At 47.7% G+C, this 144,179-nt stretch overlaps 1 protein-coding gene and 2 long non-coding RNA genes across 3 annotated transcripts; 2 read left to right on the forward strand and 1 right to left on the reverse strand.

The window, feature by feature from the left end:
• The first annotated feature begins 1,705 nt into the window (after nt 1-1,705).
• Nucleotides 1,706-2,227, forward strand: LOC128102122 (translationally-controlled tumor protein-like). The gene has a single exon (XM_052725657.1). The coding sequence runs from the start codon at nt 1,712-1,714 to the stop codon at nt 2,225-2,227; it is 516 nt and encodes a 171-aa protein (XP_052581617.1). The 5' UTR covers nt 1,706-1,711.
• An 11,569-nt stretch (nt 2,228-13,796) lies between these two features.
• LOC128102123 (uncharacterized) lies at nt 13,797-118,445 on the reverse strand. Its single transcript, XR_008215325.1, has 3 exons — nt 118,161-118,445; nt 25,642-25,830; nt 13,797-14,916 (listed from the first exon to the last, which is right to left on the reverse strand). It is a non-coding gene; the product is annotated as an uncharacterized LOC128102123 (long non-coding RNA).
• Nucleotides 118,446-120,930: 2,485 nt separating this feature from the next.
• Nucleotides 120,931-124,946, forward strand: LOC128101419 (uncharacterized). The gene is made up of 3 exons (XR_008215086.1): nt 120,931-121,032; nt 121,182-121,348; nt 122,733-124,946. It is a non-coding gene; the product is annotated as an uncharacterized LOC128101419 (long non-coding RNA).
• Nucleotides 124,947-144,179: the final 19,233 nt, after the last annotated feature.

A 144,179-nucleotide genomic window follows, 5' to 3' on the forward strand; every position in this document is an offset into this window, starting at 1 on the left:
CACATTGGTTTCCTCGCCTATTCATTGAATACAATCATAAAATCCCAGAGCTGTCAAGAGGACTGGCTGAGATGATTTTAACTCAGGGTGATGCTTCAAAAAAAAAAAAAAAATGTGTGTAGTTACAAGCAGTTGATTACAATACATTTGTAAAATGAAATACACTTTTAAATTTTTATTTTATTTTTTGGGGTTTGAGACAGGGTCTCACATAACTGAGGCTGGCCCAGAACTTTCTGTGAAGCCAGTGATAACCTTGAGTTTCTGATTCTCCTGCTTTCATCTCCCCAGTGCTAGGATCCTAGGTGTGGACCGCCGTGCTCGGCTTACGTAGTCCAAGGGATTGGATCCAGGGTGTCATGCAGGATAGGCAAGTATTTATCAACTAACTACCTTCCTGGACCCACTTTACACTTACAGAGAAAGAAAAAAAGTTGGTTTTCAAAGTGCCTTCTTTCTGGTAGCTGTCTAAAGTGGTGGGCTTACAGGTTAAATTCTTCTTTGGGGGGGGAAGTAAAGACAAAAACATTGAGAAAATGGCACCGGGGCCAGAGAGATGGCTCAGCTGTTACGAGGACTTGCTGCTCTTCCAGAGGACTAACATTCCTTTCCTGGCACTCACAGGGGCTCCCACCTGTCTGTAACTCCAGCTCCAGGGCATCTGATGCCCTCCACAGGTACCCACATTCACCTGTGTGTACATGTACATAATACACAGGCCCATGAACACACACATAAGTAAAATATATCTTAAAAAGGAACTAGAACTGATATCAAATAACAGCGAGGCAGAGAGTCACGGTGTGTGTCGAGAGTCACAGTGGGCCTCTTACGCTGTTGGAAGCCCCATGCTGCCTGAAGTAGTGAGAAGAAATGATTATGTCACCCTGGACCAGATGTGCCTCTGCAGGGGCTGTGGCACCTGTCCACACATGGATGGGTGTCAGGTTCCAGAGAGTCCTGATTCAGCCTTCTAAAACAGCACATCTCTCCCTGGCAAGACCACTAGGAAGAAAACTAGAGTGTCCAGATGACTCGGGCCCTGAGGGGAGCTTCAAGGCTTCCAGTGAACAACAACCAGCAACATCCTGCCTTCCCCAGAGGCCCACTGAGAAGACTTCTGCCCCTGGGTGGGATTTAGGCTCCCTCCTCCATCCCTCTTTCTTTTTGTCACCCTCCTGAGTTAGTCCTTTGGTTGGAAGGTTTTCATGTAGGCCTACTGTAGTAACACTTCTGTCCAAAGCTGCAGGGACTAGCCACAGGGAACAGATGAGAGGAAGCCAGGTTGAAAATGTGATAGAATCGTAGGGCTGGAGAGAAGGCTTGGGAGTTAAGATTGCATACTGCTCTTCCAGAGGACCTGGATTTGGTTCCCAGTTGTGGGTGGCTCACAACTGTTTCTGACTCCAGCTCCAGGAGATCTGATGCCCTCTTCTGGCCTCCACAGGCACCTGCATTCAAGTGCATGAACACCGCCCTTCCTCTCTCCCTACCACCCTCTCAAAAAATAAATCCTTTACTTTTAAAAAATATGATGGAATGGAAAACTTATTACACAAAGAACGTGGATTTTTCTGAATGGAGAAGCAATTCCTACAGGTAAAACCATCTATAAGAACACCATCCCCTGTTGTCCCCCCCATACCCCATACCCCCCTGCGGGGGGGGCCACTCCAGCTGCACTGCGCTTGCTCTGTCCCCAGTCACCACCATGATCATCTACCGAGACCTCATCAGACATGACAAGCTGTTCTCCAACATCTACAAGATCTGGGAGATCGTGCACGGGCTGTGCCTGGAAGTGGAGGGCAAGATAGTCAGTAGGACAGAGGGTAACGTTGATGACTTGCTCATTGGTGGAAATGGTTCCGCTGAAGGCCCAGAGGGCGAAGGTACTGAAAACACTGTAGTTACCGGTGTGGATATTGTCGTGAACCACCACTTACAAGAAACCAGCTTCACAAGAGAGGCCTACAAAAAGTACTTCAAAGATGACATGAAATCACTCAAAGGCAAACTTGAACAGAAACCAGAAAGAGTAAAGCCTTTTATGACTGGGGCTGCAGAGCAAATTAAGCACATCCTTGCTAATTTCAAGGACTACCAGTCTTTTATTGGTGAAAACATGAATCCAGATGGCATGGTTGCTCTCCTGGACTACTGTGAAGATGGTGTGACTCCATACATGATTTTCTTTAAGGATGGCTTAGAAATAGAAAAATGTTAAAAAATTGGATCAGTCCCCTGTAACTATAACTGGCTGCTGCTTACCAACCATACAACACTAGGACTTAGGACAAAGGAGACTGATGTCACCTTGAGCTTTTATTTTGATCATGATTTATTTATTTAGAGTGGAGACATTGTTTTTATCTTTCCTTCCTTCCTTCCTTCCTTCCTTTCTTTCTTTCTTTCTTTCTTTCTTTTTAGAAAAAAAAACATGTCATGTAGGTTGTCTAAAAATAAAGTACATTTAAATTAAAAACAAAACAAAACAAAAACAACACCCCAAAAAACAAAAAAATGCCATTTCCCAGCCAGGTGGTAGTGGTGTACACCTTTAATCCCAGCACTTGGGAGGCAGAGGCAGGCAGACCTCAGTGAGTTCGAGGCCAGCCTGGTCTACAAAATGAGTTCCAGGACAGCCAGAACTGTTACACAGAGAAACTCTGTCTCAAAAAACCAAAAAAAAAAAAAAAAAAAAAAGCCATTTCCAATCTGGGGTTCTAAGCTTAGGCATTGCATGTAATTCCTCAAAAAGCACCCTTGTTCCCCAGAGAAGAACTGAGCACATCCATGGGCTGAGACCAGGTGTTATTTGGAGTCAATGAGCAGAGGCGGACTCTTTGGTAAATTACGGTAATGGGACAATGTGGGCTAGAAAGAAGAGTACAAACCACACATCCCACAGACAAAGCTGACACAGACCAAATACATAAGGCGAGAAATGAAGGAACTAGAAGAAAATACAGTTTCTCATTTTGTAGGGAGGAAAGTTTTTATATGGACACACACAAAAATGTAAAACTGGAAAGGGGAAAAACTGATGAAATTAGTTACATTTAAAAAATGAAGCTTTGGGCTGGGGAGATGGCTCCAGTCCAGCCTGAGGAGCAGAGCTCAGACCCGAAGCGTCCACATGTGTGTGGGTAGGTGAGGTAACCCGACTAATCTCAGCTTCAGGGACAAGCTGACTGGCTAGGCTGCCTGTGATGGAGAGATTGGGTTCAGAGAGAGACCTTGCCTCAGGAGAGCAATGGATGAGGGTTTCATTTAGCTCAGGACTTGAGAGGGTGGGGTCCATCACGGAGGGGAGAAATGGCAGAGGTCACAGACCACTGGGACTCCCTGCGTGTGAACAAACCAGGAGGCAGACAGCAGGAAATGCCAACAAATCTCTCTTCCTCCTTTCCCTCTTTTTATTCAGTCTGGCGTGGGATGGTGCCGCCTACAAACAGACTAGGTCTTCCGTCCTCAGTTAACCCTCTCTGGAATCACCTTCAGAGACACCTCAAATCCAGTCATGTTGACGCTGAAGGTTAATCAGTACAGTCCTCACAGCCAAACCTCCCATAAACACACGCAAACCCACCTGCAAAAGTTACTTAAAATCAATAGCTCAGACAACTGGCAAAATCCCTAGCTTAAAGGTTGTAATACATCAATTAGAAACAAACCACCAGCTGGGCGGTGGTGGCGCACGCCTTTAATCCCAGCACTCGGGAGGCAGAGCCAGGCGGATCTCTGTGAGTTCGAGGCCAGCCTGGACTACCAAGTGAGTTCCAGGAAAGGCGCAAAGCTACACAGAGAAACCCTGTCTCGAAAAACCAAAAACAAACAAACAAACAAACAAACAAACAAAAAGCCACCTAAGCATCTCATGCAAACACAGGCAAAGAGCAAGAGCTGACGGGATGTGCAGACAGAGGCTGGCATCTTAGATCACGTGGCCATCCTGGCACCCGAGGTGTAGAGACTGAAAGACAATATCATATGCATTTGAAGAGAGGCTTAACACCACCTAACGAACGGAAGCAAAAGACAACCGAGATCTAAACAAAGGTATCACCATTCACCTCCAGGACTGTCACATTTTCCTCACACGCTGTATCTGAAACATGTCTGGAAACTGCATCCCTGTGCCTGCTGCTGGCTTGTTAAACAGAGCATTTGTGCCAGAGCACGGTTTGACCGTCATCTATCAAAACTACAAAGGCTTCTCCCCTACCTGACCTACCTGAGAGTCCAGCCTCTGAGAACTCACAGAAAGGGATGCTCAAGCAGGTAGGAGCCATGGGCACCCATACAGCCCTTTAGGCTGCATCACTTGTGTTCACTGAAGACTAGACACAGCCTCGGATGTCTGACACTCTGCAACTGATTAATAAGAGTGCCACAGCACATCACCCTTCTTCATGTGAGGAACTAAAGTGTCCCACCTTGTGTGCGCCAAAAGTAGCTCCGTGGACTCCTGGGAAGTACCACAGCAGTGGAGGAAAGAAGGTTTGCCAGGGCCAGAGGCAGGGGCCAGCAAAGTGGCTCAGCGGATAAAGGTGCTTGCCACCAAAACCTGGGGATCTGAGTTCGAGGGCCCAGACCCATTTATAGGTGGAAGGAGAGAAATGACTTCACAAAGTTTTCCTCTGACCTCCACATGCGTGCTGTGGCATAGGAGCCCTTTCCCCATGTCTTTCACACACATACACACACACACACACACACACACACATTTCAAAATGACAGACAGAGGCAGGAGGGGCCGTTCTCTGCACATTGCTTTGGATCTTTTATTCGTACAGCGTGTACAGGTTATCTATTAAAACACATTTTAAGGGGCTGGAGAGATGGCTCAGAGGTTAAGAGCACTGGCTGCTCTTCCAGAGGTCCTGAGTTCCATTCCTAGCAACCACATGGTGGCTCACAACCATCTATAATGAGATCTGGTCCCTCTTCTGGGATGCAGGGACACATGCAGACAGAACACTGTACACATAATAAATATTTTTTTAAATACATTTTAAAATGTAAAACTTAGAGCCCATGCCCTTTTTCCTCAGTGGCAGGCAGATTCTAAAGGGAAGTAATTAAACATTCAAGCACATTCTATCCATGTAGACTTCTGGCGGGTCACACTGCCGGGTGAGTGCCTTCTCTGCTGTCCTGGCGGCACACCTTGGTCCTGTATTGACTAAGTACACACTCGCAATCCTGCAGCTCACTCTACATCCTCTTAGGGAGAAGCAGAGGAGAGTGTGGTGGTGAAACTTGAACTAACCCAAATGTGCCAGCTGCTCGGCCAGCCTCAGGACTTGGAGGTGTTAATTGATGATAAATGCGTTTATGACCAGGGCTCTTTTCACAGCTTGGGGTCACCTCATTCTACTTCTCGGTTCAGGTTAAAAATAAAACCCCCACCACTTGTCTTTCTTGCCCCACTCCAGTTAAAAACAGCACCCTCAGAGGCTGGGCTCCCGAGAGAGGATGAACTCACTGTGGGCCCAACAACTTTTGTCAGCCATTGTGGCTTTGTGCTCTGTTCCAGCACCGACACACTCAGCTGCTGGCCTCTGAATCTGCCTTGGGACTCCAGAGCACTTGTGTGTGACTGCTGTGTGCCAAGCAGGATGGGCTTGGCCCACCCTTTTTGGTTCCTCTAGCAGAAGACTAGAATGAAGACCAGAGACATTTGGGGGTTTCATGGAGGGGTCTGGCTGATCAAGCTTCCAGCTGTCATCCTGTGAAGGAGGTGGCAGCCTGGCTGTCGGGGGGGCCTGGCCAGCTGCCCGTGGGTGTCAACAGTAAATTCCCTTGCCCCTGGGCTCAAGCACTGGCTTTCCTGGCCTTCTAGTGCTAGCCTGTCGGTCACTGTTTGTTTCTTCCTTGTCCACCTTCCCTCGGGATCCTGCTGAGAGGCAGGTGGTCAGGAGACTGACTGAGAGCTGGGCTGTTCTGCTGCTGAGACCTGAGTAGCCAGGAGGCAGGAAAGCAGTAGAGGAAATTCCAGAGATGAACACACAAAAGGCTGTGGGGAAGACTTCGGCCTTTAGCCTACCTGAGCTTTGTTCAGCCAGGACAGCACACTCTGAAAAGCCCCCTTGCTCCCTTACACGGAAGAGGAGGGCACTAGGTTAATGACCCATAAAAGGTCAGCAGAGACCTCACCTCAGTCCCTGGGCCACAGGGGAGACATGGCCCACCTCCAGGTCTCCTGTGTCTCCACTTTAATAAACTTTCTCCATCCCTGTGACTATTTGTGTGTCTCTGTACAGTTCACTGTAAAGAGGAGAGACCCAAGAACCCGGACACTCCAGCATCTGCCCTCTAGACCCACATCAGCCAGCGACAGACACACAGATGCAATGTCTTGGTTACTGTTCTGTTGCTGTGATAAAATACCATGACCAAGGCAGTTTATAGAAGAAAGCTCTTTACTGGGATTATAGTTCTAGAGCCAGTGATGGCAGAACAGACACAGCAACAAGAAGAGCTGAGAGCTCACATCTTGATCTGCAAACAGGAAGCAGAGAGCACTCTGGAAATGGTGTGAGTCTTTTGAAGCCGCAAAGCTCATCACCCTCCACAGCACACCTCCTCCAACAAGGCCACACATCCTAATCCTTCCCAAACAGTTCCACCAAATGGGGACCCAATATACAAAATTAATCCTAAACAGTCACTCAAGACTTTTAAAAGACGAATTGCTCCATTGACACGGTAGTTCACGCTTTTAATCCCAGCGTTGAAGAGGCAGAGGCAGAGGGATCTCTGTGAGTTCGAGTAGTTCTACATAATGAGTTCCGGAAGAGTCGGGGGTACATAGTGAGAAAAGGGAAAAAAAGGGATGGAAAAAAGAATGAAAAAAGATGAGCTACTAACAAATTCTGAGAGGCCTGACCTGAGATGGTTCTAATGAGTCTACAAGCACGTTGTGTCCACTGGAGACTTTGTGTGTGGCTATTCATGTGGGGTGTGTGTGTGTGTGTGTGTGTGTGTGTGTGTGTGTGTGTGTGTTCACACTTACAAATGCATGTATAAACATGTCTGAGTGCCCTTGTGCTAACAAGTGTGCACACACTTGAACCCCAGGCAAATGAGAGAGAGCATCCCATGGCTGCTCATGTCTCTCCTAGTCTGCCTAGAGTCCTACTCTGTGACTGGACCAGTACTCCAACTTTTAGACAAAGGAAGACCAGGAGACAACAGCTGCCAGCTGTGTAAGACCAAACATCTGGGTGCCCAGAGTGGCCATCTGTCTGAAGCAGAGGTGTCACAGGTGTGGCAGATCCCTCGTGGACATGGAGACAGCTTCCCATTGTTCTGGGATTCTGTGGGCATACTGGATTCCCGACTCAGCATGGGCGTGGGGGTGGGGAGGTGGGCAGCTCATTGGCTTTGGCTGGGCAGAGAGCAGCTTCCAGCATTTCTGGTTAAGCCCAGAGGAAAGAGCGCTTTCTGAAAGGAAGGAGAGGCGGGGGAGGGGTGTTAAAGGGACCTGGGAGAAGCCTTAAGAAGCGTAGGCAGAAGTCAGAGTGCAGAACACTCAGCTCACGGAATTGTTTCTTTCCTGCAGGCTAAAGCTCATGGGCAGGTAGCCAGCAGCCACATTAGGATACGAAATGTAATCTGTTTATAATAAGTTTGCAAACTGCCCCTCATTGGTGCAGAGCATGTGGAGGGCATCACAGCCTATGGTGATGGGACCCTTGCCTGCGGTCCGCAGCAAGCTCACACAAGCCGGCAGGTCACTGTGTGTGGAGTCCAGCCTCCCGCACACCTCCTTGCTCAGCCATCTATATCCCTCTGGAGCAGATAAACACGTTACCAAAGACGACAGCTGGAGTGGCTGAGCGCCAACCCCAGCTGCCTCTCCCTCCACCGCGGCTGCCTGCCGGAGGGCAGCTACAGAAGCAAAGAAGCAAATTGACCCCTGCAGGTTGGGAGGCACCCCACAGGTCACACAGTCTCACTGATACAGGAAGTTGGGTCCCCTACACCAATATCCTTCTTCAGGGCCTGGCCCGAGTAAGGCGGCAGCCTGGGCAGCTGCTGGCCACCTCTGCCCCCGAAGGCATTGTTCTTCTGGTGTCTGTCCTTCCCGGTGCCACGGCATCTTGCTTTCCAGAACAATGGTGAGTGAAAACAGCAGCCAGGACTTATTAGGCATTTGCTGTGGGCCGATAGCGTCCAAACACTTCACGTGTTTGTCTTGGTGTACTTACCCAGCAAATCTCCAGGGAGCTGTTAGGCACCATTTTGTAAATGTGGAAATGGGAGTGTAGAGGGCTTCAACAATATGCCCAAACTCTCAGGGTCGGTCGGTCAGTTGAGTCTGGATTTGAGCCCAGGTGTTTCCAGCTCCAGAATCCAAGCAGCTATCATGCCCACCACCTTTCTCCCGCCCTGACCCCCTTTGCCTTCCATGTGGAGGTCCACAGCCTGAATCCTTCCTAGAATCCCAATCCCAGAACTGACACTGGACTGTCTCCTCCCCCATGTCTTTCTTAGAAACCAAGGAAAAGATTGATTCTAGAACCTTCTTCAGACCTCTTCAAACTGATCCCCAGAGAACATTCTTCCCCTCTATTCAAACAATAAACCTTGTAGCCAAAAGGAAGGGGGAAAGCAAGGGAATTGGAGCCACTCTGTGGTGGTATTGCGTTCCCCAAAATATTGTGCATGCTAATAAACTTATCTGGGGTCAGAGGACAGAACAGCCACTAGATATAGAGGCCAGAAAATGGTGGCACACACGCCTTTAATCCTATCATTCTGAAGGCAGAGATCCATCTGGATCTCTGTGAGTTCAAGGCCACACTGGAAACAGCCAGGCATGGTGACTCATGCCTTTAATCCCAGGAAGTGAGCCTTTAATCCCAGGAAGTGATGGCAGAAAGCAGAAAGGTATATAAAGCGTGGAAACCAGGAACTAGCCTGGTTAAGCTTTTAGGCTTTTAGCAGCCATTCAGCTGAGATTCATTCTGGATGAGGACTGAGAGGCATCCAGTCTGAGGAAATAGGATCAGCTGAGGAATTGGCAAGGTGAGGTAGCTGTGGCTTGTTCTGCTTCTCTGATCTTCCAGCATTCACCCCAATACCTGGCTCCAGATTTGTTTTTATTAATAAGAACTTTTAAGATTCGTGCAACAGTGCCCAAATCTAACTTACCATTCTGTGTTCACCTCTCACCAACTTCAGGCCACCCGCTGCTCATCCTTTCTAAATCTCCAGCGTCCCATCTAGAAGCAGAGAGTACTAACCCACCCACCACAGTGGTGGGGTTGCTGAGAGAACTAAATGAGATAAGCCAGACCTGGTGGTCCAGGCCTAGAATCCCAGCTACTCAGGAGGTGGCAGCAGGGGGCTCTTAGTAAGCTCAGGGCTTGCCTGGGCTACAGAGTGAGTTCGAGGTTAGCCTAGAAACTTAGTACTCTTCTCTATCAGAAAAAAAGTAAAAGGAGGATGGAGAGGCAGCTCCTGGGTCCTACAAAAAGTTAAATGGAATAAAACCTAAAGCATGGCTGGGTCCGCGTTTGCACATGACCTGCAGCTCTACTGAGGATGTGGTAACAAACGAGGTATAGCTCAGAGAACACTTGGGCTGATTAGCCATCACCAAGCTCTTAGTTACCGAAAGAGAACTTCCACAAGACCCCGCTCCAAGAGGAGATTTGGCCTACAGCACACAGACCTGAAGCTCTAGGGACCACATGTGGCTGTGTGTTTCTAACTCTACTGCTGTTTCTGGTGGGGGTGCCCCTGAAGAAGAGGTGTGGTGGAAAGGGGGGGCTGGAGAAATGCAGGGTGTGGCGGTACTGATGGAGAGGGCACATCCCTGTAAGCAGGCAATAAGACTCACCACGAAGCCTTGGTCAGAGGCTCTTTCCCTGGGCCTTGGGTCTGCCTCACCTTTCATGGAGGGTGTGTGAACCAACTCTCAGGTACACTGTTTTCCCAGGAATGAAGACATTTAAAGACACAGGCTCACAGGGAAAAAAATCCAGTGTCTTCCTCAAACCCAACACTCTCCAGGAGACCTCCCAGTCCTTCTCCCAATAGGTCTGCCGTCTATTCCTCACTCCAGTACTGAAAGGACATCTTGTCTACCACAAGGCTACCCGACACACTCTCTCCGTTCATCCAGCTTTACTAACCTTTGTAACACGTGTTGATGATGTCACTTGACCGCTCTTTGTTTATAATATTGTCTTTTACCACTTGTCAGCTGCTGTAGGAGAGATCTATATCTTCCCTCCCTGGTAAGAATCATCCCCAAAATGATTTCTAATTTAGAGAATAGGCTCACTAAATAGAGGCTGAGTGAAAAGAAAAAAATGAATGGATAAAGGAAGAAATTTACAAACTCAATGTGTTTTGTATTTTTGTTTTGTTTTGGTTTTGGTTTTGGTTTTTGGTTTTTCAAGACAGGGTTTCTCTGTGTAGCTTTGGAGCCTTTCCTGGATCTTGTTCCGTAGACCAGGCTGGCCTCGAACTCACAAAGATCCGCCTGCCTCTGCCTCCCAAGTGCTGGGATTAAAGGTGTGCGCCACCACCACCCGGCCTCAATGTGTGTTCTAGTGAGCTCTAAAAATTTTCTTTTTAGATTTAGTTATTTTGTGTGCACGAGTGTTTTGCCTGTATGAATGTACACCATGCGCCTGCCTGGTGCCTGCAGAAGTCAGAAGAGGGCATCAGATCTCCTGGAACTGGAGTTACAGACAGTTGTGAGCAACCATGTGGATGCTGGGAATTGAATCTGAGTCCTCTGCAAGAGCAACAAGTGCTTTTAAGCTCTGAGCCAACTCCAACCAACCAGGTTTTAATTGTCAACTTGACACAGCCTAGAGAGTCACCTGAGAAAGGAGTCTTAATTGAGGGATTGCCTAGACCATGGCCTGAGAGCATGCCTGTTGGGGGTTGACTTGCTAATTGGTGTTAGAGATCCCAGCCCACTATGGGTGCCATCATTCCCTGGGCCTGTGCTCCTGGGCTGTGTAAGGAAGCTAGCTGAGCATGAAGCTGAACGAGCCAGCAAACAGCATTCCTCAGGATTTCTGCTTCAAATTCCTGCTTGAGTTCCTGCCCTGACTTCCGTCAATGATAGACTGTGATCTGTAAGAGTAAGACAAATAAACCCTGCTTTTGGTCAGAGTGTTTTATCACAGCCACAGAACAAAACTAGGACAGCACGTCAGAAGTAAATAGTTTAATTTGAAACATTGTTATTACTTAACTGTATGTTTGGAGGAAAGCTTATGGAGATCACTTCGTTAAAATAAATCTTCTTTGCTCTATTCATAATAACCCAAGCTCAGAAACTACTCAGGTGTTCATCAGTAGGAATATGGTCAAGTTGTTGTGTGTCTATATACAACATACTAACAGACACTCAGCAACAGAAAGGCATGAATTATAAAACCTGAATAGACTCCAAACACAGCATGCTGAGAGAGGGGTCCAGGGATGAGTGCACAATTCCTATTTCCATTCATCACATGGCATTCTAGAGCAGCCAAAGCTAATCTAGGGTTGTTTTTTTTTTTTTTTAAAGAAAAGCAATGTTTGCATATACCCATAAGAAAGATGAAAGCTTCCAATTTCAGGAAGCTGGAGCAGATATTCATGTCCCTCCCTCCTGCTGAGCATCGCTAGGAAATCTGGATATTATTATGTAGGGAAAATACAAAAGGCTCTGGAAGGAGGAGAGAAGACAGACTAGCAACCTCCGGACCAGAGGAACACAGTGGCAGAGAGTTCTCTCTGTTCATTTGTCTCATATGGCATAGACGTAGAGCTGAAGAATGTGAATACCAGCAGACCGCCAGTCCAAACCTACTCTCTCTAAGACCCTAGGAAGGGGTGGCCTAGAAGACAGAGTCTTAGGCAATAGTGTTCTACTCCAGGCTCCACTCCAGAAACACACCCCACAAGCCCAGCCCATGGTAAACGCTAAGCGGGGGACCCAGCTTTTCACTGTCACCAGGGGAACTTCTCTGCTCACCCACCCCTCTCCAGGGTGGTACTGAAGAAGACTGAATAGAGGGCTGAGACCTTTCATCCGTGTCCAAGGGTAACAGGTTTCCCTGGTGTCAGGTGGACAGCATCAGGAGCCTAGACTTCTACCCACCAGGAATAAGGAGACTGTCTCTTTAGATGCCAGCAGAAGCTGGAATAGAACCTGGGCTTCCACCTACCTGGCTCTAATGAGCTGGTCCCCCCTTCCCAACCTCCCCTACGTGAGCTCTGTGCGCCACCACACTCAGCTCCATGTGACAAAAATTTAAAACGTCCATCATAAGTGAATGGAGCTCCGAGGACCTGTGGGGATAGAACCAAAGCCTGCCTCTTAGGGCACGGAGAGGGTTCTGAAAGAAGGGGGAGGGGCAGAATAAAAATACACAATGAAATATTGTCTCAAGTGTCCCCAAATTTAATAAGAAGACATTAGTTTACAGATCCAAAAATCTAGGCAACCAACTCATTTACAATAGTATCAAAAAATATAAAATATGGGCCAGTGAGATGGCCCATGAGATGACTGTGACATGGCCGTGAGTAAGGACACTTACTGCCAAGTCTGGCAATCTGAGTTCCATTTCTGGGGCCCAACCCACAGTGGAGACCCAACCAACCACACACACACACACACACACACACACACACACACACACGCACACGCACACGCGCGCGCACACACTGAATGTAATTTTTGAAAATAGAAAAAAGGAGAAATATTTAGGGCAAATGTGACAAAAGATGAAGACTGACGTGTATTGACAACCACAATGAGATGCCACAATGTACCCACGGGCTGGGGACAAACCAAAGCCAGCATCTAGACTAAGGGGACCCAGAGCAGAGGAACTTTTCTCCAAACCAAGGGGGTTCAGAACTAACAAAACCCCACTGTTCCCCTTTCCCAGGTCCCTCTCCACTGAGCCTGTGGGATGTCAGTTGTCAACTGCTGCCTCCAGCAAGAGCAAGCGATGCTCTCTGGAGAGCAGGAGAGGCTCCGGTTTAGAAATATCTACTGGACCATCCGCTGCTCAGTGCTCTGGGCTTCCTTTCCTCCTTTCGGCCGCTGGGAAGGGTGCACAATGCCTAATTGAAAGAGAGCTAGGAAACACCAGGCCCACACCATCAGCCATCTACTCCGAGAATCCTCAGAGGACCACACCTCTGACTACAGGCAGGGTCGGGTCGGGTGAGGCTAAATAGGATGCTGTGTCAGTGAGAAGCCAATACTCTGTGTCAGGAACCCTGAAGTTTTGTGTCTTTGGAGGCAACAGGGCTATGTATACATCCTCCAGGTGGGACAGTAGGGGAAGAGAGTCCCTAAAAAGTACTCTGCACCTTAACTGCGCAGGTTCCCATGGGAGACCCTGAACACCCAAGCCTATGTGAACTTTCTTTTTTTTAATTATTGTTATTATTATTATTTTAATTTGGAGCATCAGTTCATAAACAGAGCTGTTGGCCTAGAAGCCCTGTGTAAGCCCAGAGCTCCACTACATCAATTAGTGTTTTTAGCTTTGACTGGCTGGGATTCTAGCTAACAGACCAGGATGCAGGCTCATGGTGGCCTTGGCGAGCACATGGATCTACTCCAGAAGGGGCTAAACTGATTCAAGACACCTAGTTCAGCTACCTACAGAAGGTCAGTTCTCACTCTCCTCAAAGTTTACTTAAAATTAGAGAGAGGGGGAAGGAGAGAGAGAGAGAGAGAGAGAGAGAGAGAGAGAGAGAGAGAGAAGAAGGAGGAGGAGGAGGAGGAGGAGGAGGAGGAGGAGGAGGAGGAGGAGGAGGAGGAAGAGGAGAATGAAAAGAAAGACTCCAAAGATAGAAGTGTCCCCGGGGAGGAATATTACTAAAGATTCACAAATGGAACAATTTTCTAATAACAAAGTAAACATTATTAAATTGTCCTTGAAAGGTGGCAAATTGGTAGGAGAGTATTTTGTTATCCTTTTCAATGAACCTTGGCTGGAGGTGTGCAATAAAATGCACCCTGTGGGGGCTGGAGAGATGGCTTAGCAAGTAAGAGCACTGGCTACTCTTCCAGAGGACCTGGGTTCAAGTCCCAGCACTCACACGGCAGCTCACAACTGTCTGTAACTCCTGTTCCAAGGGATCCTATACCCTTACACAGATATACATGAAGGCAAAACACCAAAGCACATAAAATACAAATAAATAAATTTAAATGCACCCTGTAATAATATGTTATTTATTTCTGTGGCCTATCTCCCTGCCTACTTGCCTGGCTGGCTTTTCCTTCAGACCTGCAGGTGTTATCCATGCCCTTCCTCTGCTCTGTCTTCTCCGGACAGGGCCCAGAAAAAGGGAGATAGACCTTCCTCCCATGCCTGGGTGTTGGGACTCAGCCGTGCTGTGGGATATAAGTGGTGCATACTGGCCTGGAAGTCTCCTTCTGGGGATGAGAAAGGTGTTGAATGCTGCTGATCTGGGGGTCCCTTTCTCTCTTGCCCCTCACTTTGCTTGGCTATGAAATTAAAGATAGGGTTCAATATTTGTGAGTCATGTTTTAGCTGGGTTTTTAGTTTTCAAAATTGGTGTGTTGTAACACGTAAAAGTGACCATTTATTTGGGGGATGTGGGTACCAGGGTGTTTGTTTATTTTTTTCCATCTTGAAGATCTGCTGTCCCATCCAAAGAAAAGGCCCGTATGACACCTGGTCCCTGCCCACCGGTGGGAGTGAGAAGGGCGACTAGCTTTGTGGTGCTTCTTGCTCCCTTCGCTGTAGAAATCATCCAGAACCCACGATAAGGGCCTCCCCTCTTTGTTCAGAGCAGCTGCTGTTCGCCCAGTCCTTAGGTTTGCTGGTGGGGTGGGAGTCTCCTGGGTGAAGGCAGGTGAGTCCAGAATGACGTCACTTCCTGCCCCTGCAACCGTCCCACCTGCACCGAACAGAAAAGGACACCTGTGAGTAGAGAAACCACTCTCCGCTGCCCTTAAAAGTGAACCTGGTGAAGCAAACTCCACACTGGTCTCAGGTTTGACAAGAATGTATCACTAGAGAAAACCCACGGGGACATGGCCGCTCCTCACTTAAAAACAGCCAGGCTAAACTAAGTAACAACAACAACAACAACTGTTTCCCACACCGCTTGCCCAGCTCCTACCCCCAGGGTTCAGCCTGAGCCAGTTTCCATGCTTGAGTTATTAGCTTATGAAAATAGGCACAAAAGGGGGGAAACGCACGGACCCCCGGCTGCATTACTGCTCATCGCCATGGCTGAGTGGGTTCCAGCACAAAGGCGTGTTATCCTGCCTGCCACTTCTCAGTTGTGAACAAAATGCAGCTCGCTAATGGGTTCTGCCTCATCTACCTTTCTGTAATCATTATGTGGCCATTCTCTGTAATTTATCCTGTTTTTTTTTTTTTTTTTCACAAAGAATGTGTGCTTTACTCAGGCACACACATGTCTTGTAAGTCCCCTTCATTTGTGGCTGGAAAGAAAGGTCACGAAGCTGCCAGTCACTTGGGGTAATGCACCCATTATGCTGATCTTGGCAATATTTGGAAATAGTAATGGATGGCCGTGAATAGATTCTCAAAACCTGGTGAACTGGGACAGCGATGTAAGTGATAAAGGGGATCTAGAAGCAGTCAAGAGAAGACGGAATGAGGGGGAGTTTTCCACCCATCCCAGACTGGCCTCTGCTTGGGTATCATGATGGACCACATCTCCCCGAGCCAGTTGGAGACACCTGCTCATGGGCTCAATGGTTTCAAGTTCCCTACTTGATCTCCTCTACCACCAGCTTTAGCCTACATTTCGGCGGTTTCTGACTTGTGCTCAGAAGTGCTACTTCAGGGCTGGAGGATGGTTCAGTGGATAAAGTCCTTGCTACTCAAGCATAATAATCTGACTGCAGATCTCCAGAATCCCCACGAAAAGCCAGGTGTTGCCATGGAAGGAACCCAATGCTGAACTCTGGACCTTATAGGTGCATAGATAAGTGCATGCAAGCACTGGCATACATATACCATGTGTACATGAATGCACACACACACTTTTTTTTCCCCTGAGACAGGGTTTCTGTGTATAGCCCTGGCTGTCCTGGAACTCAGAGATCCACCTGCTTCTGCCTTCTGACTGCATGTACCACCACACCCAGCCACAAACTTCTGTTTGAAAGAAGACCTATCCTATGCTAGCATGAGCCAAGTGTATAAAGGAATTGAGTGGCATCATGCTTCTGGAAACTCCAAAACTGATTGTAGAAATCAAGGCCTGTCAATGTTTATTTTGGGGGGGGAGGGGAGCAGCCAGAATCGCCAGTGAAGAACACATTAGGCAAAAACTTGAGACTAACGACACTGGGAAAGCTGGGCCACACGGAAGGTTTCCCAAAACCAAGTCTGATGCGCTAAGCCACTGGTGACACGGGCTGGTTGGGCACCTCGCAAGCTGGTAGGTACCCTTAGAGCAGCCAGAGAGGAGCCAGCGAAGCCCCCTCCCTCCATCAGGACAGCGGAATTCTCCACCAGATTCTTTCCCAGCCAGCTCCGCAGCTATCTGGAGGTTGGTATAAGAGCAAGCGTGTCCTTTCATCTTCCCGGAAGTGCTAATGAATGCTTTGAGTTTTGTTCTTTCCCCCTCATTAAGACAAATGAGTTCTCTTCTGCCCTCAGGAAGCACTCTCCTTCCTGCCCTGCAGCTCTCAAAGCTCTCTCTAAGGGACCCTGTCTTGTCAGGTGGCCTAAGGGCCTACCTTACCTAGTTCAGACTCAGCCTCAGGGCCTCTCCGTACTGCTCATGGCTCTTGGAACCCATGGCCCACTGCCCTGGGACCCACCAACATGTTTGAGGTTCTCTCAACTCTGGAAGTCCTGGCAGGCACTACAAAACACAAGCACATTTCATTTCCATGCCAGTGTCCTGGAGAGGCTGCCAGCTTCGATAGAATTTAGGAAGACAGCACCCCCAAAGGATCTTTAGAGACTGTGCAGCCAAACCCTGTTCACCTTAACTTTGAGTCAAAATCTCTCACTGGCCTTGAACTCACCAAGGGAGCGACAGGGATCTGCCTGTGTCTGCCTCCCCAGAACCCGGCCTTTATCTAGGTGGGTGCTCATGTGACAAGTACTTTAGCTCCCCAGCCCTGAAACAAAGCAAAGTGATGTGTGTAGACCCACATTGTCAGGGTAGTGGACTAAGGCTGGAAACAGTGTCCCTTCACTCTGCTGGCCCACTGTCCACACCATCCCTACCTAAGGCCTCCATTTCCCCTTCCCAGTGCTAGCGCAGAGCCACCAGATGCCACTGACCAGAGGACAACATGAACTCTGCTTTACCCAGAGTCCGCTGAAGGTAGAAAACAGGGCCCTCATGCAGCTGCAAGAGAATGGCAGGCCCCTGGAACACAGCTCTGTGCTCCAGAGTCACAGTGACCAGTGAGGACACATCACAGACGGCCCGATATGCCTGCAAGACCTAGGAGGTTGCTAAACTGTCAGAGGAGAAGAGTGAGGGTCACCTGAGGACAGTTCTTGGGGATTCAAACCTGAGCAAGCATAACCCACCTTTCCTCACCCCACTTGAGTTATGACCAATGTGAGCACCAGGCCACACCTTACTCAACCATCTCTAAGTGATGGTGGATATAACCAGCTTGACAGCTAGAGCCCCCTGAGAGACAAGCCTCTGCATGATGCCGGTGAGGGATTCTCACTGAGGTGCGAAGATGCCCCTTAACTGTAGGGAGCCCCCTGCCATGGGCTGGGGGCTTGAGTTGAATAACAGAAAGAAGACAAGCTGAGCATCAGCACTCATCACCCTCAGCTTCCTGAGTGAGTATGCAATGTGACCAGTCACTTCAAGCTCCTTCAGCCAGCCCTTCCCCCCCCAGAATGGACTGTACCCTCAAACTGTAAGCAAAAACAAAAACAAAAATAAAGCCCACCCTCCCTTAAATTACTGCTTGTCACGTGTTTGGCCCTAACAGCCAGAAAAGTCAGTAATGCTGGTGGCTATATTGATGAGTTCCTTTCTTCAGCTGTAATCTGATCATGTTTAGCTGGTTCCAGATAAACAGATCTAAGTGTATTTTCAGCAGACATCTCTGGAGTGTTAGCTACCTTCCCACCACTGTGCAACACAGTCTCCAGGCTTCTACTTCACTTGCAAAATGGAGACTCTCTAGCCAATGAGCAGAACCTGTCCACTCCCCTCCTCTCAGCCCCTGACAGCTGCCACTCTACATCTCCACAGGAATTTAACTGCTCTAAGTACTACTTCATGTAAGTAGAGTCAGACGGTATGTTCTTTCACGTGTAGCTAATTTTCATTAACTGCATCTGGACTCAACTAAAACCCCAGCTGCTGGGCACTCCTGTGTGGCGAAGAACTTTCTCAAGCCTCGGGTCAGAGGATCTGTAGTTCTCGGCGGAAGGCTGGCACAGGTGCAGGAGACTAGAGTGTTTGGCTCGCCACCACCACCCCATCCCACCACCAGCCAACACCGTCCACCAAACATCTCCTCTGTTCTCATGGTCTCATGCGCCAGATTGCTATTTGGAAACCATTGGCAAACTCAGGCTGCACAGAACCCAGAAATGTGTGATACCCACTTCAATAGTTATGTTTTTTTAATTCTTTCCCTCTTCAAGGAAGGGGAGAGAGAGCTAAGACTGTTGATGGAAAAACACACTTCCATGGATCAGCACTGGGTAGCCATGTGCACATCTGTTCTTAACAGGTTTCAGCTGAAAATATACCTAGATCTGTTTATATGGAACCAGCTAACCATGATAAGATTACAACTTGGAGCTAACATGGAGTTAGGAGCGGGGGGAGGGAGGGGAAGGAAAAACCCATCCACACTCCGTCTGTGTATTCGCTCCTCACACTTTACCACAGACGCGTTGACTGGGCCGGATTTGCTGAGAATTTGAAAAGCCAGAATGGCTCAAGATTAGTTACAGACAAACTCAAGATGTTCCCACAGCCTTTCTGCAGCACAGCCTCCCGCTCACCTCCCGTGTGAGCCTGAAAAGAGACTGCACCTGGGAAGTCACTTGAATTTGAGGAGTTCTGGCCCAGGAGAGAGACAGTGTGCTAGCTACTCACATGGAGAGCACACAGCACACCTTAAGAAACGACTCAAAAAAAAAAAAAAATGGGGGAGAAAGATTTCCTTTGAGTCAAGGTTACAGCTAGCTCATAATTGACTTGCTCTGTTGGTTGTTAAGTCTGTGGTGAGAGCATCACGTGGTAGTGGGAGCATGTGGCTGACACCTCTTGGCAGACAGGAGGGAGAGGTGGGAGAGAGCAGGGAGTTCCCTTCGCTTCCCACTAACAGCATCAAAATTCTGTACCCATCAGAATTACACTCATGGATTAGGTCAGAACCCTCAATCATCCAATAACTTCTCAATGATTGGATCCACCAGCTGGGACCCAAGACTTTACCATGGAGACGTCTCGGGAAGACATTTCACATCCAAACCATTACAGACACCAAAGCCTCCCAGAGGAAGGGCAGGCATGTGCTAAGGCCTCTTTCTGCTGGCTCTGTGCTCTCTCAGGGAGGGGTCTTTTGACCTTGAACCTACAGCTTTGCTCCAAAGCCACACTGTCCTCAGCTCCAGCACAGAGCTGAGCAAACTGCCTGGGGTGATTTCTTAGAGTCCTGGTTCTCTAGGGGAAAGACTTTCCCTTCCACCAGACCATCCCTGGAGGTGAGGCCGAGATTTACATGCTCACAGGGCCCAGCAGAAACCGAAGGAATAAGGACTAGTGGACAGCTAATAATGGCTTCAGCAGGCTAACACTGGGGAGGAAATAGACCCCAGAGACCCAGCTTTTCTGAATTTTCTCAGGGATAGTAATCACTGGATTTTTACATGATGACTCCAGTATTGAAGGCAAATTAAAACCGTGGCCCTCCTGTGGCCTGTGAGCCCTGTGGGTCCTTTGGTGTCTCCACAAGTGGGAGGAAGGGACTGCATTGGCTTTGCCTGCTCCAGGCTCTGCCCACCAGGATTCCCATCTCCCAGTGCTGGAAGGCCCATCTTGGGCAAAAGGTGTCACAGTCTAGTACCCTTCACCATTTTCCCTCTGAATGTCACCAGAGTCCATATCTTGACTCCATGCTTGAAATATACATCCATCTGCAGACATCTACCCGTAATTTATTTCTAAAAATTAATATCAGTCTATAAAATGCACCACAGGACACAGGAATAACAGTCACATAGCCTCAGAAACAATCAGCTGAAATTGACATCTGAAAACGTACCTCCCCCCCTGCACTCACGCATGCACTCCCCCCCCCCCCCCGAGGGGGGGGCTGTGATTGGTAAGGGCTTCATTCCTGATGAGCCTCATGCTGAGAGCACTCACCTCATATAATTCATCAAAAATCACTTCTTTTAATAAGCAGCCCACAGGAAAACAATTACTGATGTCAGTTTCATTATACTGGAAGTTCTAGAACAAAGAACATATCGCCCATAACTCTGTGACCTGTTAGATGATACTAGATTTTAATTAAAAACCATTAATATGCTCAATTGATGGCAGGGAGGGTACTGCTCCAAGGCTTCAGAAAGAAACTGGGAAGGCAAAATATGGCCGACAGGTTGTCTCGAGGACCTGTGCAATGTGCCTTAACATTTGTCTTCTGTGGCTTTTGGTCTGAGGCTTTCAGTCCGGTTTGCTTTTGAAGACAAGTCTTTGCTGTGAGGCCCTGGCTGGGCCCAAACTGACAGCGATCGTCCTGTCCTGCCTCTGCCTTCCAGGAGCTGACATTACAGGTAGGTAGCAGCACCATGTGCGGACACTTTAGTTGGGGTGAAGTAGAATCCAAGCTGTGACTATCCACAGAAGGTGGGGTGGGGGGACTCAGGGAAGGAGTTTTCTTTCCCTCTGAGGACCCCAACAGCACATACTTGAAAGAGGACCCACAGTTAAAACCCCACACCTCCCCTGGTGGCTACTGCCCCAGGTTGTACAAGACAGGCCCTTGAAAGGAAGCTTTTGCTTTTTTTTTTTTTTTTTTTTTTTTTTTTCTGAGCAAGAAACTTGACACTATTTCCAGGCGATTAACTTAAGAAAGCCTTCTGCAGTGAGGCTAAGAAATGGAAACAGTCTTCTTAAAGCAGTAGGTTAACAACATAACCACAGGCAAGGATGTCCAAGTCACCCCCACCAATTCTAAGAGCACTGGCTTCTGAAGGGATGCGTTAACAGAATAGGAACACCAAAGTGCTCCAAGCCTGTTGACACATGGCTTCAGGAATGGACTTCTACAGCAGGTGACTGTCCCACACCCTCTCTGGACAAGCCTCTAAGTCATGCTGTGTCAGAGCAGGCCCAAAGTTCTGTGAAAGAGTGGACACTTTGCCCCAGCCACAGAGCACTGAACTGTGACCAGGACCTCTGGGGAAGACACCGGCTTCTGTCCAAGGAGGAAGTAGCTGCCTGGGTCTTGGGAGCCCACAAGAACCAGCTTTACGCCTGGGGCAGAGAGTATATACAGGGTGCTAAGTGAGGCCTGCCACATGTTCTGAAGGAACATCTTGGGATGCAGAGTGTCAGCGCCAGAGCGTGGGAGCTGAGGCAATTGCTTCTGTCCTGAGTGGGGTTGGGGTGGCCTAGGGGCAGGCTACCGAGTTAGCCACGGGCTAGCAGAGTGCCGCCTCCACTTCCTCCAAGGAAGAGAGCAGAATGCAGTCTGAGCCCAGGCCCCAGCTGCTGAGGCTGGACAAGGCCAGTGTAAGGTAGTGAGCACAGCTGGGACCTTGGGAAGATGCTTGCCGTACACAGGGAAGAGGTAGGTTTGGGTTTTAAGACAGATAGGAGGGCTGGAGTGATAACTCAGAACATAAAGTAAGTTCAGTTCTCAGAACACAGAGTATAAAAAGGCTGGCTCAAATGATGCTTGCTTGTAACCTCAGCACGGGGAGGGAAAGACAGATGGGTCCCAGGGCTCACTGGCCGGCCAGCCTGGCCTACTTGGTCAATAAGAGACCTTGTCTCAAAACAAAACAAAACAACAAAAACACAAGATGATTAGTGTCTAAGGAATGATCCCTGAAGTTGTCCTCTGCCTTCCACATACACAGGTACACACACACACACACACACACACACACACACACACACACACACACGCCACACCGTATTAAAAAAGAAAGAAAGAAAGAAAAAAGAAAAGAAAAGAAGTCACCATTGGGTCCCGAGCTGGAAAGGGATGTAGTTGGCGCGCACTTCCCAAAGACCAGGTTTGACTACATGATGTCCAAGCTCATGTGTTCCTGGTTATACCTTTAGACACCGGGTCGGTGGACCACTCCCTTGTCCCACCCCTATCTTCCACACTGTGTCAAGGTCAGTGGATAAACCATGGAGGCCCCTGGCTCACAACAGGTACCCAGGCAGGATAGGTTGGTATTACTCTTTCTGGGAAAATAGGTGCAACTCCACTGAGGAGCAGTACATAATGAACATCCAGTATCTTGAAAATAGCATGGTGATTCCAGATTCCAAAGGGAAACTGACAGAGGACCCCCACAGGGAAATCCACTGTATCCCCAAAATGAAGCAGGTGAGCCACATTGGAACACTGACCTCAAGCCAAGACCCCTCCCCAGACATTGGGATGGCAGGTAGCGGGGCCCCAGAAGAGGTCAAGTGTGCACTTTTGAGACAGTGTGGCTCCTGGACATCGTGCCACCTCAGTCCTCACCCATGTGGGAAGGTGGTGGTGATATCTAGGGAAGCTGAGTCTTGCCTATGTGCCCTTCCCCCTGGCTGGGAGGGCTTCCTGGAGAAGAAGGCATGCCAAGGCTGGGTAAAAATGGACAGCAGGACTCATGGGGCAGGGTTCACTGTGCCCTACTTGGGCTGGGGCACATGACTAGTTTTCTCTGAGGCAGCACATTTTCCATTCTAAAAATAGCCCACGATGACCCAAGACATCTTCCCCTCCCAAGGAGTCCCATGGTTCTGTTGTTGTTTTCCCAGAATTTTTGTGATTTCTGAAAGCCATGAACAATGAGACCATTATGGCTGTCACTGCCTGTCCGATGATCCCCCAGACACAACAACCTGAGGACCAATATTCAACCCTTCATTGAAAGAAGAACTTGAACAGGGGTGCTGTTGAAAGGATCAGCCGCCACCCGCCACTCCCCTCCCCGCCCCTCCATGCACACAGGTTGACAGCAGGACGTGTCTATGAACCCTGAGGGTTTGGGCCTCTGCCTAGGCCTGAGCTAGCCACAGCTGGAGGAGCTTTTAACAGGACACCGGATTTCTGTCTGCCCTGAAAACCTCCCCACCTCGATTTTGGTGGTATTTCTGGGATGTTTAGGACACAATCCTTTTGAAGAGGAGGCACCCACTACGGGTCCGGTGACTCCTGGGATCCGAGTTCCTTGACTGCCTGTTTGCAAGCAAGGGGCTATTTTTACGTATCTGAGTGGGGCCCTACTAATTGCTGCACGAGCCCTTCTAGGGAAGTTCACATTTTCCCCCTGGCCAGCTGTTAACTCCAACAGCGCCAACAGGGCACTGGGTGTGGGGGTGGGGGAACTTTGTGATTTGCTTATGAGACACACGAAAGGGTTTACGGCTCTAAAGGGTTAACAGCTGCAGACAAGACAGTCATATTGAGTTATACATGGCAAAGGGTGATCGGTGGGTGAGCAATGCAGACGAGCAAAAGAAAAAAACGTAAAAGGGGGAAGATAGGAAAAAGAAAACCGCAAGGACATACACCATCCTCCCACCCCCCAACCCGCCGCCCCGTCCACCCCCACCCTCGCGCAGAACATTCTATGTACAGGCCACAGATTGGAGCGAAGTTAAATTTGGCTCACAGGAATACAGGAAAGAAAGAAAACAGATCAAGTTACACAGAATCCTATTCAGATTTGGGCTTGGGCCTCAGCACACAATGCCCGGCTAAAGAGAACAAGGCCACGGTGTGTTGTGGAAAGCTCACCCCCACCAGCTTCGCTTTCTCTGTAGTCATCTGCTGGCCTGGCCCTGGGCTGCAGGCTAATTCCCTGCTCTGCAGGTGGAGACAGATAAAACAAACCAAAATGGTGTAATGGGCTGCAGGAAGCCTTTCTTCAGAACTTGATCAGCCTCCAGAAAGGAAACATGCATGGACTTTTCTCCGGACAGCAATCTGTTTTCTTAGGGTGCAGAGAGAGGCCTGGTGGCCAGGGTAAATAAGGCAACCGGTGGCAGGATTTTTGGCAGGCTGAGTTGCGCAGGAAGTTCGAAAAGACCGCTTCCTACGCTCTGATTCCAACCAAAAGTGAGCTGTCAATCTTGCAGAATGGAGGTACTTGGAAAGCCCCAGCCAGGAAAGAGAGGCTGTAAGGGGGAAACCTGAGTCACAGGTGCGTGCCTGGAATCCTCCCCAGCTCCCTCCGGCTGGTTCACCTGGCTAGAACCCAGTCCCAGAAGCTGGATTCTACAAGTTCACTAACTGGCGCCAAGCAGGGCTGCTGGGATTAAAAAAAAAAAAAACCTCAAAAAAAACCTCCAGGTAGATGTTGGCTGCTCCTGTGAGCAGCTGGGCAGGCTGGCTGGGAAAATCAAATTGGCCGAGTGACCCCTGCATGTAAAGCCAGCCATGAGATGGTCAGGTGTGTTTTAAACAGTAGAGGTCAGACTTTTCAGCAGACACTCAGGATGCAACGTGGAGAGGAGAGGCCCACCAGTGCTTCCCAGGGAGGGCGGCATGATGGCCTGAGAATAAGGCCCCATATTGCTGTGGTGTGGGGTCTTTTCAAAGCCGTTCTATCTTATTCTATTTGAGTTTCTCCTGACCCTAGGTGGGCCAGACAGGAAGACTATAGTTCTCATTGTACAGTGGAAGATGCCCAATTAGGCTTCCCTTTGCCTCAGAGAACATTGCCTAGGCTCTGGACAGCACATGCCAGGTCAGGCTGGGTGGCACAAGGTCCTCCTACCTGGGTGTACATCACAGTCGCCAGCCTTCATCAGCTGGTGCCAACTGCTCTCCTAAGAATGTTGCCTTTAGGGACTGGAGAGATGGCTCAGCAGTTAAGAACACTGACTGTTCTTCCAGATGACCCAGGTTCAATTCCCAGCACCCATATGGCAGCTCCCAACTGTCTGTAACTCTAGGATCCAACACCCTCACACATACATACAGGCAAAACACCAATAAAATAAAAATAAATTAATTAAAAAAATAATGTTGCCCTTAGCCTGGTGGTGTTGTTGTACGCCTTTAATCCCTGCACTCAGGAGGCAGAGGCAGGTGGATTTCTGAGTTTGAGGCAGGCCTGGCCTAGAAAGTGAGTTCCAGGACAGCCAGGACACAGAGAAACCCTGTCTTGTGTGTGTGTGTGTGTGTGTGTGTGTGTGTGTGTGTGTGTGTGTGTGTGCTGTCCCAGGGGCTGGAGGAATAACTTAGCAGTTAAGAGCACCAGCTGCAGTTACAGAAGACTCAGGTTCAATTCCCAGCACCCACGTGGCTCCTCACAACCATCTGTAACTCCAGTTCCAGAGGATCCAGTGGCATCTCCTGGTCTCTCCAGGCACCAGGGATGCATGTGGTACACAGACAAAATACCCACACACATAAGAATACAAATTTTAAATTAAAAACACAGTAAAGCATCTTACCTTAGCCTGGACCTCAGCAGTGGAGTGGGCATTCAGTATCCTTAGTTCTCACTGAGCTCTGCCATGGTGTGAGCTCAGCCTGCGTTTGAAGTGTGGGGACAGTGTTCAGAGCATCTCCAAGGCTGACTCAGTGAGAGAGCCCATGCATTTCAACCCTTCTTCGGCCTGCGATGCTATGGATCCTGAAACCTGTGTAGAGCAAAGGTCAGCATGAGAACTGTGTCTCCTGCTATTCAACTTCGCTGGCTGTTGCCATGATAAAATGCTGACAGCCAACCGGGAGAGAAAAGGGTTTGTTTGGCTTACAGGCCATAGTCCACCATCAAGGGAAGGCGAGGCAGGAACCGGGAGAGAGCAACTGAAACAGAGGCTTGGGGGGGGGGGGGGGAGCGGGGGGGGGGGATGCCGCTTACTGGCTTGCTCAGATACCTTGAATAGCCCAGGACCATCTGCCCAGGCATAGTTCTGCCCACAGTGGACTGGGCCCTCTGATGTCAATCATCAATCAAGACAATCCCCACAGACACACCCAGGCAAATCTGCAGGAGGCAGCCCCTTGTCGGATGTTCCTTCTTCCCAGATACGTCTAGGTTTGTGTCAAGTGGACAAAAACTGTAACATCTACCAAAACCTATGCACTCAAACCCAATCTCTAGCACTTGAGAACATACCCATATGTGGAAATTGGGATGCTATGGATATAATTAGTTAAGATGGAGTCACTAGAGTGAGCTGGAATCCAAAATCACTACGGTTCTTATTCAAAGGAAACTTGGACACCAAGGCATATACTCGGGGTGCATACTACATAACAATAATGATAGATGGAGACCGGGTGTAGCTGTGATGAGCCAAGAAAGCTAACAGTTGCCAGCGGCATTAGTGGTGTGAACAAATCCACTCCCTCAGCCCATACCAGTTTTGAACTTCGACATATGTTTCTATCCTGTGAGCCCTGGTTTGTGGCTGTCTTTATGGCAAGCCCTGCACACCAAGATGCTAAGAGACTAGGCAGGAAAGGGTTTCAGTCTGTACTAAATGCTCATCCGGAGCCAACATCCAGTCCCCACCAAGCTCTGAAGACATTTACTCTGTCACCATGAAGGGTTTCTGCTCCCTTGGGAGTGAAGGAGAGACAGTCTGCTCTTTCTCTTTTACATCTCATCCCTATTTGTTTCTCAACAGAATTCCTCTGAAATGTCTCAGACATGACAGCAGTATGCACTTCCTCTTTAGGACATAGATGGATCCCATGTGAATTGTGGTGCAGAGGAATACCTTTGTCCTCAGCAACTTAAGACCTGGCTGCTTGGTAACTTCCCTTTTATCCCGATGGCTTTTCTAGAGAAATCTGAAAAACGTATTCACAGGACTACAGGACAAACCGCAGTCAAGAGCTTGAAGCAGAAGCTCCCCTATGTGGGAATGAGGCTGCAGGATGCATCCATAGGCAGGCTTGTGTGGGGTCCCCAACCCCAGCAGCACACATGCTCATAACGTGAAACTTCTCCCACATGGTGGGAGTGCTTCCCCACCCACCCACACCAGTGCCCTGTGCAGTGCCCACCCACACCAGCACCCTGTGCAGTGTTGGTCAGCCCTCAACTTCCCCAGGGCGGTGTGGGACTCCATTTCTGTTCTTCAGAGCCCAGTGACAATACCATCCTCTTGGCTTGGGGAAATCTTACATAATACACCACCAGCCTTCGAACTCAGGCAGTCTTTCCAGATGCAGGGGATCCTGGGACTTCAGCTCACCTGATGTGGAATGCCACTCTTTCTCTTCTTGGTATCAGAAATCTACCTCTTGCTCTGTAGTTCTAAACACCCTCTCTTTCTTCCTTGCCTCTACCCCAAACTCTTTACTGTCTACACAAGTCCAGAGTTATTTTCCCTCACTAAGCATTACTTAATGTATCAATTTGGGAAATATTTTTTTTCCTCAATGGAGACACTAGCTTGTCCATGGCTTTTGTTGCTAGATTCACAACAGCAAGGAGATGGACCCAGCCTAGGCACCCATCAATGAATGAACGCATCCTTTTAGTGTGGTATATATCCACATTATTCAGCAGTTATATATATAGGAAAACGGATGTATCTTGAATATATAACACTAAGGTAACCCAAAGTCAAAAATACAAAAAAATACATGTTCTCCCTTATATGTAGGCCCTAGTCTATAATGTATACCTGTATATATGGAAACAGGTATAAGTGTGGGTAGTCTAAAATCTAGGAGGCCAAGAGAGGGTAGTATTAGATGATAAGGAAGGATAGGGGTGGTTGCTGGCTACATTTTTATCAAGTTTAGACAGGTTAGAGTCATCTGATAGGAGGGGACCTCAAATTCGAAAATGCCTCCATAGTATCAACTTGTCAGCAAACCTGTGGGGCATTTTCTTGATTGATGATTGATGGCGGAGGGTCCAGCTCTCCGTGGGTTGTGCCGGATTCTGGAAGTTTCCTTCAGTTGGTTCCTGAACATTTCAGTTTTACATTCCCATGCTTTCAAGAGAGTCCAGACATCTCCTTTCCATCTGCTCCACAGATATCCCCGGCAGTGAGCTGTGTGCTCCACCCCACAGCAGGTGGAGTAGCAGGGACCTTGCTTCCTGCCCTGTCTCACAAATCCGCAGCAGCCATGGTGACTTCCATGGAGTGCTGCACAGCTCTCAGAGATAGATCTGTTTTCAACCCCCGAAGAAGCTTAAAGCAGCAAGTCTTCCTGGCACAGAAGCCAGCCTCATTGTTTTCAAGTCGAACACATGTTCTACATCAAGAGGAGGGCTGTGGTCGGGGTAGGGGAGCTGAAGGGAGATTCAAAGGTTCCTCGGCTCTCATCGGTCTCAGCCTCTTCAAAGCTTCATCCCACTCGACGGGAGTGCTTCTGCCCACACTTGGGTGCTGTGGTGCATGCACGGGGACTAGTCTGCGGGCCAGAGAGCGGGTAACAGACACAGACAGCAACCTGCATGCACGTGCCTCCCCTGCAGAATGGACGGTTCCCTTTGGAGTTTACTGAGCTCCCTAAGGCATAGCTGAATGCACGGAGCGTGAGATCCTGACTGTTCACAAGGCCATCTCAAACAGGGCTGATGGGTGCCAATGGGCCCAAGCTAGCAGGAGTGGGCAGTTCTACTAAGGATCTTTGCAAGCATCAAGGTCAACAGAGGATGGGGATATCTGCCTATCTGTGAATTGGAGTGTAGTGCATATATCACCGGGCTTCAGAATAATGCACAGGGAGACAGGTAGAAAATGACAAGGTATAGCCATTTGTATGATGGTGTTTCTGAAAGAAAGAAGGAAGTACAGGGTGAGAAGAGGAGGGAAGAAGAAGAAATGACAGGGAACAGGAGAAAGAGTGGAAAGGAATTACCTTTATTTACCTACTTACTTTAATTTTCCAGAAAAACTGACAAATGGTCCAGGGACTCTCCCTGTACCTCACACCCAGTTTCCCTGAACTAGTATATTTGTCACCATTGATCACATGCAGATGAACTGAAGTCTATAGTCCATTCAGACTTCTCCAGTTTTTTACATAAATGTCTCTCTCGGTATAGTATCCTACGTTTAGTTTTCACGTCTGACTGTTTCCTCTTGGCCTTGACAATTTCTCAGCCTTTTTTTTTTTTTCTTTTGTTTTTTGAGACAGGGTTTCCCTGTGTAGTTTTGGTGCCTGTCCCGGATCTTGCTCTGTAGACCAGGCTGGCCTCCAACTCACAGAGATCCGCCTGCCTCTGCCTCCGGAGTGCTGGGATTAAAGAAAGGTGTGCGCCACTACCACCTGGCCCAGACTTTTATTTTTGAAGCGTATGGCCATTTTGAGAACTGCTGTTAAATGGAGTTTGTTTTTGTTATTGTTGTTGTTGTTTTGTTTGTTTGTTTCTATACAATTAGGCAATAAAAACCACAGAAGTGAAGAAGTGCAGTCTTCAGCACTCTCTATGAGTACCTATCATCGTGACACCTCTCTCCACCACCTGACTGTGATGGTGTCTGTGGTCCCGCCCCACTACGAGACTCCTCCCACTCTCAGGTCTGTGGTCCCTCCCCACTACGAGACTCCTCCCACTCTCAGGTCTGTGGTCCCTCCCCCACTACGAGACTCCTCCCACTCTCAGGTCTGTGGTCCCGCCCCACTACGAGACTCCTCCCACTCTCAGGTCTGTGGTCCCGCCCCACTACGAGACTCCTCCCACTCTCAGGTCTGTGGTCCCTCCCCACTACGAGACTCCTCCCACTCTCAGGTCTGTGGTCCCTCCCCACTACGAGACTCCTCCCACTCTCAGGAAGGAAGTCATCAGGCCCCGCCACACTTAAAGAGTGGGGAATTATTTTCCACCTATCAGGGTGGAATGTCTACAAATTATTTGAAATGCTGTTGCAGGGTGGACATTTTTCTGTTTTCTTCCATTCATTTAGTCAGACACATCTGTATCTAGCTCTCTAGCTCTGTGTGAAGTGCATGTTAATTCCGAGTTTCTTAGACTGTATACCATATTACTGCTCAAGTCTCTCTGTCTCTGGCTGCTGAAAACTCTAATGGCTGTTGTGCCCCCTGACACGTGATATTGCTTGTTTTTCTAAGCAGTCTCTTCCTGGGACACTCCAGTGTACCACGCTCAACCTGTTTATTGTCTGCCTGTCCTCGGGTCAGCCATGGTATATGAAGTGGTGTTAAGGTTGGGGGCTGTAAACTAAAATCTGACGTAAGGGGCTGGAGGGATGGCTCAGCTGTTAAGAACACTGGTTACTTTTGCCGAGGACTCAGGTTCAATTCGTAGCACACACGTTGCAACTCATGGCCATCTGTAACTCCAGTTCCAGGGGCTCTGACGCCCCCTTCTGGACTCTGCGGGCACTGCATGCGTGTGGTGCTGAGCGATACATGCAGGCCAGACTCCCACACACATACAGTAAAAATGAACATACAAAGAATCTAGAGATGAAGTGTGTTCTTTGTTACTGTAATAGGATTTTTTTCAGGCCCCCTCAGCTGACAGAATAAGGAAATACATGTGTCTTCATGAACTATCTGGACATTTTGTGTGTGCCCATCTGTATCTGTAGGTAGCTACAGCTGATTACACACTGATTTCTCTAACACTGAGCTGCTGCCGTGTGAACAATCCCAGCCAGCCTCCTCCTCGTCTGCAATTCTCACTCTAACAGTGAGAAACCTGACTTTCACCCTCCACTGTCCAGTCACGTCACTGTTAGAATACTGAACTCATAGCCTCCAAATGTACACTCTCGAGGAAAACAATTACTTTAAATTTTATTTTTAAAATTGTATGGGTATGGGTGAATAACACCTCTGAAAATCACGTTGGCATTTGATCACTATTGTGAGGCATGAGGAAGGTAGAAGCTTCATGTAAATGTAGTGTTCACAGGCAGGATCTTAGAGAAAATTGGGATAACAAAGTCATCAGAGTAGTCATCATTGAATCCTGGTTGGCCTTATGACAGATATGAGAAAGCACACATACACACACACACACACACACACACACACACACACACTCCCTTTCACTACGTGTTCCTCTATGTCATCTTGGGATTCTGCCAACAAGAAGGCTATTACCAGTGATGGCCACTTAACATTGAACCATTACTGTAAGACATATAAATGGCCCATGTTATGAGCAACTGGTAGCAGGGAGCAGGCCATTGTCTCGAAACCCTATGCAGCCAGGATGGTAGTGGACCTAAGACAATAGTTTTTCCATATATGATGGCTAAACGTCACTGAAAACTTGATGGAGTTGAGAATTACCACAGAAACAATCCTCTTGGCATATCTTGGGGGGATTTCCTGGATTGAGTTAATTGTGGGCTGGAGGGGAAGGCTTAGCGGTTAAAAGCACTTCTTGTTCTTACAGAGGACCTGGGTTCGATTCCCAGTATCCTCCTGTGGTTCACAACTATCCGTAACTCCTGCTCCAGGGAATCCAACGCCCCCTTCTGACCTCAGTGGATATCTAGCATGCACGGGGTGCACAAACATGCAAGCAGAATACTCATACACACAAAAGTGACATAAATCTAAAAGAATTTAGATTAAGTTAGATGAGGTGGAAAAAAACCCTAACTGTGGCACCGGTCTCTGGGCTGGGTGCTGGGCTGAAGAAGGGAACATGAGCTGAACACCAGTTCACATCTCGCTGCTGTCTGAGTGATGGCCTGCTGTGACCAACCGCCCGCCCTAGCTGCCCACACCCCCAGCGCTGTGCCTTCCCCACCATGATGTGCTCAGAACCTTTCTTAAATTGGGCATGGGAATAAACCCCTCTTCCCTTCCCTTCCTTCTTTTCACAGAAGAGCAAGTCACACCCAGGGCCAGGCTGGGCAGCAGGTGGCCCAGCTGGGCCTGTCTTCCCCACACATGCAGAGCCATGTTGCTTGGTTGCTCAGGATTAGGGGCTGGTGCTAAATCAGCTCACACTGGGGCAGGGTTTGTCAGCTCACATGCTTCCTCCCATCCTCCCCTCCGCCCCCCTAGCTGAATACTCACGCCACTCCTCCGGTGTCTGTCACTCAGGTGCTTGAATCCCTGCCAAGACTGGAGGGGCAGCCCCTCCCCCACAACATGCATATATCCACAGAAGGGCTTTTGTCAATAGGCCCAGGAGAGAAATAACTATTCTATTAAAGATTTCACTTTTGTTGGAATTGATCCACATCTCTATATTATAGTCATAGAAATCCAAGAGGAAACTTCCATTTACTTATTTATTTATTTTAGATGTGTAGTTAAAAAGGAATAAAGACCACTCAGCAGAGACTGAACTTAGAGACTGAGAGACCCAGAGCAGAAGGTGAAATTTGATGAACCACCAAGGAGCAGACAACACCTCACAGAACATATACCCCAGGGAGACGACCCCAGCTGCTGTGAGGGAGAAGGGCCTGGGTGCTCCTGTCTGAAGATAAAGATCAGCAGTTGGGCAACTGTGTAACACAATGGAGGGTCTTCCCCATGCAAGGCCATATGCATGGGTACCAGCTGGTCGGAGCCCCAACCTGGAGAGGAACTGCTGCTTGAAGAGCTAGAAGCTGGCATCATGTTCCCAAGGTATAAGAGCCCAGCCTACTTTGTGTCCCTACAGGTCTGTAGCTCCTGCAGAAGTGACCCTCTGTAACGTCACCTGGGGTGTAGTGTCCAGGAGAGGAGGAGAGAAGCTTTTAATTTTTCTTGGAGGTTAGCTCCTTAGCCAGTTGGGATACTCGACCTTGAGGTCCCAGTTGGCTTTTTATTGGGCAGTCTTCTTCTGATCGCAAACATGAAGGACGTTTATTGCACGAATTTTGGAAATAGAGAAAAGCAAACGAGAAATTAGAATGGACCAGCGATCATCCTTCCAGCTAACTAAATTCATATATCAATCAGACATTTTTATTTCCCAGCCGTTGGAAAAATACAGACTGTAAAGAGGAGAAGGAGAGAAAGCGCTTGGCTATCAGGACATCAGGGCAGGGTAAGGAGTGACCCACCACCCACACAGCCTGGGAACACAATGAACAGATGGAAAGCGACCCTGCCACCAGGATCCTCAGGACCTCTGAGGAGAAACTGAGGTCCAGAAGGTGATGTAGAGGGAAGAAACAGGGGTGAGGCCCTCAGAATTTTAAAACCAAACAGAAGTACATGGTAAAACTTGAAAGTCCAGCCCACAGGAACATTTCCATCCTTTTTTCAAAGTTCAGCACTACACACGGTGACAGTCTCTGGCTCTGGGTGGACACTCTCTTTTTCTGATCTGAGCTATAGTGGTAGTGGCTGAATCCACATGTCTGGATGGGGACACTGATAGACAATGTCCTTGTCATAGCTTTACTGGCAGCATTGGGAACAGGCACCATGAACCCCCAGTGACCACATTTTGTCATTTTATTTTCTCTTTGTGTGTGTACATGTCAGTACTACAGTGTATCTATGGAGGTCAGAGGATCATGTCAGTACTATAGTATATGTATGGAGGTCAGAGGATCATGTCAGTACTATAGTGTATGTATGGAGATCAGGGGATCATGTCAGTACTATAGTGTATGTATGGAGATCAGGGGATCATGTCAGTACTATAGTGTATGTATGGAGGTCAGAGGACCATGTCAGTACTATAGTGTATGTATGGAGGTCAGGGGACCATGTCAGTACTATAGTGTATGTGTGGAGGTCAGAGGATCATGTCAGTACTATAGTGTATATATGGAGGTCAGAGGATCATGTCAGTATTATAGTGTATGTATGGAGGTCAGAGGACCATGTCAGTACTATAGTGTATCTATGGAGGTCAGGGGATCATGTCAGTACTATAGTGTATCTATGGAGGTCAGGGGATCATGTCAGTACTATAGTGTATGTATGGAGGTCAGGGGATCATGTCAGTACTATAGTGTATGTATGGAGGTCAGGGGACCATGTCAGTATTATAGTGTATGTATGGAGGTCAGGGGATCATGTCAGTACTATAGTGTATGTATGGAGGTCAGGGGACCATGTCAGTATTATAGTGTATATATGGAGGTCAGGGGATCATGTCAGTACTATAGTGTATGTATGGAGGTCAGGGGATCATGTCAGTACTATAGTGTATATATGGAGGTCAGGGGATCATGTCAGTACTATAGTGTATGTATGGAGGTCAGGGGATCATGTCAGTACTATAGTGTATGTATGGAGGTCAGGGGACCATGTCAGTATTATAGTGTATGTATGGAGGTCAGAGGACCATGTCAGTACTATAGTGTATGTATGGAGGTCAGAGGATCATGTCAGTACTATAGTGTATGTATGGAGGTCAGGGGATCATGTCAGTACTATAGTGTATGTATGGAGGTCAGGGGATCATGTCAGTACTATAGTGTATGTATGGAGGTCAAAGGATCATGTCAGCATTATAGTGTATGTATGGAGGTCAGAGGACATCAGTACTATAGTGTATGTATGGAGGTCAGAGGATCATGTCAGTACTATAGTGTATGTATGGAGGTCAGAGGACCATGTCAGTACTATAGTGTATGTATGGAGGTCAGGGGACCATGTCAGTACTATAGTGTATGTATGGAGATCAGGGGATCATGTCAGTACTATAGTGTATGTATGGAGATCAGGGGATCATGTCAGTACTATAGTGTATGTATGGAGGTCAGGGGACCATGTCAGTACTATAGTGTATGTATGGAGGTCAGGGGACCATGTCAGTACTATAGTGTATGTATGGAGGTCAGAGGATCATGTCAGTACTATAGTGTATATATGGAGGTCAGAGGATCATGTCAGTATTATAGTGTATGTATGGAGGTCAGAGGACCATGTCAGTACTATAGTGTATGTATGGAGGTCAGGGGACCATGTCAGTACTATAGTGTATGTATGGAGATCAGGGGATCATGTCAGTACTATAGTGTATGTATGGAGATCAGGGGATCATGTCAGTACTATAGTGTATGTATGGAGGTCAGGGGACCATGTCAGTACTATAGTGTATGTATGGAGGTCAGGGGACCATGTCAGTACTATAGTGTATGTATGGAGGTCAGAGGATCATGTCAGTACTATAGTGTATATATGGAGGTCAGAGGATCATGTCAGTATTATAGTGTATGTATGGAGGTCAGAGGACCATGTCAGTACTATAGTGTATCTATGGAGGTCAGGGGATCATGTCAGTACTAGAGTGTATCTATGGAGGTCAGGGGATCATGTCAGTACTATAGTGTATGTATGGAGGTCAGGGGATCATGTCAGTACTATAGTGTATGTATGGAGGTCAGGGGACCATGTCAGTATTATAGTGTATGTATGGAGGTCAGGGGATCATGTCAGTACTATAGTGTATGTATGGAGGTCAGGGGACCATGTCAGTATTATAGTGTATATATGGAGGTCAGGGGATCATGTCAGTACTATAGTGTATGTATGGAGGTCAGGGGATCATGTCAGTACTATAGTGTATATATGGAGGTCAGGGGATCATGTCAGTACTATAGTGTATGTATGGAGGTCAGGGGATCATGTCAGTACTATAGTGTATGTATGGAGGTCAGGGGACCATGTCAGTATTATAGTGTATGTATGGAGGTCAGAGGACCATGTCAGTACTATAGTGTATGTATGGAGGTCAGAGGATCATGTCAGTACTATAGTGTATGTATGGAGGTCAGGGGATCATGTCAGTACTATAGTGTATGTATGGAGGTCAGGGGATCATGTCAGTACTATAGTGTATGTATGGAGGTCAAAGGATCATGTCAGTATTATAGTGTATGTATGGAGGTCAGAGGACATCAGTACTATAGTGTATGTATGGAGGTCAGAGGATCATGTCAGTACTATAGTGTATGTATGGAGGTCAGAGGACCATGTCAGTACTATAGTGTATGTATGGAGGTCAGGGAACCATGTCAGTACTATAGTGTATGTATGGAGGTCAGGGGACCATGTCAGTACTATAGTGTATGTATGGAGGTCAGGGGACCATGTCAGTACTATAGTGTATGTATGGAGGTCAGGGGACCATGTCAGTATTATAGTGTATGTATGGAGGTCAGAGGATCATGTCAGTACTATAGTGTATGTATGGAGGTTAGAGGACCATGTCAGTACTATAGTGTATGTATGGAGGTCAGAGGATCATGTCAGTACTATAGTGTATGTATGGAGGTCAGGGGATCATGTCAGTACTATAGTGTATGTATGGAGGTCAGAGGATCATGTCAGTACTCTAGTGTATCTGCGGAGGTCAGGGGACCACCTCAGGTGCTGGTCCTTGCCTTCCACTTTGTTTGAGTTAGGTCTCCCTGCTATTTATCTGCACGTGTGTCAGGCTGCTGGCCCTTGAGCTCTTTGGATATTCTCCTGCTTCCACCTCCTATCTCCCCACAGGGGTGCTTGGATTACAGACAAGCTCTGCTATTTCCAGCTTATATGGGTTCTGGGATTTGAACTCAGGTCTCACATCTGAAAGTGCTTTTCCCTACTGGATCATCCCCTCAGACACCCACCTCCCAGTGGCCCCTTCTTTGTGTGTGTGAGTGTGTGTGTGTGTGTGTGTGTGTATGTGTGTGTGTGTGTGTGTGTGTGTGTGTGTTCAAGTGCATGTGTGTGTAGAGGTCAGAGGTTGATCTCAGGTGTCATCCACCACAGGAATTAATTAAATTACCAAATACAGTCATGGCTATCAGTTCTGTTGAAGATGACAGGAAGGGATTATTGCCTTCAGTTGGGGCTTAGCCCCCTTTTTTACATTGAACACCATTTATAAAACAATACAAAGTGTTTTTGAGTGTCTTCTTTTTCAATCAGTGATATAACCACACTGAGGTGTTCTTGCTACCTCAGAGAGGCCGAGGAGCACCCAGCTAACCTTTCTCTTTAGCCAACTTTCCAGAAAAGAGAGCTCTCTTCTGCCGTCCCAAAACAAAAGACCACCAAACTCAAAGTCCCTCCCTACTACTTCCTATGCACTGCTCTTTCCATTTCCTTGACCCCCTCTTACCCTCTCTGGCTACTTCCTGTCATGTGGTTGCTGGCTGCACCTCTTGACCCAAGGCTGATTTTATTTAATTAACGCAATCTCAGGGTTCACAGTGTGATCAACTGTCCTGCAACACTGAATCCTCAGGGAGGGTCTCAGACCCATTTTAGGACTCGGGGGTCCAAGGAGGGGATGGAGAAATATCATGGGGAATCTGGCATAGCTTTTCAAATAGAGCTGTTGGCTCATGGCTGAGAGCAGCCTCAGAGGGCCTTCTATATCTTTTAGATCAGGCTCAGATTGTGCCGTGAGGTCACAGGACACTTGCTACAGGGATGCACCACTGGGTGTGACACAGACAAGCCACAGTTCCACGGGGCTGATGTGGTTCTGACTTCCGACTCCTCCCTTGTACCACATACCTTCACTCTCACCATGAACATTTGCTGCAAGTTTATCTAGTCGGGCTCCTGGCTACAGAAAGCCCCCTCTTGGAGCCCCGGGGGGTGGGGGGAGGACTTCCCAAGTGAGAAGGCCAAGGTTAAAGCTGGTGGGAGCTCATGGCTTTAGTGCCACTACCTACAGCTCAAGCTGCCTCATGGTTGAACCCAAAGGGGCCTGTGCAGAATGAAAAGGGTTTTCTTTCTCCATAGAAATCCTAGAATTTTCAGGGGAGAGGGAAAAACTCATTGCATTTATTTTTTAGGAAAGGAAATTTCAGGGGAATCGGGTCTGCTCTGATTGGCCCTCATGGAGTTTTCCAGATTCCAAGCATTTCTCCTAATTCAAAGTGTGAAGCTGGCAGGCAGTAAGGGTGAAAGTAAGCTTCACAGGAAAAACAAAAACAAAAACCAGCCTTCAAGATAAGGGTTCAGAATGGCACTTGAACTTTACAATGTGAACATAGTTATTTTCCAGAATTGTAACTATAACAGAAGAATAGAAGCTGGGAGTGATGGTTCATGCCTTTAATAGACTGAGACAGGAAGATTTCCACGTATCTGAGGTCAGCCTGGACTACATATTAAGTTCTAGGCCAGCCTGAGCTATAGCATAAGATTCTATCTCAGAGAAACAATACCACAAACAAAAAAGAGCCATTGTTAGTGACAATGAAAAGTAATTATATAGACATCTTGTCAATGAAAGACAATGAAGTGGCCCAAACCAATCTGGTAAATATATGTGCTCCAACATCTCCACCTAGACAGTTGGGCAATCATGTGTGTAACACCAGCATGATATGTGAAGGTATATGCTGTCCAGGGCTAGATTGGTCAGAAGTAGATCTAGGCAGTCCTTTCATCCTATTAGTAACCTGGAGTTTATTTTCTTTTTTTTTTTTTTTTTTTTTTTTTTTTTTTTTTTTTTTTTTGGTTTTTCGAGACAGGGTTTCTCTGTGTAGCTTTGCGCCTTCCCTGGATCTCGCACTGTAGACCAGGCTGGCCTCGAACTCACAGAGATCCGCCTGGCTCTGCCTCCCGAGTGCTGGGATTAAAGGCGTGCGCCACCACCGCCCGGCGAGTTTATTTTCTTTAGAAATAGGAATGTACAATGAACAAAGGAAATCAAGCAAAATTATAGGTACAAAAGCAACAATGATTCACATGTACAACGTGTTTTCTGCATGTAAAGAACTACTTAAGAATTTTATATACGGTTGTGGAATAATCCTTTCCTATACTGTGAAGATGTGTTGCTCTCATTGGTTTAATAAAGAGCTAATGGCCAATAGCTAGGCAGGAAGAGGTTAGGCAGGACTTGTGGACAGGAAAAAAGAGAGTGTGGGGATGAAGAAAGGTGGAGTCATCAGAGGATGGGGAGAGAAACAAGATGAACTTGCCTTGCTGAAAAAAGGTACCACCATGTAGTAGAGCATAGATAAGAAATATAGATTAACTTAAGTCGTAAGAGCTAGTTAGTAACCAGCCTAAGCTATCAGCTGAGCATTTATAATTAATAATAAGTCTCTGTGTGTTACTTGGGAGCTGGCTGATGGGACAGAAACTTCTGCTGACAATATACAACAGTTAAAATACTAACACATGTATTTAACAGATGAGGAATGTGGGTCCCAGAGAGATTAGACAAGGTACTTGAGGTCCTACAGCTCGTGTGCGTTGGAGTTGGGACTGAAACACTCTTCAGTGAGGAAGTTGAAGCTATAGTGATTCTCACAGATGAGGGCAGACCTGATGGTGAAGTTCAGATGGGCTGGCTTCAGTGTCTGCATATTTTCTACCTCTAAACTATAGGTCCAAAGCATTTGGATCTTCAAATCATTTTATTTGAAGAGCTCAAAGGAAAGAAAAGGAGTGATGTGGGGCTGGAGAGATGGCTCAGCAGTTAAGAGCACTTGCTGCTCTTCCAGAGGATGATTCAATGACTCGTTTCAGGTGTCAACTGGACACAATCTAGGCTTACTTGGGAAGAGAGTCTCCATAATGGATTGTTAGATCAGGTTGGTTGGTGAACATGGTTTGTCTTGAGGTGAGAAGACCTTCCCTGAATGTGGGCAGCATGATTTTACCTGCTGAAGAAAGGGCACCGGACAGAGCAGCAAGCAAGCAAGAGCATGCATGTCTTCATTTTTCCTTGTTCCTGGATAGATGTGGCTAGCTGTTTCAATTCTTCCTTCCACCTTGACTCTCCATCAGTAATGATACAGAACTGCAAACCAAAGAAACCCTCTCCTCCCCTAAACTGCTTTTGGCCAAGATATTTTATCACAGTAAGAGAAAGGAAACTAGAAAAGCTCAGTAAATAAAAAAGTATTTTGAAAGATCTTGACTGTCCACTCAGCTCCAAACCTTCTTCAAGGTGTGCTTGCTGAGTCCATCATTCTCTCTTTCTTTCTTTCTTTCTTTCTTTCTTTCTTTCTTTCTTTCTTTCTTTCTTTCTTTCTTTCTTTCTGTCTTCCTTCCTTCCTTTCCTTCCTCCCTCCCTCCCTCCCTCCTTCTTTTCTTCCTTCCTTCCTTCCTTCCTTCCTTCCTTCCTTCCTTCCTTCCTTCCTTCCTCCTTCCTTCTCTTTCTTTCTTTCTCTTCCTTTCTCTTGGTTTTTCAAGACAGAGTTTCTTTGCGTAGTCCTGGCTGTCCTGGAACCAGATCTATAGACCAGGCTGGCCTTGAACTCGCAGAGATCTGCCTGTCTCTGCTTCCTTCATGCTGGGATTAAAGGTGTACTCCACCACCACCCAGCTCTTTTTCTTTTTTAAAAACATTTCTTTTTTATTTGTGTGTGTATTGTGTGTATAAGTGACATGTGCATGCTAGTGCCCATGAAGGAGGCATTTGATCTTCTGCAGCAGGAGTTACAGGTGGTTATGGGCTACCTGATGTGGATGTTGGGAATCAAACTCAAATCATCTGGAAGAGGAGCAAGTGTTCTTAACTGCCGAGCCATCTCTCCGTTTCTTTCCTCTCTGAAACAAGGTGGATTTCAGAATCACTCCTTCCCAGACAGAAGGTGCAGCTGAGCTCAGAGCACAGTCTAATGTTGGTTTTGATCTCGCACTCACAGTGGGAGTCAGTCTATGGAACTCTGGGCAGCTCTTTCATGTCTTTGGGCTTCAACAGTGCTTATGGACAAGGACGGAGGCAAGGAAGAAGTCCTGTTATCTAGAGATTTTTCTCATTCCCTGCCTACAGTGCCCAGGACCACAAAGAACTCATCGGATCAACTCACCCTGGGAGTTTCCAACATCCCAACACTAGCATCCCATTTATCAGTAAGAATGACATTTGCAAGTTTGGGTTGATTTTCAAGGAGTGTTCCCGATAAGCAGGAGGACACCGGTATCTCCATGAAAAAGAAATAGCAAACAAATCCAACCCAAAGCAATGGTATTTAAGGCTTGAATTATGGGAACTGCATTGTATCTTTGCACAAAGTACTGAAAACATCTGAAGATCATTCTTCCATCCCAAATGACCTTTACACGACCTTTGGGTGCTCAGGTGCCTTTAAACAGCTAGGAAGTAGCAGGCCTGGTATTCTCTAAGTTTACGGCTTCCTGGAATAGTTGTCCTGAGAAACCCTAGCTACAAACAGGGAAGGCCCAAAGAGCTCTCGCCTACTATTAGAATGCTATACAGAACATTTTTTTATGGAGGTCAATTTTGAAATATAATTTCAAAACCTTAAAATGGGTGCAGAAGATCTAGTTCTGATGATGGTGGAGTGGATTGTTTCCTAGTGGTCAATTACTCTCTAGGAGACTTTTAAACTCAGAACAAAATGTGAAAAAAAGTATATATTTGGAAGCTTTGGGCACAACCGAAGTAGACAGAGAAGCTAGGATCTGACTTTTGGAAGGAGGAACCCCATTGGGTAAGACCATGTTTGTGCTGCCTTTCCCAAGGCTCCTCCAGTCTGTCAGCAGGAAGTTGCCATGAGATGACAGGGGACAGCGCTTGGGCCACAGTGACTAGAAAGGGGGTAGGGGCATTTCTGGAAGTACCTAAAAGTTTTAAAGGTGAATAGAGATTTCATCTTCTGCCCACCAATTAGGAGACAAAAGTTAGAGTTTGAATCCTGCCAACTTTTCCAAAAGAGCCTTTGAAAGGCCCCAGGAAAGTCATAAAATCTTAGGGTATGTCACACTAAGGAGCAGGGACCATGTCCCAGGGATTAAATTTCTTCTTTCAGTTTAAGGAGAAATGTTAAGCAAGGCTACATTAAAGAGTACAAAACCAAACTTCTAAAACTTCAAGGTGATGGTCCATAAATAACCACCCGATGTTACCAAAGAAGAACAGAATCCAGAATCTCTGAAACCATCATGAGAAACAGTAACAACAGAAGTTTTAGACAGGTAAGAAAAAAATTTAAAGTGATTTGTATTCAAAGGGAAAACACAATGACACAAAAGCCGAAGTATATCATATGTTAGAATAACTAGACAAGAGCATTTGTTTTCCCTTGGCGCTTAGGTTTAAATCCAGGGCCTTGCATGTGGTAGACAACTCTAGCGCTGAACTAATTGCCCAGCCCCATAAAAACCTTTAGGTAGCAATTGTATGTTCAAAGGACATAAGTGAAAACATTGCCGTAATGAGTGAACAGATGGAGAATTGCCAGACAGCAATGGATATATATGAATGTACATACACACACACATATATATACATATACATAAACATATATATATATTCTTTTTTTTTTTAGATTTATTTTTTTATTATGTATACAGTGTTCTGCTTGCATGTGTCCCTGCAGGTCAGAAGAGGGCACCAGATCTCATTACAGATGGTTGTGAGCCACCATGTGGTTGCTGGGAATTGAACTCAGGACCTCTGGAGGAGCAGGCAGTGCTCTTAACCTCTGAGCCATCTCTCCAGCCCAACATATATATATTCATTTTAAGGTTATCATACAAAATAATGGGTTTCATTGTGGCATCGCCATTCATATATTATAGGCATTATCCTTTGTTCTCATTTGTCCCCTCCCCCACTGCTTGCTCCAGCGCCTCCCCACCTCCAGCTGGTTCCTCTTCTTCCCCCACATAGTCTCCCATCTACTTTCTCATCGTGTTTGTTCCATTATCCTCTCTATTCCCCACTTTCTTAGCAATATATTTTTAAAGAGTCAAATGGAAGTTCTAGAGCTGACAAGACAATAAAACATAAATCAACAGTAAAAAAAAATCTAAATCTTCAAATGAAAATTAAGTAACACCAACTTAGAAGTAAAAGTCACAAACTATAAAACACACAGAAGAAGACCTGGGAAATCTTGGCAGTCTTGGAATAGGCAAAGACTTCTTAGAACATGAAAAAACACTGACCACAAAATTTAAGTGATAAACTGACCACATCAATAAAAACAAAAAACACATAGATGATGTGAAAATATTCTAACTCTGTTTAGTCAGTGAAGGATTTATACTAAGCATATATAAAGATCTCCTACAAATTCTTGATAAAGGCTATCATCTTTTCCATCCTGACTGAATTAACACATGCCGGGCATTAGTGAAGCTCAGCTTCGGCCTTGCCTCTAAAGGATTTCCACAGAAGGTCAACAGAAGGAGAAAAACCCACCCCTGAATGTGAGCAGTGCCACCCATAGACTGAAGTCCTGACCTGAAGAGAAAAAGAGGAAACCATGTGGGTATCAGCCTTCCTCTCTCTCTCTCTACTTCCGGGTCTGCTGAGATGTGAACAAGCAGGCTCATGTTCCACTTGCCACAGCCACAGGGCATCTCAACACTGCCTTTCCCTCCACAGTGGGTTGTACCTCCAAAGTGTGAGCCAAAATAAACCCTTGAGTTGCTTCTTGCTGGGTGTTTCAACAACAATAAAAAGTAATACAGGGATAGAATGGACACTTTACCAATGGCCAATAAGCCTGTGCAAGGTAGACAACACAATGTATAATTAGGGAAAAGCAAATTAAAATCACAATGAGATCCCATGTATTAAATGGCCAACATGCTCAACACCACGAGTCCAAAATGTTGGTGAGGATGTGAAGCAACCAGAATTCGTAGACTGTCAGCATATGTACACTTCATCCACAAAATGAAATACTTTGTAATTACTAAAAAGTCAACCTATGCTACTTATGACCTGTTGTTAACCTCTTCCTGTGTTTTTAGATGCTCTGTGATGGACCATGAGAACAACAACCTGTGAGAAGATGTCATTTCTCATTGTTGTGACAAAATACCCAGCAAAGGCAACATAAGAAAGGAAAGTTTTGATTTGGGCTCACAGATCAGGTGCAGACTGTCATGTGAGACATCAGCTTCTCCCGTCTCTAGTCAGGAAGCCAACATTGGAACCCAGCCCATGAGATGATGCCACCCACATTCAGGGTGAGTGCTCCTGTGTTCCATGGTGATTCTAAACTCTGTTCAATTAACAAGATTAACCATCACAGTGGAGACTCCAGAGGTTGAGACCCGGAGGAGGACTCTCCAACCAGATGTGCAGGAGACTCCAGAGGTTGAGACCCTGAGGACTCTCCATCCAGATGTTCATTTACCTCTTTACCTAGGTGTCCCTGGTGATGAGACATACTGCCACAGTCTTCACTGAGTCATCTCCAATCAAGTAAATTCTTTCTATAATTCACACTTATTCCAGTGTTGGTTCCCCTACAGAAAGAATACTTTCCACACTGACTCAGTACCAGCTCTGAGAAGCAATGTGTCTGTATTTTGTCAAATATTATAATTTACTGTTAAAATAAAATCCCACTCTTCTCATTAAACCCTAAAGGTTTTTAAGTGCTCGATTTCCACTTCCCAGTCCAAAATCCAAGAAAAGTTCTGGCCTCTATTCCGAGAGAGAGAGAGCAAGCCCCTCACCCCACACCCATCAACCCACCGCCACCAACAACACCTCCAACACACCAAGAATAACCAGCAGGGGCCCCTACCCCAGTGATCCAGGCTCTAGACAAAGAGGAGTGATGTCCTTTCACAGCCACACAGTTCTAGAGGGAGGGCCTGGGATAGTCATCCAGGTTTCCCCAGGGTTGATCTGGTTTTAGCGCCAAAAGCCCTTTATCCCAGGAGATCCTCAGCCCTGAGCAAACCAGGATGATTGCCCACCTGGCAGAAAATCAAGAGCTGCTGCCTGGAGGCCTGTGTCACTGTCAACCCCCAACTCTCAAGCTGCCTCTGGAGACCTTGGATGTAACAGTTAATACCCTGTCTGCTGCAGCCAGTTCTCCTGGATTGAGTTATCTTTGGTATCAGCCCCCGCCCCCCAGACACATAAGACATACACAGACACACAAGTCTCCTGGATTGTATTATCTTTGCTATCAGCACCCTCCCACAGACATACAGAAATACACACATACAGACATACACAGACACATAGAGACAAACACAAACATACACACATATACAGAAATACACGCATACAGACATGCACACTTATACAGGGACATACACAGACACACATATAGAGACACACACAGATGTACACACATATACATAAACACACAGACACACACACAGCCAGCTGCCCACACCTCATATCTTTTTAGATTTCCACCAAACTGTGGTGGTTTGAATGCTAATGCTTCCCATAGTCTCTGATATTTGAATACCTGGCCCCTGTAGATGGGACTGTTTGGGGAGGCTCAGGAGGGCGTGGCCTTGCAGGGGGAGGTATGCCACTGGGGGCAGGCTTTGAGATTTCACAGCAATGCACTATCCCCTTTGCTCTCTGCTTCCTGCTTGTGGTTTAACCGTGAGCTCAAAGATGTCCTAGCTGTCACGTCTGCCTGCTGTCAAGTTTCCTCACCATGGCAGTGACAGACTCCTATCCCTCTGGAACCGTGATCCCGAAGAAACCCTTCCTTTGAGTAAGATGCCTTGATCATGCCTCTTTGTCACAGGAATATGAACTTAACTAAGACATATATTCTCAGCTGGGCTTGACAGTGCACAACTGTAATCTTAGTGCATAGATCTCTCAGACAAAACAAAACACAAAACCAATTTCGGACACACCGTGTATCTTGGCTTTTCTTGTTTTCTTCTATCCAATGATGTCAGGACACTTCCCATATGGGTCCACAGTTTAAAAGTCTTTGAGACACTTGAGCTATCTGTGAATTTCCTGAAGTTAATTTTGTTGTTTTATTTTCATTGAGGCAGGCTCTCACTCTTAGCCCAGGCTGGCCTGGAATTCACTATACTAGGTTTTGTAATGGCGAAGCCGACCCAGCACCTGGAGTTATTTCTATATACGGCAAAGGGGACTTGGAGCTGGAGAGATCACCTTGCACTCCGGTCCCTAAACCCAACTTTGTTATCATCCAGGCCCTCATAAAATGGACAAGAAGCCAAAGGAGGGAAGGTGGATATTGCAGTCATCCTGGAAGATGGAGGAAGGGTTCCCGAGCCAAGGACTGCCGGCAGCTCGGAGAAAACAAAACAGGCAAACCAGAGTTACCCTCGGGCACCCCGTAGGCACCGTGAGGCTCGCTGGTGAAGTTACTTCAGGCTCCTGAACTGTGACAGCAGACACTTGTGCTACCGGAAGCTTCCAAGAGTTGAGGGCAGCGTGGGGAAGAGGAGAAAAGCAAGAGGTAGAGGAACCAAGTGGGTTAGGCCGTGGGGAAATCCCAGGAGGAGTTCAGACTGCCTCCTGCTGGGAAACAGCCTCCAAATCCCCCAGCCTGGAACCCTAAAATCCCCTGGGCCAGAACCCCGCCCCCCCCAGACCCACCCTACCCTGCCCCAGACCCACCCTCCCAGTCCCATGGAGTCATCCAGCATCTACCCCAGTGTGCCCACTCTCAGCCTGTATCACTTGGGAATCTGCTGGGTTAATATCCTGTAAGGCAAAAAGGACGGAGTACCAGCCATGCCAGCTGCAGTGCATGCTGGGAACAGGGCCAGGCCAGCTGTCAGAACAAAGAGGGCTGCTGGGCATCCATGGAGAGTGGGCTCCCGGGAAGAAGCACAGGCAGCAACTTCCAGATCAGAGTAGTAGGAGTTGCTAAAGGCTCCTGAGGGGCGTTGCTCTGAGGGCAACAGGCTACCGAGGCATTTAAGTCACAGAATGTATGTGTGTGGGCGTGGGTAAGAACTGGGCAATGGATCTTGGGTCACAGGTGTCCCAAGCAGGTGTCCCTCAAAAGATGCTGAAACAAGCCTAGGTAGACTTGAAACGTTTCTTGCTGGCTCATTTCATTCCGGCCCGAATGACAGGGTGTGGTGTGGGGGAGGGGAAGGTGAGGTACATTTGGTCTTGTTTACTGAAATGGCTTCTCCTGACTGAGAAAAAAAAAAAAAAAGTCCCGGAATAAAGGGGGGCGGAAGGGCTGTCCTTGGCTTCCTTCAGCTTGTTTGATTACAACAGTCAAAACTGTCCTTCAGACTTAGTCCCCAAAGGCATCAGAGTTTGACAATGACAAATAGAGAGCAGCTGTCCCTTGACCATCAGAATCACAGCTCCTTCCTCCCCATGTGGGCTGTGGGACACAGACAGTGTGTTCCTGACAGCTCCAAGGCCAGACAGGCCAGACTCTGGTCACCAAAGTTTGGGTTCAGCCACTCTCTGATAAGCGACGGTGGCCCAGGCTTTCCCTGACACAGTTGAGCAACTTGAGGCTTGTAACTGCCTTGGGAATTTGGGTGTGCCTCAAATGAGGAACTGAGATAGGCTCTCACTTCCCAGTGGGGGGCACAGCTCTACTCACAGAGTCCCTGTTCCCAGGCCGGGGAAGCAGGCAAACGGAGCTCCCTTCAGGAGCCGGGCGACTTTGCAAGGGTTGGCTCCCAGTTTGCTTTTCTACCTGGCTTGTCCTTCTCATTTCCAGGGCATGGGGAGACGACAAGAGCAGTGTCCACCTCTGGTCAGCGCCAGTGCCACCCTCCTGCTCTGCTGCTCTCTGCACAGGGCAACTCCTGGCTCTCACTGCATCTGCCTTTGAATGTCCAGGGACGTTGGGGAGCTAAGGGTCTGAGGGGGACCAATGACTTGAGGATGTCATTCTCAGGGCAGCTGGTACTGGAGGCACAGGCATATCCCATAGAAAGTCTGGGCCTTGCCACTGTTTCCTCCACACTCAGAGCACCTACCCTGTCCAGACAAGTAGCAGACCCACCAAGACCTGGTGTGCGCTGCGTCCAAGATATCAGCGGTTAGGAGGAACAACTCAGGCATTCACCCGCCGGGTTCTAATCCTAGCACCAGGACTTTCCTCCATGGATTGTGGCCTTGCTTAAATTCAGTGCCTCAGTTTCCCCATCCCTAAGTAGTGAGGAGTTTGGAACTTGTTGTATGAGTGTTGAGTAACACGGGAGAGCCAAGGGCCACACCTGGCAGGAGGGATATGAGTGAAGTTGGGCATGGTCCTCAGGCACCAGAATCTGAAGCAGAGGGCGAGGCTGCTTACCACCAAGTGAGTCAAGGCCCCTTTTAAATAGCTTGCCAAGCTCCCCTGTGATCTGGCATTGGTGCCCAGGCATGGGCAGATGGCAAAAGCCTTTCCTGGCACCTCAGCTTGGAGGCCCCTTCCCTAGGGGCTAGCCTTACCTAGGTCCTTCTTCTCTACTCCCCTATATCCCCATGGGGCAAGGGCCAATCTTGTCCCCCATATACCAAAGGGGAAACTGAGGCTCAGAGAGGTTGGATGAGTTGTCTTGGGTGGTTAAGTGAGTCAGGGTTGCACTGTGAACTGTCCCTTGCCTGCCTGTTACCTGGTTGGCTCACTGTGGTAAGAGGTGGCTGGATGTCTTTGCTGCATGGGCCAGGGAAAGGCAGGGCCAGGAAGCAGCCTAGGTAGATAAGGCACTGGGACCAGGCTCTCACATCACCGTGTTCTGTAGACTGCTGGGCCTGGGTTACCTGCAGGGTAAGTGACAGCACTGTCCCCACACTTCTGCCTGACTGCAAGGGCCCTCCCCCCAATTTCACTTCTGGTAGGGTTGGGCAGACCCTGTGTCTAAAATGCTAGGGTACTGGTATTACTTTTAATGATGTCTTGAAATGAAAATGATGGGATCTCAAACTATTGCCCATTGCCCCAAATGACTAGGTTACCCCATTTTTTAATAACATTTTATTAGAACACAGTGGCTCCCCTCTGCATCACCTCTGGCTGTCTATGCTCCAGCGGCACAGTAGAGAAGCTGTAACAAACTGAAGGCCCTACACAGCTGAGATCATTACCAGTTAGCCATTTTGAACAAAAATTTGCTGACAAATAAAAATTCACTTGAAAGTTTGGTTCTATAAAGTCTTGACAGCATGGGGAATTTATATTCTAAATCTCTTCCATTTGAACCAATCCAGGTTCTACTGAGTGTACATCCAGTGTTGATGCAAGTGTAGACAAGGGTGAGAGTGTGTGTGTGTGTGTGTGTGTGTGTGTGTGTGTGTGTGTGAGAGAGAGAGAGAGAGAGAGAGAGAGAGAGAGAGAGAGAGAGAGAGAGAGAGAGATTAGTAGTAGGTAATGGGCGTGAGTCTATGGATTGCTAATACTGAACTTGAAGCCAGAGCTCGAGTCAATGGGACATTTTGATTCCCCAGGGCAACCTGGAGAAGATCCAGGGGCAACTGTATGATTCAGGGCTCTCCAAAGTAGAGAATATATATGGGATTTATTAGATTGCTTACAGGATGCAGTCCAGGTAATCCAGCAGGGAAATCACACTGGAAAAGACCAAGAATCAGGTTGTTCAGTCCATGAGGCTGGATGTCTCACTGTCCCAATGTGGAGTCCTGAAGAGACACTGGCTTCAGTCTGTATTGAAATCCCAAAGAAGTCGGTTCTAATATTGGTGAAGAAATGCCGTAGAAAGAGGATAGATGGCCTTGTCAGAGGAAAGGAGGCCAGACAGACAAAGAGGCAAGTTTTCTTCTTCCATGTCCTTTTATGTGGCCCACCACCAGAGGTCCAGATTTGGGGTGGGTCTTTCTGCCTCAAATAATCTGGTAAGAAAATTCCTCATGGGAGTTCCCCGAGGCTTGGGATTTAGCTGATTCCAGATTCAGTCAACTTGACAACCAAGGTTAGCCATTATAGCTCCTTCTTTCATTCCGTAAGCTTCAGTTCACGTACAGGGGGGAGCATGGAGATAATGCCACCCACCACACTGGGCTGCTGTTGTCAGCAAATGACGTCAGATATGAAGAACTCACCATCTGGGGCCTTTCCAGAGCCCCCCAAACCATTCCCAGGAGCACCATAGCAGTTCTTGTGAGGGTACCTAGCATGTGTTAAACGCTCAGTCAGTTCACCTCCACACCAGAATTATCTTAGGCACCCACCATCATATTTGGAGTACAGATATTATTTTAATAAGATAATCTTTTTTTCCCCGAGGTACAAATTTGGGTCATCTCGAGACTGTGACCTTCTACCAGCTTCAAATGTGCAGCATTGGTCATTTTACCTGCCAACAGGACACTCTGGTGCTCTGTGCAGAAACCAATAACAGTGGCCTGTGAAGCAGATGGTCCTGTCTGCATCCCACAGACTTTCAGTGACCCCTAGGCAAAAGGCAAGGTGCGCAGGACGTCTGCTGGAGCTAACAATGGGACATTTTGATTCCCCAGGGCAACCTGGAGCAGTCCTGCTTTCTGTCATCAGTGAGCTCTGCCCAGAGACAAAGGGGTTTATCTGCCACGGCCTATAGTTTTTATTGCAGTCAGTTGCCTTGTATATTTAATGGGGGGGGGGGGGGGGATTGCCAAAACGCTTACTGAACCACAGGGAGAAAGGGGGGGGGGAAGCTGCTCTTTGACCCCGAAGTTGGCGAACTTGCCTCATTAATCAGACCTGTGCTGGAATACAATGTTGTTCATGTTCAGGGAATTAAAACTTGAAGCTAAAATTGTAGCAGGAGGTAACCTGAGTGGAGGCAGTCTGTCTCCCACCGTAGATTTATGGTGTTTACTCAACAGTGGATGGGAACTTTCAGGGAAAGAACGCCTCTCCTCCCCTCTTTTTTCAAAACACATCGTCCGCCAGCCCAGAGCGATCAAGTTCCCGATTTTCAGCGTGCAGAGCGCACACTGGATTTGATCTTCCCCGTTCTGAACCCCGTTGAAGGGGAAAGTGCGCGGCTCCCACGGGTGGGAGTTGCCTGGGAGGGCTTTCCTTGTTGGAGTCGCTCTAACACTTGCGTGGCCCAGGCAGCTCTAGACCGTGCCACCTGCAGGCTGTCTGATGGTGAACCAGGAACACTGGTCACCTTGCCACGCCACAAGGTCACGGGAATTCTTCAGAAAAGCCTCCATGCCCCTTGTTTTGCTTTCAGGTCCTTTGTGGTTTCAATTCTGAGCACTGATTGCCGGTGACTTCAGAAAAACAAGGATCCCATTTTTCAGACTTTCCCCACAACAGCCTCACCTGCCAGTCCAAGTAAACGTCTCTCGAGTCAACAGGTTTGAGAGGGAAGTCCTTTCTGGAAAAAATTCCTTTAAGACACAAGGAGTTTCCTACCACTACAGTGAGTGTGGGAGCCTACAGTACTTCCAGATCATCTCTGCACCCCCTACAGACATCCCTACAGCCAGGCAGGAGGGGGATTTCCCACTTGCTACCTCGCCCTCTGGTTGCCTTGGGCCTGGGGTATTGGAGATAATCACCCAGCTGTTTCAAATTAACTTAACATTTTGAGCCTTCTTTTTCAACAAACCTATCCCCTGCAAGCCATTACAAAAGCGTTTTATGAACACGGACTTAAAAAATGCATCCTCAGGCTTACTGGTGTCCAGAAGTTTTGCATTGCCCAATATTCAGTGTCAACAAGAAAGGACCCAAGAAGGAAAATTTTATCTCTTACAGCGGTTCTCACCTCCTTTATGTGGGGAGCCTGGTTGATGCAGGGTGCAGAAGAGTTTGCCAGCAAAGCCCAGATCTATTCCCCAAGTGAACTGCAGAGGACCAGAGACCTCACAGTAGCTAGTTTTCCTTCAGGGCAGGCTCTTCTGCTTTTGTGCTCCTGGACCGGGAGAGCAGGAATGAGGATGCTAATAATTTACAAGCAGAGATAAGATAGCATTTAGAGGAGGAGGTCAATCAGATAAAAATGCCACACACATACTAGGAATTTAGCTGAATCTTTCGTCTGTTCTGAAAGGGAAGGCTGGGAGGATGAAGATGAAGATGAGCGTCAGCGGCAGGCTTCTGGCAATCTGCCTGTTTTTCACACACTTGTGGTTGAGTTCAATCCATCTTTAAACAAGGTAGAGTGACTCATTTCATCTTTTCTGCTTCCTTTTTCTCTTCTGCCTCCATCAAAGGCTTGAAAGATGTGTTCACGTTGCTCTCAGTTTACCTTCCAACAGGAACATTCTTTGAAAAACTGACTCTGCCAGACTTAGTTGAATGGGCACATGTATTGTGGGGTGAGGAGGCCCAGAGGCTCCCATTGGTCTTGGTGACTCTGGACTCACCCTCATCTGCTGCAGCCAGGATGAGACTTTACCATGACTCGGTTACAAACGCTTCGTTCCCCCACCCACAATTCCAAAGCACATTAGGGATCTTGTGTTTCGACAACACCTCCGTGAATCTTGAAAATCAAGAAACTGTCTACTCAGGGAACAGTAAAATTGCATGGCAGAGGTGAAGAAAGCCTTCCCAGGGGAAGCTAGTGGGAGAATCTAGTTTTGAGGGGGACCCTGCTGTTCTCACAAAACAATCTTACAGGCTGGCTCGACACAGCGCTCTCCTTCAGCCTCCTGCCTAGAGAGAGAAGGGTGATACCTTTGATACTGAAAATGAGCCTTATAGTCTGCTCTGTTCTTCTGTCATAATCTCAGTTTGTGACAGGACTGAAGCCAGACTGGGACAGTAGGACCAGAACCAATGGGGAACAAAGTTTCCACCTACTGTACTTAACAACCAGCCCCTTCCTACTCGTTTTCTGAAAAAAAGGATAAAATTGAAGCTTGGATTCTTTCTTTAAATTTTTGTTTGTATATTGTTCTGTCCTGTTTTATCAGAGACCTTCTGCAGATAATAAGCCCTCAGCCTTTGTCTGTAGATTTTGCTCTCTTTGAATGGGTGTATTTACACATTTTAATCATTTTGATTTTCATAAATTAAAATTAAACCTTTTTGGTTTTGGCAACCCAGAGCTTTTTGAAGCAGAGTTGAAAAGGCTTTCAATCATGCAAGAGACTGACAATTAGCTCATTTTTTTTAAAAAAAAGCTTTTCCCCCTTCCTATTTCCTCAAAAGTTAGTTCTCAGAAAACAATCCATTTACTGTATGTGCCCTATTTACCAGCAAGGTTAAAGGTTCAGGAAAAGAAAGACTTCAAAATATTTACATTAAAGCAGGTGGTTCTGCAGAGCAGGAGCTGTCTTAGCCCCTGAAACAGGCAGGGGAAGCATGGTGGCCACGAGTCGGCCTGTTCTCTTTTTTCTCCTGAAAATGTGGTCCTCTCTTCTTTCTTGGGATATTCATACATCATAGCTAAGGTCCTTAGGACTCCAGGAGAAGACCTGACTCCTGACACATGTCTACTATTTTCTAACATATTCATTTTTTTAAATAAACAAGTTGGTGAGTTAAAGTACATAATGTGTGTGATGGTCAGCATGGTGAGCCTCTGCATTCATGACAGGTATTTTGCTCAGAGTTTAACACATTGGCACAGAGATCTTCCTATGCTAATGTGGTTGCTAGGCAATATCTTCTCTAGTTTGTGGATTTGCAAAGCAAGGATCCGACACTACTACTAATGCACACAGCAACTGCACACATCCATCACACATGCACACAACAACTGCACACATCCATCACACATGCACATGCTACTGCACACACCCATCATACATACATATGCTACTGCACACACTCATCACACATGCATACAACTGTACACACCCATCACACGTGCACACAGCAACTGCACACATCCATCACACATGCACATGCTACTGCACACACCCATCACACATATATATGCTACTGCACACACCCATCACACATACATATGCTACTGCACACATCCATCACACATACATATGCTACTGCACACACCCATCACACATGCACACAGCTACTGCACACACCCATCACACATGCACACAGCTACTGCACACACCCATCACACATGCACACAGCTACTGCACACACCCATCACACATGCACATAGCTACTGCACACACCCACCAAACATATACATACCTACCACAGACATCATGTTCACAAAAGCCATACCCATTTACACACAGTGCAGATACCACACACATGAACCTCACATACTTACACCCACATTACACATATGTCACCCATAGGCACACACTCACTGCACACACAGGTACCATAGATGACTACACTCATATCCACCCATGGACCCACCCATACACTCGTGGGTGTACAAACATAGCCAAGAACACACATGCTGCAGACATGTATCATACAGACATACCCACACATACACCGTAGACATCTGTTCCATAGACACTCAGGCCCAGACATGCAGTCCGAATCATCATATACACCACAACCTATGTCACATGTATACATGCACACTACTCATATGACCATATTCCCCCGCCCCCCCCCCCCCACACACACACTCTTAGGTGCTCACACTCATTCTCATGCCTCAAAGTCACCTCCACTTCTGCTGAGGCAGCGCTGCAGGCACAGGTAAGCTTCCAGGTAACCTGCGCCCTTTTTAAAAGGACAACGTGGTGCCAAGGAGCTACTGTGTGCAAAGTAAGCGGTAGGTGAAATCAACCAGACTTGAGGAAGCCTGAGCTAGCCTAAGGAAAGGTTTCCAAGCAGGTCAGCCCTGCCCAGACCAGCACCTCTCTGAGCCCAAATGACTAGGCAGTGGCTAATTGAGGAATATTAATTTTTTTAATAGACATAAACAAGCCATCCTGAGCAAATTGGGAACTGTGGACATCTAGAAAGGCCTAGAAGACCAACATGGCAGGATAGTGGTTGGTGTGGAGGGGTGGTTGCAGATGGTTTGTTTTTCCTTTCTCCTGTTTGCCCTCCTCAAACACCAGCTATGACTTGTGTGGAAGGCTTTCCCTAGTTTACCAGTCTATCCCTGGCTTTGTCTTGTCACCAATTCTCAAAGTTTTCCCCACCCTAACTAGCTGAGAGGCCTGCCTGGGGCCCAGGAGCCTGTCTGACTAGCCACTCCACCTCTCAGCCTAGAACCCTGCAGAATCACTAACTGACTCAGCACTGACAGCCAAGAGCAGAGGTGGCCTTTGCCCCTTTGAAGTCCCCGGGGAGCCAGTGGTCAAAGCAGGGGCCTCTACCATTTTGACTCAGGCAGAGGGCTAGAGCAAGCAGGGCCTGGAACTGCACAGGTCAGTGAACTTGCAGGTGTGCCTTGATGTCATTGACCAGGCACAGGCCTTTGGAAGGGCTGCATGGCGGGCAGCTCCGCTGAGCCCAGATACTTTGGATTGCAAGCCAAGGCGCGCACCATCATGTGTCAGCTTTGTGACGGGTGGTAAGCTGACTCCTGCTAAAACTCAGTTTCCTTAACCCAAATGAAGATAACAAGGCTGACTGGGAGGCCTGTGAAGAGACTCTGAACTAATGTTGGAAGCCACCAGAAGAGAACAAACCGGAGCCTCAGCCTGGGTAGCCGGGATGATTATTAGTAAGGCGACCATTTACAAACCCGTCTGCACAGACACTCAGCATTGACACACACAGGGCCTCTGAACTAGACCCGGCCTTAGAAAGAATGGCCATCTGAGAGCCAGTCCAGCCTTGAAATTGGGCTGACTTTTGAGATCCTGCTAAATCAAGTATAAAAAGAAACACGCCCATGACTACAGAAGTGAGAACCCAGAGAGTGGGCGGGTAGATGCCGAGAGGTAAATTGAGTCTAGTATTTGGAGACTACTGTCTGCCTTAGTCATTGTGAGTCAAGGCCACACGTTCCCTCAACTGTATAAAGGCAAACTGATCTCAAAAGTACTTTAGTATTAGGAAAAGATATGTGGTTCTAGAAAGTTCAACCAGAGCCCTTTGCCAGAGGCCTCAGCAAAGATAACCAAGAGATCCTGCCGAGACTGTGAGATCCTCCTCACTCTCGACACTTCATCAAAGAACTCAGTGGGCTTCATTTGAAAGGAGCCAGCCTAGTTCCTTCTGCCTTGAAATGTCCCCTATGGAGCAGGGGAGGAGAAGAAATTGTTCCCTTGGAAGTTTTAAACCCCCCATCCTGGGTTTGCTTTCTCTTTCTGGCATCTTTGTGAAAACATGGAATCAAAGAGTTCTGCTTTGGAAAGAGCTGCCTAAAGCCCATGCCGCATGTGAAGCCTTCCACCTCAGATGTGCGCAGAGCCCTTGGCTTAACCACAGCCTCGCTGTGGTTGGCATATATGCAGATCTAGCTTCACGCCAACCTGCAAACTTTTCAGAGATGCTGACCTGGGAGGGAGAGGAAGGAGTCGAAAAGACTGGGAACAAGTGTTTCCCAAAGGAACCTATTCTAAAAGTCTGCAGGAGACCAGACACTCTCCCATTTCTGGGAAAGCCCAGGGAAGGAGTGAAGCTGGACCACAAGCTTTTGGGAAGAATCTGGTGGTCTTTAGGAGGCAACACAAGTTCTCTGAGAGAAAGTCATTCCATGCTAACCTCATTTCCTGTTTTGACGAGCTTCACCAGCACAGGCGATTAGGGGAATGCCCCAGAAAGTGTGTCTTACTTTCAGTAAAGCATTTGAAAACCTCTCCTCCTATCCTATCTATGTATGGTTTAAGAGGGGCTAGATGACAGCGAGACTAGGAATCATAATTGCTCAGACAAAACATCCCTGGAGAAAGCCAACTCGCAACCTCGTGTCACTCCTGCTGACCTGTTGGCCAGGCCACTCAGGAGATCTCACATTCTCCAGTGCTTCCTTCCACAGTCAGGTGTGGTCTGGAAGGACTGCCACTCTCCCCACCAGGAGCTTGAGTGGGGACAGCGTTAGCCTGAGGTTGGACACCAGGGATGTCTTGAGAGGCATGATCTTCCCTGAGACCAGCATGGCCTTATCATGCCTGTGTTTTATACCATCTATCACTTTTTAAAATGACTTGTAAGGAGTCACAGAAGGCATAGTTACCAGACTTGCAGGTCACACAGAGCTCTGAGGAAGAAACATCTGACTCAAGGACTGAGGACGAGAAGGCCACGGTGAAACACAACACACCATGGACAGGCTGCTTAAGAACACAACCTGTGTAAGGGTTAAAAAAAAATTCTCCCAGCTGTGACACTAAGCATTTGAGTGTGGCCAAGGATGTGAAAAACCAAACTGTCACCTTTTAATTCTTTCCTTAAGACTCAACTTCTTTTAGGGATGCTCGAGTGACATTCTGAATCCCTCCCCTGCAGATCTGAGGGCGCCTCGGTGTGTGAGCAAAATAAACCCAAGATGATAAAGTGCTTAAAAAGGGAAAGCTCTGAAATTCTAAATAGTATTATTCTCTGTCTAAGGTGCTTTCCCTCCAACTTAAAAAAAAAAATAGAAAGAAATCTGACAGTCTCTGAGTGATAAGAAGAAAATGATTCAGCTTTGGCTTCTCTCTCTACATCTCTAACCCCACGTTGGTAGAGCTGGCTCAGCCCTCTCCCTGAGCCCATTACTATTTTTTTTAATTACATAAATTTTCTGTGTATAAGTGTTTTGCCTGCATGTATGTATGTGCACAAGGTGAGTGCAGTGCCCACAGAGGCCATTAGAGGGCGTTGGATCCACTGAGTTACAGATGGTTGTGAGTCACCATTGTGGGGCCCATTTCAAAAACTGCAAATCCTTATGGTGGCGGCCTTTCTACCTCTCTTCTCCCAAAATGCTAAAATTCTTGGATTACAGTAATTACACGTGTAGGTTTAGAAGGCTCCTTCTCTATGACTGGGTCTCCAAAGAGGCAGATGCAAGAATTGTCTCAAATGAATACCAAAGGACAGGCCTTGGACTCTTTGCAGGAAATTTGAAGTTCTTTTCAATCATCTAGTGCAGGGAATGCTTCCTTTGCTGCTGCTCAAACCCTGCCTCAGAATCTAGATAGATGCTTGAGGTAGGAGGGCAGGCCTTTGCAAAGCTAACCAACAGAGAGAGCTAGCTCAAACTCTTTCCATGTCCACCAGACTTTCTCTTCCAGTTAAGGGCTTGCTGCTCCCATGTGCAGGGCTAGTTCCTGTACTCCTCATGACATTGCCTTTTCGTGATATGTATGTAGATATATATTCCCTTCTGAATTGTTCATTATAACAGCTGCAGCCACAGGAGACACTCAGCTTATACGAATTAAAGTCGAAAGGAATTAAAAGATCAGATCCGCTGGGCGGTGGTGGCGCACGCCTTTAATCCCAGCACTCGGGAGGCAGAGGCAGGTGGATCTCTGTGAGTTCGAGGCCAGCCTGGGCTACCAAGTGACTTCCAGGAAAGGCGCAAAGCTACACAGAGAAACCCTGTCTTGAAAAACCAAAAAGATCAGATCCTCAGTTATATTAAATGTTCAGGGGCCACATCAGCTGAAGGATACAATAACAGACAAGGGGGTCCTAAATCAGTGTTGCTCAGTCTTGTCTTAGCAGTTGTATTAAATGTATATAACTTATAATATAATTTACAATAGAAATGTTACAATATTTATGTTATAATTTATAATAATATACACATCCTCAGTTATGTTAAATGTTCAGTGGCCACATCTGCTGAAGAATACACTAGCAGACAAGGTAGACCAGTGTTGCTCAGTCTTGGCTTACCATTAACCATTCTTGTGTTGGCTCAGTGGTTAAGAGCACTTGTTGCTCTTCCAAAGGACCAAGGTTCAATTCCCAGCACCCACACGGTGGATCACAACTGTCTGTAACTCCAGTCCCAGGGGAGTCAATATCCTTTTCTGACCTCATGGGATATCAGGCACCCATGTGGTACACAGATATACAAGTAGGCAAAAAAAAAAAAAAAAAAAAAAAAAAAAAAAAAAAAAAAAAAACCATACATACACAAAATAATAAAATAAAAATTTTAAAATGTCTGTGGAGAATTTCATAATGTCAGTGTTTGTTCCTCATGTTATCTATTTCCCAATTCTGATGCTTTGGATCTAGGTGAGTCCTGGATGTTGAGGAGTTTTGTTGTTGTTTTTATACATAACTTGTGAGTAATTCCATTTTCTGGTCAAGGTCAGAATTTTGTCCTAAAAGCATCTAAAATTATATGGTCAATTCTCTTTCCCTTTTTCTTATTATCCTTATGAGTGAATCAGCCCATGAATGCTGTAAAGATTTTTTTCTGGTCTTTCCAAAGCCCGTGACTCCCATTTTTTTGTTTGTTTGTTTGTTTTTGTTTTTTGTTGAGGCCATAAATACCCTACTGAGTAGAGGTGGGAGATGAGCAGAGGGTGGGCTGTGTTCTGTTTGAGAACATAGGAGAAGTAAGGATATCTGGGGGAGACATGACTGCTCATGGAAGCCCGTTGCCATGGTAGGGGTATACCCGGAGAGGTCTGTGTGAGCCTCTGCAGGGCACATGCACAAGCCTATGTTTGGGTCTAAGCTCCTTGTCACCTCCTGGAACTTCATCTCCACTTCCTGTGTGACCCCTCCACATGGCTTCCTTCTCTGCTAGAGCCCAAACAAATGCACCTAGCACAGGAGACATTCTCTGGGCATTCTGCTGAAGAAAGGTGCTGCTAGAGACACCCCACTGAAAACCTATTTCTTCCACAACTCAATGCTTTTTTACTTTCCAGGAATATAATCAGACAAACTTGGACTTGAGAACAGATAAGCAAGGAGAAGATTGGTTCTGGTGAGCATCTGAGTATGAAGATCAGGGAGGGCTTGTGTCCCACCACTCCTGCTGAGCAGGGGATGGAGGATGGCCTGGATCCTCATCCTACTGCTCCAGCAACCAGCTGCAGAGATGGAGGCTTAGCATCACCATGTAGTTAGAATGCAGATACACCTGTTGCTGAGGAGCACCAAGATGATGGACAACACATGTCTGCTGCACTGAGTGCCAGATGCTGTAGACAGTCTTGGGGATAAAATAGCACATCTGCCTCCATAAAGAGGAAACTGAGGAGGACAGTGAGACACACAGACAATAGACAAACAACAATGGCCACTTCTAATACTCTGCAGAAAATAAGAGATACAAAATGGAAGGGGTGAAGGTGTCTCTCAGAACTTGGTATTCAGGGAGGCTTCCCAGAGTCTCAACATTTGGGTGAGAACTGGACAATATCCCTGGGCCATTCACCCAGGGCCTCTGTGATGAGCCCCATGACCAATTAGCAAACTGATGTTGAGAGTATAAAGTAGTGAGCACAGCCGCTGAGTTATTCTTGGATTTCTGCTAAGCTTGTAAGTGAAAACTAATAGACTCTTGGAAGGTGTCTACAAATGGCTTCTTTGGCTACATTCCCAGGATGGTGGGTGTGTTCAGCTTACAGTTGGGGATGAGAAGAGAGAGGACTCTGTAGAAGGGATAACTGCTCATTTAACCATTTCAGAGGATATACAAGTGCCAGTTATATGATCTGAGGAATGGATTTGGGAAATCAGGACACCTGGATGAAACATCCATGATATACACAGTTCTTCACTTCTTGAGCCAAGCCTACACATGCCTACACATGCCAAGGAGGTAGGAACAGAGGCCATCCCATCTTGTCTCCAGAACATGGCACACAGTAGGCCCCATAAGAAATTTATTATGGACTGAATCTGCAAATCAGTGATGTATGTGGGGTTGTAGAGAAAGTAGGGAAGCAGAGAAAGGGGGAGTTTCCCATTGTAGCTCAAAGTTGAGGTCGATCTCTATCTAGGCCAGTTATCAGCTGTGACCAGGATGAACATGGACAGACATGGACAGATCCCAAGGCTCTCAACTGTTGGCCTGCCAACAGTGACTCCAGAGAGATCTTCTAGAAAGGAATAAAAAGCGGAACAAACATGACTGAGTACTGAGATTCACACTCAAAACACTTTGAAACACACCGTGGGGATCTATGTGATTATGACAATCTTGACATGTAACCTTGGAGAAAGTTACATTAAGTTCGAGCTTAGTGTCCTTAATCAGTGTGTCTGTATAGCTAATTAACAGACTAGTCCATTTTCTTTAGTTTTGCCTTTAATGAAGAAAAGATCAAGACATGAGGGCCCGATAAGTGGGAGACTAACCAAAGAGACTAACTGTAGGCCCATCCCTCACCAGTGAGCACGGAGGTCCGCCAGAGCTCTCCGGAGTTACAGGCCATTCCCAGGGGAAACCCTTCACCTGCCTTCTAGCTGCGATTGGCAGGCAGCAGGTAAAGGTGCTGCTGGGAGCACGTCCTGGTTTTTCTGTGTCTGTGTCATTTTCGATCAACTGTGTCATGGGGCTTCCTGTTTCAGCTCCCAGTTATTCTGAAACAAAAATATGCAAGAAAAACATAGGTCACTGCCAACCGCACCGAGACAGCCCTCCAGCACATGGAAACTGAAAAGGGAGACAGATCATAAACGCTGTTGTGAGCAGAGGGTCAAATCAATATCACATCTGTTCACATAGTGATATCGGAAATCAAAGGGTGGTGGTAAGGTATGACAACCTTCTAAAAACCATTTGGGGGAGATCAGAAAGACAAGAGTACCAGAATCTCACTGTCTTGCATGGGGCCACCCTGTTGTGACTTCCCCATGGGGTCTGATGCCCAGTGAGCTTTGAGGCTCTACTTCTCTGTGTGTTCTTGTTGATTTTGCCAGAGACTCACACAGAACTTAGAAGATCCCCCAGGTGATGCCTTGAGCTCCCACCCCGAAAGACCCAGAGCAATGAATTCCAGTTTATGGAAGGTGCAGAGCCCCTAGTTACCTCTCTTCTCTGAGACTCTGAAGATCACAGCTATGGGCTCACTTGAGAGAAGGAAAAAAATGAGACGACCCTCCCCTGCCACACACACACACACAAACACACAACCAAGCAGAGGTTGCAAGGACAGTTCAAAGCTGACAAAAGTTCCAGAAAGACCATGGTTCTATTAATAACTGCATTGTTGCTTGAGGCCCCTGTGGTCAGCCTCCCAGGATGCACCCTGCTTGCAGATCACATTCTCAGCTCTCCCAAACAAGTGAAAGGGTATTTCCAAAGGCAGAGTAGATACAGAGAGGCAAATGGTGCAACGCCCCCAAAGGGCATGCTGTAGACCCACAAAGCCAGCTCTGCACTCTCAAATCTGCTGTGTACACACACACACACACACACACACACACACACACACACACACACACGAGCAGTTTTTCCACAAGATGGCTGGGGACAATACTCCCATGGGAGGAAGGTCAACTCTAAGCTGCCCACTGTTTCCAGCTGTGATTCTGAACAACACCGCTGACAGCTGAGAAGGTGGTACCACTCAAAGCTTCCTGGGACATCCCCCTGTCTCCCTGTCCCTTTTGCAGACGGCCTCTTTAAGATACCACCCTGGGTCCACCCTGCGCAACAGTGGGTCCTGTACTTCCCTGAGGCCTTTTGTTAATGGCTCACATTTTTCTGCAACATCAGTGGAGGGAGTGTATGATTTTTGGAATAGCTCCATCCTTCCCCAAGAGATTCCTTCACAATGCTTGGTGTACAAAGGACATGAAAAGTAGGAAACAGGGAGAGCGGCTCAGACTGGTGTATTGTGTGTTTCCCAACACGTGTGCTGCTGCTGCATGAAGTTAGGAAGTCCTGTGGAGGGCAGCTTGCCCAGCCATTGAGATCTGACTGGCATTCTTCTAAGGACCCTCTCTGGGCTGCAGGTCACTAAGAGCAAAGCTGCTCTGGGGCCTGAGCCTCTTGATACTGGCAACTGTGATGGTCTAGTGCCTTTACGTTCCTTCAAAGGCCCCTGTTGGCGGTGGCAGCAGGGAACTTTCTGGAAGCTGAAGAACCTGGGCTGTGTGACACCTACAGTCAGGAGGAACAGCACCCACCCCCGTCCCCGCAGTGAATCTCTTGGGAAAAGCAGCTTCCCGTTTTGTGTCCTGTGAGCCAGCATTTTCTGACGGGGCTCACAGTATCCGCCATCTGGCCCAGGATTTCATCTGCAGCGCCTTCCTGGGTGGGCAAAGAGAAACAGGAACTGAGTGACGCACCAGTGACTGACAGGGGTGGAAGGGGAAACCAGCTTCCTTTAGTTCTACCAACGAAGCAGAGGCAGCTGAGTGCCCTATCCTCACCAGCCTGCCTCTTCTGAGTGGGATGCAGGACCCAGATGGAACAGCCCAGGCAGCTACAACATGGCGCACCCAGCCAAGTTGGGTACAGAAACTGCTGGAGGTGGTCAGGCCAGGCATACAGAAGGAGGAAGTGGACACCCTTCCCAAGGTCACATTGGAAGGGGCACAGCTGGACTGGGACTTGGGTCTTTCCCACCTAGTTCCCATGGGCTAGTGGCCAAAGCTGAGAAGTTTCCTGAATTCCAGCTCCCCACTGCAAGGCCTGGATTAGCTGGCCTGGGAGCTTTTGCATGGAGGAACCCAATTCCTGTGGACCACATACTGGGTGGCTATCTAGTTAACATTGGGGAAACCCAGGCTAGTCCATCCAGGTACTATAAGAAGTTTGTTCCTAATGCTAAGTGAAACTCAAGAATGGCTTCCATAATCTAGTGGACACTGAGAGTGGGTAGAGACTACCCATGAGCCTCCAGAATTGGGATGGGCCTGAAGGGGGACCTGGTCACACGTGGGGCCATGTTATTCTCTGCTTTGGTGAGCTTTGCTGTCTTTGGGGATCTTTAATAGTCACTATTAGCACCCCACCACCACCACTGTGGACACACAACTTTATTTCCCCCAAGATGTTATGAACAGTCTGGGGGCTACACATACCATACTGAAGTGTGTGCTCACTGGGGACCAGAAATGCAGTCCAGGCTAGTGGTGTCCATGCAGGGAATGAGGCACAAACACTTGATGCCCCCCCCCCCATCTGTCTTGTTTCTCATCAGGGTTCCTGTGTCCAGAGCTACAGCCATTATCTCCAAGCAGATTTAGAGCCTTTGGGGGTGGGAGACTCCCTTGAGAAACTGTTACAAAGTGCTCCATGAATCATTATTAACTACACCTGACTCAGAAAGTGACTGTGTACTGTATGGAGGCTTTTAGCCCCCAGACAGCAGATCCTGGGTCTTTCCCAGAGCTGTTCTAACACCCAGCCCCTCTCACCCACCACTGAGTACAGCATCCCATCTGCCAGAGCGTCCTTGATATGTGTTTTCACTCAAGCTTGGCATCGATCCTCTCAGAAGGATATGCCAAGGCCATCTCTTACTGACCCAGCAGAGCCCAAAGCACCAGGATCCCAAAGTCCAGCTTGACTGTCATGTCCAGCTTTCCACCCAGCATCCTGGTCCTCACATGCTAAGTATCCTGAAATGGCCAGATGTTCGTAAGTAATTCAAATACCAGAACCTCAAGGATCTTGCAAGTTGGCTCACCTTTTAATAATCCTTAGGTACCTCTAGGAACTGCCTCCATTTATATCAAAGGTACAAATGGGCAAAGGGTCTGCAGCTAAAGGTCTGATCTCCTTAGGTTATCTTCTGGTCTCATCTTCCCACACCCTTCTTCCTCCATTTTTGCTAGATAAAAATTATTTTTTCAAAGAACGAAACCTCATGGACACTTCAGCAGATTTATGTAGCCTGACTGGCTTTGTGAGAGGCCAAAATTATAGAAATCCCTGCTGTGCAGTCACTGGTAAATGCCCAGGGCCTCCGAAAAGCTGCATTCACCAGAAAAAACCCAGAGTCACGGTCCTTCAGGCATGCCAGCCTGGCCCTGAACAGCAAGCAGTTCTCAATGCAGGTCTCCAGACCAGACCATTTTCTCTGCAGCAGCATGGAAACACCTGAGGATGCATTAGATATGCAAACTCACAAGCTTCCCCCTGGGTCTTTTAGTTTGGAAACTCTGGGGGTAAAGCCCAGGAACTGGGGTTGTCTTCTTCACAGCCCCCCAAAGTAGAAATGCAAAGGGTCAGTGGATGACCCTTTCCAGAGATCCCCATGGTGGGCAAGAAAAGTGTACAACTCCAAAGGCATCCAAAGCTTGGGGAGGTTGTAGGGGAAGCCTCCACCTCCTGCCTTTCCTATTACACACCTTCACAGCACAGATCTGAGCTAGAGCGCTCTCCAATCCACGAGGCAGAAATTCTCCCACATCCACCTGTTCAACCAGCCAAGGCACCCATCACGGCCTCCTCTCCCCAGCCTACACAGACCTGCTGAGAATACGGGACCCTGAGGTCTCTTGACATTTCCCTTCAATAAAAACAGAACCGTGTCACCAGCTCTACATACCTTGCTGTCACCCTGGGGAGGAGGTGGATGCAAAGCCACCCACCTTCTAGTCTGGTCACGCTAAAGTGTCAGAGTACCAGATACAACAAAACACTTGTACTGAGACAGGTAGGAAACACAGGCAGCTCAAAGATAGGTTGAAAACCAGTTTAACAGCAACAACAAAAAAGGTCTAACCTTGTACAGCAAGTATGAGAAAAAGAAGGAGAAAAGAAAGGGAGGGAGAGGGGGAGGGAGGAAGCAAGCTAGAAAGGTGTAAGTTTGTTACAGGTAAGATATTTGTCACTCAGTTACCATGGTCACCTTTGCAGAGATGGGGCCACAGGCAGGGTGGAGTACTTGGGGACTGTGGGGACTTAGAGTGAGTTCACTAAGTACAGGCTGGTCAGTAGAACCCAGGTCCCACTCACAATCTTCCCCAAAGGTGTGAGCGCCCTTCCTTGGAGAACAGAACACTGTCACTCCGGCCTCTCTGCCTCGGGTTCTGATCTCTTGAGGGTTTCAGGGGTCTTCCCCTTGCAAGATCCTGACCAGGACCCCTACCCCCACCCCACCCCCACCCCCACCCACGTACCCCTGCACAACTACAGGGGCTGGAGAAAGCCTGCTAGCCCAGCCTCCACCCAGACCCCAGGGCCACAGAGACCTGCACAACAGCAAGCCAATCCAGCCCTGCTTTAGCGTCAGGGACACCGGCCCCGAGGCTAACTGAGGCAGGAAGGAGGGAGGGGGCTGCTGCCTGACACCAAGCCATCTGCCCTCTGTGAAACATGACCTGAGTGAATTTTGAAAAGTACCAGGGAAGAGTGTCCTCAAATCCTACACAGGAATAGAGTGGAGAGTCAGCCAGACCCGAGGCCAGTTCCTCTTGGTAGCACCGAACAGAAGAGTGGGAATTAGGAATCCGCCTCCCCACAATAAAAGTCAACACTGTAAAATAAGCAACTAATTGAAAACATGGCAACTAATTATGTAACCGTGGAAGAGAGCAATTAGTCAAAGAAGGGCAGAGAGGAAGAAAAAGGGTTTTTGTATACCATAATCTTAAAAATAGAAGTAAAAGCTTCAAATCATACCCAGTTGTCTATTGTACACCCCTCTTTTAGCTGCTGAAAAGGTTAATAATTTTCCTACCGAAACTGAATGTGGGTTGTGAAAGAGCATTAAAATGAAGAAAATTTCCCCGCGGCTGCTAATGTATTATCACCAAAGCCATCGAGTTTCAGTTTGAGTTATTTGTATTTATTTGTGAAAACAAAGATCACATCAGCAGAAGCCTCATCCTAATGATTGTCCTGGAGTGTCTGGGTTATTTTAGAGGGAAAAAAAGAAGACCCTCACATGTATGTACACACACACACACACACACACACACACACACACACACACACACATACACACACACACACACATACACACGGCAAGTCAAAACAACAGATTCGAGGGGGAGGATATGCTTAACTCAATTCTATCATTTGAAAAAAAAGCATTATCTTATGTAAAACATTAACATTTGTTTACAGTTTGTCCAGATATGAGGCTCCCTTTGTATGTCCAGTAGTTGAAATTTTTGTCTATTGTATGGCCAGGTAGAGAATTTTTTTAAAAAACTGTAATGTTTAACACTCTCAAAAGTGTAATTGTAGCCACAACATAATTCCATGTGGAAGACTTAGGGGTAAAATACAATTTAAATTCTCCTTTCAAAAGATCAAAATCCTGAGCTTGGAGACAATTCTGAGCAGGTGGGACGGGATGAAATGAGAGGTTTAGGTGCTTTTAACCAAAACGTGTCTCAGATGCCAGGTGAACAGGTTGTTCTCTGAAGTTTTAAAAGAAACCAGATGATGAAGTGGTTAATGAGGCTGTGAGGTGCTCAGAGACTTCTCTGCATGTATTTCCATCACAACATAAACACCAGAATGAAAAAAAAAAAAAAACAAAAAAAAAAAACCCTGCAGAAGGAACCCTCCAGAGGTCTCACATCACCGAACAAACTGTTTTTCTACCTATTTTGTGTTGCGGGCTTTTGTTATCAACCCAATCGGCAAATTGTGGCCAATTTTGTCATGGTGTAAGCAGACATTTTGTTCCCAAACTGTTTTCAACATTTTAGCTACCAATTACAGTCAATGAGAAAATTAACAAGCCACAATACAAACAGAAAGGGTACTTCTTCTGTACCCAATTAACCCCTTTTAAGGTTAAAAATGCATAGATGTGCACTGGTAATATATATTTGAAAATAGAACTCTAGTAAATTCATATTCTGAAACAACCTAATCAGCCTTTTGTGGAAAAAAAAAAATCCTTAATGATTAACCTGCTGATTGGATTTTGAAACCAGCCGGGAGACATTCTCTGGTTCTGACCACCATGAGACCCTGAGACTACCCTGTTTAAGGACACACTGTATCATTATTAATTTACAAAAAAAAAAATTACAGAAACCAGAAAAAGCTTGAAAATGCAGATGAGACTCCCTGGGAGTCAAATGAATTAAACCAAGGTTTTAAAAAAGAAATCACCAGTTAAGCAGCTATTTACTACTGAAAATAAATGACACCCACGGAGTTCAAGCAATATATTAATATTGAAACCAAACGGCAGTCTTACACCACAAATCATTTCATTAAAAACAAATAAAGAATGGCACCTAGTTAAAATGCAAACGCATGGGTTTATTTGATGAGGCATTAAATATTTAGATCAAGACGAGATGGAAAACTGGCATGGCTCCCCCTGCCCCTTTTTGTTGTTATTATTGTGCATAATTCCAACAAGACAAGGACAGCAAAGAAGCCAGAAAGGACCCTTTCCTAAAGATTCAAGAATGACTTGGAAGGCAAGCAGAATGTGAGACGCAGGACCGAGTTCAGAAAGCTCTGCTTGTCCCCGTCCCTCAGGTTCGAAGGCACAGCAATGTGTACATTTTTAGCCTTTTCAAATACCAGCATGCCCACACACTGCCTCAGATTAAACCAAGGAGAAAATGACACATTCTGAAACCGTTTTCTACAGCTACTTTCCTGATAACACTGAGGCGCTTACAATCAAATTAATGAGTTCTTAAAAGCCCAAACAACTCTCCACAGAGAGACAGCATCGTTCACAGCAGCCTGCACGCCGCTCTGTTTTTCAGGCAATTCTGCAAGTATCAATCTTTGTTATTAGTGTTCAGGAAAACTCGGTGTTTCACCTCTATTTCAAACAAAGACACTGCTCAGTGCTCTGAATACTTAAACTGAGGACTGCTTTGAAAAAGCCCACAGAGACTCCACAGTGCTTCCCTGGTCTCAAACAATGCAGGAATTGGTTGATGCTTGTCTCTCGTGCTTTGCACAACCCGTTCATATTTGAAAATTCTTTAAGTAGCAAAGAGAGGAAACACCCACAGAGTCTAAGGAGGCATTGTTTCTTCAGAAAGTCAATTTCTTCATAAACAGCCACCCCGAAATAAACAGTGAGGAGGACCCAAGACAAGCAACCTTTAGAAACTCAGAGGATGGCTGGACAAACGGATTGTCAGAACGCTCAGCACAAGGAATTTTAAGTCATTAGCAAGGCAGTCACTTTTATTTGTGGTCAACCTAGAAGATTCTCAGTGAAAGGTTGACATGACTTCTGGTACAGTGGAACGGATGAAAACACCAGTGAGCTATTATCTTCCACTCCAGAGTGTGATATTTAGTAACCTGCCTGAGATTCAGAAATGCTTCAGTCTCCAGTTCTCTCTGTCCTATGAGGCAGTGGCCCTCCAAGCAAGCCGCCTGCCTTGAGGAAAGTACCAGCATTTAACACAAGAGAGACAGAACAACTTTGAAACACTACTGTGATTTAAAAGTGACTGGGAATTTCAAGACAAAAGAGGTCACCAACATTTGTCATTTTCAGAGAGTAGTTGGTGAGAATTTTACCTCAGAATACCCTCTGTTCTCGGTCAGCAAACTGAGCACTCAGAACAAGCCTGCCAGGAGCACCTACTGCCCTGGTAAAACCACACACAGCCCCGTTGCCCTCCCTGTGTGAGACTTGGGAAATGATGGTGGCTTTAGTCATCTGGAAAAAGCAAAGCATGACATGGTTTTGAAGGGCTTTTCTTCAGAACATCTGTTCTTTTAACTCTGCCTTACCACAACAGAAAAGTTCAAGTTCACACTCCATTGTGCTTGTGACCCGGGAATTTCTTAAGAGCAGGGTGGTTGCACAGCCCTCGAGCTCTTCCTGAATAAATGGTTAAGACTTTTTCTTAAAAAAAAAAAAAAAATTCAATTTTTGTGGAAAGTATACATAAACATAAGAACTCTCCTGTATTAAAAATTAATGTTTTAGCACCAGTATTTGACTTGTAACCTAGCTATTTATTGTTCTCTTTTTCACACACACAAAAATGAACTTGTCAACACCAAATCTTTTTAAACTTTGTTCTATTTAAAGACATTCCTAAGCATAAGTAAAATATGTTTTTTTTTCTCCCATTTACTCTTCTGTTTGAAGTCAAACTATCATTTATAAAATCATGACAGTAATTTTGTTAAAACAACGTGGCTTTAAAGGTTTAGACTGAATCAGATGTAGAATTAGGCTATTAAGCTTTTTTTAATACAAGATTTTTTTTTTAAGGATCTATAAATAACTGCAAGTGGGAGGGGAAGCTGGACAGACAGAAGACAGAGGAGCCCCCCAGACTCAGAATGCTTTTTTTTTTTTTTTTTTGCTTTCTACAGAGAAGAAAATAAAATTGATTATCAGTTAAAAAATTAAATATATAACAAGCAGGAGAAATTTGCAATATATGTAATACTAACTCATGAGGAAAGGCATATTATACTCCTGCAGCCTGACTCGAACCCAAATCACTGGTGACACAGTGAGCTGGCTCCAGGGCATTAGTGGATCTGCACTGGGAACAGGGTGCCTCTGCTGTAGACTCCTGAGCACAGCTAAGCCACTTTGCTCTGAAGGGTGGATCTGTCAGCACAAGTCAAAGGCACCGTGGATGTCGCTGGACCCTGAAGAGTGGCGTGTGCTTCTGAGAGCCACCTAGCCCTTTCATTGATGTTAGCTGGGAAGCTCGGTTTAATTAGCTGCAGGATGCCAACCAATCTCTTTATCAAAGCCAGCTGAAAACAAAACTGAGAGACACAGCTTGTGGTTTCACAAAAAATGTATTTACATGAAGTGTATTTTAAAGGGAGTTCGATCCCCAGGCACGCTGCCATCTGTGATGTGTGGTGAGTTTGACATTTAGAGATGTCAGATGTATCTACCTCCAGTCTATACTTAGCTAACATGCCACCACCCTACCAGCAAGGCTTGTTTTGCTGATTTCCAGCTTAGAAATCTGAAGAAAGAAAGAAAAAAAAAAAAGACTCGACGTTATTTATTTCACACCAATCCCCTCATCCCCTCTCACTTCTCACCTAAGATCTGTTCAGAAGGAAGTGGAGCAGTGGGTGACCGGGGGAAGAAAAGGCAACTTTCACATGTCACAGGGATGGTGACAGAGGGAGCAAACCACAGAGTCCAGAGTTGGGGGACAGAGTTATAAATTACAGCAGTGTTCCCCACCTCGTGGCCCACTTCCTCACCCCAAATTGTCTAGGAATGAGCTCTCTACCCATGTGGCTCTCCTTCACTCTTAAAAATGGCCCACAGTGCCTGGAAAAACCCAAAGAGACACCAGACATTTAATGTCACTTAGAGCTGCATCAAAAGAAGTCACACCAAGGGAGCCATAAAAGTGCCTGATAAAGACTGGCTTTAGGGTATCTACTGGAGAACTCAGACCCCATCATAGGCCCTGGGTCAATGTTTAGCAACCAAGAGCAAAGGCTCGCCACCCGTTCACCTCCTGGCGGGTGATGTTTGGTAAATGTGTTGGTCATTGTTCTCTCATTTCCAAATGCCACTTCCCTGCCTAATTTGTTGGGAATGAAAATTGAGCCATAACATAAATTAAGATAATCCCTCCAAAGACCCAAATAGAATCACTACCCTGTAGCCAGTAACAGCCTGAGTTCTCAGAACCCCATTCCTGGGAATGTGCAGATCCTGCAGACAGAAGGGACATGGTCCTTAAGCTCCCCACATTCCTTCATCTTCATTAGCAATGTGGAGGCTGAGAGATCCTGACCCAGGACCTTAATGCAAACAAGGGTTGATGTGCAGTGGCAGTGTGGCTTTCAAAGGATGTGGGGAGGAGGACGATATTTTATAAAACTGTCCCAGCTGATTATCTGACAGCTTGTTTTTAACGTTTTTAAAAAGGCCTCTTCTCTGAACCCAGAGCTTTCATTGGAAACGCTTCGTTTTTTGTTTGTTTTTGTTTTTGTTTTTGTACAACTGTGGTATTATTTCACTATGTATCATATATATATATATAATATACTTAAAAATTAAGAAAGCATTTTAAATGGTGTTACAATATATAATTGAAAACTTTTAAAGAATATATTGATGATTTATTATCATTATTATCATTATTATTATTATTATTATTATTGTGCTGGGAATCAAATCTCGGGCTTAGTGTGTATGAGGCAAACACTCTACTACCCTATGTGCATTCCCCAGTCAGGAGACAATTCTATTGGATCTGCTCTAGACATTACACAATGTATGCACATATCATACTTTTATGCTTTTAAATTTCCTGTTTATCAGTTAAAGTTGTTTTATTTAACTGATAACTGTAAACAAATGTATTCAATAGTAAGAGTGTAAAATCCAATGTCAAGCGCCACAGTTTCCATTCCAAATGACTGCTCTAACTGTATGGCAATTTTGATGTGTGATATTTTTGTTTGCAAGGATTTATTTTTGTAATAAGGTTTATATTTTTTTCAAAAAGGTGTTGACATAGTATGTAAATGTTATCTCAATAAAATTATAAAAATTATGGTTTTTTTTTAAAAAAAAAAACAAAAACCTGCACTTATGGGTTGCTCTCCAAACCCAGGAGGACCAGGCTCCCGCACAGCCGGTTCTACAGGAAACTAGGGGCTCAGGGACAGTGACTGGGACCCAGGACCACCGCTCTGAACCTGCCTGCATCGGCAAACAGTGCTTTCATTTCTCCCATGAACTCAGAGGCACCAGACTTCACTTCCTAAGAGTTCTCTTCTACTTGCCTGAGCTGTGGCCTTCGTTCTAGAACTTACAAAAGCTGGGCCATGAATGCCAAGGTGAGGAAAGAGGCTGTTTACTTGGACCTGAGCACCAGGAGTCTCTTAGATCCGCCCTGCCCACAGCCCGGGTCTGCAGGCTCCTTTGTACACCAGGCTGACTCATTCTGGGCCAGCACACAGAAGTCCCAGGGCCATCTGATCCGCACCTCTGCTTTACGGATCCATTTTGAGAAGGACAAATAGAGTCATAATACAGCATGTCTGACAGACGTCGTCCAGGCTAGTGGCAACTGCCCGCAAAATGTGTAGCCCTCTTTTCCAGTCAGTCTGGGGACTTCTACACCAGGGTCCTCTTCCCTCCAGGTTCCAGGGACAAGCAGACAGGGAGCCCATGAGCCGATGTGCTCTGCCCTCCGTCCCTCCCTCCGTGGCTGACTCGTTGTTGACACTGTCCCCACTGGTTTATTAGCCTGCACGGCTCGATTTCTGCTGCTGCCCGTTGCTAGGGAAAGAACCTTAATCGCCTAGAAAGAATAACGGTTGCAGTCTTCACTCTGCGGTGAACCAGCAGGCCCAGCACAGTTTGGTGACAAGGTAGAAATAACCCACACATGGATTTTTACTTTTTCTTCAAAAGGATAGCGATGTACACCCCACAGTTGTGTGTGTGTGTGTGTGTGTGTGTGTGTGTGTGTGTGTGTGTGTTATTATATATACAATATATACCCATCACAATCTTTATTTACTCCCCCAACCCCAGAGGGGGGAAGAAAAGCAAACCACACTGTCAAATCATTTAAAAACAAGCCAAAGGAAAGTGGGTTTCTAAGTTTTAAGCAGATGTTATTTACCCACAATCCATTTCCAAGATGTCCCTTGGAAACCAGCTCCCTTTGCGTTGGTGTTCACTTAGAAGCATGGGGTCTTGCTGGTACCGATGGCAGGTATCTGCCTCTTGACAGGGATAAGGGCAGGGTGAGCTGTGTCTTCACCCCAGTTTACCTCCATCCTGGGGATGTGACTGTCCCAAACCCTTTATGTGCCTTTCTGGCCACTGTTGCTGGTGAAGAGCAAATGGTTCCTGCGTAGGTGTTCATACCCCACACTGAAGCCAAGTCCCAAAACACAATGCCAGCTTGTGTTTTGAGAGATGTCTCCCTCCCCTCTTTGCTAGGAGGATGGTCCTCATCTCGAAGCACCACACATGCCTTTCCCTTGAGGCTTCCTGAAGAGTGCACCCAATGCCAAGACTGATTTTTTGGGATGGGAGGGCTTGGTGCAAAACTGCTCACTTGAGCCTTCCCTCGGGCATTCTTGGTTCAGAGAGGGCAAGTATCTGTGGGCTGGGCTCACCGATGACGTGATGGAGAGCATGAGACCCTAGCTTGGGACTCAACTATCATTTTAGGGTTGACCCAGACAGGCCCAGTGAGATGAATGCTGCTGCCAGTGGTCCACTGCCAGCTGTGGCCTCAGGCCCACTGTGCAAGAGAAACCCTTCGAGACAAGTAAGTGCTCTAACTGTTCTCACTAGAGAGGAACCAGGAGGAGGAGAGTCAGCTTGCTGCAGATGACAGTTAAGTCAAGCCTTGAGGAAGGGCCGCAGACACCCACAGCCCAGCCATCATTCTGTCCTTCTGACTATAAAGATTTCCCTGCCTTTTCACTCAATGTCCAGACTCTCCAGTCCGCACAGACACTTCCCTGAGCCCTGTGTATCTGAGTACCTGTCTACTTGATCGGACTGTGGCTTTCCAAGACAGACACTCCAGCAGCCGTTCTCAACCCATGGGTCGTGACCCCTTTGGGGGTTGAATGACCCTTTTGCAAAGGTTGCATTTCAGATATTTACATTATGATTCATAACTGTAGTTAAATTATAGCTATGAAGTAGCAATGAAAATAATTTTGTGGTCGGGGGTCACTACAACATGAGCAACTATTCTAAAGGGCCGTAGCTCAGCTAACTTCATGTCTCCAGCTCCAGGCATCCTACCTGGAATGTCATGGCACATGTTCGTTCACCCATCTGTCTACCCCAGAGATGAGCACGTGCTGGGATGGGACCTTCCATACGGACATAGGCTCAGATACAAATATTCTCAAAATCTGTCCCTTGATAGGAAACAGAAAAGAAAAACTACACTAAGATTGTTTATCCAGTTAAATAACATTTGCCTTCAGAGGTTTTTGTATGTAATCTCCACAGTCAAAGCCAGGACCAGTCTGATACACCTAATCCAATATTCTGCCAAAAATTCTGGAGGACAGAGCCCAAGAAAATCTGCTTACCAGGTGAGTGGCATGCAGGGTCAGTCTAAGGTGCATACCCAGGGGAGCATGCATGGGGTGGCCAAGGAGGGCGCTTTCTGGCCCACAGGGGCTCGGGCATGTTTTTCATAGAAAACTTATTAGATTGGTTATTTCAACACCAGCACTATTTCCCCTTTGAGTCTGCAAGGTCCCCTCCAGTTCACTGAGTTTTTTAAATATAGTTTCATTTAAAGTCCACAGCTGCCCTGGGAGGTGAAGGGTGTGTGGACTCAGACCCATCCTTTGTCCATTTGTTTATCTGAAGGGGAAAAAAAAGCTTGTTTGGGCAGAAAGACCTGGTTAGTGGCCTCTAGGAGACAGAGCTCCCACTGAGAAGAGCCAGAGCCCAGCCTCCTGATCCCCATACCCATGTCCTGGGGCCATCCAAAGGACACAACCTCTGTTGTTTCAGGAAGGTCTTAGCCCATCCTAAGGGCAGAAAGGGGAGTCAGCATAGCGTGGGTTCAAGGCCGTGGAGCTGCTCCCTAGCAGGAGGTTTTGACTAAACTCTGAGAAAATGTTTGGTCTGTTGTTGAAACCCCGACTTTATATCACTTTGGCACATGGAGGGCACTCCATAGGTGTGGCCTACATTTCCCAGTCGCCCAAGTGAGGCCCAAGGGTGTATCTCTAGGGGTTTTAATGACACACTATGAGGAAATGCTTAGTGAGGTGTGTCAAAAATGACAGGCATCCAAGCACATTCTGAGCCTCCCGAGGTTAGAATCTTAATGTATCACCCCATATTATCAAGATCTGAAGGAGCCAGGCCCAGATCTAGAAGTCAGACGTGGAAGACCGCTGTACTGGGAAGACAAGGAGAGGAAGAAGTGAGAGTGGACAGACCATTTTCTCCTTTTACTGATCCAAAGTCACTTTAGACTAGTCCCTCCATTTCCAACAGCATTCAGCCGTGGGCAGCCCATGGACTTCTCCCCTAGCCTGTTCCATTGCCCAGGACCTCCTCTCCTTTCACCCTCCCAAGCAATGACCCAGATTTACCCCATCATGTCTCAAAAAGCCCAGGAGGCCCTCTACAGCCTTGGGGTACTGAGCAATGTCTCACAGACCGGAAGTGGACAGAGTACCCCTGGTTCCTGTGCTTCTGAATTTCTAAAATCAGGGCTTGATGAGCCACATCTCTTGGCAGAGACAGGAGGATGGAGAATTCAAGGCCAGTCTGGGCTATATATGATTTCCAGGCTACGGAGGGAAAGAGAGAACGGGGCTGGAGAGAGAGCTCAGTTGGTAAAGTGTCTGCATGCAAGCATGAAGGCCTAAGTTCGGATCCCCAGTGCCTATGTAAAATCTAGGTGTGATCAAGTGTATCTGCAGTCCCATCTCAAGACGGGTGGAGACTGAGGGACCTCTGGAGTTCACTGGCCAGACTGTCTAACCGATCGGTGAGTGCCAGGTTCAGTGAGAGACCCTGCCTCAAACAGACAAGATGATGGGCTAGAGAACTATCGAGGAAGACATGTTGACTTCTTCATACATGCATGCACATGTGTACACACACAGAATACATATTGAGAGAAGAGAGAGGTGGGGGGAAGGGAGAGAGAGAGAGAGAGAGAGGAGACAAAAGTACACAGGCCACACTCATTTCGTGCCAGATCACAAATGCGGGGGAGGTGACATTTGGAGTAAGGCCTATCTCATCAGCCTGTGGCTTGCTTGTCTCTTTTCCTGGGGGAGTAGGAAGGTCTGCTCTTCCTGGGTCCTCCTGATTGGCTTGCAGCCCTCTTTGGGAGAGTGGCAGCCATGATCCCCAGCAAGGCCTGGTGGGCCCCTTGTGGCACCCCGTTAGGCCACCCAGGTCATTGTGGCTTTTCTGGTCCTTTGCCACAGAAGCAAGCAGGAAGCTCATTACCCGCAAAGGAGGGGATAGGATCCCGCTTGAGCCGTTCCACAACTGCAGAGAAATGTCTGTCACTTGTTTTCTCGCCTCTGCTTCTCCTCTTCAGGCTAAGGGTGCTTTCTTTTGTTTAACTTCATTTCCTTTTAATTTGTCAGTCATTTTCTTCCTTTTCCCCCTCAGTACAGAAGAGCACACACCCGAGGCTTCAGGCATGCTAGGTAAGGAGTCTACCAGCTGAGCTGCATCCCGGCCCCTTGACATAGTTCTAATAATTCTCACGGAGGTTTTGGAAAGGAGACTAATGGGAAGACAGAGGTCCAGAAGAAAAAAACAGAGTAAAAGGGAAGGGGGCAGTGTTAAGGAAGAAAGGACCCTAGGAAGGGAAAGTAACACAAATACTAACCTCCTGCAGAGAGGAACTGGGAGAGAGCCTCGGCCTCCTTTTTGACTCAGTAATTTCTTTCACAGAGTATTTAAAAAGCAGTTACCGAAATAAAGTGGGAAAGACTCTTTGGGTCAGACTCCCACTGTTCTGTAGAGATCCATGCATGGTGGTGGTGGGGAGGGGCGGGGGGACCACGTCGCAGGAGGGTGGTGCTTTGCTCCCTAGCCTCTTGGCAAAGAGTTTTAGCAGCAGGGTAGTCATGGAAGCCAGGAAGGCTTATCCCTGGACTGTAACTGTAGCATTGGAGCCCCTGCTAATGAAATAAATCTCTGCCTGCGGGGGTAGAGCAAATACAAAGAGCGACTCTGGGGAGCGGCGGGGGGCATCCTTCCAGCCCTTTTCAGAAGTGTGGTTTTAATGGAAAGTGTTTTAAGATTAGTGATGATTCTGCAATTTATCTGAGAAGTCAGAAGAGGGTTTCAAAATGATGCTCTACAGAAATGTGTACTTGTGACTCCACAACCCCCACCCATCCAGTGCTCCAGAGCAGTTGGCTAGTCCCCAGAGCTCAGCTTCCCCAACTGCTTGGAGAATGCTCTAAAACTCCAGTACTGCCCCTCAGGCCAGCAGCCCAGCCTGGCCGAAAGCTCTGAACACCCTATCGGCCATTTTCCCGAACGGCATCTTCCCGTTCGTTCCTTGGCTTTTGGTTTAGGCCTTCTCTGTCATGTCAGGGAAACAGGTAATGTCCATCCTGTCCCACCCTACCCCTCCCCCACCCCCCACTTCTTCATCTCTTTTTTCTGGTAAGCCCATTTCACACTCTGCTGGACACTCACTCCTCTGTTAGGATGCATATTTCTGATATTACATTCCAGGCCCTTGGTTTCACCCCATTACTCTGGTTACCCCTCTTTCAAGCATGCTAACTTCTTCATATACCTCCTGGGTATCAATAACCTTCATGTGTCGGAGAGCTATACTTTTTTTCCTGCTCAGACGGCGTTCAGGCAAGCTCTCCTTCTTTAATTCCGGTAAGTTGTCTGTCCTCTGTGTCTTCCCCTTCCCTCCTGGGGTTCCCTGTCTCTATATACTTTCCAGCTCTGTGTTCCCAACCCTACGTGTGTGGTCCCTTTTAGAAAGAATTTATAACAGGGACAGGATGGGAGTGATGGGTGAGGTGGGGGTGGGTTTGCATCAGATTGGAAGATAAAGGCTCACCTTGCTAGCTAATGACAAAGGTAGCCGTGGACCTACATTATTTCACACACTGTGTTGGGATGGTGTGTAATGTCTAGTCTCGAACCCACCGGGAATGAAGTCAGGTGTGGCATGTGTCCCCAAATAGCACTTAAACTGCCTGTGGATGGGAATGAGCCCCTGACTTTTCCAGCAAGATGTGTATCAGAAATCTAAAGACGGTACCGGCTTTCCGGTGGTGACGCTATCTCATTTGGAAAGAAAAAACCTGTTGCGTTTTGTGTCACCAAGATAATGATGTCATACATGAAGGCATCTTCAGCCCCCCTCCCCCTCCCGCCCCAGGCAATCCCTTCATTTTGTCACTGCCACCAAGCAGAGCTGTTAGTGCTACCATTAACCACCCGTGTGCTACAACAAAATTTCACACAGCTTGGAACAGTGTCTGCTGTCAAGAACTACGTGAGTTGCCCATCACAGGAACCTCAGCTTGTGTGGAGTTAAATAGAGTTAGTGTCCTTTCCACTGACATGGGCTTTACACACACCAGCTATGACTCTCGAACGTGCTTTCTGAGAGCGGAACATAAGCCGGGGTAAAAATGGAAGGGAGTCCTAGAAATGGCATTGGAAACAGTTCTCTCAAGTCAGAGAGTCCACCGTATGGAATTTTGTTTCTGGGGTGTTAGCTCTCCAGCAGATGCAAATCACTTACAGTTTCCTCACAGGGTGACTGGAGAGTTAGCTCAGAGGTAGAGGGTTTCCCTGGTGAGTGTGATGCCCTGTACTCAACAGCCAGCATTGTGAAGTAATTTCCATTGGTAATTCTCATTCATATACATCTCTTAGTAAAATGACACACTTCAGAATAACAGACATAAGTGGGGCCTGACGGTCCAGGCCTGTATCTCAGCTGGACAGGACAATCACAGGATGGCCAGCCTGGGCAGCTGAGAGAGACTGGTACTCTTCAAAAATGCTACCGCTCAGTGGTAGAGAGCTTGCCTAACCTAGTATGCATGTGGCTTTGATTCAAACCCCAGAACCTCAAAAAAAAAAAAAAAGATACAAATAAAATTGGACTTAACATTATAAAACACAGGTCAGATCCTACCTAGTTCAAAGTTCACATAAAGCCGTGCAGCCTGACATGAAAAACTTCGGGCTTCTCATATCCTCCTGAAAGAAGCAGTGGGCTGCAGACTAGACAACAATACTACAAATACAATTTCCCAGTGAAATGAAGGTCTCTGGCTCACTGGCATCGTGGAGTCTCGGGCTCATGGCAGACACAACAATACATCTCGGGGACATGTCCACATTAAAGGGTAGGGGTCCTTATCAAGAGGCTGGTCTAGTCACTTCGAGAAGAAATGGTCCTCCCAGGTCCAGGTGCAGTAGCAAAGAACCCAGAGCTGCCCCAGGACTAGAGAGTGGCTCTTCAGATTTTTAAATTTCCTCTTTAAATTTCTTTTTTTTTTAATTAAAAAAAATTAAACTCTACTACTAAAATAAGTGGCAAAAAAAAAAAATCACCTACCAGACCCACAGATATACAGCTTCTGTACAATAGTTAGAGTAGCCATTCTGAGTGGAAGTTTCTATGAATTCTTACAAACCACATTTAGCTCCTAATTTTATTACAGAGTGATTCAAACCCTCAATTTCCACAGATGTATATATTTTTTAACTGTGTTAAAATGGATATAACAAAACTGAGCATTTTAACCACATTTCGTGTATGTATAATTCAGGCCATTCATGTGGCTGTGCAGTGGACATCACCTTTTTCTAGGACATTTTTGTCTTTCCAAACTGAAACTGGCCCCACTCCACAGAGGCCGCTTCATTTCCAGCCCCATCGGTCCCCAGCCTCCATTCTTTGACTATGAAGCTGGCTACCCTTCGTACCTCAGAATTGTGGTCACAAATTATTCTTCTTAAACATTAACAAATATCCTCAACAACATAAGCACAGGAGAGGGTTTCAGTTTATGGACTACTCCATCCTTTTCCTGTCCTGCAACAGGTAAATTCCAGTCTGCAGTGGCTGGCCCGCTCCAGGCCGGCTGTTAGGAATGATGCTTTTACAACCTAAAACTCAAAAGGTAATTTTTCTGATTGAATGAAGCCCAGGAGCAAAGACACCACCAAGAAACCTCAGGGCACACTACACTCTGGGTTTCATAAATGACACACTTTTCAATCTGATACTTTAAAAGTCATTTCAGAAGTCAAATAACCCAGACTGCCACCTCCGACCCACCCCCAACCCCCTGTGCGTTCTCTACACTCAATCTGTCACCACGGAGAAAAGCTATTTGAAACAACAGGAAGTTTCTGTGGATCCTGACATGGGCCCCTGGTGACTGTAAGCCTAAAATACAGTGAGTCATTCCTCCAAGACAGAAGAAGACAGAATGATTGAAGTAGATTGTTCAGTATTTCAAAATAAATAGAAGAATTGACAAAAATAGGGGGGACTGTCCTTATTGACAGAAAAGGCGAGCTGAGTTTTAAAATTCGTCTCTAAACATTGAGAAAGGCAAGTCTGATTTGTTTTGTATTATGAGGGTCCTTTCTGATTTTTTTCAATGATGTTATTTATTCTATAAGAGGCATTACAGGGTCACAGGGAAAAACACTCCTAGGCAAGCAAACAGTAAATAATAATTTCACAGGTAAGCTTGTGTGAATTATGAGCTATTGCTATCAAGCAATGTGTATTAAATATAGGCTTAAAAAATCATTGGCTGAAAACAAGAATCATTTTAAAACACGGCTCCTGTGTCATAAAGACAACCAAGTGGGTAAGTCGGTGGCAGGTCTGACACACTGTGACTCCATAGCACATTCCTCTTGGATCTGCAGAGCCCCGATGTTGGACCAAAGCTACAGCTTGTCCGAGGAAATAATACAAAAGCCAGAGTCACAAGTTAGATTTAGGTACATGTCAACTTGTTTTACTTTCTGAACCATCTCTTATTAGGGGTCACTAGCCATTTGATGTCCAAAGCCTGAGGTTAAGGAAATAGTCATAACTAAAACTTCTCTTTTGGAAGCCTCAGCTGCCTTGTCTCCATGCGTGGCTGTAAGCTTGAAATATACAGAATAGAATGCCTAAGAACACAGAAAGTGGCAGCAGCTAGTGTTTGTGAACAGACTTCGTAGGAACAAGAGAGAGAACACAAGAGTCATATTCTGTATTTGACAATTAATGAGTGTTTTCTTTGTTGCCTGGAGGCAAAGGTTGGCGGGGGTTTACATTTTAGATGTATTTGTGGAAGAGAATGGAGAGCATTAAGCTGGAAATGCGAGAGTAAAGCGCTTCATTCACACCACCCAAGACGCTCTTGTCACCCTTCTTTCAATAAAAGCAAAAGCTGGACCCTCTGCAGAGGCAGTCCGGTGACCGGTGAGCCAGCCACGGTCCACAGCAGGCTTCATGGCCATACCCACGTCGGGACTTCGAAATCAACAAGTCCCTAGACCACACACCAAGCAGGACATGCTCATTTCCCCGAGGGAAAATAACCATGTTTAAAATGAAAGTATGATCAACACTGGCCTCGAGGCTGCTAAAACGACCTTGAGGAAGTTTCAAACACACCGAATTAGCTCTCCATCCGTCTTCAATTACCAAAGTACTAAAAACCAAAACAAGCTGGTTACACTCGATGCACCCAAGTTTAAAAATGACTAAGCCAGCTTCTGCCATAGAAATCCCTGTATTTTCACAGGAAGATAAAAAGGGCCCAGCACAGACGCTCTTGTTCCACCACACTGAAGGTGGCAGAGCCTGAGGAGGCAGCAGCGGTGGCCGTCACTGGACCCTGGGGTGGGTATTTTATTTTACATTCCCCCTTGACCACTAAATATTGTAGCTAAGTGGGAGGTGGCCATGTACCAAACTCACACTCGACTGTGAAAGCCACAGCCCAGGAGAAGGATGATTAAACGGGTCCAGGACAGGCAGAGGTTGACAGGCCCTGGCACCTGAGGGTGAGCATCACATTTTCTAATGAGTAAGACTGAAATCAGCGAAAATTTGTGCCTTCAAGAGAAACATTGCGTATTTGCTCCCCTTCCACAGGCCTCGGAGATCCGCAAGAACCCTTGACAAACGGTGACTCGATGTCCCCCGAACACAAAAGCAGCAGAATATGTGGAGTCAATTTGACTTTGGGATTTAATTCAGATAGCTTAGGTCTGTGGAAGAAAAGACAGGCAGCTGGTCTAGGAAACAATAGAGACGGTTTGCTTTCTGGAACATTCCATGTCGTGGGACCTGACTTAGGTGGGTGAAGTTCTTGACCCTGAACAGAAAATAAAACGCTAAAAATAGTTATGAGAGTACTGCCTGTCTTCGTAGTCAGCCCTAGAACGTGGCATGTGCTACGTGTCTATGAAACACGGCCAGGGACACTAAGAACAATGACCCTGTGCCGGGTCCTAAAAGAAACCTGCTGGAGCCTATGGAACAGGGTTCTTTCAGCTGTCATAAAACACAAGCACCAACTTCACAGGGAAAACCTCTACCCCTGAGACCCTCCCCAGAACCCAGGAGAACAATCATTTATTCAGAATCCTGTTCTTAGCCAAAAGGGTGAACCCAGAGAAACCTTTTCCGGGGTGTATGACGGATTGAGAGTCTCTCTCTCTCTCTCTCTCTCTCTCTCTCTCTCTCTCACACACACACACACACACACACACACACACACACACACACACACACCTTTTTGTTCTATCATTATTTTTCTTGTGAGACAGGGTCTGATTATATAGTCCAGGCTGGCTCGGAACTCCTTGAGAAGCCCAGGCTGGCCTTCCTATTTCAGATCTCCCAGATCTCTGCCACCATGCCTGGCTGCCTGGCTTCTCTCCCACTTTTTGACATAAACAACAGCAATATTTTACTGGACCAGACAGAGCTCACGCCAGCCAGACCTCTGGAGTCCCCTGCTTCCTCCCAGCATGTCTCACAGCCCTGCAGAAGAATCTATAGTAGTCTTCCAGTTTTGACACCGGGCTCCACTTAGCAGCCCACACAAAAATAGAAGAGGGATAGGCAAGACACAGTCCGTGGGCGTCATTGGTCAGCTCATCGGACTGGAGCAGTTTGTGAAATTCAGATGAGGCCTGATGGTGTAGGGGACATCAGGGTTGTGGGTGCCTCTGGGAACATCCTGAGACATTCACTTAGCCCTAATTCCCCTGGCAGGGACCCTGACAGGCTGAAGGCAGCATCTGGCCAGACTGCAGCTCCTCTGAGCTCTGTTCTCATTTCCAGCAACCTGTACCCCTGTTTCCTTCCTGGTCTCCAGGCTATGGAAAAACACAAGGAGGTGGGACCATTTTAGGGAGTCTAAAAGGCAAAGGTTGTGTGACCTAGTTCTGCCAATCTCAGAGAAGTGGGAAGCCACAGAAGACAGAGAAGGGCCAGCACAGGGCTGCGACAGAGGACAATGGACACACCCAAGGGTCCTACTTCCTTTTAGCTTCCGTCTGCTATCAGAGGTCAGAGGCTCCAAACCCTTCCGCTGAGGCAGGCCAGGCCTTGAGGAGGGTAGAAGGCCCAGGAAGGTGCCAGTTTCTCATAATCTTGAAGTGGATCATGAAACATAGCAATTGTTACTGTGGATACTAAATCACTCATTTAAAAAGGAGAGAAAATAAAATTTCAGATTTTCCTAGTTGATTGAAATCACAACGGTCTCAGATTGTGGCTTTTTGCATGCCATAAAAATAAACAAGACGATATGTATTGCTATTAAATTGTGCTTGGACATACATACATACACACACACACACACACACACACACACACACACACACACACACACTTGCAGAAAAATTTATTTTCCACAGGAATGGCCTGACCTTCACCTCCTTAAAATTCTACAACTTGGTTCGGGACAAATAAAGAGGAAAGTGCTGGAACTCAGAGCAGGGCTCAGGAGTGCCTAGCCCAAGCCTCGGCACCGGGCTGTCAGCCCCAGAGAGGCTCAGGCTACTTCATTTCTTTCTCAACACCGCCACCTACAGGGACTGCCAGGAATAGCACCTCATGGTGCTGCCCAGACGCCCTTAAAAGAAAAACATTCAGAACAATCGCATTACTTTTTTTCTTTCTTTTTTTTTTTTTTCAGCTTCCTGTTTATTAGTATTTTATCTAAGAGCAGAACAGAAGTCTACACGGGAGTGGCGAGTGCCGGCCCTACTCACAATAACGCACACAGTTTTCAAATACAAGGGGACTGTATTTTTTACTCCAAACCTACCCCAGACAGGCCTTCACAAACCTAGGACGACAGTTGAAGAATAAGAGGGTGGGATTCATTAGCACGTAAGATTACAAAAATACTTTCAAGATTTTTAAAAGGGGTTAGAGGGAAGGCTCCATCACTGAAGTGTTTACCCCACAAGCATGTCAAAAAACTGGATATGGCCTTGTGCACCTATAATCCCAAAGCTAGGGAGGCAGAGACTGGAGGATTCTTGGGACTTACAGGCCAGCCCATCTGATAAGCTCTGAGTTCGCTGACACAACCTGCCTCGATATATGAGGTTGAGAGCTGTTGGAGAAGACACTGACTGTCCACTTCTCACTACACATGCTTGCACGGGCACACACATGTGCATACACTTCCACACATGTCTACATACACATGAACACACATACACCACACAAGCACCCATAATCTTCTTAGTAAACAAATGTGTTTGTTTTCTGCATGTCTGAAGGGTCATATCCATGTCTATACATTCTATCAGTGAGACGTAGCCACGACCACAGTGAAAATGTAAGCATCCCTCCTGTTTCTTTCAGAGATTGGTTGGATGATTGAAAGGATGAAGGTGTACGGTCAAGGTGAAGAGTGTCCATTGATGCTCCCATGCTCAGAGGGGCGGGCGTAAGGACTGGAGATACAGGCATTTCTTCTCACACAAACAGGAGTCTTGACTTGGCTCCTTCCAGCTGTCCTAGAACCGCTCTCAATCCATAAACCGCCTTCCCTTAGCCTGGCGTGCTGCTCTTCCAAGCCTCAGTTTTCAGAAGCCTCAGGGGTGAGGAGCAAACCGCGCAGCAGGTGGCCGCAGGCCTGCTGACCTCACATGCCACTTCTCTCTCGTTCTTTTGAAAAGACATGTATTTTCTGAGCGTGGCGTTTTGCTTGTGTGTATCTGTGTGTACCAGTGCATGCCTCAGAAGTCAGGAGAGGGCACTGGATCTCCCCCGGGAACTCGAGCTGTGGATGCTGGGAACTGAACCCAGGCCCTCCTGGAGAGCTGAACCATCATCTCTCCAACCCCCATCCATCACGCATCCCTTTACCACCCTCGTGGAATGCACAGACAGGGAGTTAGTTCTCATGATTACAGCCAGCAAGCAAGGGATGGCCGCTGCAGTACTTGGTGGCCTTCATTGTTCTTGTGGTGGCTCAGGTCACCTGAGTCCCCCAGCACCCTCAGCTGTTCAGAGACTGTCCGTTCTGACTTCAGCATTTACAGCTGGCTTCTGGTTGGTGCATCTGGTCTTGACCAGCACTATGCAGATGCTTTCCCTATCGGCAGATACATTTCTTGTTAGTTTACACAATTGAAGACCTTTTTGTCTTCTTATTCATTTTCATTTTCATATGAATGAGAAGGATGATATTAAGACCCACTAAAGGGACTGGGCAGAGAGGCTGTGGATAACACGTGCTGCTCTTCCAGAGAACAGAATTGAGTTCCCAGCACCTAAGTCAGGCTGCTCACAACTGCCTGTAATTTCCAGCTACACAACGCCTGCCTCTTCTTCTGGCCTCTGTGGCACCTTCACGTACTTGGCATACTCATATAAATAAAAGTTAAAATGAATCTTAAAAAACAAAAAAACAAAACAAAACAGACAACAACAACAACAAAAACAACGCTGGGCAGTGGTGACACACGCCTTTAATCCCAGCACTTGGGAAGCAGAGCCAGGCAGATCTCTGTGAGTTCGAGGCCAGCCTGGTCTACAGAGTGAGTTCCAGGACAGGCTCCAAAGCTACACAGAGAAATCCTGTCTCAAAAAAAAAAAAAAAAAAAAAAGGCCCCACTAGGCAAGGCTATGCGTGTGTGCATGTGAACACCCCAAGAGAAAAGCCAGACATTTTAAAGGTTCTGGGTGATTTCCTGAGATGACAAAGTCTACTGTGTGGGTGTCTGTCTTGAGTAGGGGACATGTGATATTAATAAATCAGTCTGTCACCTTCTTATTTTAGCCTCCTGAGTTCTGGGACCATCGGCATGTCCCATCACACCTAGCTTTTCCAAGAGGCTCTTAATTAAATCAGAGACATGGGCTGAGGATGCAGCTCAGTTGGTAGAAAGCCTGCCTAGCGTGGAGGAAGCCTTGGGTTCACTCTTCATCACCACATAAACTGGGCATGTTGACATGCACCTGTAATCCCAGAAAAAGGGAGGTGGAGGCAGGAGGTCAGAAGTTCAAGGTCACCCTCAGCAACATAGTGAATCTGAGAGCAGCTGGGATACATGAGACTCTCTCTATATATAATTAATATTAATTAGGCCCTCCACCTCTACAGGAGAGAGGTGCAAGTGTAGATTCCTCTCTCCTCAGAAAGTGTCCCTGTGTGACTTAACAGCCTACCACATTTAACTAAAGACACAGAAGGACCCAGGAAGTCCCAGGGCACAGCAGTTCTCATGGGACCTCCGCTCTTTAGCACAGGGAAATCCTACCAAGCAGGGTCACCCCAGACTGTCTAGCGGGTCTCTTCCATCCCCTTCTGTAGTTAGCTGTCCAATAACTACAAAGGAAGTCACTGTGGCAGTTACAAGCTTCAGAAATAGAAAGAGCCGCATGAACCTGTTTGGTAAAACAGACGATGAGGCAATGACGAGAGATGACATGTCCAACCTCTAGCTCTTTGTCCTTTTTCAACGGCGTTTTTCATCCAGCCCATTTGGAGATACTGATTCCCTCTACCCCAGACATCATGTCTTCCTTTAGGCTCAATGTCCTTTGGAGAAAGTTTGAAGACCTTAGCGTGGACAGCCTCCTGCTTTTCACGCAGAACAAATACTGCAGCTAAGTGTCTCGGTGTTCTCGGTTCCCCAGCTGAAGACCGCGATAACTCAGGATAATAAGGACTTTGAAAAGGTGTTCACATGGGTAGGCTCAACAAAATTCAGACCTAGGAATCCAACTTGGATCAAAGCATACTTTTCAAGATGTTCTTGGTGTTCTGCGCTTTGATTTGTTTCATAGACATAACTCTGAGTCAGAGGCATCTGCCGGGGTGTGACATTTGATCTGTCCTGATCTCGCATTTTTTCATCATTGAACATTGAGTATAAATTTAAAAGGCCCTGTCATTAGGCTAAGACTCTAAGATGAGACCAACATTCACTCAAGCTAAGGATTAGGATAGGGTCTCCCATTGGTAGGGGCGGAGGGCTTCTGAGCACCACAGGGGGCCTGTCAAGCTACAGGTGCCCATGGGCTACCCTTGCTTGACCTTTTTGCTCTACACATAGACTCTGAACACAACAGCCAATTCATCATCTCTTTTTTCTCTTAGGAGACATGGTAAGGAGCGGAGCAGGCTAATGGCAGACGTCTCCACCCCACATGAGGGACGCTAGCTCTTCCTACAACTTTGCCTGCCTCCTAGAAATCCATAGTGTGGCTTAGAATTCCTCAGAGATCAGCTTGTTCACTCTTGAGCTACTTTCTGTCCAATCAGAGCGGAGCCTCCTGGCCTGACCTCTGGGTAGAATAGCAGTTTCTTCCAGGAGCCAATACCACCGACAAAGATTCTCACAGTGCCTCGATTTACAAGGAAGGACCTCCTTCCTCACTGCCTGGGGGCTACAGAGTCTCACTGAGGTACAAAGATCCTGCCACCTCTAGATTGGACTTTAAGTCTCCCCGCCCGGTGGCCACAGCAACATAAACATTTCCTCTCAGTCTGAAGCCGCCGAGAAGTCTGAGATGGTTACAGATTGAATGTAAAATGTCTCTGCGGGCATTGGATACTGGCAGGCTGTGGAGCCTTCCAGACGAGGGGCCTGGCTGACGGACAAGGAACCACTAAGGTCTACCAATCCTTGGTCCTGGCGACACTCCCCCCACCCGCCAGTCCCCAGTTACCTCACCCCTACCCCCACTACCACCCTTTCTGCTTCCTGGTCCACTTCCATGTGAGGAGTCTGCCTGCCATGGCTTCCACGGCCACAGACAGAGACGTTCTCGTAAGGAGACCCTAAACGCCACCGGTGGCCTGAAATCTCTGAAACCACAAGTCAAAATAAATCTGAAATCGTTTCTGTCAGATATTCTGTTCCAGAGCCTGAAGGTGTGAGCAGGGCTGGTTTCGTCTTGACTAGCGGATGCTTGGCCCTCTCACTGGCTCTTCAACACGCTGTTCCCTCTGCGTGTGCCTGGGTCCTCACCTCCCCTTAGGAGGACACCGGCCCTACTGAATTAGGGTCCACTTGCACGGTTTCATTTTACCTTCTTTTCCCCTCCGAGTACAGCCCATTCCGAAGCACTGAGTTAGGGTGTTGCCACAGGAATTTCGGGTGGGGCATCGCTCTGTCCATACCAAGCACCAGTAACAACACATCATGGGGTGGAGAAGAAGGGCAAGAAAAGGGAAGGAGACAGAGACGGCTCAAGCACGGCCACCGTCCAGAAGAGGACAGCCCCACCTCCGTGCTGCTCACACAGCCCTGGCTGCCGCCTTTGTTGGCAGCCCAGATACTCCCTTCCCACAGCTACTGTCGGTCCCCTCCACCAAGTGCCTGGGTACTTACTTCTTCTTCTGCACCCACCTCTCCCCAATGCTCCCCCCCCCCCGGGAATGCCATAAAGGTGGAGAAAGGTTCTCCATTCCACCGCAGCGCACACACACACACACACACACACACACACACACACACACACACCACCCCCCCCACCCCCGCCCGCGCCAGGGAGCCGGAGGGAGGCTGGAAGCAGGGAGCACCAAGCAAGGGCGTGGCTCCATGGAAGATGCTTCTCTTCCAGTCAGCCTCCATCCTGGTCAGAGCTGCTGAGGGGCAGCCGGGGACAGCCAGGGCCTCCTCCACCTGCCCTGGCATCTTTTGGCTCAGTACGCTCCAAGTATGAAGCCTTCTGGCTATCTGATGGGGGAGTTCGAGACTGAACGTCATGATGAAAGCAGACTTTGGGGTTTCACGCTTTCACCCTCCCCGGGTTCTCTGACTCCCTGCGTGCTGTTCAGAGTGCTATTGGAAAGGAGTCTGATCCTGCTGTCTGCCTTCAGATGTAGGCTCTGCCATCTGCCCGCTGGGCCATCTTGGGCAGGCTACTTAACCTCTCTGTGCTTCCCTCTCTCATCTATAAAATTGAACCATAATCATGACTTTCTTGAGTGACAGTGAAATGAGATAACTTGCACACTGAACCTGGCTTGCAGCCTGGCATGTTATTTGGCCTTCAAGAAACCTGAGCCCGGATGCCATGTTTGTTCCCCCCAAACTATAAAGTTGTCATTGTCGGAGAGAGCACTCGCTATTCTTTATGTCCATGTGGTACCTGGGACATTGTCAACACCCAGGCAATGGTAGGGAAATCAGCAACACAGCTCAACTCTAGTTTTAAAGCCGCTTTCCCTTCCTTATCCTTAAATGTTACAGGTACAATAGCACTGGCCAGTCAGAACTTAGAAGTTAATACAGCGTTCCTCCGTGTCTGACTCACAGTTTCATCCATAGGTTTTCAAGGCCAGCACCCCACCCTTGCTTAGCGGGACTGCAGGTGTGAGCAACAGTACAGCACAGTGGTGGGATGCTTGTCAACATTAGCCAGGCCCTGAGCTCCACCCTCAGTCCTGAAAAACAAACAAAGCCACAGACAAACAGAAAAGCACACGTCCCACGCCTCTGCAGACTAGACTGCCCCCCGCCCCCACCAGCTTCATCCCTCACATAAAAAACATCCTCCAATACAAAGCAGACAGCCCAGAGCTGGCCTCGTCTTGGAAGACTGAAAACCGGGACCATGACACTTGTCCTGGGTACAAATGAACCACAATTTAAACTGCAAATTGGGCTAGCCTCAGAGCACCCTGGAAATCTGTGACTCTTGCTTCTGAGCCAGAGACCACCTACATCCACATGCCACATGTTATGTCTTATCTTGTCATTAAGAAAAGCCCACATGAATGTCACTGACCCCGTGAACAGACTCAGACTAACCTCACACAAGAGGTGCTGCATCAGAGGTTACATCGAAGAGGTGACCTCTAAGCTGGCCTGGTTTTCACACAGGCCAGTGGATTTCAGAATATTCAGAGGCTATCCCCAAAGGAGCTGAGAACTCCCCACAGGTGGAAGCCTCTCCGGTGGATGGTTGAGGACATGAACCCACTGCGAGCTGAAGACAGAGCAAAAGGAAGTGTGATCACAAAAGGCTTCTACTCTTCCATGCCTATAAAGAAAATGGATTTGACAGTGGAAAACCCTGTCCCCAGGGCAAATCAGTCCTGTATCAAAAAACATCCTGGTTTGATTATATTTAAAACACACACACACACACACACACACACACACACACACACACACACACACAGAGACAAAAAAGAAAACCAACACCAACAAAACCTCGCTTTGCCACCTGGGGACACTATCCAGTGGTGTCGGAAGCTGTAAGTCTGTCCGACTTTCACATCACTTCTGACTGAATATGCCTTTGTCAGACACCACATAGGTGGTAAAGCCTTTTATAACACTGGAAAGCTGAGGGTCCCCAAGCAACCTGTGGGCCTTGCACTCCGTGAACCCTTGACCACCAAGATTTGGAAGATTCTGGATGATTGAGAAAATGACTAGAGGAGAGAGAAGTGGACCTTTGCCTTGGCTCACAGTGTCAAAATAACTCAGCTGGGAGGCCGTTACACTTAAGATAAAAATGCCTTGGCTTAATTTCCCAAGGCTCTCCACGCCACACGCCAGGCCCCACCAACAGATTGCAATCTGAATCCGAAATGAAGGACTCCGCATGCTTGTTCACAGAGCGCAGCAGAGAGCCTGTGGCCAGTCCAAGCACCAGGTGTTTTATCTGGTTTCACAATGGTGCCCCCGGTCCCTGGGCCTTGCCATCCCTTAGCCTAGGTGGGAGCCTGGAGGACGCCGGGGGCGTCGGTGGGGGCAGCTGTGAGGACTTTGAGAAACAAGGTCCCACCCACACAGGCTAGGGTTTCAGTTTCACCCAGCCTCAAACACCATTATGCAAATGAGTTGGCCACTTCACCCCACCGGGGGCCTTCCTCACTCTTCACTCCAAAGTTGGGGTAATGTGCACAGGGGGCCAACCGAGTCTATTTGCATCACATTTTAAATGCCCAGGTGCAACTGGAAGCAGATTCTCCTTTCAGAAGGGCAATCACGAATATAAAGTGGAGAATTAGTCGCAGTGTCAAGAATGAAGCCCTGCGGTTAGTGCCAAGCTTCTCCAGTAAAGGGAGCGTCGGCATGCATGTGCTGGGAAGGAGGAGGGAGACACCCTCCGGTTCAGAGAATCATTGGCGCTGGTCCAAGGGGAGCTGGGCCCCCTGAGAGTGGACAGACAGCCCCGGGCTCTGCAGCTCTGCACTGCGAATCTCCAGGCCTGTGGGGTTTAGGAAAACAAATATCTAGTTCACATTCAAGGCACGTTCTAGAAAGTGGGGCGTGCAGTCATTTTATCTGAGTTACACACCTGCAGTTAATGCAAGCGATCTGAGGTGACATCCACTCAGACAAGAAATCTGCAACCCGGAATCAGGGTTTGTAAGATTTAAGGGTATGGGGGTGCAGACGCGGGCCTTCCTGCGTGGCTGTGTTAAATGCTGGCTCGGGATTTTTCTTTCATGAGTTTTAGACCAGAATAATTAGATTGTCAGCTCAGATGACCTTGTGAGCAGCGGGCGTGCCTTCCTAAGAGATGGTCCAGGTTTCGCCCAGTGCTCCTCACGGGAGGCGCCATTTTCAGGATAGCGGCCTCTTTTCTCCTCACAAATGTTCTTCCTTGGCCCCCACTTACCACTCAGTTTCATTTTCAAGTTTTGTTGTAGCACTCACAGCTGCAGTGAAGAGGTGGACGGCTGACTCCCTGACTTAGCCTGAGTGCAAAGAAAATCTAGCCAGGTGGGCACATTTTATAAGACAAAAACCTGCAGAGACTCTGGACTTCTCTGGAAGACAAGGCCTTATGCACCACGAGGTCTGTCTCGGTTTAGGACGGTAGGACCGTGCTTTAGAGAGGTCAGGCAACTTTGGTCACGAGGATGCTTTCTGATCTTCACACACTATTAGGTCCACAGGGTGAGCAGAACCATTAGGTGGCCTCACTCTGCCCGTGCTCTGAACCCCCTTGACTCGGGAAGGGTTTCCTTTCCCTGATGTGTGTAGGCATGGCTGCAGCTTCCCAGCCCTTGCTGTCTGTGTGGACAGATCCATCTGGTGGGAGCTGGGGTGTGCAGTCAGGCTTTCACAGTGGTCCGGCTGGGTGTTATTAAAGGACATCTTCTCCCTCCCCACCTTGGATTGCACAGTCACTTTCTCTTACATCCCATGTCCACTGGGGGCCCCTGGATCAGCCACAGCATGTACTCAGTGTGTTTACTCTCTCCTTTGACTCAGCACCTCCTTCGATCATCATGAGTAAATGAGGCGATTCTACCACCTGTGCCACAAACTAGACCATTTAAAAAAAAAAACTGCCCCCTGCTTAATGCCAAGGCTCATAGCTGATTCAAGTGCTGAGAAGTGACTGCCAACTGCTCAGCCCTAAATGGGACGCCTCTGTTACTCTCTCCGAAGTCCAGGAAACATTGCAGCAGAAAGTGTGGGAGGTGTGAGAGGCAGCCGATGAGGAGGCTGGCCGTGGAACACTGTCTTCAGCATGGTACGGCCATTGCCCTCATGAGCTCACAGCAGCTGGGGTTACCTGAACAAGGCTGGGCCCTCAACATTCCCTCACAGATAGCAGGCCATCAGGAGGCCCCACTCCTACCCCTGGAGCTATTGGCAATGAATGGTTTCCAGAGGAGGTGACCTTTCCTTTAGCTGCGTACCCATTATATGGCCTTTGCTCCAAGTCGCCTCCACACATGCGCACACGAGCGACCTCCACTAAATTCAGTGGGTCCAAGATGCTGCCCTCAAATAAATCGCTAGGAATGTAAGTGTACTTATACACACATGCATAAATGTATTTACCTGTATACAAAATTTTATGTAGACAAATGTTGTTTCTCCAAACCACCAACCTAATGATGCTATCAGCTCCATGACTTTCAACACTAGAGATTAAAATCAGAGAAGAGATGCGGAGAGAGAGCAGCATAGTCCCATGGCCGTGGTCTCATGAAACATGGAATGTGGGATGAACATGGTCCAGTGGACAAAGTGTCCCCTGCCTGTGGAAACCAAAGCCACCCCAGAGTAGGTGCTTGGTATGTGCTTTTAAATGGAGGTCAGCAGAATGTGCACGGGAAAATGCACATCTAAAAACACTGGAGAAATAAAAGAGCTTGGTTGCAAAAGAAAGCTGGATGCCTCTGTCCCTGATTTATGCCCTTATGTGTCCTTTCCGTCACAGAGAATAGCATTAATACTGGGAAGATGATCACATCAGTCCAGTTTCTCCAAAGAAACAGAACCCATTGAACATGTGCATGCATATGTGTGCATGACAGATAGACAGACAGACAGACACAGATGAGGGATTTAAGGGCTAGTTCACACAGTGGTGGGGCTACAAGTCCTGTGAGCACAGCAGACCAGAGACCTTAAAGGAGCTGATAATGCAGAAGCAGGCCTCCCTGTGGTGTCGCATTAAATGCTGCAAATCTCCAGGCCTGTGGGGCTTAGGAAAGCACAGTGCCTTTGAGACCCTGAGACTTTCCTGGGAGGTTAGTCTTTCAATGAAGGCCTTCAGCTGGCTGAGTGAGGCCCGCTAATCTAAATGATAATCTCATCTTGCAAATACCTTCACAGTAATATCAAGAATAGCAAAGGGTGGGAGAGGCTGGAGAGGGGGCTCAGCAGTTAAGAGGACTTGCCGCTCTCCCGGAGAATCTGGGTTCAGGTCCCAGCACCCACACGGAAGCTTACGGATTGTCTATCACTCCAATTCCAGGGAATCCAGTGTCGTCTTCTGGCTTCCATAGATTCTAGGCACACACCCAGTGCCCTTACATACATGCAGGCAAAACACTTATAAGTTAAAGAATTGATCTATCCTGTATAGATCAGACAAAAACCATTTCGCGCAGAGTTCTTTATCGCTGAGACCCATCCTAAAGGGCTAGCATCCCAGATGCCGCCTGTGCAGCTCACCTCTGGCCATCTGATGGAAGAGGAGCTCTGCAGGCTGCCCCTCCACTTCTTGTAAGCCTTGCTCCGGTCCTGACGAGTCTTGCCCTTTCTGCACTGCATGGACTCTCTGACCTGCAGTCACACGTCCGTCCTCACGTGCCCCTTCCCTTCCGCTTGAAGTGCAGGGGGCAATGGCGGCACTTTGGAGAAGTTCACAATATTAAATTTAGGATTATCTTAAAGCACAGGAGAGTTTGGGACTCTTCTGCTGACAGAACACAGATTGCAAAGGAAGTATTTCCCTTTTCCCAGATGCGAGGATTCGTGATCTCTTTTACATTAAAATTTTTTTTTCTAAAGTATTTCTCCCTTTGTGGTTTGTTGATAACGTTAATAAAGGTCATTTAAAGAGTGGACATTTTTAAGCTCCCTACACAAGAGAGAGTTAAAAACAGCCCTGGGGGGAGGGGAACCTGACTGTATATGTCATTTATACTGTGTGCTAAATTACTATGCCATGGGCTATTTTAGTGTTTTGGGAAAATAATAAAACCTGCTCTTTAGCATAATAAATGTTTTAAAAAAATTATTTTTTTTAAAAAAGAGAATAACAGAGGAGTCAGCAAGATGGTTCAGTGGGTAACGGTGTTTGCTGCCAAGTCCTAAGACTTGTGTTTAGTTCCCAGACCCCACATAGTAGAAGAGAACTAACTCCTACAGATTGCACTCTGACCTCTACATTTATGCTGTGGTACTCAAGCACCCACCCACCCATACCCACACAAGTAAATAATGTAATTTGGAGAGGGGGCAGTAAGACGGCTCAGCAGGAAAAGGCATTTACCACCCCAAAAAACCAATAACAGAATTGGGGGCTGGGAAGATGGCTTAGTTGGTACAATGTCCGATGTGCAAACATAAGGACCTCAGTTTGGGTCCACAACACCTACATAAAAGCAGGGTGTGTGGTGGCACTTGTCTAGAGCCCCATCTCTAGGGGCAGAGGGACAGATTGGTCCCTGGAGTTCACTGGCTAACCAGCTTAGCCAGACCCATAAGTTTCAGGCTCAGAAAGAGACCTTATCTCTAAAATATAAAAAAAAAAGAGGGTGGAGTGATTGAGGAAGGTGTCTGTCCTCTACATTCATTGTGCACACATGCACATACCCACATGAATACGTACATATATCTGCCCATGCACACACACAAAGAATAACAGAATAGCATTGGACCAATAACCTGGGAACTATGATCTACCAGTCGGCATGTGCAATTAACCACTGCAAGGAATGCAGATGTCTGGCCCCAGACAGGGGACCAGGGTGATGAAACAGACATGACTTCTGTCTCTGAGCAACTTGCAGCCCAGCAGCTTGGAGCTGAACTCTCAGATCCACATATTTAAAAAGATTCTAAAATTGGTTGCCAAAACTCATGTTTTAGAAGACATTGGAGCCGGGCGGTGGTGGCGCACGCCTTTAATCCCAGCACTCGGGAGGCAGAACCAGGCGGATCTCTGTGAGTTCGAGGCCAGCCTGGGCTACCGAGTGAGTTCCAGGAGAGGCACAAAGCTACACAGAGAAACCCTGTCTCGAAAAACAAACAAACAAACAAAAAAAAAAAAAAAAAAAAAAGAAAACATTGGAAAAGGAGGTCCATGTCCCAAGACCCAGCAAGGTGGGTCACAACCCATCTTATTCTCCTATGGCAGAAACTCGAGGCCAGTAAGCAAAGAAATCAGGAAAGAGTCTGTTAGACATCAGTAAGACTCCCCCCACCCCACCCCCGGCCCCACGCTGCCTTCTTTATTTTTTTATTTATTTTATTTTATTTAGTACTGGAGATGGAACTCAAGGACTCAAGCATGCTGGATGAGACCCCGCCACTGAATTACAGCTCTAGCCTATTTGTTTAGTTCTGTTATTTTGAGACTGAGTCTTATTAAATTCTCCAAGCTGGCCTTGACCTTAATAATCCTTCTGCTTCAGCCTCAAGCCTGGCTCTGGCCTCACAATTGGCCATCTCTGTTCAGTCATGCTTCAGATTGCCGTGTTCCTTCCTGTCCCTCTGCCCCCTGTTCAGTGACTTGGTAACCTGTGAGATCTACTTATGACTGACCTCAGAGTGGGACATGAATCCTAAACTAGCGAATAGGAGACCAGACCCATCTCATAAATTGGACAATGGCTTAAATCTTCCAGAGTAGAGTTAGTAAGACATACAAGACTTCACACTTTCAAGTGCAACAAGCTAACAAATGAAACCTGAGCTACGCAGGAGCTGGCTTTTATAACATAAAGAGAGAAAAAAGAAACTCAATTATTAACAGATGTGGCATGTGCCCAGCAGTTAAGGAAAGGGCCCACGGCATGCTGAAGGAGGAAGTGGTGACTCCCCTGGACACTCCTTCATTCTGTAGTTTTAGAATGATGGGGAGCACTGAAAAGACACAGGGAATATGACCAGGCAGCAGAGGATCAATTAGGGATGAAGTCACCAAAAGCTTTGGTCCTGGGACTGTCCTGGTGGGACAGGAAGAAGGTAGATGAATTGAACTCTCCTGTAGCAAGGGGCAGAAGATGGATCAGAGGCTCGCAAATCTCCAGAGCACAGAGAGGTTCAGTGCAAACCAGAAATTTCCAGCCATCAGATGCAGCCTGAACTTGTGCATATTAGAGGAGACCTTGCGTCCCAGAGGTCTAGAGGGGCTGTGGGAGACAGTCAGTGGCTTCTCTCTAGCTTCTGTGGGTCAGGGAAAGGAATAAGGGCTTTGCCGAATGCAACTCTAAGTTCAATGATGACAGCAGAGCTGATGTTTTCTGTGCACTGCCCCTGTGTCTAACTCAGGTCCCCTCCAATGAGGACCATCATATGTAGAGTAGAGACAGCCAGCCTACGAGTGCCCAGAGGACGCCTGGACCCACATGACCCCAGCCAACCGGCAAAGTTTATTTTCAAGTCCTCAGTGATGTCCTAGACAGCAAGGAACGTGGTAGGAAGCCAAGACTTCACCTTTAACTACAGACACACAGAAACACCCACTCATAGCACAGGTGAGCCATGGGGAGCTATGGAAAGAAGCAACTGAATCCAAGTATGACCATTGAGACAGCATCATAACGGTGCCCAGTGACACAAAAATGATGCCCCTGGTAAGTGGTTTGGGACAGTACGGACACTGTAATAGGAAGTGTCTTAGGGTTTCTATTGCTGTGATAAAACACCATGACCAAATGACTTCCAGGAAAGTCAGGGAAGGAACTCAGGGCAGGAACAGGGAGGCTATGGAAGGATAATGCTCCTTGTGGCTGGTTCAGCCTGCTTTCTAAGACACACCAAGACCACCTATCCAGAGATGGCACTGATTCCCATGGAATGGGCACTGCCACATCCATCATTAGTCCAGAGACTGCCCCACAGGCTTACCTACAGGCCAATCTTCTGGGGATATTTCCTCAATTAAGATTCCCTCTTTTTCCAGATACATCTAGGTTTGCGTCAAGTTGACAAAAACCACCAGCACAGGAAGTAAAAAGAAAGAATATTCCAGATGCATCTGACCCTTTCTTACTGTCCGGAATCAGTGAACGAGGCTATGCCACTGCTCTGCCCTTTTGGACTCTCACAGGTTTGCACACTGAAAGGCTTACTAAAGGACTAACTCGATAACTCGAACAGACCCTGTGGCTCGAAGCCACAGTCTGCAGCGTTCATGTGTGAGCTCCAAGCTCTTCTTCCGAGTAGCTCCTCAGACCCACACACGGTGTGTTTCAGAAGTCAGGCCCTTGATCCCTCCAGCAGTCCCCAGACAGACAGTACACAGCGCCCCCTTCTGGCCCAAGCCTTGCTAGCCCAGCGGGGCTGCTCCAACCTGGGTCACTTCTGCACATAACTTTCACCTGCCTCTCAAGGCCTGGTCCTGCCCGGCCCAGTCAAATCCACAGGAGGGTCACTACCCCCTCCTGAACACATAGACCCCTGTAGTGTCTCCCCTCCTGCTCTCAGCCTCTCATGGCTTAGGTCTCACTTTTCCAAAGTGATCAGCCGTTTTCACGGGAAGGCCTTCCTAATTCATCTCCTAGCTATCAGAGCTCACCTTATAGAGATGAATTGTTTGCTGGTGGTTCTGGTATGGAATCCAGAGCTCGTGAGGGGGCTACATCCTGGCAAGTGTGCTGATGTTTTCCCTGTTGGAATATCATTACTCTATCATCACCATGAGGGAATATTTTAGCTGCATATTTCAGATGAGGTCAAGAGCATTCAGGGTGGTACGGCCATAGGTATTAGCAAATTTCAAAGCGAATGGCTATTGGTGTTGTTGAGGATGACTACTGGCTGCCAATCTGCCCCAAAGCCTCTCACCTATCTGCCCTGGTTATCTGCCTTGGTTAAAAAGGGTTTCGCTTCATGCACAAAAATGTTTGCAGGATTGCACCCCACAGTGTTTGTGCGTCAGGATAATTGCAAAGACTGTAGGTGAAGCAGGGTATGGGAATAGACCTGGTGGGATTTCTGTGGGAGATGCCCAGGAGGAGATGCATTCACTTCAATTATGAGCCTTGGTCTAAACAGTACTGCTCCTAGAATGTTCTTTGTCTCACATGTAAACACAAAGAAACAGAACCCATGACTTCTGAACCACAGGGCGTGTTGGACTTATTTATCTGCTTATTCTTCCTTGAACAACTTCCGTGTACAGCCGGATGATACTCCGGAGCATCCAACTCAACCAGCAGGGAGTTTTGCTGCATCCAAACATCCAACAGTCACTATTTGCAAAAAGTTGAGTTCAACTAGAATGTTCTTTATTCTCTGTGTCTTCCCTAATGCTGTCTGGGATTATAGCTGTTAACCAACTGTGCTGAGGATATCATCACACCATCCTAGCAAAAGGCCGGAGTGAGCCTCTGGTTCCTCTACAGTTGCTGGAGCCATGGCGAAGGTTTCTTACGCTGTCTCCACATGTCCCACGAAAGAACAGCCTTGCTGAAGGGGTGGCTGGGGTAGCGTCTGGGAAGCAGCTGTCTCCACTTGTTATTGGTGGCTGCTCAGCCACCACACACTTGGGGAACGAGGGGTAGTCCCCTAGAGGTACTTCACTGATTTTGTAGCACTTCCACATGAGAGAAACTGTGCCACCCAAGCCTAGCCCTCACACGTGGTGCCCTCTCCTCTCCTGGGCACAGATGGAGGCCCAGGTGGTGCCATCTGCTCTGGGTGACAAGGGTGGCCTCGGGTTTCAAAAGTCAACCTGTCTCTTGTCACTCTGCCAGGATTGTAGCTCTCATGCGTCCATTCTTCCTCCCAAGCTCAAGGTACATTCTTTTTTCTGTCACACAGGCAAGGCCCCATGCTAAAAGCCACTTCCGAGAGGATTAAGGATCCCCACTGCATCTTCATTGTGGTTCTGCCCACAAAGTGGTTATTCTAAAGCTGTTTGCTGACCAATCCATTCCCTCCTCAAAAACCTTCAAGCACCCCCCACCCAAGCACGTGACCTACAGGTGAGCATCTCCCACAGCAGGGTCTGGCAGTCACAGGTCTGTACAGAGGGCCTTCCTCACCCACAGCCTGAGCTGAGGTGTCCAGATGTGTCGGTCACATCCCTCTGCCACACCATTTCTCCTCTGCGGGATTCTTCCCCATTTCATTTTTATTAATGTTTGAATCGTGTGTGGTATGTATGCGTGCACGTGTGTGTGTGTGTGTGTGTGTGTGTGTGTGTGTGTGTGTGTGCGTGCATGCGCACCTGTGTGCATGTGCGTGTGTGTGTGTGTGTGTGTGTGTGTGTATACAGAGGCCCGAGGCTGACCTGACATGGATGTTTTCCTTTATCAACCTCCACCCCGTTTTACTGAGACACGGTCTCTCGCTGAACCTGAAACTAACTCGTTCAGTTAGCCCAGCTCAGCGAATCTGCCTGTTTTTGTCCCCAACCCTTCACACTAGGTATCACACTCAGGTCCTCCTGCTTAGGCGACAAGCACTTTACCGAGTGGGCCACCTTCCCAGCCCTTTTCGAATTTTGAATATTTCAACCCAAACGTCACTTAATTTCCTGGTGACTTACCCCTTCTAGTCTTTTACAGAAGTCGTGTTTCATCCTAGATTACATTCTTTGAGACTCAGTTCCCATGAAATTCTAAAACAGATAGATCCACACATGGAGAAGGATTTTTGCTTTATCCATATCCCACATCAGCTGCACAGTCTGCTAACACGTGTTAGCTGTTGCTGAAGTGCGTGTCTGGATACTTAGGATCTGTGATCATAAGGTCCTGAGAAATCCTGCAGTTAAAAAGTATATATTTCAGCCGGGCGGTGGTGGCGCACACCTTTAATCTCAGCACTCGGGAGGCAGAGCCAGGCGGATCTCTGTGAGTTCGAGGTCAGCCTGGTCTACAGAGCGAGATCCAGGACAGGCACCAAAACTACACAGAGAAACTCCATCTCAAAAAACTATATATATAAAATTTCTATTGGCTCATCTGGTGTGGAGAATCGCATCCACTAGAGATTACACAGCTCACTAGCGCCCCCTGACCTCCAATACCACCCTCTGCAGGCCTCACTGCAGTAGAACAACAGACCAACAGGTGGCCCGAACATAACACAGCAGCAGGGCGCCTGCAGGTGGATGTGCCCTTTTCCCAGGCTGTCGCATCAGTTGAGCCAAGCCCTGCAGCTGTGGCCTTGGTGAACAGAGCACGGGGTAGCTGTGTGGCCCATGAGGTTTTCTTTGTTGTCGTAAAGCGTGTTCTCTTTAAGTAGGTACTTGTTTTCACGCTGACCTCACGGCCATGGAGGGACAGACCCTGAGTTCATATGGTGCTCTCGCGCGCGCTCCCAATGCCTAAGACAAAGTGTAAGGATGTAGGAAGGGCCAAGGAGCAGCAGATGGGAAAGAAGCACGTGATGGGAAAGAAGAATCCAGAACAGAAACTCACTTCCTCATTCTCAGCAGAGTCCTGAAATGGACAGAAAAGGGGGGAGATGCCAACAGTCCACCCCTTTGACATATGTCTTACATGGGGACAAAGCGGTCCCCTACAGCCAACCTTCCAAGGACCTGAAGTCCTAGCTGGGGAGACGTTCAGCATACTGCATGTTTCTGGGCTAGGCTGTGGATCCATGGCCTCCTGATGGACGCTTTGAGTCATGGGACCGGAGGCCCTGACCTTGGGGGTAGGAGGCAGAACTTTACCACGAACTCTATCTCCGCCTCCTCACTTATGTAAATTGCTTTTACACCACAGGTCACAAATCAGCAGGAGCCGCTGTTACTTTACATGCTGGTGAGGAGTCCAAGTCATAAAGCCCGCTGGTTTCATCTGTGCTGGCTCTGCCTTCAGCAGGGGCTCCCTGGAGCGGATGCTGGAGCATCAGAAGCATCATGCAGGCTCATCAAGAAAGGGACTAGAATCAAAGTCCAGGCCTGGCTATGTAGGCATGAGCCCAGGTTAAAAAAAAAAAAAAAGGACTGGAAGCTCCGTGTTTAAAAAGTAAGTTAAAACAGGGCTGGGAGACAGCTTCGGTGGGTGACCTGTGCCCTGCACAGCCTGAGGACCTGACTTTGGATCCGTTGTAATCCCAGTGCTGGGGAAAGTGGGGAGGATCTGGCAGATCCGGGGAGCTCGCTGGTGAGCCGTTCTGGCTGGAATGGTGAGCTCCAGGCTGGGTCAGAGACCCTGCCACAAAAAAAATAATAAGAGGGAGAGCACTAAAGTTGACTTTTGGCCTCCACACGACACACCATTGCGTACCCCCACGCACATGTGCATGGGTACACACACACATACATACATACACCATACACACATACAGTGTTTCAAGACAGGGGCAGCAGAACACTGAATAAAAGCAGGCCTTTCTGTAACTACACAGAATATATGTTCCAGAGGCCAACCTAGCCTGTATCTGCCATGGGCTCAGAGCTGGAGAGGCAGAACTTAATGGTTTGCAGGTCCTCAAGGAGGCAACTCTGAAGTAGAACGTTCTGGAAAGACTTCTTCAAGCGGTGGCTCCCAGGCTGGCTCTCCATTGCTTCAGCCCAGATTCCGGCCTGAGCCATACTGCCCAGCTTCAAGTCCCCCCATCTTCTGCAGTGCGGGTCTCTGTGGAGTAGGTATGTCCATTCTTAGGCGAGGTCACCTTTGCATTTCCCCAGTTACTGCGGGACCCAGAAAAAGAAGACCCATTTTCTCCTGGCTTTTGTTTAACTATCTTTCCGTGCACAGGTACTTGAATCTGATTCTCTGAACATCCAGCAGTCTCCCAGGATCCTCCTGGCCTGGACCTGGCCTGCGTCCAGCGCCGGGCTCTGTCTCTCCTGGGCTGAACTGCTTTCTGCCCTGACTTTTCTTCAGGTCCTGGAGCAGTGGCTTCTTGGGCACCTCTGTCCTTGGGGCGTCTTTTACCTGGTACTTGCTTCATGTCTTCATTTCTTCACCCACCCCACCCCCATCTTAGAGACATACTGTTTTTTTTTTTTCAGTGCGTTAGATAACAACTTCATTTTATAGTCAAAGAATTACTAAATATTTATGTAGGAAATGGCTGTGTTTCAGGAGCCCTTGGGGGAAGCATTCTCTGTTCAGCCACAAGAGTATCCCCTTAACTTCTGAAGAGGGCAGGAACCTATAGGCTCTTGAACCCCAGTGCAAGGGAACACCCAGCCTCCAGGTCACTCCAGCCCTGAGTCCCAGCTCCCTGAGTCCCAGCTCCCTGAGTCCCAGCTCCATGAGTCCCAGCTCCCCGCCTCCTGACTTGGAAGTCAGCGTTTCACTTCCTTGACAAAGTATTCATTGCTGAAGGCTACTCCTGAGACTAAAATAACTTTCCACGAAATGCTCAGAAAGCAACTCCTTGCCTGTAAATGCTGTGATATTATAAGAAACATCCGTGTTTGTGTGCGGTTACGTCTCGTGTAACTGCCTCAGTGGGGCCTGCGAGGCCATCATGGCTCATTTCTGTCATTTCTAAAACCCGACGCTCTTTCACTATAATGTGGCACCTTCTCGGTTCTTTAAACTATTTTTCTCTTCAAGTTCTCATGAATTGATGGTTCCTGTTTTTCTGAAGGTGCTGTCGGAGCCTGCATTTCTGAGGGCTCACCACCACTCTGGTTTAACAGCTAGGTCACAGAGCCCCAGAGTCCCCCTATCGCTGTGGTGCTGCCGTCCCTTGGGAGGCTGGCTGGTCCTGGCTCTGTGGAAACCATGTCTAGGACTGAGAGGCACTCACTGGCCCCCTGATAAACACTAACTTCGGAGAAAGAGAAAGGAAAGGGCAGGTGAAAGTTCGGATGGCTCAGGTGAGACTCGGGGCGAGCCGAGCTGCGGGGAGCCAGCAGCCCTGGGCTCAGAGCCCCCAGTGGACCCTGCACTAGAGAGTGCCCCATTCTGTATAAGGAGAAGACACGTCTTTCCGTTTTCAGTTTCCCCCTATTTCCTTGTCTAATGTAAGTCCAAATTCTACTTTTCAACCTCGGATTGGCCCGCCACTTTTAAGAAATAATTTTTATTTTTTGAGATTGTAATAGAATTACATTTTTGTTCCTTTCCTTCCTTCAGGTCATGCCGTGTACCCACCCCACCTTGCTGTCTTTCAAATTCCTAGCCTCTTTTTCTTTAATTGTTGTTACTTTTAAGAAGAATTAAGATAGAGAGGGACTATCTGATTCACCTAAATATTCAAAAAAGACTTCTTGCTAACAGACTGACAGCACATCCACTCTCAGGAGACATCCTTTGAGGAACTGACCCACACTGAGGTGGACCTGGGGGTCCTCAGAGCCTCCTTCTACACCTGTGGGTTACATATTCATATGCTAGGGCTGTGGCTGTGGAGTTCCACACAGCAGACATCCATCTCTCAGGCCAGAGTCCAGAATCAAAGGCTCAGCCTGGCTAGGTGCCCTCCAAGAGAAGGGTCCTCTCCTGGCATTTTCTCTTTTGATCCTCTGGCTGTGCCTTGGTGCCTCCAACCTCCCAGGCCAGGGCCTGGGTGTGTATGTCCATCTGTCTGGTTGTTGTTTGTTTGCTTTTTGTATGGGTGTTTTGCCTGCAAATATGTCTGCACACCACATTAGCACCTAGTGCCCAGTGAGGTCATAAGAGGGCGCTGGATCTCCTGGAACTGGAGTTACAGCTGGTTGTGAGCTATGTAGGTGCTGGGAATAGAACCAGGGTCTTCTGGAAAAGCTGCCGGTGCCCCAAGTCCCCTTTTCTAATGCCATCAGTCACATTGGATTAGAGAGAGGCTCACCTCACTCCACAAGACCTTGTCCTAGGTAGTCGCATCTGTGATGACACTGTTATGGAGTAAGGACATGTTCTGGGCTGCTGGAAGCCTAAGAGTTTTCAGAGACACAGTCAGTCCCAGACACACACGGAGGCCCTAACTGGTGACTCACAGCCTGTGACTCCTACTCACTTCTCTCCCACCAACCCACTCCCCTGAAAACAACTGTCTTCCGAGTATGCACCCATTTGCTTCCTGTTCTGCCAGCGTCAATGTCCCTGCTCAGGAGTCAGATCAAAGCTGCCCATAGTACGGAGCTTCAGCCGCTCAAACTGCTCTTGCTGAATAAAGCCCGCTCCTCCTTGACTGAGCCTCCTACCAGCCTGGTCTCTGGAAGGAACCAGAAAAGCTAGACAACTCCTTATACTCCTGTCACCCATGGGTGCTCTGAGGGAACCTCCAGGAAGTCCCATAGGCCCTGTCTGCACACCAGTGGGGTGCTCAGTGCTCCGGGGGAGTCTCGGGACAGACACCAGCCGGCAGACAGCGAGCGTGTCTCAATCGCAGCTGAGGTGGTCTTGATTCTGTGGACTTTGTAAATAGCACTTGTGCCAAGGGGACTCTGCGTGTCTGGGTTCCTCGTGAAGCACATGGTGCTCCATAACAGATTGTCACCCTCAAGGCTAGAGCACCAGCCCCCAGCCGCATATCTGATGCTGACGCTAATGGAGGCGGCTCACCACTATGGCCCCCCAGCGACCAGGCTAGGGACTGGACACCAGCCATCATGCTTTCCCTGTGGGCAAGAGCTTGTTGTCCATAATACCCGCCTCCTCTGGAGGGACTTTGTCCTCTTGGCTTGGAGCCGGGGATACAGCTCATTTAGAAGAGTAGTTTCCTCGCATGTACAAAGTCCTGGGTTCAGTCACCAGCACCACATAAACTGACTATGGTGGCATGAATACCGATTTATACAGTTTTACTCTTTATCTTATACGGGGGGTGGGAATGAATTAAAGCTCGAAGTTCTTTCTAGTCCTTCATTCACCTCATTGGCAGGTTCAAAGAGACCTTTTGCTTGGCTCAAGAGCCACTGAGAAGGTCAGCTGGAGGTCAGTATGGTAGCCCTGAACCCCATTCCAGGTGAGGCAGGAAGGACAGCTGTGAAGAGGTGTGGCCTAGGACAGCCTAGGAGGCATCACATCACATCTCCCATCCTGAGGCCTTCCCTGAGATTCTCAGAGGTCAAGGAAAGACTGCCTCGGCCCAGAGCCAGGAAGACAGCCATCTTTCCTAGGAAATAATTCATCTCAACGGAGTCTTGGAAAACAGAATCCAGAAATGCTGGGTGCATACAGCCCACTGGAGGTCCGTGGTGACCAGGAATTCTGCATCCACCCTAACCCCTCACTCTCCACTTCTCATGGACCTCAGTGTCACCAGCTGTGACTTTTGTGAGTGGAATAAGGTTAAATGGGCCTCTAGCACAGGGGCATGACCCACTGAGGGTGCCTCGGGAACACCAGTTTCTTTCCCTCCTGGTGCCAGGGCCCTTTCCAAAGAAATGTGATTCCCCATCTGCAGTTTAAACATCATGGCTGGTCTCTCTTACTGTCTTCGGGAGATGAAATCAAATCCTCAAACCCCCAGAGGGGTTTGATGGGAGCTTGGGGGGAGGGGAGGGTGGGCGGCGGGATAGGGGAAGATGGAGGAGGATGGAGCGGCGGGGAGTGACCATGATTTTACAATGCATTGGCTCAGACAATGCTTAGACTGTTTGGTGTCTAACACACACACACACACACACACACACACACACACACACACACACACACACACACATTCTGTTTTAGCAAGGCATTCATCCCCTGACACTGACTTTCACTTGAGCCCCAGAAGGTTGCAAGTTGGCATCTGGAAAATCTCATTATCCTTGATGCTGGAGGCAGGCAGGCAGGGGTAGGGTGAGAGGGGCTGGGTGTGCTGCCTGACTTTATCAGCTGTACAGGGGGTCTCAGAGAGGTGGCCATGTGTCTGTCCTCCCTCCAAGTGGCCATGGCTGTTCTGTCCAGAGCCCTGAGGGTGAGCTTTGTGTTGAGCACATACAGCAGGTAGAAATACTTTGGACAATTGAGTCTTAGGGAGAGTTGTGTCACCCAGCCGGTTCATGGCTATGGTTGCCTATCTCATTGCTGGGTGGTGGCATTATACTCACTCTGTGTCTCACACTGTCCCCCTTCTCCAGCATGACTGTGAGCAGGCACTTTTGGTGAACTTCAAAGAGCCCCCTCCCCTGCAGGGAGATGAGATGAGCCACCCAGCTGTCAGTCCAGCCTCAGCAGGCAGCACAAGCTGGGGGCTGGAGAGATGGGTAAGTGGTTAAAAGCACTTGCTGCTCTCGCAAAGGATTCTGGTTCCCAGAGGCACATTGTGAGGCTCACAACCACCTGTAACTTCAGCTTTAGGGGATCTGAAGCCCTCTTTTGGCTTCTGAAGGCACATGTACAAGTGTGGTGCGCGCACGCGCGCGCGCGCGCACACACACACACGCACACACACACACACACACACACACACACACACACACACACACACACTCAAGCCCACATACATATACTAAAAATAAAATAAAGGAGAAGGTAGCTCCATCTGGAAAGGTATCTCTGAGTGGAGGCACACACCTGCCACACGAAGTCTGAGACCAGAACTATAAGCAGGTAACTAAAGCAACAGTGTGCAAAGGTCATGTCCCTGAAGGGAGACTTTTCCAGCTCCAGGCTGCAGTCCACCGTGGCAGGAAAGACACACCATCGGGAGCTGTAGGCACTTGCTTACATTGCATCCAGGAAGCAGAGAGAGGAATATGAGCATCCAGCTCGCTTTCTTCATTTTCCACAGTCTAAGATCCCAGCCAGTAGAATGGCGCTGCCAACCTTCAGGGTGGGTCTACCCACCTCAGTAAACCCAACCTAGAAACTCCATCAAAGACGCGTTCTGAGGCTTGCGTCCTAGATGATCTTAGATCCTGTCAAACTGGTGATGTTAATCGCCACAGTAACTAACTGCCAAAGCCTCTGTACTTGAAGAGATGGTTGAAAGAAAGGTGGGGGAGGAGGGCTAATCATGGGAGGAGGTTGGCTGAGCATCCAAGTCATTCCCACCTGCCCCAGGCATGTAGACAACCATGGTCACACATTCTATGGCACAATGTCCCCATCACTGACACTTATGCAGCAAGGGCATTCCCTGTCTTCCCAAGGGCACTTACAAATGTCGGGGTATTGGTAAACTTGAAGGTGATCTTCAGTGAAGTGCTCTGTCCCCAGCCTCCATTAATTCAAATGGTCATTTGATAAAGAGGCCAAGGGGATGTCTCTCCAGCTCCATGTTTTATGGAGAACGTATGAGCTGCAGTGGCTGGTCTTGGTGGTCAGCTTGGCACACCCGACAAGAAGGATGCTCAGTTGAGAAATTGCCTCTGTCAGATTGGCCTGTGGGTATGTCTGTGGGGAATTTTATCAATCGATAATTAACACAGAGCTCAGCCCCCTCTGGGTTGGACCATTCCCTAGGCAGAGGGGCCTGGACTACTTTAGAAAGGTAGCCGAGGCCAATCATGGTCACATACATCACCAAGAACTCAGTAGGCAGAGGCATCCCTTTGAGTCTGAAGCCGGATTGGTTTACATAGTTCTAGGATAGCCAGAGCTAGATAGTGAAACCCTGTCTCAGTGAAAAAAAAAAAAAGCCACTGAGCGGTACTTCTCCGTGATCTCTCTCCGGGTTCCAGCCTTGAGGTCACTTCCCTCAGTGAAGTGACCTGGAAGAAATGAAGAGTAAATAAACACTTGGCTCCCTAAGTGAGTAGTCGTTGTGTTTATCACAGGAACAGAAAAGCAAACTAGAACATGAGCCAAGGCTAGACTACAATATGAGCCAAGGCTAGACTAAATCAGGGATGATAGAAGTTAAAAAAAAAAAGTCACCACCTCAGATACAGAGTAAGAAGGCTATGGCTTTGCATGTCCCCACAGGATGTGGACAGCCTGTGAGAACCCTGTGGGCCCAGCAGATGGGGTTGGTCACCAGTATCCTGAGCCTTGCATTCAGGACAAGGGCAGCTGTGCTCAGGTGCAGACAGCTGAATCCTCACCAAGGAGGGCTGCGTGGGGCCTCGGGGACTGACACCACCCGAGGAGTCATGAGAGGAAGAAGGAGCCCACAGGCAAGAAGAGAACAGTCCCTAAAATTGGAAGGACCAAGGCAGTAAGGAGCCAGGGCTCAGGGTGTGACTCAGCAGTGTCTGTGGCAGGGTGAGTGCCCTGCATGTGATGTTGTTGGCCATCGGTCATGGTCATGGTCACGGTCACAGCGCAGGAGGGCAGACACTGGGCCAAAATGGGAAAGTGGCCAAAAAGCAGCCTGTGGATCATTTCCAGAATCACATCCCAGGGGCAACCAGTCAGGGATGCAGCAGTGGCTGCTGGGAATGGGAAAGAAGCCCAGGCATGGGGCAGCGGTGCCTGGGGGCTCAGAAAGGGGAACTTCTGGAGCAGCCCCACCCCTACTCAGGAAATTGCAAATCTAAGGAATGAGTGTGAAGTGAGGCCAGGCCAGGTGGGCACTTCCGCACCCGGGGTCACCTCGGCTGTATCTGAAGGAAGGGTAAAGGTGACTCGTCCATGGCCACCCAGCCAATTAGGAAGAAGCAAGGATACAGCGGGGAAATCTGCCTGTATGTGGGAACGGACACAGTCCAGGCTCTCCCAGTGTCCTTCACATCCCCACCTCAAGCTGCCACATCCATCCTAGAGAAAGCAATCCAATTCACAATGCCGAGCGCGATCCACTCAGACCCCAGCTCTTGCGTGGATTCCAATTACACAGAGAGGACCCTGCGCAGGCCAGCTGCCTCCTCACTGCCGTCACCCACCACCATGTTCTTCCTGGCCAGTCATCGTGGTGCTCAGTGAAGACCTTAGCAGAGGGGTGAGCCACCAGGGACAGCTCTCTCCTTCCCCAGGTTCCCACTGCTCCACAATTTACACAAAGGCAGTGGCATGAGACTTCCCTGACATGGAGCCCTAGAGGATGGCATTGCTGCAGTGGCAATCTGCCACCCAGAGTAAGGTCCCTACATTCAGGAGGAAAAGACAAAAAGACACCAAAACCCACAATATCAGCTGGACAATTGAATGCCCACTACGTGTGGAACATCCCTAGGAACCCTTCATCCTTAATTCCTTTCCTGTCTGGAGAGTATGGATTCCTGTGCTCCCATTTTACAGATCAAGAAACTGAGGCTTGAGGGTTGAGTAACTTCCCTAGTGTACAGCAGGTAGCTGGCTGAGTAAGGCTAAACTATAGGAAGAATTTTCAACTGTGTTTTGTGGCTTCCTAGGGGACGGACAGTCCAAATGGGACAATAACTGGAGAGAGGCAAAAATCTCAGAACTTAAAGGAGTAGTGGTGTGGCATTAAGACAGCCTGGCACCTCTTCAGGGCCCGTTCAGCCCCTGACTGTGCCCGTTCTGTGCTTCTTATCAGTAGCCTCTAAATGTACTTTGATGCTTGTGACTGTAAAAGCTCGCCGAAGACAGTGTGGAGGAGTCTAAGACAGTGAGAGCATCAGAGCATGGGGCTTCTTTATAGCCAATCTAGTCAGAAGGCAGAGTGGCTTCACACAGACAAGAACACAGCAGGCCCCCCTCTGTCCTCACAGCAAACACTCCAAGACCTCAGAGCGTGCCTGAAGCCGCAGGGAGCATCCCACACTGTATGCATATCCTGGGTTTTTTCAGTGCGATCTATGATAAGGCTGAACTTACAACTTAGACAAAATAAGAGATAAATGATTATTCATGAAATTTCACAGTTACAACAATAAACTATATAATAAAGAGATCACCAGTCCTGTGCACTGGGGACAGTACTAAGTAAAATGAAGGGTATTTGGACACAAGCACTTGCTCCTGGGGCACTCGAATGACAGCTGAAGAACTAACAGTGGTATATACACTGTGGATACTCTGGACAGAGGGGTTTGCGACTGGGCAGGATGAAGCAGGTCTGTGAGAGACTTCGTCACACTGTTCCATGCACACGCAGTTTAAAGCTTAGGAACTGTTTATTTATGGGCTTTAACATTTGGTGGGCCGTGTTTGCCTGTGGGTAATCAAAACCAAGGAAAATCAAAGTGAGGCCAGGAAGCACCATCGGGGAAAGTACGTATGCAAATCCAGCAGCTTCCGGCCACATGTGGCCATGAATATTTAAATTTTAATTAAGTGAAATTATGTCCAGTCCAGTTCCTGGTCACATTGGCCACATGTCAATACTTGTGGCCGCCACATCAGGCGGGACAGACAGGGTGCTACCATAGCTGCAGGTTTTGTTGGACAGAGCTGCCTCAAATGCTTTGAAAAGCCATGGGAATATACTGTTTAGCTTCACCAGACACCCAAGAGCCGCTTCTTTGTGGCCAGGCAGAGATAGGCGCCTCCGCATGGTCCACAGCAGCCGGGTAAGGTGTGCATAGGCTGTCCCCATCAGACTGCAGATGGCTGCAGAGACAGGAGAGCTCACCACGCCTCAGGGGGCTGAATCTCCAGCATCAGAACTGTCAGTCTGTCCCGAGCCCGGGTGGTGTCAGCCCTGCGTGGCTCCTGCAGCCCCAGGTACTACGGTGGACGGCAGTCACTTCAAATGACGCGTACCCTGTGGCCTGATTTCCATCATCACATTGCCCCAAACTATCTAGCCACCCCTGGAACACAGGGTCCAGTAATGAGGGGATCTATTCCCCAATATCAGGGAGGGAGGGAGGGAGGGAGGGAGGGAGGGAGGGAGGGAGGGAGGGAGGGCAGGGTGCACTTGAAATGGATGAAGCAAGTAGAGACACATTCTACAGGAAAAGTGAAGCCTGGGGAAATACAGACAGGGCTGGGCAGGCAGCGGAGCTGCTGGTAAAGAACTTGACCTGCAAGCCGGAGGAGACCAGAGCTCAATCCCCAGAATCCACACTTTAAAAGCCAAGTGTGATGGTGCATACTTGGGATCCCATCTTTGGGGAGGTAAAGACAGGAGATTAGCCAGGGCTCACTGCCAGCCAGCCCGGTATGTGTTGAGTGACAGGCCAGTGAGAGCTGGTCTCAAAACAAAGGAAGAAAGAAAAAGTAAGCACCTAGTTCTGTCCCCTGGGCATGTTGACCAGCGTACACACACACACACACACACACACACACACACACGCACACGCACACGCACACGCACATGCACACGCACAAATGCAAATGAACAGACGTGTCCACCCTGAAAGTCCAAGGATAGCATGAGAGGGTATGCAGAGGCTCAACCACAGAACCTACCAGTCGAACCTGTTTGCCAAAGGCAGAAGAGAGTTATACTCAGGTCCACTGTGGTTGCCAATCATCTATAGTTCACAAGCTGCCCCTTGAGAGACCCTTCCCCAAGGCAAAGTTAGTTCTTCCAAGGATTGCTTCGGTGATTCCACCAGACCTAAAGGGTACTATGCTTTGAGCCCGTGGTAGGGTCCCCTAAAAATGTTCATTAGCGAGAAGACATGAATATATTCTCGATATACTCATGAATCCAGTGTGAATGAAATTTACCGTTGTACCAAGGCGGTCATACACTTTTATTTTAAGGTCAAGAAGGCTGCTAGAGCCCCGGCCATCTCCTCTGCATCCAGGACAGGAAGAAGGAAGGTAGAAGGAGTCAAAAGGTTAAGCCAGAGCACCTAGAACACGTGGGGGTCCGGAGAAGGAAAGCGTAAGAGCAAAGGTCAAAGGTTAGAGAGGCCAGAGTCCTTTAAAGAGCTTTCCCAGCATCCCTGGTGAATCTACTAGTCTTCATCTTTCTAATGGCAGAGGAGTCTGGGAACAGTCTTTACTGGAAATACTGTTGTCCCTGGCAACACAGAAGCTGTTGTTGACAACACAGGAAGAAGAGGAAGGATGTAAGACAGGATACTTAACAACAGGTGTGTGGGGCTGTGGAGATGACTCCCTGGTCAAGAGTCAATACTGATCTTACAGAGGCCTAGGGTTTGGTTTCCAGCACCCACGCTGGGCAGCTCACAACCCTCCAGCTCAGAGGGTTGGACGCCCTCTTCTGGCCTCCACAGGCACTGCACCCTATGCATGATTTAAGAAAAAAAAAATACTGAAGTCAACTGCATTCATGTTATAGCTCCTCTGCCCTATGAATGAGCACAGAGACAAGTCATTCACTCCTCTGTGACCAGGATCTGCTTTGTAGAGCCTGGACAGGGATCTCACAGGAAGTAACAGGAAGCTTTCCAGGGAGACTAGAAGAGCAGCCCCTTTTATCTGTGCAGTCAGCAGGCACTTATTCTTTACCTAAAAAAGCAGCATGGTGGCCCAGCCTTGACTCCCGGGGCCTGAGGTGGAGGCAGGAGGATCCGGAGTTTGAGGCCAACCTGAACTTCACAGTGAGGCCCTGCTCTGTTCATGGAGGGCGTACTTGGTGCCTGGTTCTGTTCTAGGTCCCTGTATAGCCAATCTCAGACTCACAAAACACCACCTGTGGCATCTGTCACTGTCATCCCACATCACTAGATGAGGAGGGGTGCAGAGGACAGAAGGAAGAAACTCCTGTCCCCACTGGTAGTCTGCAAAGGAGACTACCAGGGATGTGAGGAGAAGGGTAGATGAGGCCCTTCTCATCTGGTGGCTGATGAATACAAGCTTGTCGCATATTGTAGGTGCCACAGGAGCCTGGAAGACAGGAAGCACCCTCTCCCTCCCTTGAGTGACTCGACCTCCACCCAACTGTGAGAAGTTGCTCAGACTCCTCCAAGCTGAGCTTCCTCCCCCACCCCCACCCCCAGGAGGACACATCAGGGACCTGGCTGCTCCTGGCCTGGTGACAGCCTTCCCTCCTGAGCTTTTTCCCGAGTCAGGGCAGGGTACCTGATCCCAGGCAGCAGCCAAGAAGCTGCTCCGACCTAGTTTCAGAGGCCAGGCTGGAGTCCAACTCAGAGACAAAGGTGCCTTTGCTTGGAGCATCAAAAGAGGTATGGCCCCAGGGGCCAGGGACTCTGTTTGTAGAAAATGACCTGACCAACCGCAGAGGAGTCGAAATGGGTGAGTCCCCATCACCGGGAGCCAAAGGGGGTCATAAGATGGGAATGGGGTAGGGGCTCTTGTCCTTAACTCTACTTCAGACCCAAGTCCCCTCCCTTCTTGTGAGTCCCATTTCAGGGCCTTGCTTCATCCCTCACCACCCCCCCCATCTTCCTCCACCCACTCGTTCATAGACTGTGACTGAAAGTCAACTGAGCCGCTTTGCTGGGGATTTTAGGGAAACTTTAAAGGAGGCTGACATCCAAAAGATTAACTTTTTTCCCCTCCCCACTTCCTTCCTCCCGTCAGGGCAAAGACGGTGATCACCTGGAGCTTCAGCAGCCTTCTTGAAACTATAAGACAAACTAGAGAAAGGAAGCCAGCGCTACGGATGACGGAGCTGGACAGTGGATGAGCCAATTGCCTGTTGATTCTTCCTGGGCAAAGCCCTTCCTGCCTGAGAACAGTACAGTTGGGAGAACAGAACCCTTTGGCTGTGTGAGAGCAAGTAAGCTTGGCTCCCCGGGGAGCCACTGATATTTAGGAAATGTTCCTTTATGTCCAGCTGAATTGACAGGAGCCCATGCAGCCCACACACACTCTGCAAATTACTCAAGGATGCATCTTCTGCCATGATGAACAAAATCCCTGTTTTAAACATGATACATTTTCCAAGGGCAGAGGGGCAGGAGGGTCCCACCTCTCCTGTCCCAGAAGTCCTTGTTTGTATGTATCAATCTGGAAAGTGAAAGACAGGCAGAGAACCCAGGCTGGGTAAGATGCTCTCTCTTATCGGCACCTCAGCCTCTGCTAAAGACAACCGGTTGAATCCTCTGAGGCCAGCTGATCATCGGCCCCCATCTCCTTCCTGTGAGGCAGCTTCCTTCAAACTGTCTTTTCTTTGAGTACTAGGATCCACCCAGAACCTGTGGGGAGCCCTGCCCTTGACACACCCCCAAATCTTAGCCGTGGTGCCAGAGGTAGAGAAGAGCCCTGAGGCTCCTGGCATAAGAGCAACTTATGGGGACCCGTGACCCCACCCACATGCATGCACATGTCACATCCACAAATCCTCTAGCACGCCCAGGCCATTCTCAGTTCTCGGAGCCTAAACATTGTACGCAGGACAGACAGAGCACAAAGAGGGTCCCTTTCCTAGGCTGCCACTGTGACAGTGCAAAGACCAAAAATGACCTAGGCCACTTCTGGCCCCTGAGGGTGGGCATGAGGATGTGGCTTTTGAGACATGGCATAATTCAAAGCCCCCTTGGCACTGGTGAAGAAAGGCTGGTCTGTGCTCCGGTTTGGGTCTTTGGCGTAGCTTACTTAATGTTTTCAGTATGACTCATCTCCCATTCGTGATGATTTTCAAGTAACAGGGATCTAGATAAGCTAAAGGATAGCTGCCATTGCTTAGCCGGGAAGCGTCCGTGCCAAATCCCGCTGTGCCACCGCCAGCAGGTCCGTGCCTAGCGAGCCTGGGATTCCTGGCCTTTGGCCCCTGCGTGAACCCAGGAAGCCCTCCGGGCTGCCTGCTCTTGCCCATTTCCCTGTGCTGAATGGGCGAGTGGTTCCTTGGCACCTGTACACCTTCCAGGCAGCTGCTGCGTGTACTGTCCACTGAGACAGTGAGTAAAGCAAGTGGATGTCTCCTTCCTCTGGTCCTGGGGGTGGCTGTGATGCTAAATGGAGGGCACACCAAGTGACTAAAATGGGAACTGTCCTTTGGTAGTGATGTTGACGAGGAGGAGGAGGAGGACAGTGATAACCATGATGGTAAACGATGTCACCTAGAACCCAAGGTTTCCTGGGAGGACCGAGGAGCAGTGCCCATTTGCCTAATAAGTGAGCACAGTGGTGAATGAAGAGCTCACCACGGATTGAGGCCTCAGGAGAGACCTTGCTTCAAGGGCAAGATCCCTTCTTAATAGACTATCACAGGGCAGTGGGGCCCAGGACCGATGCGATAGGCTAGTCACATCTCTGTGGACATGGCTGTCCTGGTAACGGAATATCCTGGCAACTGGGATAAGCATCCCAGAATCTTCCCAAGGCTCACAGCCATGGCATTCCCATTCTTGCTTCCTGGTGAGGAAAACGGGATACCAAGGGCTTCAAGATCTCACCAGCACCACCCCAGACTCGGACACAGAGGTGGAATTGTAAAAACCTCTACACAAAAGGTCATGGGGCAGGGATCCCACTACGGTGAAGACCAGAGGTAGACAAGGCCGCAAGCCACAGGTTCGCTCCAGGCGGAGCACACCACAACAGCAGGAGTCTGGGCACTGTTGTGAAGTTAGGAGTACTTTCTGTTTGCAGTTAGCTGTCCCTTCCAAAGGTGGTCTCGATTCCTGGCATGGCATGAGCCCCTGGGACTCCTGCCTGCAGCAACACTCAGCTCAGCTCTGTGTGGCAAGTAGGAGCCATAACAAAGCCACAAACCATGTGTGCTGTGTGTGTGTTCAGATGTGTAAATACAGACCTGCACCTGCCCTGGCACATGCATGGAGAGGTCAGAGGTCAGCTTCCAGTGTTAGCTACCACCCCTTCGCCTTGTTTGAGATGGTGTGTCTTGCCTGCAGCCATGCATTCCAGGCCCTGCCCCCCCCCCCATTTTGCCATGAGTACTGGGATTACAAAGGTCACCAAATCTAGCTTTACATGGGTCCTGGTGATCTGAACTCAGGTCCTGCCTCCTGTAATTCACACTCGTCACTGACCACTGAGCCATCCCGTCAGTGCACAAATCATGGTTTTGGCATTTGTTTTCACATTTGTCCATGGCCTTTTTCTTGTCTTGTTCAACAGCTTTCTCCTGAGACCTGTCAGTCCATCTCAGGCTTGTCTCTCCCAGTAAATGGCAATCAGATGTCAGAATCCTCATGACTGCCTGACCTCCCCACGGCAGATCAAAATCGACATCCCAAAGAAACACAGTCCCAACGACACTCACAGGAGGTCTGGAGACACAGAACCCACAGACGGACGCACACCGGGGACCAGCACATGTGTGACATGGGAACCCATGTTGGTGTGCCTGGCCCACAGACGTACTGTGTCACAGCTCTTGATTCCATGATGTGGCATTTCTCTGGGTACTTGAACAGCTTACTTACCAACAGAGCCAAACGGATGGGTCTCCGTAAGAAAGGCGGGAAGTCTCTCCTGCTAGTGGGCCTGAGCTGGCACTATTGTTTTTAGCCTTAGGACAATTGCTCCCTATGCTGGAATAGCAATGACTTTCTTTAAATGTGTTGTAGTTGACTATAAACCAGCAAACCTTCAGAGGATTGGAAAATAAGGGGATCTGGCAGTGGTAATGTTGCTGGAGTGCCCTCTCCACCCAGGCCCTTCTTTAAGCACCAGGCAAGTATTAATTCCATGGGCCCCTTGCACAGAGGTAGATGGACAATGATCTGGAAGACCAAGGTTTCCACAAGTTGGACAACAGGGCCTGGGGCCCAATAGCCCCTCTTCAGAGCCTCCCCTCCAATCCTCTAATCTTGCTATCCAAGTTTTGTAGCCTCAGGGTGTGGCCCCTGAGAGCTGGGACCCACCCACAGTTATCTAAACACAGATAAACAGTCTTCAAGTAGACCCACAGAGCTTGCTGGAGAAAGATTCAAACCCCTGCAGTGTCCTGTGAAGCATCCAGCAACCTCAGTGGGTTGCAGAAGCAGTATACTTGCAGAAGCCACCTTCCAAGTTCACACCTCACCTGAGTCTCCCAATCCACCAAGGTGTGAACAGTCCACAAGGGGATGGGTAGAGCTGTGGCTCTAGCCATCCTGGTCCTTCCTAAACACCAGAGTTCTCACTTAACAAACTCTATGCTCCACCAGAGAAGGACCTGAAACCATAACCATCAGCTTGAGGGCATGCTAGAAAACCAAACACAGTGTTCCTGACAAGGGGACAGATCCCTCAGGCAAGGGACCCCTCAGGCACATCACAGGAGAAAACTGAGAATTTCTGACTGTCTCCTTCACACAGGGGCAGCCAATGCTGATTTCCACCAAAGACCGAGCTCCCTCCTGGGCCAGGGCAGCAAGCCAATGCCGATTTCCACCAAAGACCAAGTTCCCTGCTGGGCCAGGCCAGCAAGCCCGAGTTATGCTCAGAGCGGATGAAGCCTCTCTCAGATCTCATTCAGCCAGGGTGCTGACTCATTCTTAACCCGGGAAGCCCCACACACCTAGGAAGTTGCTCAGAACAGGATCTGATCTTCCCTGCAGTCTCTCTGCCACTTCTAAGCAAGTTACCATTTTTCAGATTTGCTTAAAAAGAGGCATAACAGTTACTGTAACAGTTACTTGACAGTAAAAGTATAAGCTCATAAGAATAGTAACTATTCATGTGACCTCAGGCCACTTCACACCCATATCTTCAACCATTCCCCTTCTGGTTCCCAGTCTGTGGCTTTTCTTTCTGCCTTAAAGCATGATTTCCCACCTGAGCATTAAGGGAACAGAAGGGATGTAAAATATAGTACTAAGTCCATTTGCACATGTTCGGAGAAAAACCAAAATTCTGCCTCGCTGCCGTATTTCTTGCCCTGCAGCTGGACAGCTCAGGCCTGGCTGCTTAGGTCAGTGGCCAGAAGCTGCCCAGGGACTCTTTCTTCTGCTTCTCCAGAGTGGAAGCTAGTCCAACCTCAGTGCCCAGTTAGCACAAACTCACCCACCTCCATCTCCGACCTTCGCTTTGGCTTCTAGCTAGGAATCTGAAGCAGCTTCCTTCCCGGGGCAGGCATCACTACATCCCAAGCTCTCTTCTGAGACAGCACAAGACACAGTTGGCCTTCACAATGCACAGCTAAGAAACTCCTCCAGAGTCCCGCAGACACAGCAGAGGTGGGGTGGAGGCAGGGGGAGCCACTTTTCTGACATCACAGACCTCCAAAGTCTGGGAGAAGCAGCGTCTACCCCAGGACACAGCAGCTGTCACAGCTCTGAGGCGCACGCAGACATCATTGACAGGACGTACTCACCAGGGAGAAGCGGGTGAATGGCTCCACCTTCCCAGCCACTGTGCTGTGAAGATCCCAAGACATGCTCAGCTTGCCTGGAAAGTCACTTTGAAACTTAGAAAGCAGCCACTGTAAAGCCACTGAGTCCCCTCCATTCTCAGAGATGTCCACATGATTAAGAAAGAAAAAAAAAAGGAAAGAAAGAAAGAAAAGAAAAGAAAAAGGCGCACACCTCAGCCTTCATTGTCACTGGAACCAGATGACTCATGCTGACTCAGAGCCACCACTTCCTCTCCCGACATTCTCTTCATACTTTGTGAGCAGGGCTGGTCTGATTCCCAGGGTCTCCTCCACCACCCTTCCGGAAAGAGCAACTTCCCAGACCCTGGCAGTGAGAGGCTCCAGCTTACAGCCAGTGATTACCCTCACCAGGGAAGAGGAACTTTGTTTAGCAGACTCGGGGACAACTGAAAAGAAAAGGCAGAGATCTCACAAGTAATTGTCAGATGTACATGGATACTGTGACACGCTGGCTCTCTAAAACACAGCTCGCGGAAGAGGAAAGAATCCATCTTTGCCGTTTTGTTAGGGCATCTGGGTTTGCTTTGCCCTGATAACACCCATTTCCGTTCATGCTTTCTTCAGCACATAGTCCTGATCTAAAGCCATGGTGTATTTGAGTTGCTTGTGAGGAGCATGTGTGTCCTGAGCATGTGAAGACCTCAGGAACTCGGGCTGCAAGGATAGGCTAGAGTACCAAGGGAGGAAATCAAAGTTATGGCTCTCTAACTTTTAAAAACTACTGAACGTTTCTGTGCAAGAACCAAGAGCCCGCCTCTAAGTCTGAGTTTTCTTTTGAATGATGCAGAGGGCGGGGCTATCTTCCGCAGCAGCTTCAAGCATTTTTAAATTACGAGAAGTAACCCAGAGAAAGCGGAATCCACGTACCACTGAGCAGCCTCTGGTGAGACCAGGTAGGGTTGTTGCTCTCTCTATGCTGTCCTCCCCAAAAAACGTGCTGTCCAAAGTGAAATCTTTCTGAATAAAAATAGAAAAATAAATTAATTTTTTTAAAAAAAAAGCATGGGTCTCACTTTTGAACCATGCATTCTAGCATAACCTGGGTCCTCTGGAAGAGCAGCCTTTGCTCCTAACTGCTGAGCCATCTCTCCAGCCCCCTGAGACTGTCTTAAACACATACCGGTTAGGGAAGTGCAGTGCAGGCAGGGAGGAGAGAGGATTTGGTGGCACAGAGGCAGGAGTAGAAACCCATCCACAGTCTAAGGCAGTGTTTCTCAACCTGTGGGTTGAGACCCTTGTGGGGAGGGGGGTGTCAAACAACCCTTTTACAATGGTTGCTGAAGACCACTGGAAACACAAATATTAACATTACTATTCATAACAGTAGCAAAATCACAATTATGAAATAGCAACAAAAATGATTTTGTGTGTTAAAGTGTGGAAGCACTGGGAAGGTTGAGAACCACTGGCCTAAGGGGATGGACTACTTGGCCTTGGAAACAGCTTGCAAGTAGATTGATTTTCCTTCAAAGCCTCCAAATACCAGCCCAGCCTGTCCGGGACTCCAGTGCTGTGTGAGTGGACAATCTAATACAGTCTGCCCAGACTTCTGAGATTGCTAAATGTGCAAGGAGAGGCTTTTCAGTATAAACCACTCCCTTTGGGCAATCAATTCTATATCCTTAGAAGACCAGTACGCTTGGCCTATTTGCAAAGTCCAGAAAATAATAGTTCCTTCCTTTTAGGATAGTATGAAAACTAACGCTAACGGCAGGGCCTCTAACAGTAGTGAGCTCCTCTGGTCTCTCGCACCACCGAGCAGGTCAAAGCTGATATCTGATGATACGTGTGGTTTATTGTTGGAAAGTTCTCCTGCCGGTGTAGCAGTTGAGTCACAGGCCACAATCAAGAGTCTAGAGTTCAAATAGATGAATCGCACACTAAATATGTAACAGCTTTTCAAAATGAGGGCCTATGATCAAATGTATGACCATAAGCTGTTATTTAAACAGTGCAGACCATAATAAAGACAATGATAGTATATAGAGCACAAAGGACAGGAAGTGTGGAGCTCAACCATTCACAGATAGTCGACAAATAGGCTCCAGATGCCAAGCTCTGATGCAGGGTCTTGGGAAACAGCAAGGTTTAAAAAGAAAAAAAAAAAAAAAAAAGGTCCCTGTTCTCAGGAAGCTTCTATTCTCAAGGGATGGGACAGAAAATAAGAACACAGGAAGAACTCCAGATTGTGACATGAACTGTATGAAGAATTGCTAGCTTGTGTAAAGTCCTTGAGAAGAGTGGGCTGTTGAGACAGGGATGGGGCTGGGGAAGGAGGGAGGGAAGGGGCTGGGATTCAGTGGCTGGTGTAATAAGAAAGCAGGGGGCGGGGAGGGAGGGATGAAACCAGAGAGTGGAATGGTCTGGTTAGAATTTTCCAGGGACAACCCTTGCTGAAAGTGGAGCACAAGGAAGTCTAGTCAGCCCCACTTTGGTCTGGTGGTAGTGAGGGGAGCTGAGCAATGTCGTGTTGACAGAGGCATGGGATGGATCCGGTAGGGCAATGGTAGGTACAGATTGTTCCAGAAGAACTCTAAGGATCAGTCTCGGATTTTTGGGTTGAGCATTAAAGTGGTGCCACCTGCTAAGATGGGAGGGTTGAGGGAGGAGACAGTCCCAGTGAGGAAGAAATCACAGACGTGTTCTCTGTTCTAGCTACTCTTTGGGCTGTGCCTAAAAGCCAGCACATGGAAATGCTCATAAAGATGTCGGTAGACATTAAATGCTGGGAGATGGCCTGATTCAAAACGGATTGGAGAGGCAACGATCTAGAGGTGGAACCAAAGGCCTGGCCTGGATGAGAAAGATGCAAGAGATGAGAGGTGAGAGATGAACAAGGCAGTTTGGACCCTTGGCCCGTGAGCCTGGAGACAAGCAAGAAAACCAGGGCTCACAGCCAACGGCTGGAGGTTTCAGGAAGGCAGAAGAGGCTGGCTGGCCAGGACTACTGGGAGTTCCCGTCAGACGGAAGCAGGGCAGGGCATGCAGGGCAGGGCACAGGAGGCCACGGTGACCAGGTACCTGGCAGCCAGGGCTGGGAACAGGGTAAACTCAGCCAAAGGAACGGGAGTCAGATCCAAAGGCAGCACCCTCCAACAGGGCACAAGGAAGTGGATACGTGGCACTTTGAGGGCTCAGCCAGAACAGTGATATCATTTAAATGACAGAAGCTGGGCAAGGGGTACATGTCTATAACCCCAGTACTCTGGAGAGAAAGGCAAGAGGATTATGAGTTCAAGACCAGCCTAGACTACATAGTGAGACTCTTGTCTTAATTAAATACCCCGTCCCTGAATTTAGATGCCGTGGCTACCTGTGTCTGTGTAACTAGGGCTCCTGTTGGCCTGTGGATGGAGAAGACACAAGGTGTGAAGTTAGGTGCTCACTAGCACCCAGGACACTATCACTAGTCAGTGTTCCATGCTTTCCCTCAGTCCTACAGACACCATAGCTGTAGTCCTAGGTCACGTTCAGATCAGCTGTCTCTGGTTCAGTGAGGCAGGCAGTACTTTTGAAATTTAACAGGAAAACCTTAAAGTGACACTGTTATTAATTGCCAAGGCAGTTGTTCTTACTCCAAGTAATTCTTACTTGGAACAGACAGAAGAGCATGTGAAATGGCTTCTTTCTGTTATAAACACTATCTGATAACACCAATGTCATTTCCTATGATGTGATGTAATTACCAAGTTTCGTAGGCTAATATGTCAAAAAAAAATTAAAAGTATCTAAAACCTGCTTGGTCGGATGCAGACTGCCGTGGAGTAGGATGAAGCCTATTCTCTGAGAGACCATCTTGTTTGATGGACAAGCCGTTTTGTTAATAGCAGTGTTAGCTTCTTAATTTTCAATTCTCATCATTCATCATGCCCCGATGTCATCCTCAAACATACTGTGAACACATACCTGTCCCAGGCACTCTGCATCAGCTTTAATGGGACTGAGAAGAAATCACACTTCTTGAGGGTGGCTGGCGGGTGGCTGGATTTCATCCAATCTGAACTAAGTTGGGGATCTTATCTAACTGAGGCCACTCTGATTCTAGGCCTGAGAAGAGGTTCCCACGAGAGCACTGTGGTCCCTGAGGATCACCCCACCCCTCCCAGACCCAGCCCTGCCTTCCAGGCATAGAAGCCTCCATTCAGGCTTCCTGATCACCAGCCAGGCATGACTGCCTTCCCTGACCTGCTTCTTTCACTTTTGCAGTGACACAAAGCCACGGCTCAGCCAGACCACTCTCTGCGTTCACATCTGCACAGCATCTGGAGTCCAGCTGTGGTGGAAGTGGAAGGGGTTGTCCTTAAGTCTAACAGACTAAGGTTTGGAACTGGTCTCCCAACTCAGTGGCCTTGAAGACATGCCTGTCCTGAGGCTTCCTGCCCACATGTATAAATGGTGAAAAGCCACAGTCCTGAGAACTCCCCCACTGCAACATTCAGTGAGGGGCCTCCAGTAGAGTGGTTGGAAAGGGGCTCCCCTGGTCAGCACCAGCAAGTGCAGGTCATTATCGGGGCTATGTGATACTTTTGTCTAATACCACCCCTTCCTTAGTCCCTCCCCTTCCTGTCTCCCTCCTGTACCCGGCACTCCAAACCACCTCTTCTTAAGTCGGCCTGCCCAGGAGTGAACAAGGTAATGGTAACTTAGGTTAGAGAGAAACCTGACATTGACTGTGTGGGCTGGTGGGGCAGCCCCAAACTATGACTAGGCTATCAGGCACTTGGGTTTCTGGTCTGCCATCTGGAACTTGACTTTCTTTAGATGACTCCACAGACCAAAATGGTTGCTGAGACGCCAGCCAGCAAATCTATATTGTTCATCTTGACAATGGTGAGGTTCTGTAGTCTCTCCATTAGGAGAGAGGTTCTGTAGTCTCTCCATTAGGAGAGAAGGAAGAAGCAAAGGAGGACAAGAAAAGGGAAAAATGTGTAACATCACTCCTGTCCTCACTGCTATGGAGCTTTGCTAAAGCCGCTACTTGGTAAATTAAATTTCTCCATGAACTGAAGCAGGTCTCTCCTTCTCTCCTGGCTGCTAGACGTAGACTTGTCTCTGGGCAGGTCACCAGAAATACAGCAGGGCTTTTCGGTAAGCAGGACAAAGAAAAGGCGTATCTGTTCCTAGCCAGCAGTATCGGCCATGGCCTGGGACACAGGGTAGCCATCAGTGCCCTTCCGTGGGATCTGATGTAGGACACTGTGAAAGAGGTAATCCATGTTCCCTGTGGGCCACAGGTGGAGGGACACAGCCCCACCACACAGAAGACAGCAGCACCAGCTGAGGGAGGCAAAGGGTGAGCCCAGGAGGGAAGCTGCCCAGGGCTCTGGCTAGGGAGAACCCTAGTCACCTCTGACCCAAGCACATTTACATAGCGGCTCGTTTGTGCTGACTCAGCATCCGTGATGACAACTGCTTGTTGTAATGAATAGGCTAAGGTTATAACTGATGATCGTGACACTCAGGAGACATTAGGGGCCCTTTCCTGCTCTCTGCGGCCGCTTCCTCCATGCTGCCTCCTCGGAGGGTCTCAAAAGCACGATCTTTGCCTGAAGTCTTCCCGCCCCCCTCCATCAATGCCTCTTTTATTCTCTCCCTCCAAGAAACCCTGTTCAGTCCTGAAGCCCTGACATCCCAGTTCCCTCTTCTATACAAAGTCCCTCAACTCTTAGGCAGCCCTCTGATCCTTGGTGACTTAATGAGCTCTCTCCTTTACTGTAATCCTCTCTAGCCCGCCCCTGCCACACCAGACCTGAGGACCCAGAGGGAAAATCCCGTCCCACCCACACTGACTCCCACAGGTGACCTTTCGTTTGTAGCTGGATGACTGAATGAAAGCGGTGGAGTGAGCTTTGGTTTCTATGCAAACTACATCCAAACAGGACTCTCTGAGCAGGGCTGCTGGTGTGAACCCAGGGCTGCCTCCACCATCTCTGGGTGGCAGCTCTCCCCTCCAGGGATCATTCACGATGCCTGGCACACATTTTGGGCTGTTGGCTCAGGGAGGGTAGTCACCTGTGCGTCCTCACCTCTGACACATTCTTTTCCTTCTTTCTGTGGCAGCTCTTTGGTGCAGGGTGCGACATACTGAACTGACAGCTTGTTTGTTTTCCAGGTGGGGCAAGAATTCTGCGCTGCTTTGCGGTGAATGTTGTTCAGAAGTCCATGCAATCATTACCATAAGGGAGGGAAGTCAGGGCCTTGCTAAAAGTCAACTAGGCTAGTGTCAGAGCAGCCAAAGCCCTGTGGAAGGCAGAAAGAGATGGAGGGAGCTGGCCAGAAGGCTCAGTGGTAAAGGCCCTTGCTGCTAAATGTGATGAGTTCCATCCTCAGGACCCACAGGGTGAAGGGGAGAACTGACTCCTGAAAGTTGTCCTCTGACCTCTACATGAACCATAGCAAGCACCACCACCACCACCACCACCACCACCACCACCACCACCACCACCCCACCCCACCCACCCACCACCCCCCTGGCATACACACATACACTTTTTTTTTTTTTAAGATTAAGGGAGAGGCCTGGCCCCCTTCTTATTTTAGAAAAGAAATCAAGAGGATGAGGTAAGCGGGGCTGGAGGGGGTGGAGAAAGGCATCAGGATTACCTGTTGTGAGAGCGTGTGGTGGTTGGAATAATGCTCCCCATGGGCTCATAGATTCAAATGCTTGGTCACCAGGGAGTGGCACTGCTTGAAAGGACTAGGAGGTGTGGCTTTGTTGGAGAGGGTGTGGTCTTGTTGGAGGAAGTGTATCATGGGGGGCGGGCTTTGAGGTTTCAAAACCCAAGCCAGGCCCAGTGTCTCTCTCTTCTTCCTGATGCCTAGGGATCTGGATGTAGAATTCTCAGCTACTTCTTCAGCACCATGTCTGCCTGCAGACCACCATGATAATGGACTAAATCTCTGAAACTGCCAGTAAACCCCAATTAAATGCTTTCTTTTATAAGAGTTTCTGTAGTCATGGTGTCTCTTCACAGCAATAGGACTCTGGCTGAGACAGAAGCAAGGCAGGAAACTCCTTGGGCTGAGAGCTACATGTAACAAAACAGCATGTGTAAGAAAAGTCACGTACTGTGGGAGGAGGCAGTACCACACAGTAGCCTTATTAAGGGTCATGAAGCTGGAGTCTGGGGCCTTTTGCATCCCCTACCTGCCCTGCCTCTGTGGCCCACTACCATTTTCAGGAGTGTCATTCTGTCTTTTAATAAACTGTCTCTAAGCCTGTCACTATTTGTGTGTCCATGGCCCAGTTCTCTGTATTGGGATACAAGAACCTGGAAACCTTAGCAGGTGCAGTGTAGCCTCAGATCTACACCAATAATGTAAGAGGTCAGAACAGAGGAAACTGAGGCCTGGTGAATAAGCCTACAATTCCACCTATGTTGGAGGCTGAGGCAGAGGGATCAAGTTCAATGCCTGCCTGGGCTACAGAGTGAGTCCAAGGCCAACCCTGGCAACTAAAGAGACCTGTTGCAAAATAAAAGAGACCTTGTCACAAAACACAAAAAGGCTATGATGTAGCTCCACAGTAGGTGCCTAGCTTGCTCAAGGCTATGGGCTCAAGTGCTGGCAGTTCCCAAGGAGAAAGAAAAGAATGGACGGAGGAAGTCTTGGCTTATGTCATGTGAAAGTCAGGTGGGATTGTGACTATGTAGAGCTGACCGGAAACACACAGCTAAGGAACTGGCTCCATTCTGTTAGAAATGAATTACCAAAAAGACCTCGAACTGAAACACTTCAGCCATACAATAGAATATTACCCAGCCACAAAAAAGGAACGGCGTTTCCATATTTGTGTCAGTTTGGAAGAACCTGGAAGAACCTCACGCTAGGTGACAGAAGCCAGACACAAAGGACATGCCCTGTATGACTTCATTTGCATGAGATATCCAGAATAGACCCTAATGCAAATAAGAAGGGGTTTGTGGTGCTGGGAGGAAGAAATAAGAGGTGTGGGGGTTTGATGGACCTGGGGTTTCCTTTTGACAATATTTCTGAGATGGACAGAAGCGTTTGTGCACAGTGGGACTGTTGTTCTAAGTTCCACTACGTTGTCCATTTGTAGCGGTTAATTTTATATGTGAATTTCACTTCAAGTTCTAAAATCATTTCCCTCTTCAACTGGAGGACCCCAGACCTTTCAGAAATGGAAAACGAGCTAGAAAAAGTATGCAGCCCTCACCAAGATAACATGCCCAATCCTGGATTGTCAGCAGCTGCCCAATGGGAAGGGACTCCCTGAGCACAAGCCAGGACCCCAGAGAATGACGAGTAGGAAGGCTCCAGAGAGGGATAATCTTGAAGTGGGAAATTCCTTTGACTGTTCTAATGGCTTTCAGGGAGAACATGGCCCCTCTGAGCATCAGCCTGCTCATCTTGGAATAATAGTGTCATTCTCATACCTTACCTCTAGTCTTCAGGGTTCTCGGGTATGTGAAGCCACTATTTGATATTATTCTGGGATTATCTGTCAGGAATGATCTCAAACGCTGGTCTCCACCTAGAAGCCAGAGACAGCCCACCAAGCATTGCCCAAACTATGACAGCAACTTTACCCCACAGCTTTCCTCCTTGGCCTTACTGATCAAGCCCTTGACTTTTGGCTAGACATAGAATGATTCTTTCTGAACAGGAGATATGCTCTCCCTAGCATCTGGGGGAGGCCGTGAGCAAGGAAGTACAGGGTATGAACTGGAAAGAACTGGATTAGCCAGCGTATCCATCACAACCCATCTTTGGATTTCTTTTACAAGAAGGGTTAAACTATTTGTATCTGGGCCTTGCAATTGCAGTTTCCGTAAGTGGTGAAGGACACTGAGGGAAGGTGATTCTGTGGACTCTGTCCTAGTTAACATTAACTCTCAGTCACACAGCCCTGAGTTATCTGAGAGGGAAGCCTTGATTGAGAAATTACCTACATAAGAGTGACCTATGGGCACGTTGGTAGAAGACTGGCCACTGTGGGCAACTCAGTCCCTAGGCAGATGGTCCTAGGCTATATAAGAAGTCTAACTAAGCATGAGCCTATAAGCAAACCAGAGCACAAGCCTGCAAGCGACATTCCTCCACAGGCTCTGTTTCAGGTTCCAGCCTTGAGTTCTTACCCTGACTTCCCTCAGTCACATAGACTGTGACCTACAAGTGTAAGTAAGCCAAATAAACCCTTTCCTCCTCTAAGCCCCATCAGTTTTTAATGTTTGGTCAGGGCCCTCATTCCCTACAGAACTGGCCAGGGGACCACCAGTATCTAGCAAAAGCAACCTCACCTTTTCTTACCAGAAAATATTGAGAACCTTGCCAAGTTCGGGCAAGATGATCATCTCTGAGCCCACAGGACACCTCCCTGGCCACAGGAGTTTCTAGAATGATGAAATGGTTAGGGAAGACCCCACCTGTCCCTGTGATCCTTTGTGAAGTTGGGTCTGAAATACAATTGCAAAGTCTATTTTTAGCCAGGATATTTCTTAGTATGCAAAGGAAGAAATTTCATCTCTGGTGTATTTTATCAGGGTCAGGGGATATGCGGATGACCTTAAAAAGCTGGTTCTCTCTTGTGAGACCCAGACCATCAGGCTTAGTGGCATGTGACTTTATCCACTGAACCTTCTTACAGGCCCCTTATCTTTTCCTTCCTGTTCTTCCTTCTTCTCCTCCTCTGTTTACATAGATGGGTTCACCTTGTATAAACAACTGCATCCCACTTTATTTCCTTCATTACATATAACACTAAACATGTTACATTGAAGCATGCTTTTTGAGTCCCTTAGTGCCCGGTACCCAATCTACTTTCACAGTGGGGTTCAGATGGTCCTTAGCAGTCCTCATGCCCAATCTTCATCACACAGAGGCATCTCAGAAGGACTTTAAGAACATCCCTCTCTTTGTCCACTGAGAAAAATTCAGAATGACAGCAGACACAGAAAGGTGTCATTCAGATGCCTGATGGCTCCGTAGACCAGCTAAGAGCTGGCCAAGTAGCCCTGTTAATTTAGAAGTTCCTTCATGCAGAAACACTCTGGCTTTAACCCAGAGAGGCAGGCTACTACCTTAGCAGTCTCAGATCCCCAAAGAAAGAGCAAAACTATGGAGTGGGAACGCTCAGTCTGGCTCTCAGAAGACAAAGCATCATCCTAACTCACAGACACAGCCAAGGCTGCCCCACAGCCTCCGCTCTGCTCTAACAAACCGAGGGAGGTTGTGTGAGCCTAAGGTAAGGACCAGGATAGAATCAGAACAGACTCTGGGAAGACTCTCCTGGCATCAGCTGGCTTCTCTTTCTGCAGGGACCCAGTGACACAAAGTCAGCCTCTGTCCCTGACACCCAGAAGCACCTTGGCACACACTGTGCATTCAGAATAGTTTAATGACTGTGTTTGCAAGCTCTGCTCCATGTCAACTTTCAGAAATCCATCAAAGTCACCAGCATTTTCTCAGGAAGGAGCAAATGCCTCCGGGCTCACACAGTCTTCAACTGACAACAGGGTGAAGGACTGATAAAACCGTCGTGCACTGAAGATATGGGAAATTGAGCATGCCCTAAATGCATGCAACACCACCCCAATCGTCTGCCTCAGCTCAGCTCAGCAAAAGAGCACACGACACTGGAGTGATTGCTTCCCCTTGTGAGCACACAGCCAGAGCTTCAACTACAGAAAGTGTCACCTCATATCAGCCTGGGGAGAAGGTCAAGCTTCTAATTTAGAAGTATGACTTCCGTTGAATGTGTGTCTTTTTCTCACCATAATAAAATGGAATGATCCTCTGTAGAACTACCCTATGTGAGGTCAAGGGTCATCCATATGTTTTCCTAGTGGCCTGTGCCCCCAGAGTGAGGTTGCTTTTTCTGCTGGCCACTCCCTCTCCTGCCTTGACCCCTGCAGTAAGGTGGACAAAGCTTTAGAAAAGAAGGGTAGAGGGACATGCGGAGGTGGACACTGCACTGAGGGACAGAGGTACAAGTGAGACAGATGAACTTCCCTGTTTCAAAACTTCAGCCCAGCCTTCTTCCTCAAACCTCTTCTCCTTCCCTATTTCAGACTCTTTTGTCTCCTCACAGTTCTCCAGACCCTGAACTTGAGTTCCTATGGTCAATGCTAAAGGTCAACTGTATGAAGAGGTTAGCCCATCTTCAGTGAGAGGTCTCCATCATGGGTACCTATCATTCACTTCCAGGAAGATGAGATGACAACTTCAGCTGTGAGAGAATATTTCGGACCACGCACATACCTGTAAGTCAGGTGTGACTCATGTGTAGAACTGTGTGGGCATCTGGACCAGTGGAGAATTGTTCTGAACTCTCACCCACTCAGGAAGACAGAAATCCCTCTGGTCTCTGCAGCATGGGAGGTTCTCATGACAATAGGAAAAACAGAGCATATACAGTGTTCTATACTGGCAAGCATGTGTCCAAGAGGAAGGATACTGAGCAGACTTTGTCACCATTGACTGTCAACATCGCCATCCCCAGTGTCCTCACTGTCACCTACATGGTCACCTGGATCTCGCTATGCTCCGGGCACCGTGCAAACACATGTCCTCTCACGCGGTTTTGCAAGAGTCTCCCAGGTGAACAGGGAACATCTCTTTTTGCTTTTCCTGTTTACCAGGAGACACAGCTGTGTCGACGCAAGGGCCCATCTGATGAAGGGAAATCTTTACTGTGGGCAGAACTTCAGGCAGTACATCCGTCACTGCAGAGAAGTTGGAAACAGAGCCTCTGAGCTGACCTCTAACTCCAGGTACCTCGTATCCTGGGACTTGCTCTTATGGAATCCCACCCTTAAGCCTGAGTCTGACTTGCTTCTCACAGTAAACTTGGCAGACACGATGCAGTGTCACTTCCAAGATTAAATCATGGAAGATGAGCTCCATCTCCGCGGCATTTTCTTTCTCCTTTGCTCACCCTGGAGGGAACTAGAGTGCACATCACACCATAGTCTTATGAAGCAGTGAAGGCCAAGGCCTGACACAACCATTTTCGTAAGCTTGAAGCAGATAGAGCCACCCAGCTGGGGTAGGTGGTGGTTTGAATGAGAACGGCCCCTGCAGACTCATATATTTGAACACTTGGTCCCCAGTCCGTGGAACTGTCTGGGAAGGATTAGGAGGTGTGGCCTTGTGGGAAGAGGTGTGTCACTGAGGATAGGCTTTGAGTTTTTAAAAACCCACACCATTCCCAGTTAGTGCTCGCTCTCTCTCTCTCTCTCTCTCTCTCTCTCTCTCTCTCTCTCTCTCTCCCCACTCCTGTTTGTGTACCAGATGTGAGCTCTCTGCTACAGCTACAGCTCCATGCCTGCCTGCCTATCACCATGCTCCCTACCAAGATGGTCATGGACTCTAACTTTCTGGAACTATGAGCTCCTAATTATACACTTTCTTTTATAAGTTGTCTTGGTCATGATGTCTATATTAGTCAGAGTTCTCTAGAGGAACACAACTGATAGAGTGAATCAATCTATCTATAGATAGATAGATAGATAGATAGATAGGCAGACAGACAGATAGAAGATAGACAGATAGATACATAGATGGAAGACAGACGGACAGATAGCAGGGTTTCTCTTTTTGGGCTACCAACCAGTTCCCAAATCACAACACAGAGACTTATTATTAGTTATGAATACTCAGTCTTAATTTAGCTCTTCTTTTAATCTGTTTATCTATGTTTTGCCTCAGGGCTTTTTCCCTCCCTTCCTTCCTTCCTTCCTTCCTTTTCTTTCTTTCTTTCTTTCTTTCTTTCTTTCTTTCTTTCTTTCTTTCTTTCTTTCTTTCTTTCTTTCTTTCTTTCTTTCTTTCTTTCTGCCCTACTCTCCTGATTCTCATGTCTGCCTGGCTTCTGGCCCTAGGGTGTCAGGTGTGACCCTCTTTCTCCCTTGTTCTCTTCTCTCTGTTCTCTCTCTCTCTCTCTCTCTCTCTCTCTCTCTCTCTCTCTCTGTCCCTCTTTTTCTCTCTGTCTTCTCCCTTCTCCCTCTCTCTTCTAGATTTCTCCTCCTACTTATTCTCTGTCCCCCAGGCCCACCTATCCCTCTCCTGCCTACCTATTGACCATTAGCTTTTTATTAGACCAGTCAAGTGCCTTAGACAGGCAAAGTGAAACAAATGCAACACATCTTTACATGATTAAACAAATGCAGCACAAATGTAACACAACTTTACATCCTTAACGGAGGCAGCAGAAACAAATGTAACACACCTTCACATAGTTAAAGTGATATTCCGCAGCATAAACAAGTGTAACACAACTTTGCCTGGTTAAAATAATATTCCACACAGATAGATAGATAGATAGATAGATAGATAGATAGATAGATAGATAGATAGGATTCATTAGAGTTGTTTAAAGGCTGTGGTCCAGCTGGTCCAACAATGGCTGTCTACTGATGGAAAGTCCAAGAATCCGGTAGTTAAAATAATATTCCACACAGATAGATAGATAGATAGATAGATAGATAGATAGATAGATAGATAGATAGGATTCATTAGAGTTGTTTAAAGGCTATGGTCCAGCTGGTCCAACAATGGCTGTCTACTGATGGAAAGTCCAAGAATCCGGTAGTTGCTCAGTCCACAAGGCTGGAATCCTGAAGTAGGCTCTAATGCCAGGGAAGGAATAGGCTTGCCAGTGAGAGCAAGCAGGCAAAGAGCGACTTTCTTCTTCCATGTCCTCTATATAGGCTAAGTGTGAGTTCTCTATCTTCCATTATGTGTCTTAAGTCACACCATCCTTATGGTGATATTTTATTTGTATTAAAATGTTATTTGTATGTTAATAAATAAAGTTGCCCGGGGGTCAGAGCTATTAGCAAGCCATAGGAAAGCCAGGTGGTGGTGGCATATGCTTGCAATCCCAGCACTTGGTAGGCAGAGCTGGGTAAGTCTCTGTGTGCTCAGGGATACAGCCAGTATTGGATACACATGCCTTTAATCTCAATACCAATCATAGAAAACCTGGAGGCCTATACAGACAGGCCGTGACGAGGCGGTCATGTGGTTGGGTTTACAACCAATGAGAAGGCAGGACAGGACCTCTATATAAAGACTTTAACACAGGGGTAGCTCTGGTTCGGAGAGGTAGGACCACCGCAGGAGGAAGGGTAAGGTTTTAGCTCTTAGCTCTGACCTCTTGGCTTTCTTCTTTGCATTGGTTCTGTGTTTCTTATTTAATAAGAAGGTTGGTTACATCTACACATCCTCCTTAAAATATTGGCTCTGGAAGAGAATGCTTAGCACATAGCTGATCCTCAACAGAAGGAGGAAAGGAATGGAAGGTCTATGACTTGTTCAGCTATCCTCCAGCACCTACAGTCTCAATAAATAGTGAATAAAGCACAAATGTCGATAAAGGTTGACAAGAGAAAACTGTGTGATTAGAGGATTGGTAATTTTACTTAAGTTGGCACTTGCTAGTCTTGACTTAGCGATACACTGAAGGCAACTTCTTGGCAGGCCTTACGAAGAATAGTATTTCATAGCACCCAACATTCATCATTGAGTAGAAAAGTAAACAAATCTTTATTTATTACAGTGTTCCAATAAATAACACATTAATACGATGTGTGAAGGCCAGAAGCTACAAGTCAACCGAACAGCCTGACATTAATAGGGAAAACTCACGGCTCCTCTCGTAATTTATGGATTCGTGCAGAAATTGGAGCTCATTTCAGAATCAGCTTTAAGGGCTGTAGGAACAATGGTGGCAGCTGCTGAGAGGCTGTGCGGGCTCATTCTTCACTGTCAAATGCAGGCAGGACCCTTATTTAGTCCGTCTAGTTTTTCATTTCATTATCCAAGGCCTTTAACTGGTAGCCTGAGGCAAACTAGAAGCCTCACGTTGCGCCTTAATCTAGAGTAGCAATCTATTTAAGAGCTTTTTGCCAACAAGTGACTGTTTGCTTAATTCTAGTTGTATATGGAAGGGGTTGGGAAAAAGACTTTGTGAAATAGAAAATGAAAGTATATTGGGTGGCATGGCAGAGGGAATCCCGTGAGATCTGACTGTCTCCCTGTGAGAGCCATTAGGACCCGCTAAAGGTTTATGATCAAGGCCCCCAGCATTTGCACAAACTGGACACACAATTCCCCCCAAAGTTATTGACATAACAAGGACAATACTTTTTCATCCTTTCTTTAAGTCTGGTTTTAACTCAGAAAAATGAGTCTGGGCTTTCTGTATGGTTTGTTTCCATGTATTAAGCAGATGACTGGTTGTCACTAGGGCCTTGCAGAGAGCTCAAAGGAAATTCTACCCTGGGGCCCAGGAGCATTATCTGGTATTTGTTTTGGCAGCAGTCATTCCCCGCAAGCCCGTCACGTTCCCTCCATGTCTGCATCCTCCCAGTCTCCCAAGACAGAGCCTTAAAGGTCTGTAGAATGGGGTTCCAGTTCTTTGCCCAGTAACACCTCCTTTGTTTCTCACAATCTTAGCCTAAGCAGCAGCATTCCCCGACTGGATTCTGTTACTACTGTCAAAGGAGAGCAGCCCACACAAATACTCAAAGACAGTGCTCAGAAACAATCTCGTTAGGAGGAGATGGGCTCCATGTTTTCTCTGCTGATTCATTCATGAGCCTGGTCACCAGGCAAATTCTTCGGCTAGTCCCAAGCAACATTGGTTGTACATTTCTACCAAATGGCTCTGGACCCATCGGCAGAGAGGACCTAGCAGCTGGAAAGGCTGTTCATTCCCTCTTGTTCATGGCTCCACTCACAGTTGCCGAGAAAGAAAATTTTCCATGCCCCTGTGGACTGGGAGCCATCCAACAGAGAAGCCAACACTTCCTTCAGAGGGCGTTCCTAAGTTCTCACGGCTTCTCCTGGCCAACATGCTATGTCTAGGCAAACAGCTATTCCCTGTGCATAGAGAGACCAGGGAAGCTCATGCAAGAACCAACCAGAAGAATACCCCAAAACCACACACACACACACACACACACACACACACTAGGAGTGGGGTTTGGAGAGGAGGAGGGAGAGAGAAAAAAAAGAGAGAGAGAGAGCTTTAAAAAAAATCAGTCTACATCCTCAGTCTTCAAAAAGTAAAACCAGATTCTGAATAGATCCTAAAACCAGTCTCAAATTGGACTTCAACTGTTAGATTTCTCAGGTCAGACATATTGACACAAGCCCGTCATTCAGCAATTAGTAGGTGAAAGTAGGAAAATCAGTTGTTCAAGGTCATCTTCAGCCAATCGATCAATCGGGAAATCACTGATCAAAATGGTCTCAGTCCCTGAAGTCATCCAGCCAGACCATCCTCGCATTCCACAAAGGAGTTCCTGAATGTGGCATCTCTAGGCAAATAAGTAGGACTCCACAACTATGCAAAAATCACTTGAAAAATATGCTTCCCTCAAGCTACTTGGGCAGGGGGTGATGTAGGACAAAGTCCCACCCCTGTCATTAATTTGAAATAGTTAAAATCACTCTCCTGCTTTTCAGTGCTGTGAGAAGATTCACTGTCTGTTCACCGGTGTCCACGGGAAGCTGGGCCCCAGGCAGGGGCTGGCTCTCGTCCCTCAAAAGATCAAAGGACCCCTCCTTTCCATTCATGCCTCTTTTTGGCCTTCCAAATACCAGTCCCTTCCGTTTCCTCCATCGCACCACATGCACATCACACCAGAGGCAGACAGATGCGCTTTCCTGGAAACTGACTTTCCTTTCCACCAGCACTTTCTCTAAGGCCAGTTCCCAGCGCGTTTGTGACGGGGCACTGTGAGGGTTAGCCAGCTTTTCCACTGCTGTGACAAAATACTCAAGAAAAAGCAGCATACGAGGAGGGGAACTTTGTTTTGGTTCAGTTTCCCTCCATGGCCAGTTGGTTCCATTGTTTTGGCGCCTGTGGTGAAGGCAGAGCACCATGGTTGGGGTCACGGGGGCGGAACAAAGCTGCTCACTCCTCATGGCAGGAAACAGAGAGAGAAAAGAAAAACAGCTGCCAGTGTCCTCTTCAGGGGCACATCTCCAGGGGTGTAATTTCCTTCCACTGACCTTCAAATGGTTCTGTTTCTTCCTTATAGTTGGTGCCCCAGAGTTCAACACGGAGGAGGATAGTCAAGATCCAAACTTCACCGTGAAGACAAATGCACTAAGAGTGTGCCCGCCATTATCACCACCCACAGGGCTCTGACCCAAACCGCCAACATTTGCAGGAAGCGCCTCTGGTCTCTTCTTCCAGAATTTGTTTGCAAGAGTCTTTGTAGACTTGAGAGGTACCCCTTGTAGTGGCCCATCAATCCTTTCTCTCTTCTACAGCCTCAAGCCTTGAGTTTCCTCTGTCTATCAGAAAGGCAAAACATAACATCTGACCCTGCTGTAGGCAGCCTCCAGCCACCCAGCACTCCAGTCACAAAGTCACAGGCCACTTTTATAGCCTTGCTGAGCTTCCCAGAAGAAAGAAGTGAAAATCTCCCCACAACTGCAGGGAATGAGCCTGGCTGACCCCAGGAACCAAGGCTGAGATGACGTTTTACAATCTTAGAGTTTCTCTCACTTGGGGGAACATAAGTTAACATCTCTGCAGCTAAAACCCATTTAGAGAATTCGGGGGTAAGAGCAAATCCACTCATTTTATGTGAGCAGCCAAACTTGAGTGGAAAGTACTCCAAGTGGGACCAGCTGCTGTAGGCCACCAGTTTCTGTCCCGCCGGCCACGTTCTCCACGGTCCCCAGCTAACAGCTCCTCCCATCTGGCCCCTCTAACTGTGAGTTATTGCATGCTGCAGTGGGGGTAAGGGAATTAGATCATGGGGGACCCACTGAAGTTTCAAAGGCACCATGTAAGATGTGACAAGCAAGGCCACAGCATACATAATCGATCATAAACAAGCCCAGGGAAAAGGGAGATTCCTTCCTGCCAAGATCCTTGGCCTTGGCAGAATTTGTGCGAATGAATCCAGAGTCAGGTCCCAGAAGAGGAACAGAATCCTGCCCGGGCCTTTAAAGCTTTCAAAACTTCGACACTAATGTGACAAAACAACACAAAGAACAGAGTGGCTTCTATTTTAAAGTCTGCGGTGGTTAAAACAAGGTTTGGCGGTTTACAGGAGGAGGTGAGGGTCTCATGGCAGGCTTCCAGAGTCATCGGTCCCTGGATGAGTCCAGCAGCAGCGGAGGAGAATCAGAAAAGTAACCCTTAGGCAGTGGGCGATTCAAGGGCCCCAGCAAAGGGCTTTGAGGCCATCATGTTCAAGATTTCAGACTCAAGACATTTAGAGCGGGTGGTCCTTAGCAGGGTCTAGCCTCCTGAGAGCTTCAGCAAGGGAAGGGGAGTTGTCAGAGAACATGCATAGGCTGGATATAGAAGAAGGCTTGGAGCTGCAGAAGGCTCTGGGGCAGGTACAGGGGTAGGCAGGGCCAGAGCTCATTGGAGGCAGAAGAAGAGCTATGGTCACACCATGGTTGCCACACTGGCACCTGAGAAATCTAGAAAGGTAATGGGAATGGAAGAAGCAGGAAGAGGAGCCGATGGGGAAATAGGAGACCAGATTAGTGTTTGCAGCTTGTATTTATAGGACCCGAGGAGGCATGGAGAGGGAATGTCCCAGAAGAAGGACAAGAGGGCCAACCCAAATGGGGGAGCTGGAGCTAAAGATCCAGACCTGAGATGTGAACTGGAGCCGTTTGTGGAAACTGGCCAAAGCTGTAAGGAGGGATCCCAGGAGATGTGGAGGAAAGGTCAGAGCTCCTCAAAGTAAACTCCCTGGCAGCACTCCCTGGCCACCCATGCGAAGAGCCCCAGGCCCAGATCTTCAGCCCACACAGCGACTTGCAAAAGAAAATTGGCCCCATTTTGTAGATGGGCCTGTGACACTTGTCCACGTCCAGAAGTTCCAAAGAGGCAGGAGCTGGGGAAAGAGCCCAAGTGTGTGAGGTTGCACCGCTGAGTTCTTCCTTCCAGGGCAGGTCCTCCCAGCCTTTGAACAAACGAGATGGGCTGGGCTTGTTACCTAGTTTCCATTTAATAAGAACTCGGTATATATAAGTTTAGAGACGGAAAACTTTGCAGGTTCCAGGGAAGTTATGAAATCCAGGGAAATTATAAAGTGCAGAGAGGTGGCTCCAGCCTCAGCTCAGATCTGTGAAAGCGTTGGAACCCAGAGACTCCGAACTGCTGAAATAGATGAGCGGGCAGAGGCCATGGTACCCTGGGCCTGATCATGTCTCTCTGGACAACAGGCCACGGAGCTCCTTCCGTGCAGTTGATGTCTTGCTGGCTTGGTTTTCTGAGAGTAAAATCAACCCCACTGTGCCCAGCACAGCACAGGAAGCCCCGAGGACGTTCGTTTCTCCTTCCCACACCTGGCAAAATGTGACTGAATTTCCCCAGGGCCACCATTCATTCTCAGAGCTGGAGAGAGAATCAGCCCCTTGAACTTCCATACAAGTTCGGACACCTTGGAGGAGCTTTGCTTTTAAATCCATGCAGAGAAACACACGACAGGGCAGAGAGGACCTGTTGGCCAAAGCACAGTGCACTGTCTTCATGACACTGAATTACAGTCAAAACTGTGCAGCCCTGGGCCCCTCCAGCCTGCTGTGGCCCAAGGCCAGTTGTTGCCAATGGGAGGTGCTGTGAAGTAATGTGAGGACGGCTCCAGAGAGGCAGGCCAGGTTTCTTCACTCTTCCTCTGCTCTCCCTTGTACAAAGATCTGCTGTGAGATTCTTTTACAAAGATAGACCCCAGCCCCTGTGATAAACACATTGTTCCACTTATTAAAACATAATTTTCCAACACTTGCCAACAACATCATGAATAGGCAGTCAGGTTAACTGAGATGGTCCTGTCCAGTCTGTCCTTGGGTCAAATGGGGGTGTCTTAGTGAATACTGGGAATTGATCTCTATCCCACTGGAACCTGCCTTTAGTCTCAGGAGTCAACTGCACTTGCAGCCACTATGAGAAGCAGGTGGAGTGTCTTATTTCTTGTTTTTGGCTCTTTTTTTCTCCCTATCCAGGACAGAGTGGACCCTTGTCAGCTTCGAATCACCAAAGGCCTCCAAGCAGACGAGGTTGGGGCAGTTTTCCTCCTAGGGTGCTGTTTCTGCACACGGTGATCTGCACCATTGTGGAGGCTTTCTCTGATGGTGCCCCGGAGCAGAACACTCCCCTATGCAAAACATAAAATCAAGAAAGCGTAGTTTTGAGTTGAAAGAGTTCTATCTTTCATTGACAAAATGTGGAACTGAGGTTCCCAGTTTTTCCTTTGAGAGCACGAGACAAAGAATGTGAGGAATGTTGGGGCAGAGTGCGCCTGTCCATCACACAGTTACACTTTGCTTAGGAAAAGCCCGAGCCTCGCTGAGCACCCAGCTTCCTCAGCCTTACAAGCAGCACAAGGCAGGTTTACCAGACACTTCCCTAACCTCTCTCCTCGCCCTCATGACTGACAAAGATCAACAGATTACCAGCCACTGTGTTTCAACGGCCTTTCCCCTTCTGCACACGAGGGAGATGAAACCCGAGTCAAGATCATCTCTCAGGACGCGTGACCAGATCTTCTCAGTCTTGCTGTCTTCCGGAATAATCCTTTTCCTGGTTCCACCGGCTTGTCCACGGTTCACTGGCCCCTTTCCCAGCTGGGAGTAAATGGACTTGATGTTAGTCACAGGTGCAGCTGTTAGGAAGCAAGGCAAGGAGTGGGGATGAGGCCTGTGGGAAAGATGTCAGCAGGTCTGTCGGCTAGGAAGCGAAAGGGGAGGGAGAGAGGGCTTAAAAGTGATATTTACTGTGAAATCACACTAAACTGCCAAGGAACAAATTTTAAGAAAACCCCAAGAGGGTGTAGAGGTGCAGGCACTTGGGAGGCAGAATAAGGTAGATCTCTGTGAGTTCAAGGCCAGCTCAGTATATACATTGAGTTCAAAGGCAGCCAGAGCTACGAGAGAGAGAGAGAGAGAGAGAGAGAGAGAGAGAGAGAGAGAGAGAGAGAGAGATCCTGTCCCAACAAACTAAAAATTTATATATATATATATATATATATATGAAAAGAAAGAAAACTCCAAAGGATCAAGCTGAGACCAGGGGATAAAAACAAGAAATAAAATGCTTCCTAAGGCAGCATTGCCTTTTAAGGCATTAGTCATTTATATAAAGGTCGTGCTTTCAAAATATATTTACCCATATATATTTTGGGGTGAGGGCAGCTGCCCCTCTTATAAAATGTCATGATCTCAAGTGCAAGCAACCACTGGAAATAAAAGCAGTTTGTGTCTCATTCCCCAATACTCTGCTGAGACACACTGTGTGGCCCATGGACAGACTGGACAGGGCCATCTTGTCCGCAGAGCGAATCCCTCAGACCTGTGGTGTAGTTGGGATTTTTTTTTTTTTGCTGTTGTTTTTTGGACTTTTGTTTGTTTGTTTGTTTGTTTACTCTTTGGGGTCCCACCACCCAGCTCCCAAATAAATACATGGAATCTTATTCTTACTTATGAATACCCGGCCTTAGCTTGGCTTGTTTCTAGCCAGCTTTTCTAACTTAAATTGCCCATCTCTCCTTAACTATGTTTTGCCTCTGGGCTTTTTACCTCTCTTTATTCTATTGCTTTCCTTCTTACTCGGTGGCTGGCTGTGTGGCTGGCCCCTGGCATCCTTCTCTCCTCCTTTTTTCATTCTCTCTCTTCTGTCATTCTATCTGCCAGCCCCACCTGTTTCTCTCTCCTGCCTAGCTATTGGCCATTCAGCTCTTTATTAAACCATCAGATGTTTTAGACAGACAAGTAGCACAGCTTTACAGAGTTAGACAAATGCAACATAAATGAATGCAACACATCTTTAGATCATTAAACAAATAGTCCACAGCATAAACAAATGTAACATATCTTAAACTAATATTCACATACTGTGGACTCAGTACCACATGTGGCCAGACCCCAGGAGCTTCCCCTCATCTTCAGGCTGAGATCCACATATTCTGTGATTCTCTTCAGAGAAGAGCTTAGTAGACAGAATAATGAAGCATCCAACTAGTTATGAACCCACTAATTGTAGATACCATGCCAAACTAATGTTAAAAAAATAATAAATACCTTTTTGTTCAATCAGCTTTACTTGCAAATATTCATTGCAATGAGTCCTTGGTTTGGTTCAAGGCCTCTGGTTTCTGGCACACCATCATCACTGGATCCTCACCAAAACTCCTCTCGGATGTACCAAGGCTGTCCAGAGTCTTGGAGATCCTGCGGGTATTGTTCCTCAGGACTATAGATGGGGTAGATGTTAGTCCACCTCTAAGTAAATTACCAAAGCGAGGTTATAAAGAATCATGGCAATAGGCTCTAAAGCAGTGGTTCTCAACCTTCCTAATGCTGTGACCCTTTAATATAGTTCCTCATGTTGTGGTGACCCCCCAACCATAAAATTATTTTTGTTGCTACTTCATAACTGTAATTTTTGCAACTGTTATGAACCATAATGTAAATATCTGATACACAGGACATCTTATATGTGACTCCTGTAAAAGGGTCATTTGACCCTAATGGGGTCTCAAACCACAGGTTGAGAACCACTGCTCTAAAGAGTGGTAAAAAAAAAAAAAAAAAAAAAAAAAACACCGCGCTTCTATTTGGATGGTCTAAGATAACAGGACTCAGCTTCCCCAATGCTGGTAGGTTTCAAACACCCCCCCCCCCATATCTCAGTCAAACAAGTATGGACTAATCTGGTTGGTCTGATCTAAACCCTGGGATTCTGATGTTTCAGAAGCTTCCTGGGGTGCCACTGCTGCTGGTCCATGGACTATAGTTTGAGTAGCTGATATTTAGAACAATTCATTTGGGAATAATCAAGTTAGAGACATTAGAGGCACAGCCTTGGATCTGGGACTAGGGCAGGCAGAGAAACTGTGGCATCAGACAGACCCTGCTCAGCTTCCTGTGGCTGTCAAAGTTTAATCACACAGAGGTGTGTGCTCACACCTGAGATGATACGTGCCATATCACTAACACGGTGCTACACAGAAAGATAAATGTCTCGCAATCTCCCTTACATGTGAAAGCCAAGGTGTCAATCTCATAGAGATTGAGAGTAAAGTATCTTAGTTAGCAGGGGACGGAGGCAGGGGTTTGATCACCTGGATGGGACAGGACAGGATAAGATGAGTAACTTCTAGTGTTACAGGATGGTGGCTATGGTTAACAACATTTCATTGTGTTTTAAAGTCACAGGTAGAGAAGATTTTTTTGAGGTTCCCGAAGAAATAAATGACAAATGTTTGAAGTGATAGATATGCCAATTGTCTTGATATGACCATTTATATTGAAATGTATAATGTGTTGAAAAGTCACACTGTGCTCCGTAAATATGCACAATCATTATCTGTCAATTTAAAAAAACGTGCTACAGCCTTTTCTCCACACCCTACATCATGTGGGTAACACATTCAGCCTGGAAGTTTGAGCATTCATTCTGGAAGTTTCCTTTTGAGTCTCAGTCACAGGGGTGACTTTAAAAAGCAAATGCCTGAAACACCTGATATCCAGGCCCGAGTGCCCGACTCTCTGAATGCCACTAACCTCAGCAGACAGATGAGGCTCTTACTTGATATTAACGTATTCAAGTGCCAGCAACTGACGCTCCAAAATGAATGTGATAGTCTGGCTCACTCCCTTCCCAGATCTGACAGCTGCTGACTGCCAGCAACCCCAAACATACCAGGCACCACGGAGAGGAGACTCAAGACGGTTGGGTCACAGCCAGATCCCAAGGCACCTTTCTCTGGCCATTGAATAATTAACTGACACCTTAGATGACCTCGGCCCATTGTTCTCTAGTGTCCCATGATCTTTAAACAGATCCACACTGGGAAGATGGCTGGAGAGGAAGCAGGGTTAATAGGGTAGTTTTTCTACACACGTACTTTGTTTGAAATTAAATCATTTGCTGATTTTTCTATTAAGCCTTGATCCAAATGTGAACAAAATAGAACATGTGGCCAAACAGAAGGCCTGGCCCAGACAATACAGGAAAGATACAGACCTAAGTTCATTCTGAGTTTGGGATTCTCTGGGGAATGGGCTTGGGAATCTCCTGACAACCCCATAGATTTACACAGAGGATGCTGGCGTGAGCCCTCCAGGGCTCAACCTCTTGCTGGCATGAGCCCTCCAGGGCTCACCCCCTTGCTGGCGTGAGTCCTCCAGGGCTCAACCTCTTACTAGCATGAGTCCTCCAGGGCTCACCCCCTTGCTGGCGTGAGTCCTCCAGGGCTCAACCTCTTACTAGCATGAGTCCTCCAGGGCTCACCCCCTTGCTGGCGTGAGTCCTCCAGGGCTCACCCCCTTGCTGTTGTAACCAATGGAGAGGTGTCTGGTTTTGGCATCTCGCCTGACCTATTTCAGTTAGGGGTCCCTCAGCTTCCTTGTATCTATTTCCTGGGCTTGCCACCCAGGTAGAATACGATACTATAGAGAAAGGGTTTCACTGTCAGTCTCTCGCCCTGTGACAGTGGGTGACCATGAGGAAATGAAGCCATTACTGCTGTCATGAACTTCCTTGAAGAGTCTTCAAAATGACACTCTCTACACTCCTGATTTCTGATTGCTGTGACCTTTCCCACAAAACGAGGGCGGGGCTGGATTAATATCTAGCCAATATCCTCAGTGACTTCTTTTCTTCTTTATTTTCTGTGTCTGAATTAAAGGTCAAGATCACAACGTTATTCTACTGTTTTCTCCTAAAGGTTCAAGTGTCCCACCTCTCCCATCTAAACAGCCATCCCTCTGGTGTGGTTTTCAGCAATATTATTTTATATAGTAATTTGGTGTTTGAATATTAACTCAGTAATATCCCTCAAAAATCAGAGGGCATTTGTTTATAATAAGGAACCAGAAATTTAGAAAGTAGACAATCCATATACCCTGAAATTATAGTGTTGTGCTACTTAAACTCAAGGGTAGTCAAAATGCCGGAATGCAATCTTGTCCATTTTGTGAGGCCAAATAAAAATCAATTTTCCATTAGCATTCATTAGGAACATGAAGAGAGAATGCTTACGTGAGCTGATCCATTCATGGAGACGGCTTAAACCAGTTAAGTTGGTGGTTACAAGGAGGACTTGGATCACGAGGTGTACTCAATGACACACTACTTATCTAAAACGTACAGGGCTGGGTTCATTCCCAACATCTCCCCAACCCCCACAAAAAAACCCTAAATCTCACTGAACAATGGATTGTTATTTGTCTATAAATGTATATTCACAAAACTGTACTTCTAAAAAAGCCATGCTTACTAGTTACATTCATTGTAATTATCTGAGCATGTTTATGCATTCATTGGCATTTATTATAGAGAGCTGACCATGTGCAGTGAAGTAGTTCACATGGGTGAAATCGGGAACCTCCCAAAACCACTCAGCCTAACGACTGACTGAAGACACTTGAGAAGAGTTTGACCATGTCGCTGATGTTCGCTGTCGCGCATTAAGACTTGTGGCTGAGCATCGTGATTATTTGCAAGCAGGGTCTTCTGGGTCACAGAGGTGACTCGTTTGTCTAGCTTGAAAGGGGCTGGCACATGTGGTGCACCCGTAGCCACATCCTGAGTCAGAACCGGAACAGCAAGACTGATTTAGATATACTGTATGTGACAGAGCAGAATTTATCTTGCTGGGAATTGACTTCAGAGTCTGCCTTTTCGGGGAGCTGAGCTGCTAAGTA

The sequence above is a fragment of the Peromyscus californicus genome, unplaced genomic scaffold, assembly GCF_007827085.1.
Source record: "Peromyscus californicus insignis strain IS unplaced genomic scaffold, ASM782708v3 Scaffold_7__1_contigs__length_154581171, whole genome shotgun sequence".
NCBI classification, from domain to species: domain Eukaryota; kingdom Metazoa; phylum Chordata; class Mammalia; order Rodentia; family Cricetidae; genus Peromyscus; species Peromyscus californicus.

Bases quoted from the DNA above. Each gene is read 5' to 3' on its own strand.
- LOC128102122 (XM_052725657.1), top strand. From the start codon at position 1,712: ATGATCATCTACCGAGACCTCATCAGACATGACAAGCTGTTCTCCAAC.